Source organism: Phaseolus vulgaris, chromosome 8 (genome assembly GCF_051622355.1).
Source record: "Phaseolus vulgaris cultivar YP4 chromosome 8, ASM5162235v1, whole genome shotgun sequence".
NCBI classification, from domain to species: Eukaryota; Viridiplantae; Streptophyta; class Magnoliopsida; order Fabales; family Fabaceae; genus Phaseolus; species Phaseolus vulgaris.
In genome coordinates this window covers 59,649,199-59,752,788 of record NC_143505.1, presented here as the reverse complement: position 1 = coordinate 59,752,788, position 103,590 = coordinate 59,649,199, and the positions used below count along the sequence as shown (strand labels likewise).

General features: G+C 32.0%; 11 protein-coding genes, 1 non-coding gene and 2 pseudogenes across 18 annotated transcripts; 8 read left to right on the top strand and 6 right to left on the bottom strand.

Annotated features, from left to right (window-relative positions):
* Positions 1 to 957: 957 nt before the first annotated feature.
* Positions 958 to 3,103, bottom strand: LOC137825899 (Eukaryotic aspartyl protease family protein). The gene is given in 3 exon segments (XM_068631702.2): positions 958 to 2,395; positions 2,398 to 2,457; positions 2,805 to 3,103. Coding segments are annotated over 3 exon segments (1,428 nt in total). The 5' UTR covers positions 2,971 to 3,103; the 3' UTR covers positions 958 to 1,193.
* Positions 3,104 to 8,971: 5,868 nt separating this feature from the next.
* On the top strand, positions 8,972 to 12,209 carry LOC137825712 (uncharacterized). Its single transcript, XM_068631452.2, has 6 exons — positions 8,972 to 9,536; positions 9,665 to 9,919; positions 10,022 to 10,195; positions 10,302 to 10,408; positions 10,501 to 10,823; positions 11,200 to 12,209. Exons 1-6 carry the CDS (start codon positions 9,414 to 9,416, stop codon positions 12,009 to 12,011), a joined length of 1,794 nt encoding a protein of 597 aa, XP_068487553.1. The 5' UTR covers positions 8,972 to 9,413; the 3' UTR covers positions 12,012 to 12,209.
* A 109-nt stretch (positions 12,210 to 12,318) lies between these two features.
* Positions 12,319 to 17,685, bottom strand: LOC137825713 (Snf1 kinase interactor-like protein). Of its 2 annotated transcripts, none has more exons than XM_068631453.1 (3): positions 17,374 to 17,685; positions 12,970 to 13,301; positions 12,319 to 12,851 (listed from the first exon to the last, which is right to left on the bottom strand). In XM_068631453.1, the coding sequence occupies exons 1-3, from the start codon at positions 17,465 to 17,467 to the stop codon at positions 12,648 to 12,650; spliced, it is 630 nt and encodes a 209-aa protein (XP_068487554.1). In that variant the 5' UTR covers positions 17,468 to 17,685; the 3' UTR covers positions 12,319 to 12,647. The 2 variants fall into 2 exon arrangements, with proteins under 2 accessions (XP_068487554.1, XP_090149598.1); XM_090293472.1 differs by having other exon boundaries at positions 12,970 to 13,337; positions 17,374 to 17,599.
* An 8,225-nt stretch (positions 17,686 to 25,910) lies between these two features.
* Positions 25,911 to 33,930, top strand: LOC137823944 (putative protein phosphatase 2C 60). Of its 3 annotated transcripts, none has more exons than XM_068629308.1 (11): positions 25,911 to 26,134; positions 26,543 to 26,665; positions 27,337 to 27,400; positions 28,317 to 28,425; positions 29,126 to 29,279; positions 30,566 to 30,691; positions 31,888 to 32,011; positions 32,164 to 32,240; positions 32,888 to 32,940; positions 33,082 to 33,136; positions 33,253 to 33,930. In XM_068629308.1, the coding sequence occupies exons 2-11, from the start codon at positions 26,549 to 26,551 to the stop codon at positions 33,460 to 33,462; spliced, it is 1,089 nt and encodes a 362-aa protein (XP_068485409.1). In that variant the 5' UTR covers positions 25,911 to 26,134; positions 26,543 to 26,548; the 3' UTR covers positions 33,463 to 33,930. The 3 variants fall into 3 exon arrangements, with proteins under 3 accessions (XP_068485409.1, XP_068485411.1, XP_068485410.1); XM_068629310.1 differs by having other exon boundaries at positions 25,949 to 26,130; XM_068629309.1 differs by having other exon boundaries at positions 25,949 to 26,138.
* Positions 33,931 to 55,425: 21,495 nt separating this feature from the next.
* On the bottom strand, positions 55,426 to 58,271 carry LOC137826361 (laccase-3). The gene is made up of 6 exons (XM_068632300.2): positions 58,097 to 58,271; positions 57,840 to 57,991; positions 57,420 to 57,664; positions 57,166 to 57,294; positions 56,121 to 57,071; positions 55,426 to 55,756 (listed from the first exon to the last, which is right to left on the bottom strand). Exons 1-6 carry the CDS (start codon positions 58,208 to 58,210, stop codon positions 55,626 to 55,628), a joined length of 1,722 nt encoding a protein of 573 aa, XP_068488401.1. The 5' UTR covers positions 58,211 to 58,271; the 3' UTR covers positions 55,426 to 55,625.
* A 3,687-nt stretch (positions 58,272 to 61,958) lies between these two features.
* LOC137826832 (sorting nexin 2B) lies at positions 61,959 to 69,090 on the top strand. 2 transcript variants are annotated; one of them, XM_068632980.1, is made up of 5 exons: positions 61,959 to 63,304; positions 63,517 to 63,726; positions 63,849 to 64,109; positions 67,941 to 68,027; positions 68,829 to 69,090. In XM_068632980.1, the coding sequence occupies exons 1-5, from the start codon at positions 62,249 to 62,251 to the stop codon at positions 68,907 to 68,909; spliced, it is 1,695 nt and encodes a 564-aa protein (XP_068489081.1). In that variant the 5' UTR covers positions 61,959 to 62,248; the 3' UTR covers positions 68,910 to 69,090. The 2 variants fall into 2 exon arrangements, with proteins under 2 accessions (XP_068489081.1, XP_068489080.1); XM_068632979.1 differs by having other exon boundaries at positions 61,965 to 63,304; positions 63,846 to 64,109.
* Positions 69,091 to 72,689: 3,599 nt separating this feature from the next.
* LOC137825676 (exocyst complex component EXO70B1) lies at positions 72,690 to 75,101 on the top strand. Its single transcript, XM_068631408.2, has one exon. The coding sequence runs from the start codon at positions 72,748 to 72,750 to the stop codon at positions 74,968 to 74,970; it is 2,223 nt and encodes a 740-aa protein (XP_068487509.1). The 5' UTR covers positions 72,690 to 72,747; the 3' UTR covers positions 74,971 to 75,101.
* A 22-nt stretch (positions 75,102 to 75,123) lies between these two features.
* On the top strand, positions 75,124 to 77,154 carry LOC137825678 (exocyst complex component EXO70B1). The gene has a single exon (XR_016514540.1). It is a non-coding gene; the product is annotated as an exocyst complex component EXO70B1 (transcript).
* Positions 77,155 to 78,676: 1,522 nt separating this feature from the next.
* Positions 78,677 to 80,060, bottom strand: LOC137825432 (uncharacterized). Its single transcript, XM_068631099.2, has 3 exons — positions 79,579 to 80,060; positions 79,084 to 79,286; positions 78,677 to 78,993 (listed from the first exon to the last, which is right to left on the bottom strand). Exons 1-3 carry the CDS (start codon positions 80,058 to 80,060, stop codon positions 78,677 to 78,679), a joined length of 1,002 nt encoding a protein of 333 aa, XP_068487200.1.
* Positions 80,061 to 80,674: 614 nt separating this feature from the next.
* On the top strand, positions 80,675 to 83,168 carry LOC137825680 (exocyst complex component EXO70B1-like; annotated as a pseudogene).
* Positions 83,169 to 83,193: 25 nt separating this feature from the next.
* LOC137825677 (exocyst complex component EXO70B1) lies at positions 83,194 to 87,453 on the top strand. Its single transcript, XM_068631409.2, has 2 exons — positions 83,194 to 86,813; positions 87,190 to 87,453. The coding sequence occupies exon 1, from the start codon at positions 84,919 to 84,921 to the stop codon at positions 86,809 to 86,811; it is 1,893 nt and encodes a 630-aa protein (XP_068487510.1). The 5' UTR covers positions 83,194 to 84,918; the 3' UTR covers positions 86,812 to 86,813; positions 87,190 to 87,453.
* A 3,539-nt stretch (positions 87,454 to 90,992) lies between these two features.
* Positions 90,993 to 93,107, top strand: LOC137826599 (exocyst complex component EXO70B1-like; annotated as a pseudogene).
* A 1,527-nt stretch (positions 93,108 to 94,634) lies between these two features.
* LOC137826521 (albumin-2) lies at positions 94,635 to 95,612 on the bottom strand. The gene has a single exon (XM_068632512.2). It carries the CDS (start codon positions 95,567 to 95,569, stop codon positions 94,889 to 94,891), a length of 681 nt encoding a protein of 226 aa, XP_068488613.1. The 5' UTR covers positions 95,570 to 95,612; the 3' UTR covers positions 94,635 to 94,888.
* A 3,399-nt stretch (positions 95,613 to 99,011) lies between these two features.
* LOC137826831 (glycolipid transfer protein 1) lies at positions 99,012 to 103,356 on the bottom strand. Of its 3 annotated transcripts, none has more exons than XM_068632977.2 (7): positions 103,244 to 103,356; positions 102,678 to 102,807; positions 102,133 to 102,188; positions 101,706 to 101,836; positions 100,218 to 100,353; positions 99,549 to 99,680; positions 99,012 to 99,394 (listed from the first exon to the last, which is right to left on the bottom strand). In XM_068632977.2, the coding sequence occupies exons 2-7, from the start codon at positions 102,793 to 102,795 to the stop codon at positions 99,359 to 99,361; spliced, it is 609 nt and encodes a 202-aa protein (XP_068489078.1). In that variant the 5' UTR covers positions 102,796 to 102,807; positions 103,244 to 103,356; the 3' UTR covers positions 99,012 to 99,358. The 3 variants fall into 3 exon arrangements, 2 of the variants coding, with proteins under 2 accessions (XP_068489078.1, XP_068489077.1); XM_068632976.2 differs by having other exon boundaries at positions 103,092 to 103,251; XR_016514530.1 differs by lacking the exon at positions 100,218 to 100,353 and having other exon boundaries at positions 103,092 to 103,251.
* Between the last annotated feature and the right edge of the window lie 234 nt (positions 103,357 to 103,590).

The following is a 103,590-nucleotide window of genomic DNA, read 5'->3' as shown; positions in this document are numbered from 1 at the left end:
TCTAATTTTTTATTTATTTTACATCATGTTGTCTCTTTCCATTTCTTTTCATTTAAGTACTTTTGTTTTTTAATTTATTTTATACTCAGCTCTTTTATTTATATTTTCGTCTTTCATTTCTCTTTTCCTTACCAAAACAGACTGTAGGGCTTTATACTTAAAAATGTTCATATTCATGAAATAAATTTTAATATATTATATTTAGTAGTAGAATAATAAATTTATTATAGTTATAATATGATGGTGTTTGATTGGTACTATATTATTCAAACTCACCTGTATTTATAAACTATTGCGGGTAATTACGTAAGTTTGAAATTTGGTAATATATTGGTGATGGGAAATTGGAAATGTCTTCATACAAGCAAAAAAAAAAGTGTTATTTGTTCAATAGAAGAAAAATGTTTTTTGGTATTTTAAAAAAAATGATTTTTGTTAATTAATAAAAAGTTAAAATTTTTACTCCTCTATCGGAAGTAGAAAAAGCTGTTTTCCTATTAGTAAAACTACAATTTATTACTGATTTCTATTTTAATCTTTAGAAGTTCGTTGCTTCTTAAGAATCTTAAATTTAAGCTTAGTTAGATTTCCTGGAAAAGCATGCTATAAAAACTAGCGTTTAATAATTTTTGGAAACATTGGTGGATATTTAAAAAGGTCTAATGTCACAAAAACTTTGTTTAAGAACAAATCTAATTTTATACATTACGTAATAATTATCAATACTTTACAAAACAATCCAAAAAAAATTGTTTTAGGATCGAGATTCTTAAGAAAATATAGTTTATTTAAAAACAAACCCTTTTACTAAATCTCCAGTTCTTACCATGTTATTTGGAACGACGTCATTTGTTTTTGAAATTCTAACCAATCTAATGATCAATGAAGACAAAGCTTCATTTCCTGATGAAGAGCAGCATTACAGTATCTTTTATACAAAGGGACTGAATGAAAGCATTTACAATTCAAACTTTCCTTTGTTTCATAAATTAAAGTTTAAAATACAGTGATAGATCAAGGTAAAGCCTCTTAAATGTCAAATGGCACTCTTGATGCTGGTGAATGTTTATATGAAAATATAGTTAAAAGAAAAAAAAAAAAGTGGAAGGTTTTGCTGAGGCTAGTGCTGAAGTCTCCATTGAGGAATTTCATCCTCAATAATAACATCTATTATGGTATCAAATTTCTCATATTCAAGAGAAATTGCATTGTTCCCCAGCAAATCCCACTTTGGATTGTTTGGTATCATATATTACCCTTTGGTTTCTTTGCTGATAATTTCCAATAATAGCAGTGTCATATGCATTAGAAAGACTTGCAATGGCCAAGCAAACTTGGGAAGCATCTTCTTTTACCACATAGAATGTGCCAGTTGCATCCACCTTCAGCTCAGCATTGTCCTCAAAATGAAGGCTTATGGTAGGGGTGCTCACTTCATCATACCCTGTGAGATTGAAACAGGTATCCAAAATTGAAAACCCTGGTGCTGAAGGGAAGCCAGTGAACTGTTTCAAGAACTCTGCCTTCAAAGCCTTGTACACAGATGGGGGCAGTCTTGTGATCACTGTGCCAGAATCAAGCAAAACCCCATCACTGCCAAAGCTTGGAGCCTGCAAAGCCACTCCACCAACATCTATGCCAGTGAGATTGAGAATATAGAAGTTGGTAAGCTGTGGATTTGGAAGCATTCTAGTGTAAGTGATGGGAGTTACATTCCTGAAAAGTGAAGACTCATTGCCCATAACTAATGACCCAGATGCACCATCTTCTGTAGTTGGTAAGCAGTATGAGAAAACTCCTCCAAATGTGGTATTGGTTTGAGAAACCAATGAAAGGTAACTTCTTCCCAACCCCATAAGGCCAGAGACTCCTCCAAATAGACCTTTGTTGTTCCTACCACAACCAAATACAAAATCACTCACCAAAACACCTCCAAAATTAAGTTTTTCAACACCTAGCTCTCCATTAGTGTAGGATCCATCACCATAGTTAACCACATAGTTGCAAGTTGATGTGTTACTTCCACATGCTCCTGTGTTTCCTGTGGCTATTTGAAGAGATTGGCATGTTGATGAATTGCATGAAACTGATTGATAGGAAGAGGAAGTAGAAGGTTTGAACATTGGTCCTTGTTGATTGTAACATGACATGCAAGGCTCACATTGGACCCATGTCAAGTCGCTTCCGGTGTCAATTATCACAGTCATATTCATGCTTCCCAATCCCATTGTCACAATGTAGTTTAAGGTTTGCAAGTTTATACCAGAAGCTAATGGAATTGGGGTTTGTGAAGCTTCTATGTTTTTGCCTGAGACTAGTTTTCTTATCCTGTTTTGCATTGAACGAACGCGAAGATCATCTAAAATTAACTGCTTCTGAAGCCTTCTGTTCCAATTTTCTTCTTTGAGCAGTGTTCTGTGTCCTTCATTTCCAGCACAATAGAACCTTTCTCCCGCCCTGAGAATTCATATTAAAGGGATTTCATTTCTGAACTACCAATAACAATTGGCTTAAGCTTTTAATTGGGAAACACACTTTATTAATAGAAATATGAAATAATATAAATCCTAAGCGATATTCAAGTCAAGGCATGCTTTGTCAAAGGTGGTAAACCTCTTCTTTAAGACCAAATTTGACAAAGAAAGGGCTACCAATGATTGTTTTTCTTTTCTCTTTTGCTTAGATTCTAACATTAAAACAGATTAGTAGTTTTCATTCAGCATTATTATTAGATCCAAAGTGAAACATGACATAAAGCTCAGAAAAACAAAAAACTATGAACCTCTCATTCCCACTGAACTCACTTGATTCCGGAAGGAGGCAACCCTGGTGACCATGTTGCTGTTTCTTCTGGAACATTTGCAAGTTGAACATCTTCTTCTCTTCATAGGAACACACTTCGTTTGCATTGAGGATGCACAGAGACACAAGGTACAGAAAAAATGGCAACATTGGTGTTCCCATAGCCATTAATGGGGGATGATGGTGGGGAATGGCAAAGAAAGATAAACTTGGAAAGAATGTTGGAAAAGCTCAAGGGAAGCAAGGGAGAAGAAATATTGAGAGAGAGAGAGAGAGAGAGAGTGGAGAAGTGTTGGACTTGAAGGCCTAATGGAAGAAATTCTTTGTGAGTGGTGTATTTTGGCATGAGAACAAAAGAGGAAGTGGTGGCTTTTAGACCCCACTTGTGCATGAGGAATTATTGGGGTTTCACGTGCACATAATCAAAAAAGAAAACTAGTGTTCTGTTTGGTGGGTGGTGAAGTGGGTCGAGGGACTTTGGATTTTCCATCATCTTATTGGCCTCTTAAGCCCTTTAAGATAAGACCAGCTGCCCTTCAAGGTTGCCATAAACCATACAACTTGTAAGTAAAAGTTTTCTCATTTAAGTCCGTACAAATTAACTTTAGTTAATGAAAAACCTTGATTTTCTTTTCTTCTTTTCTGTGACAAGTTTTTGTTGATAAAAGTTATTCAAACATGGCCTTAGTGTGTCCTGTGCAATGTCTCTTACTGATATGTCTTTGTTGAATCTGAACGACATGACATGTTCCAATGTCTACTAGCTGGCTTTATTCTTTTTCTACAAGAGAACTGAAAACGTACACTGTAATCAGTCTTGAGAAAACGATACATGAAGCACTTCCACTTCAAAGCAATCAACTTGGTGGCATTTCTTCTGGATTTTATAGTAAAAATTGACCTCTTATATTTGTTTTTCCAAGACATAGGCTTAATTTTCTAGTTTTCTGCATTCCAACAAAAACTATTTAATGTTGCTAGCTTTACATTTCTCCAGCATGTTTCTCTTCTTTTCCTATAAAATAACCTGTGGCACCTTTTGTATCAACAATAATATATATATATATATATATATACATATATAGATAAATATAATTTATTTGGTCAAATTGCTGACAGATAGTAACAGAAAGTTTAATTTTTTGAGAAAGGATATGTTTCCTATCTGATAAAAAAGGCTCTGAGTTTCACTTTGAAAAATACAGAGTCATTAAGAAGTTGATAATAGAAATTATTGGATACAGAGAATTTTCATATTACAATGTGTACATGTTTAAAGTTTTATTTATCTAATATGATATATTTTAGATACAAAATACATCCTATTTATTCAGCTATATGTGCTTTTTAACACCCTTTATCTAGAACATAGTACATTCATTGGTTATTGGAGCAGGCCATGTCTTTAAGATTCAGCAACCAAAAAAATGAAAAATCCCCATCAATTAGAAAAGTAGCACTCCTAGGATCTGTAATTGATGAAGTATGGCATAACTAGTTAGTTGTGTAGTAGTTTGCTTAGTTTTTCTACTGATTTATATCAATACCATGTTTAGTAGTGGTGATAATCAGTGTAAACAAAAATCTGCAATCTAAATCAAGTTGCTGTCAAGGGAGGGAATAAGACTCTTGAATTGCTTTAAATCCAAAGCGAATAGGTTTCAATATTGTTCTCTTAATATTATATAGTTGGAGATCACTCATCAATTAAAAATTACGACATTTTATAGTATATAAGTGGGTGCAAACCTCATCTTATAAACTAGTTTTATGAGGTTGAGTTAGGCTTAAAGTTTAATTTTTAATATCGTGGACTTATCAGACTATCTATTATCGGATCACGCATAATATATGTCGATTTTATGAGGTTGAGTTAGAGAAAAAGACTAATATGAACTAAATCCAATCGAAAATTGCTGGCATGGAAGGGAGAAGGAGACTGTTGAATTGTAAGATGTAGTTGATATGTTAAGAAATAAAATATGGTTCCAGCTTTTTGTACTGAATAACTCTTGGGAACCAACTAAGGTTTCAGGTTTGTGATTGGGGAATGGAAGTGTTAAAACATGTATCATTGATGGAGTTCATGGTCCTTAATTGTGTAGACAAAATCCTTGCAGCAACCAAATAGTTGTTTTTAGTGTCAGAATGGGGTCTTTCTTTAAAGGGTGATGCCAGAACCTGTTGGTTTTTATTTAACTACATTCCATAAAAAGGTGAACAGGAATCAAACAAATGAGTGAGAATGTACTAGAAATAAAATGGAAGTCATAAAAATAAAAGATAAGAATAAGTGTTTAAGAGGTTTATATTAAATGGAAGTGTATCTATATGTTGTCCTAAATTTTAATTGTGTTAATTTGATCTATTTTCCCATATGTAATATTTGAGTGATCCAACAATATCATAGGACTTTTTTTTTGGTAGGGAAAGAGATAGAGAACTTGAGATTTAAAATCCCACTAAGTATAATAAATGAAGAATCAAATTACAATTAAATTAAGTTGTTTTTATTTTCCTTTTTCATACCAAATAATATAAACTATTTTTGTCTTTTCCCATTTTCTTTTTAGACAAAGGGTGAAAGAAGGATTGATGCATTATTCTTGTAATAGATCTATCATATATGCATATTTATTTGGATAGATCTTGATTCCTATCTAGGTCCAATGTCATTTTGAGTTAGGTAATGGTGGCTAATTCTTTAATCCAATTTGGTAAGCTTTGAGCAATAAGTATTATTTGATTACATGCTTCTCCACACTTTATTATCCATCTCTTATCTTTCTTCAACAACAAAACATCTTTTCTTAGTTTTATTTTATGCAAACAAAAGAATTAATATTAAACTAATTAAACTAATTAAACTACTTGCATGCATCATAAAAGTATGCATAGATACCCAAAGTCAAGGAACTAATTCAATCCAACTTTGATCACTTTGTAATACTATATATATATATGTAGGTACATTTGCCTTGCACCTACCTTTGTCTCTTGCCAAAGGGTCTTGTCCTTTTTCAAAATAAACATGTATATTTGAAGATTTAGAAGTAGACATCACATACTTTTTTTTGTTAATTTTTTTCTTTATCTTTATTTATTTATACAATACACATACATTAGAAGAATAAAGGTTTTTTACACTCTAATAATAAAAAAAATCATTTTACAATCAATTTTAAAATAAAACATTATAGTTGTGTAATTAAAGTTATCCACTTCTTTGATTAAGGAAAAAGCATATGCAAAATGCAAGTATGCAACTATATTCTTACTTTGGACTTCAATCACCATCGACTTAGGATAAAAAAAGTATCATATTTTGGAGTTGGAAGATTTTTGAGATGTGACCCATTGGAAGCACATAAATCAATATCTTGCTTTTTTGTATGCTAATGCTGATACAGATACTTTTAATTACTCCATTATAATGCTGTAAACGTGGTTCCTTTCATTATTAAATTAAAATCCAGTGGAATCATGTGCACTTATACCACAACTATGACTAGATATATGTATGTATCGCAGTAAGATTCTTATCATATATTATACATGTATAATCTTACCATATTGTACATGTGTGCATTACAAAGCAGAAACTGATAACATCTCTGTGTGAATGTTTATTTGGATTATTTAACACCCAAAAGATGGTTAGAAAAGTGGCCACTTGTTGGGGACATATTCTCAAACTCATCATTAAGCCACCAAAATTTCTTCTACTTATTTTCATAAAACATATTTTCAGATTTAATTTTTTATAAAAATTTATTTTAGATATTATTATAAAACTTCAACATATTGGTCGAGCTCCAAACTATTAAAAATTCAAAGATAGTGTAACTTGCACTAAAGATAAAATATAATTATACCACTAGAACCCTGAGCTAACAGAGACTATTTATAAAGATAAAAACATCACATGCAAACTTAAACTAAAGACAAACCTAAGCAGATCAAAACTAACTCAAAGAAAAATGAGTCAAGAATAAACTTACTCTATCTAAGATTTTGATTGGATAATCTTATAAAGTTCACTGCCGTAAGTCCAATGATAGACTCCGATCGCCAAACTAATACTTGAGGAGGTCCGAATCTTAGAAAGAAAAAAAATAAACAAAAATAAACTTACTCTATCAGATATTCGAATCAAACAGTTTTTCCTCAAATAATAATACTCAATTGTCACCACGTAAATAAATGTTATTAAAAAAAATACAAGAAATATTTTCGAATTTCATTAAACACTTGAAAAAAATGTCATTTTCCAAAATCTAAATGATCAATTGTCTATTCATAAAAGCTGTAAAACAAAGTTGCCTATTCATAAAATATCAATGGTGATAGTTCAGTGTGTTAAAGGAATTGCTTTTTACTATATATGATAAATTTAAATTTAAATATCCTTAGAAAAAGATTCTCATGTTTATGGAAGGAAAAACTAAAAGTACATGGTGTAAACCTACCAACAAGGGGAGGATTTATGTAATATTGAGTTTAAATTAAAAGAATATCACACTTTTTATTGTCCTTGTCCAAGTTGCAAACTTTATTTTAGACAGGTGTTAGGAATTTAAGAATAAATCTCAGTTGCAAATTGAATATAAATGAGAATGATTAGGATTTAATTAAAAACTACAAAAACAATAAAAAGATATTAAAATTAACTTAAAATAGTAAACTAATACCATCATAACTATTCCAATATTTTACTTTATGGTTGTAAATTATTTATGATGATCTCTGCCAAAGAGTGAAAGCCAAGTTCTGATTCAACACATACTATGAAAACACCAAAGATGATGTCCCTGCACACAAAACATCACACACTGCCACTGATCTGGCTCTGACATTTTTCTTGAGCCTCAAACTTTTTCTGTGATAACATCATTGCAGAATGGGGTTGTTGCAGATGGAATTTCATCAGAGTGCCAACACACAATCACACTCACACCGATTCAATAAACTTCACTATATTGTGCCTGCACAAAAATTGACACCAGAAACCACAAACATGTTCCAACATTATCATAATTGTTTTATTAAAAAATCTTATCTCCTTCATCCATTAGTTCATCATTTGCTTCTGATGTATAGCATATGGATCATAGATTAACCATACTTCATCTTCCTTAAGAATTTTGAATTTTATATAGCTCTTGGTACATGTAATTTTGCTTAATATAGCTCTTTTGTCAGAGTTTGATAACATTTCAATTATGAAACTCCAGATAAAATTGGTTCATGTTTTTCAAATTGCATCTTGATTAATGGTAGATTTGTGTACTGTTACTATTTTTCAAAACATAAAATAGAATGTCCCACATTGAATAATATATTATGAAGAAAAAAAAAACATGTGTATTGAAAGTAGGAATTGGAATATAGTAATATTCTGGAAGAGCATGATATGAAGTCGGCTACGAATTCTCAAACTTTAGCTAACCTCTTTCGGCAACTTGCTCCACTTGGATTTGTTCACTTAATTTCACGAGTTTAAGTTCACAATAAATATATAATTAAATTTTTATGAAATTAAATTCAAACACTAATAATTTTATAATTAGAAGGAAAAAAATATAAATATATATATATAAACATTTCCATTTTGGTTTTGATATTTGATTGCTTTGACCATTTTCCTTTTCCTTTTTCCTTTTAATAGTCTTTCTCATTCTTCTTTAGGACACTACCTTCATTCTTCTCAATTATAATATTTTTTTTTCTATTTTACCATTCAAAGTTTGAAGCACGTTTACCCTTTAAATAAGGACCCTGTCTCTTTGTACCATTATAAATTTTTTCACTACATTTTTTTTTTCTTCAAAATAGTAAGTTGGAAAAATCAAAGGGTATTACTAGTCCCACATCACTTTTTCTACCCCACCCACTTACCCAACTCTTTATATATATATATATATATATATATATATATTTGAATTTAAAAATGAAGCAAATTGCAGTGTTTTGGAAAAGCAGAAAGAGGAGTAGATGATGAAGTGGTTTGGTTTTGGAGGCTGAAGTTTATCCATTAGGATAAAGCAAAAGCATAATAAATAATAAATGATAATAAAAATGAACAAGTTACTTATATTATCCAGAAAGGCATATATGGTGGGACCCAGCTCAGGAGCTTACGTGTTCAAACCTCCCACCAGATCCTTCCACCTGTCCATCCAACTCCACCACGCAACCATAACGAAGAAGGTTCATGAACCGGGACCCACATTTTATCCATTAACATCACGTGATGCCACGTGCCTTCCAGACGGCACAGCGCACCGCCGTTTCACGCTGCAGAGAGAAATTCCCAATGTGCTCACGCTAGACGACGAAAAAGGCCCATGTTTTTGTTTTCGACTGGAGGGTGTTTCTGTAATTTCGGGTCCTGCTTGACCCAGCTGTCGTGTTTTAAATACGGCGTCGTTTCGTACGCGGCACGTGACAGTCAGCCATTGAAGAAAGAGACGAAACATTGGTTTTTTCCTAAGCGCCCGCCGTTGCATTGCTCGAGAGTTGCTGAAGAATTTCTCATTTCTCGTTCTGAAAATCGAGTCAAACTCTGTTCATCGTGTTTGTGATACCTTCTGTTTGTTTGAATCAGCGGCATGGTTCAGCTTATGAGGTCCGACACAGATAATCAATGTCTGAAAAAGGTGAAGTTGGAGGTTCAAGATGAAAATCCCCCTCTTCACACCCACAAGCGACCCAAATTGGAAACACCTCCTAAGGTTTAATTTTTCTTCTAGAATTAGTTTCCTTTGTCTATTTTTCTGATGCCCATCACCAATTTCGTCTTTGGGTGCTTTGTTTTGTTTTGTTTTCTATTAATTAAATTTTTTTTGGGGGTTTGAAACAGTGTGATTCTAGTGATGATTCCCTTTCAATACCACCAACTTCGTATAATCCCTTGGATGAGCCAAGCCCTTTGGGTTTGCGTCTCAAGAAGAGTCCTTCCCTTTTGGATTTGATTCAGATGAGGCTCTCCCAACAAGAGGAGTCCAAGAAGAAAGATCAAAAGGCTTCTGCTGCCTCTGCCGCCTCTGCCGCGGCGGATTCTAAACTCAAAGCCTCCAATTTTCCTGGAACCATTTTGAAAATTGGGACTTGGGAGGTATGCTTGGATTTTTTGCAGAATAGCATGTAATACAACTAGTACAATACAAACAGACATGATGTGATATTGTGATTGATGTGCATGTGGTGATTTGTGCAGTACAAGTCTAGATACGAAGGAGACTTGGTGGCGAAGTGTTACTTTGCAAAGCATAAGCTGGTGTGGGAAGTCCTTGATGGTTGTCTGAAGAATAAGATTGAAATCCCATGGTCTGATATCATGGCTCTCAAGGCGAATTACCCTGAGGATGGACCAGGCTCGCTCGAAGTAGTGGTAACCATTATCGATCTCCTTTATTTTATTTTGATTGTTATGTTAATTAGATTTGGCATCACAATTATCTGTGGCACTAAGTTGGTGTTCCTTTTGTTCGTTGTAGCTGGCAAGAAGACCCCTCTTTTTTAGAGAGATCAATCCACAGCCAAGGAAGCATACCTTGTGGCAGGCAACCTCAGACTTTACTGGTGGACAAGCCAGCATAAACAGGTACTGTTGTATTTTTGGTTTGGTCTTCTTTTGGTGGTTTTTTACGTTGACTTCTTGGTGATGGTGATGCAATTTTCTTTATTTTTTTACAGGAGGCATTTTCTGCAGTGTCCACAAGGATTGCTAGGCAAGCATTTTGAGAAACTCGTTCAGTGTGATCCACGTCTCAACTGTCTGAGCCAGCAGCCGGATTTAGTGTTGGATTCTCCATATTTTGAACCCGGAACAAATTCAATTCACGATCACATTGAAACAAGTGATGGTTATGATGGAAAAAGCGAGGAGAGAGGTGGTATTTTTGCATTGCAGGATGTAGAGTCAGGATCTGCAGTTCAATCGTCTTCCTCTAAAAGTGAACCTAATCTTGGTAAAGCTGTGGAAAATCTTTCCCAAGAAATTACCTCACCTAGCCCAGGTAATTGGTGCTCAATTTTTTTTAATACCATTTGAATTCAGTATAATGGTAAAATGCACCTGTTTGTTTATCTTGATGTTACCCTATCAATGCGGGTACAAACTTGTAGGGTTTTGCTGATGGTAAAAGTAAAATTCACAACTTTACACTATGTAATGGCTACGTTTATCTCAAATACTACATAGAAAAAAAATCTAAGTTATATTTTATTCTACAACATACGTTTCTTTTTAATATTATATGTAGTACTATAATATAATGATATCAAGAATATGATACATGTGAGTAAAATGTAAATAATATTTTATAAACATTCTAGATGCCTCATGCTATCATCATGCAAATATTGTATTAATGCCGTATGTATCATGTGCAGTGATGAACATCCATGCAATGAGAGATTTCAGGAGTAGAGGAGCTGAAACTTTGAAGTTTCTTAGTAATTTGGATCAGATCAAATTGCCTGGACTTCACCCCTCTGTGTCAATGGACGATTTGGTAAGCCACATTGGACATTGCATTTCAGAACAGATGGGATCCGACAATCCCAATTTTGCTGGTGATGTCCAGTATAGCAGATCTATTCTGGAAGAATTTACTCAATACCTGTTCAATGACTCTCAACATGCAACTACCTCTGATGAACAGCGTGTGATGTCGAGGGTGAACTCACTGTATTGTCTTCTGCAGAAGGACCCTTCTACCGCAGAAGACGCCAACACAATGACCAAAAATGGCAATGGTCCGAGAGATGCAAATGTGACGTCAAGGGTGAACTCACTATACTCCCTTCTGCAGTATGCAGAGGACACAATGACCAGAAATGGCAATGGTCCGAGAGATGCAGATGTGATGTCGAGGGTGAACTCACTGTACTGTCTTCTGCAGAAGGATCCTTCTACAGCAGAAGAGTCAAACACAATGGCAGGAAATGGCCATGGTCTTGGTGCAGATGAGAGTGGAAAAGTTGGTGTGAACAATTCCAACTCCACTCAATTGTCCCCTGGCAAAATTAAAGTGGCTGATTTGGAAAGTCAACCAGATGATGCATCTGGCTGCAAGCAGGGGGGGACTGGCATCTCCAGGAAGGAATCATCTGGTGATTTGCTTCTCAATCTTCCAAGGATCGCATCTCTGCCTCAGTTTTTGTTTCACATGTCTGAGGATTCTGTTAATAAAGTTAGATAATTACAATCTACCTGAACTTGCTAGTTGCAAGAAACACAAAAGCTATATTATATATATAGTTTTCAACCGTGTGAATATTGTATCTGCAGTTTGTTGCATGGGATTCAGAAATTTACATTGATGATGAATCCCAACAGATGACGTGACAACTTGGTATTTTCAGCTTAAAAAAAGAGAATAAAGTAGAATATGTAGAAATCACGCGTGTGACAAAATTCGTCGCCACCTTATTAGTTTTGTTGATAAATTGTAGCATAAAATGTTAATGGTAACATGTCAGCAGATGAAAATAATTACGACTATGATCTTATTGAACCGAGATCTTTATTCAACTGAGCCACTTTATAAACTTGGCAAGTAGATAAATTACAATACTCTTTTATAGTTTGAAAGAGTAACAAGATATGAATTAACAACCACATAGTCTCTAGAAAGAATTACAACTTTTTTTTAGAGACAAACGAATAGTTTGCTCATTGCGATTTGATCTATTTGCCCCCAGATATTACTACAAGCACTCTAATAACTGCATAGACATCCAATATGCTAGACATGACGAACAGAACCTACACACAAAAAATTGATACACACAAAAAATTGATACACACAAGCACACAAAATGTGTAATGATAAACATTAAGGTTCATCTGGGCCTTCATCTCCCATTTGTTCTGCTTCTTGTAACATGTTCATAAGCATGCTCACTTGTTCTTCAAGCATTGCATTCTCTCTTTCAACTCGAGCACGTTTGCTTCGTTCATCCACAAGCTGAAGTTGCAAGTGCTCCAGGCAACGTGAATCCTCCTCCAGTTGTTCATTTAGTCCATCAATTTCCCTGTCCTGCAACAACAACAACAAAAATAGTAAAAGTGAGTGAGCAAGTGGCTTGAGTTTGAGGCCTGTAAGAAAATAATTTTGTCTTAGCTTGGAAATAAAGGGAGCTGAGGAAACTTGGAACCTTTCTGTTCATTTCTTGGATGGCAATCCTTCGCATGCTTTCAACAACATCTACATTAACAAGCTTCCGCTTCTTTCCAATCAGCCAGCCCTTAGGATAGTTTGCAGACTCAAAGTCAGGGGGAGGAAGTAAAGACTCAGCCGAGGGTCGTCGGCCATTAACATTCTTTATAGGTTCTAAAGGTTCAAACAAGGCCTTTCGACGCTCAGAAATTGGAGTTGTGTTCTGCACCTCCTCACTAGAAGAAGAAGGAGGAGGAGGAGGAGTATCTTCCTGCTTGCTGGGTGGTGTATTAGCAGTATCTTCTGATACCTCTAAATTCCTCCCGCTAGCTGTGGGCAACAAGTTACCATTTTTGTTTTTGGCAGCTCATCATTTAGCAAAGTAGTCATGTTCATTGCACTCAACAAATGCATCTAATGATATGATATTAATTACTAGATGAATGTTATCCGAGAAATTATTTGGTAGTTCAAGATCAGAACTATCTTGTTGATCTCTATATTACATGAATTTCTTGTAGATTATAGTTGTCAACATGAAACAGTGGTTAGAGATAAAAAAAAAATATTGATTTTATCAAATGATTCACGATTTAACATTGCTTGCAGAACATATAAGCCGATAAAGACAAGGCAACTAACATGCAGTTACATTGAGTTAAGTAGCATTTACGAGATAAAACCTGTTACCACAGTGTCCTCTCCATCGTATGTTATATATCCAATTGTAAATAAGTTTCCTCAAAGTGAGTTCTCATAAAATTGAATTTATGGACAAGGCATTTAGCATTTCAAATATTATTTCTCATGGGCAGGGTTAGTTGAACAGAGCCTAATTTCACAGATCTCATTTTACACGAAACTATCCGCTTGTTGTTTGTCATCTACAAGATTCTCTAGTTCAATATCAGCCTTTTATAATATATAATGAATTTAAACCTGATCTCATAAGCTAGTTTAACCTCACAAAACCGGTTTATGAGGTGAAGTTTACACCTACTTATATACTATGAAATGCTTTAATCCGTAGTCGATGTGGGATCTCTGCACACCCTCTCACGCCGAATAGACAAAATAAAGGTTAGCTTCAACTCAAAATTCAATTTTGTCATTGTTAAACAAACCTTGCTTCTTCAACTCAACTAAACCTTTATTGCTTCATGACCTAACCTTCTATGCCACATTTCAGTCTTGGATAAGATGGTTTAGACGCTGAGCCAAACACTACAACACCTTCCAAGGCATACAATTCATTCTTTCTCACACGTTTCATCACTATCATGGATCCCCTCATCACCTTTAACCCTCTCCTCTTTCCTTTAAACACATTCATTTTTCTCAAACTCACTAAAGGATATTAAGTTGCGTTTCAAGCAAGGTACAAACCTAACTTCCTCAAGCACTCTTTCAATTCCATAATGCATATCACACCTAACTTCCTCCAGCACTCTTTCAATTCCATCATGCATATCACACCTGATGGTTCCAATTTTAGTTATCTTACAAGGCTTCTTGTCACCAAGGAGAACTAAACCTCTTTTAGGTTCTGTAAACTCTGGGAACCACAAATTCTCAGGTGTTAATGGAATAAACATTTGAAATCCATTATCCACTCAATTATCAACACTACTTGATACCGTGAGGACCTCCAATGATTCATAAACTTCTTTCACCAAAGCTACATCACCAAATTTGAGGATAATACTTATTTGTGTGACCTTCCTTTTTTACAATGGTAACATTTTATAAAAGATGTATTTTCACTATTCTTTGACCTCGACTTTGACCTCCTTCTACCTTCTCTATTATTATTGGTACACGGTCTACTCCGTTATCTTCAGCACCAAACACCTTAACTTCAAACTTCTCATTCAGCTCCTTAGAGCTTAGACCAGCCTGAACCCCCTCAAAAAAGAGAGTCTCTCTACCATACAACAAGGTTTCCTTGAATTGATAATGCATCTTAGGTAATGAACACAATAACAATAGCACTTGATTGATCCTCATCATCAATTTGCACATCAATGTTCTCCAAATCAAGGATTAGCTGGTTGAGTTCGTCTAGTTATTCACTAATTTCATCCATAATCCTGTTGTGGTCTTCTCCTTCACGACTTGCCTCAACACCTAATCACCAAGGCTTAAAACAATTGTGCTATAAGTGTTCTTTAATAACGTTTTCTAGTCTATCTTAGCCATGAATGCATGAAGGATTCACCTTCCAGTGTTTTGAGGAAGCCTTGTTGAACCAGAAGAGTACGCATCTTCAATTGCCACAATTTGAAGTCATTTAGACCAACGAATTTCTCTATCTCATGCTTTGCGAAAGTCATGATGATTGATTTCACGTTCACCGCACCAGTTTGTTAGAAAACAGCTCAACAAATTCACTTAGAACGTGTACAATAAAAATAATATTGATAACAAAGGGACTTCGTAAATGTTAAACAATAAAAGGTGAGGAATAAGAAAAAATCTCACACAGATTGAAGTATTAATGAACTTCAACCTATTTTTATGAGAGAATTCACTCTCTATAATGCGTAGAGATTGTAACTTAACAATTTCTCTCTTACTAAACTCTTACTCAAATTACAATTCTATGTTACAACTCTTAGTTACTTTCTATTCAAGGTACCTATTTATAAAGCAAATACTGTTATAATTGACAAACTTGAAACACATCTAAAACTATCAAGGAAGACACGTTAACCGTACTCCTCATAACAAAACAGACTAGTTGTCAGATGGTTCCACCGGTTGGTACAGGGCTCAATAGACAAAAGACTAGACGGTCCATTCGATGCATATTAACACTAGTCTAATATTGGTCATACATGGTAGGACCCTTTGATCAAGATTTTTACTGACCCAATTCTTCACAGTATAAAGTAACCTTTTTTTATTCTTAATGAAACTCAAATCACTATTGGTACAAAATAGTTGTTATAAAAGTTAATAAACTTATTATTACATATATAATATAATCATTTCTGTATATATATACTTATACTTTTGGATGGATAAATTCTCTTGATTTTCAGTCAAGATTTGGCCAACCTTGCTTTTGGATTGCCTTTGATATAGTTAGAGAACGTATACCAAAAGGAAGATGCTTATTTAAATGCTCACGTAAATACATTGAAGACAAAAGATTTTTTTTTTACAAAAGGTAATATTGACAAGCTTAGAAGTCCCATCAGTAACAAGAGGTATCAAATTGAAATTCAGATATGCAAGGAAACCATAATTAAGGCTATTGTGTTATTGTGAAGAGGGTTGGTTGGAGGGTGAGCTGTCCTACAGTGAAACCAATGATATGATGATGACTGCATAATTACTACATAATCTCAACAGCCACATACGTTTTTTATTTCCCTTTTTCCCTATCCTTCACAGAATGCAATAAATCATCAATATCTATATCATCACAAATAAAGCTTTTACCAAGGTGCATCAAAATTCTCTTGTTTCTTTTATTATTAATCAGCCAACAAACTACATAATAATTTTTTAAAATTTTTTTATTAAGATAAATTTGGATCCCAACCCAATTATTATCACATCCTGATATCAAGAGAGAGCCAAAGTTTGGTAAGCCATTGATAACAAATGGGATAAAATACAATTTTGATCCTTTTATCTTGTTGAATCCGTACTTCTAATATTCCATTTTCAAACAAGCACATTTAGTTTTTTGGTGGTAAAAAAAAATCAGTAATTTTGATTTAATTTTCAATTTGGGTATGTTTTATTTTTCATTTTATTTTAACCGAGCTTCAAACCTAATACAAATTTTTAACAATCATAAAAAACAATTTAAATAAAAAATTATTAGTTAATAAAAAATATTATTTTTTGAAAAAGTAAGGATCTAATTATTATTATTTTATTTTAAAAAAATGGGATGAGCAAAACTAGGGAACTAGGGGACAAAAGTTGAACTTTACCCTAACAAACAAAGCAATGTATAATAAAAGTCACACCAACCGTTAAAACCCATTTTACTCTTCCTCAATCTGAAACAGTGACCAATTTTGCAGAAATCACAGAAACCATTCCAGCACAAAGGAAATCAAAAGGAACTACCCTCAGTTCCCAATCATGTAAATACACACAAAAAAATCTTCTTTTCTGTGAAAAAACTAAGAATTGACAGAGGGCATGTAAATACCGAAAATCCCATGCAAAAATGAACAAAACCATTGAATTCTATTTCGAAATCTGAGCATCATGAGATGAAAATGGCACAGAAGAGAAAGTAAAGTGCAACAATTACCACCATGTTTGGAACAACACTAAGTAATAGACAAAGTAAATTAAAGATAGGTGAAGTTAATTAAGAAAAAGAGAGTTTTACACATTCACATATATGTACGTATAGATAAACATATAGATATACCTGGTCTTCTTCGGGATTTCCAGTAAATGGTAGCTGTGGATACGGGAGAGAAGGCGTTCAAAGCATCATCTATGGACATCTTCATGTTTTCCATTCAAGAACAAGATATGCTTCAAATTCAGAATTTCAACACATACTAAAACAAAGAGAAGAGAAAGAGAGAGAAAGGTTTTGTGTTGTGTTGTGTTGTTTTTTGGAGGTGCTGTTTGGTTTTTACCTTAATCTTCCGACCATCTAAAAGTCTCGTTTTCCTTCTCCCAAACAACTTACACGCAGATGCTGATAATTGCATGTGACCATCACCGTGAGATCAAGCTCTTTCAACGGCTCAGATTTCTTATTTAGGTGGAAATTTTTATGTCCAAGACTTCTCCTTTATTTTATTTTTTATTTATTATTTATTTATGGCTTTTGTGGTGTGGACCCTTTCTTCATTTCCTTGTCTTTATTGTTTATTTTATTTTATTTTATTTTTTAAAAATGGTTGTTTGGAAATGTGTCTAACCCTTGGATTTGGAGGAGCCGTGATATAAACAAATTATTATTTTATAATAAAAGATTAATATTTTAATTCCACGTGGAGCACGGCGCGTGGCGCGTGGTGTGTGCTTTCGGAAGATCCAAAGTTTGATGTAAACTATGAAATGTTTGAAGAGATATGATTAACGTGTTGCTCACGCTGGGTAGGTGTGTATACTAAGTGAAAGGTACGAAAAGAGAAAAAACAACACGTGGAAAATAAACAAAATGGAATTAAATAAATGAAATTAAAGAGAAAATAAATGACTATATTTTTTATTTAACATATCGATGGTAACTAGGAATGTTTAGAATATTCTGCACTTATGCTGCATACAACTTACAAGAGATAAAATAAATATTTGATGTTATTTTAGTGTAAAATAAATGCTAATTATGAGTTCCTATATTTTCAATTTTAATGAACCGAAAGCATAATAATTAATGAACCGAAAGTATAATAGTTAACATGGTAATTTTATGCAAAGCTGTAAAATTCTACAGAACAATTAATTTCAGAATAAAATATTTATGTACACATTTAAAAAATATTCTCACAACTAAATTAAATATGTAAAATAAAGTTTGTAAGTATGTCCAGATATTTGTGTAAATAAAATAACTAATTAAAAATGCAACATTCATATTTGAATAGAAAGTTTAAGTATAGAAAAAAAAAGGTTTTAACATTGAATTTAAAGTAAATACATTTAATCTTTTTAATTTTATTTTATTTTAGAATACATTCATTTTGCCTTGTTGTCAAGATATCACACTCAATAATTTATAATTGGTTTTTCAATTTTTCGATATCTTTTCTTTTCAAATTTTATTTGTTAAATTCTCATGATTTTGTTGGATAATTGGATTATTTTTCTTAGATGTTGGTTGACTAATTTTTTTTATTGAGAATTCTACAACTGCAACATTTGGATTAAGTTTTCATTTTAATTGGCCAAATTGATTTAAAATAATAATTAATAGTTCCATTCTTATATCTTTTATTGTTCATCATAATGATTAAGATTATTCGAGCTTCTTCTTTGCATAATTTTTCATAAAATTTCTTTCCAATTAAATTTATTTATATATTGTATTGAGAGTCAAAGTTGTAAAACCAAATAAAGAAATTATTAGTCAGTAAATTAGGGAAATGCTTCATTTTTAAATACTCATTCATAACCACATCCCTACACTTAATTTGATACTTGACTATATGTTGAATTGTTGATTCCCATACTTCTCCATCAAACTTAGTGAATTTGGAACTTTATCCCTTTTGGTAGTTTCATTCCCAACACAAAATCAAGAAAACAAGATACAAAATATGGTTGATTAAAGTGTCTCATCTCTAACCGTGTTGATTTTAAACTTGTTCAAACATTTATTTTATTGAATATTGTTTTGGTTAAAATTTAATGTTTATTTCCTTTATCATTATGCATTGATCTTAACCTTCCATTGTTTATGGTACTAGATTGAAAAAAAAAAAATCACTGAATGAATTGTAACTCAATTGGAAGAATGTAAGATACTAGAAGTATGTCTGACTAATTATATCCTTTGGGATTGAGAGTAATGTGCTTGAACTCTTATGTATTGATGTGATATCTACATATTATAATACTCAGATCTTGATTAGAAAAAAAAACCTTATTGTTTATGATTTGTTGTTAGACTCAACAACCATTTTGTCCTTTCCTTACCATGTAAGTCTTTCCACAATTAACATTATTTTCTATTTAAATAATAGCTAAAACATTCCTTATTCAAATCATTTTAATTTTTAAAAAAATGGAAAACTATCATAAATTTGAATAAAAAACTTAATATTCTACACTTTTAACATGTTGGTCATTTTATATTTGTTATGATCTTTTATTTTCTGTAATGTTTATTAAATATCTTAGTATTAAATGTTTCGTCCTTTAAATTTCTACCAAAATATAAGAGAGAAACTCCTATCCAGACTTCCTATAAGAGGATCAAAATTTATTTTTTACCCATTTAAGAGTATCTCATAAATACATTTAATTCATAGGTGAACCTAAATTTCAATTTATAGAAATCAATATTTTTCTCAGACATTTACATTAAATATAAATATTTTTTCCACATGAATAATCATAATTTACCTATGTCAATCTTGAAATCATGGTTGATCCACTAAACTATACTACTAATTGAATAAAAATAATATTATACTTGATTAAAATTATGAACATTATAAATTTTTTGACAACTTTTATATAGATATATCATACTACTTCTTAAGCATGTGATTTTTAAATATTAAAAAATAATCAATAAAAATATCTATAACAAAAATTATAAGAAAAAAATCCATTTGGGCATGCTAATTTACTTTATCCGAAAAATAAATCTTTGGATGTATGAACACATTTTCTTTTACAACATATCATACATTTAGATTATACATATAGTTTAAACGAAAAAAAAAAAAAATTCTCTCTCTAACACATTGCTATATTAATTATGATATGATGATTGGGCTCATATTTGTTGCGTATTGGGTCTTCTTTTTATAACGGGCCTCCTTATGCAATTTCCATTTTCTTCCTGCACCCCATAATTCTTTAAATTCCAAAAACACTCATGAATATTTTTTTAATTTTTAATAAATCTGAAAACTTTCTGACCTACAAAATCTTATAAATTTTGAATTGTATGTGAAATACAAAAGTACATTTTGCATTGGAATGAAATTTTGTATTTTAGATTTCATAATCTTTTCCAGATCTAAGAATACATTCTCGATTCCATATTTTAAAATACAAAAAATTTGTAACAATTATTTTCTTCTTTTAACGTCACCACACTCTTTTTACCATATAAAAATTATTTTTCAAGAATAAAATTAATCATCTTAAAATTTATTTTCAGCAAATTTATTTAAGCAAAAAATTAAATTATTATAATTATAGTTTATTTTTAAAATAAAATGTTTTTCAGAATTTTCTACATCACACACTTGTTATTCTTATTATTATTCTCTTGTCAAATCGTTGTTTCCACTTTATTGCCTAAAATAAAAACTTAAGAAATATAAGAATAAATTGTCCAAACCCCACCAGACAGAGTCACACCTTAATTTCACCTTTAAAATAAAAGGAACATTTTCATACTAAAAATACATAAATGTGTTGCACTACACTTGGATCATCTGCAGTTATATTTTCTACTGTACCCTTAAATTTTTACTTTATAAGTAAATGTTAAATAAAAATATAAGCTAAAAAATATTTTATTTAAACTGCAGGGAATCCTGGCCACTAAGCCAAGTACCTTATCTGAATACACACTTTAACTCAAAGTCAGACTTTTTCTTATTCTGTCTCCAGAAAATGGTTCTTTTCATACATCTCACTTCTTAATTTCTTTTCCCAAAGTATTTTTTTTCAGAGAATCTTGTTTAAAACACTACCAGACATTAAAATATTAACAACTTTTATCAGAAATTCAAACCTCAATTTATGATGTTCTAGCTCTTTCTGCAAGATGCAATTCTTTTAATATTAATTTTTATATATGAAATGTCTTAATTTTATGTGGCTCGACTCAAATCTTACCAATGCTTCCAAAGTGATGTGGAAAAGTTTGGGACAAAATGAATTGATCTTGATATGGTTAGTGCATAGTCAGAGGAGTTTGGTGTGTTGGCTAATTTTCAATATATTCTTTTCAGGTCAACTTTATTAACTCGTACGTGAGATTATATATTTATAAATTATTCGATAGCGGTAACATGATAGATCGAATAAATTCTCGTAAAAATAAATTCTAAATGACTCTAATACCAAGATCCATTAATCTAACCTGATTTGTACCATTAATCAGCACACCAGTGATCTATAAAAATCAACTTTAAACTTAAATCAATCTTATAAAACTAAAACTGATTTATAAAATAAAATTTATACCTAATATAATATTTCTTTCTTTAGTGAAATTGGATTTCCAATATCACCTTTACTTAACCCTATAAATAATACCTTCCTTCTCATGACCACATAACTAAAAACCTATAGGGCTAGGCTTTGGACATTGTTCTACAAAAATCCAACAAGAACCTAGCTATCTACAAAGAATCACCCTCTAAGATGAAGGTAAAGTTCCTTGCTTTGTTCCTTCTCATTTCAGGTATTCAAGCCATATCAACCTCAGACTTCATGAATTTCACATCAGAAGATAAGGGCCTCATCCAGAGCAATGGACAACTTCTTGGTATTCTTCTGCCTTTCAAACAACCACAAACTAATGTGATTCAACCATTTTTTTTTCACTCTTATGCTAATGTTATTCAGTGATGTATAGGGAAATTACAAGGAAGCATAGAAGACTCAACAAAATACAAAGTTGAAGACACCACAGAAGAAGCACTTGATACTACAAGAAAAACACAGGGTGGAGGAAGTTCAGGAAGTAGCGGAAGAACAGGTAGTGGAGGCAGTTCAGATGTTACTCGCCGGCCACGTCAAAGTTCTGCACCATCAAAGCCTCATTTTTGGGCCTCCAAGTTTATTCTTTCTGTAAACTTGGCTTTTCTCACACTCTTTTCTTTCCACTATGTCTGATGTAATGTGATCCATGCACAACTAGTTCAGTTGATGCAGATATCAAAAGGTTGAACTTATGGGGTTCAAAATCTCACCTTCTTCTGATAAGTAGCAATAAATAATGGAAGTGATTTCACTTTTTCTTTTAGGAATTATGAAGTATTTAGTGAATTCATCTATGTTAATTGTTAATTAATTTTCTATTTTGAATTCTAGAAGCTGAATAAAAAAGTCCAGTTTTAGAGGCCAATCAAATTGTTCTGTAAAAGCAAAAATACAAGCTTTGCACATTTTTCTAACTTCATTTGGGTCTAATTCGTAACACACATTAGATATAAGAAATTCAGCAATTTTTGTTTTTTGTTATTATAATGTGATTGTTTTTTTTTTAAATATTATAAGATTGAGAAAGACGTAACAACCTAAAACAGTTTTATTATGAAGAAGTTATGTTATATTGTGTTAAAATATAATTTTATTTCAAAATAATTATAGACACGTCGTGTTATTTCAATACAACTACAATTTTTTTTTTCACTTTTATAATATTTTATTGAATGATTCCATTTTAGAAATAAAAGAAAAAAAATTATTCATATTGGCTTAGGTATATTTTGTTGAAATCAAAACTAAGTATTGAAATGAAATAGCGTGATGGATAATAATGCTTAGGAAGAACATTACTTTATTCCATGTTCTTGCTAACACTAAATGAATTTGTGCATCTTTTAAATGTATTCCAAACTTTGCCATGAAGATTAGAACTCCAACTTTCAAAACTACGAAAATAAAAGGGAAATATACCTTATCTTTTTGACACCAAGGAGTATATTATACCTTATTAAAAATTGGTTAGTTTTTAAAATATAAAATTTAAAATATATGTTAATAATGTACATAATAATAGGTCACCTCTTAATTTCTACTCTCAATTATTACTGAAAATCAAATAGTATAAATTATATCATTGAAAATCCTTATCTTCAATCATTAATTTTCATAATGTAATCAAATTGGAAAAATAATAGATTTATACATATATATACTTTGTTGATTGATTTCTATTCTTGATCATAATTTAAAATAAATTATGATAAATTAGAGCTAATAACATCAACATCACTTAGGTTTGTCGTAATTACATATACCTGTATTTAGAATAATTACTTTAACCATCATACCTTAATTCATTGTTAGTAATTAATAATATTGATTTTCATTATTTTTACAATTAATTTTACATGTACCCTTAACTATAAAGACTGTTACATGAGTATCTTCTATATTTTACAAAGATAATCCTTAGCTTTTAAAATGATTACACATGTATCTCGGTTTTTTTAAATTTTATACATGTTATTCTCTTTTGTTTAAATGATTACACTATCATTATGTGATTACAACTTATAATAGTAGTAATTGTAGATTACAATAAAAGTAAGTTCAAAATCATGCCAATTAATTAATCACTCAAACCACAACTTAATAATTATGTTTTATATTTATTACTTTTGCTAATTATATTTGGTTTCTCACTCTCAAAGTTAAATTGGATTTTGTATAACAATGTTAAAATCATTTTTATTTTGAAAATTAACCTTGCTTATAAATCATTAAAGTAAAAAATTGGATATATTCTAATTTCACTTTCTTACATTTTAATTGAAACTTTTTTTGGCTTTTAGTTTTATGATTATTGTGAATGAGGAATAAAATGAATACATTTTTTTATTTAGTTTTATAGAATTGATAATATAGCTATCTATTTAAAGTTAGTGTACAAATTTATTGGTTTACCATAAAGTGAATCAGAATGAGCTAACATATGTTTCAGTAGTACTTGTAATGAATTACCTCATGTTCGTAGGAGTTTTTCATAAAAGATTTGGGCTATTTCTTCCTGCACCTCTATAAATTCTCCTGACACCCCCACAAATTAAGGAAAAGACTATTTTATTCTAAAAAAATACATTTTAAATTGTAAAATTTGGAAGGTATTTTTAGATAGAAAATATTTTTAAAAATACATTAAAAATTAGAATGATTCAATCTGAATCCAAAAATATCTTTTGAATTTTATAATTTGAATTTTTTTCTGAAATAAAAAATTATAAATAAAATAAGAAGTATTTTTAATATTTTAAAAAATATGGAGTGTCAACCAAAATGGACTGTGAATAGCACAAGGTTGGAGTGGTTTTGAAAGGGAAGGGAGTTTAAGAACATTGTCACGTGGGATGGAACGTTTAAGAAGAAAAAGGAATGATGAGCCTATAATATTTTATAATAAAATACCCTAAACTAGGTGCTAATCACATGATTATCCCTAAAAAAAAAAACAACTTTATCCTTAAAAGTAGCAACTTCACAAGCAGCATAGAAGAAGCCAATAAGTTAGATCTGTTCACCATTCTTAATTGTTTTTTTAGTAAAATATGTAAAATTATAATATAATACATAAAAATAATTTGTCGGGATATATGTAGTATAGACACCGACACAGACACTAATACGATACGGACACGGATACGGAGATACGTAAAATCTCTAAAATGTAGGACACGGATACACGGATCTATATATTATATAATTATGAATTATATAAATTGACAATAAAGATTTATGTGCACAAATATGTTCCAGATTATTTTTTGGAGCAGAAATATATTTTTCATGACTGGTTCACACAGAGTTGTTTCTTGTTCTTATAATCACAATAATAATTTATACAATAAAATTTGAATTTTGGAAAATTAATGTATTTTTTCTTTTTAAAATTGTGTTAGAACTGTACTAGAATTGTCAGAAATCTAACAAATACTTTTTGATTTGGATATTTCACAGATACGTGTTATGTTCTACAAGTGTCATACGAGTGTCGGTGTCTGATACGAGTATCAGATCGGACACCGACACGTCATTTAAAAGAGTGTCCGAGCTTCATAGGTCGGGATCCTACCTCGATTAAAGATTAAGATATTTCATTCTTTATGAATAAGTACAAATTTGACCTTATAAGTCAATTTAGTCAATTTTATGAGATTAAATTAGGTTTAAAGTCTACCTCTTAACCTGATATAAAACTATTTAAAATTGACTGTGTTGAAAATTCCAAACACAAAATAAATAAATAAATTCATAACCCAAGTTGTAATAATTTTTTGAAACCGGCCATGGGATGAGGAAAAGTATATGTTTGATTAGTTTATTGATTCCCATCCTCATAATTGTGCACTATGCTTATCTTTTATGGTAAATAAAGCAAGGGCACATTTGAAAGTTACATAGATTACAAAAATAGTAGCAATTAATTTATGTGTTAGGGTAGTGAAGTTACATTATTGATTGAAAAAAGAAGTTTCCTTGGTAGGGATGAGGACAAAGAGCAATAGAAAACATGCCGGAAAATATGATAAAAAAAATAAAGAAATTAATAAAAACAATAATTTAAAAACGAAAGAGGTAGTGACACGAAAGGCGCGTGGCAGCCGTTGGTTTAACCCAAAACAGCGCTTCCTATATCAGAGGCATCGGAAAAAAGAATGCTTTCTGCTTCTTCTTCCTTTTCTTCCACACAAATACTTTCTCTCTCTCTCTCTCTTCCTATTCGCACGTACACACGCGCTCTCTCTTCTTTTCCGATTCCACTTTGCGGACACGAGTGAGTGAGTACTGTTCCGACAAACCCTTATTCTCTGTCAATTTTCTGTTTCGCTGTTTCATTTTCCGCGCTTCTTTCCGTCGCTGCCGATTGCGATTATGGTTGTTAATTATCACGATTTCAATTCTTTGATTGATTCACATTTGTTCGACTGTGCATTCATTCATTGGTTTCAAGTTTATTCCGATGTATTTCGATTCGATGCATCTGCTGCTCTGCAATTACATTGCTTGGCTTTTTCTCATTTTTGCATGTTGCATCGCATGCTAGCGGACGGATATGGTTAGATTGGATTTTCGGAATGCGTTGTTCGGAATTGAATTGTGCCTTTCTGTGATGTGATGTGATGATGCGTAGTTGTAGTGTTTTTATTCTTTGTGATTCAATGCTGTTTTTGTGTGTGTTATTTTAGTTTGAGATGGGGATATATCTCAGCGCTCCCAAAACAGATAAGGCCTCTGAAGATGGCGAGAACGACAAGCTGCGTTTTGGTTTGTCTTCCATGCAGGGTTGGCGTGCTTCCATGGAAGATGCTGTAAGTGATTACCTCCTTCTTCTTTTTCTGCGTCTAGTTACATTTGCTTTTGCTTGGTTTTTTTTATGTTGCCATTCACTGTTTTTTTATGCAATTGGACATTTGATGCTTTGGTTGCATTCGAGGGAAGTTATATTAAAAGAGTAGTTTGAGTTCATTGCCAGTGCTATTTTGACAAGAAAGTGTAACGAATATCCTAAGCTAGATTGACGGCATACATGTTGACGTGATAGTGAGTCGAGTGGCGACTGACAAGTTAATTTTGATATTTGCGCAATTGATCGAGAGAGCTGTAAAAGGAGCAGTTTCTTATGTTAAATGTAGCTTATATAGATATAGATTACGAAGTTTCATTGTTAATCTGCTATAGTGAAGAGAACAAAACTTCACTTATTTGTGGCACTTCAATTAAAGTTATTTCCGTTACCTATTGATGTGATTGTTCAAATGTAAATCAGTTTTTCAAATTTTCAGAGGCATAAATTTCCCTCCTCTGGTGTAGTTTTTTAGTCATGAGAAATTGCTTCTCTTTGGATGTGAATTGCATATATATGACGTAGATGCTTGGTGTACCTTGATGCTTTTGTACTACAGTCTTCAGTAGTTCATTATTGTATTACAACCCATTCCATGGTGTATACAAGTTTTAATTCTTTTACATTGCTTGCCAGCATGCAGCTATCCCATATTTGGACCAGACTACATCTTACTTTGGCGTTTATGATGGTCATGGAGGTCGGTATCAGCTCTTTATGTTTTCAATTATATTTAACCAATGTGTCCATACTCATTTTCTTAAGCAAGGAGGAAATGGTTTCCTACTGATTCTTTTAAATTTAAATTAATTTTGATCTGTATCTCACCATTGGAAATGTCCCTGTAAAACATTTATAAGAAAATGAATTTCATTACTTAAGAAGTGGTTTCACATTTCTAATCTTTGATATGGCTTGAAGATTTTTATTTTGAAATTCCCTTCAGAACTCACCTTAGCATGGGTGGGTTTTACCGGCTAACTTAGTGTTTTCATTTTTTGGGTCATTGATTGGGATTTCATTTTCTTTTTTGGCCCTGTCTACTCTCTTGACCAGAAATGTGATTAACAACATTATAGGAATTACAATTCTTTCGAACTTGTCATTGGACATAAAATGCTGCATAAGTTTTCTTTTTCCCTTTTTTAATACTTGGCTTGTTGCAGCCTTGCTTCCATTATGTAATATGTGGTTCACAATTTTCATTATTGACAAACAAAACAAAACCCTTAAGCTTAAACATTTTGGCATACTATATCTAATTCAAGTGATATCAGATTTGAGTTTGGACGGGAATGCCTTCCCAATCTACTTCACATCTATTGCCCTCATATTTTTGTTTATTTATTTATTTGAAACTTTGTTCGGCAGCCTATGTTAAAGGAGAAAAAGGGGAGGGGGGAATATCCTTTTATGTTGTGTGTGCACTTCATCTATATTAGAATATTAGCCATTCAGATTCAAGTAATATTAATCATAGCTCACTTGGGGACTTTGAGAATTTTGTAAATCTTAAATTATTTCAAATGAAGGTAATGGCCTAGCGGTGCTGACATTTATAACTTATTGTCTACATCTAGTTTTATAATCCTCAATATGCTCTGACGGAATTGCAGGCAAAGCAGTTTCTAAATTCTGTGCCAAGTATCTACACCAGCAGGTGCTGAAGAGTGAACCTTACCAAGCTGGAGATATAAGCACATCTTTACAAAAATCTTTTCTCAGGTATTCATGTTCGTTTTTCTTTAGAGATTTCATTAATCTTATTGAATGCCAGTAAGAGTCAGGGGATGGGACAGCAGGTAGATGTTCTTTGCATGTAAAAGCTGAGTTGGCTTAGGTTCAACCCTGTGGTATGTGGTCTACTTTTCCAATAAATGATTTACCCCATCTGTCTACTGTATATGCCCCAAGGGAGATCTGGCATAAGAAAAAAATATACCTGCGAACTAAGTTACCGACACTAAATAATTTTAAAATAGTTTTTTTTTCTCCTATCTTTTTCTTCTTTTCCTATGTGTTTTTGATGTTTTAAAACATGTCTTCATTTTCTTTGTGTCCTTTTTGCTTGTTAATAGTCTTAGAAAGTAGACTTTAAACCTAATACAACCTCACAAAACCTGTTTGTAAGATGAAGTTTACATCTACTTTACTTATATACTATAATTTGGTGATATGTCAAGTCACCGTGAAATCTCCAACAAAAAGATTAGGAATGTCACTGTCTGATCTGGAAGTCATTTTCAGAATTAGTGTTTGTTTTTAGTTATATTTCATTTCCTGCATGATTAAAATCACTTGCATATTTGGTTATAGATCCATAAGTTTCATGCCCATAAATGGAAATGGAGATATGGCATTTAGATGGAACTGCTTCTATCAAAATTATGTCACGTTTTTTTAATATTTTCCTTCGTATTGGCAGAATGGATGAGATGATGCGTGGACAAAGAGGGTGGAGAGAATTAGCAGTCTTGGGGGATAAAATAGAAAAGTTATCTGGTATGCTAGAGGGCTTTATTTGGTCTCCCAGGAGCAATGAAGCCAATGACGGCGTCGACGATTGGGCATTTGAGGAGGTAACAATTAAGATAAATTTCTTGCATCATCGTTGCTTGCTTTTCTAACTTATTCCATTGTTCTAAATACACTTTGTCAAGGTTTCATTGTATGAAATTGAAGGTTGTAGTGAATATATTGGAAGTTTTTAAAAATAAAGCTTAGCATTTTTGCTTTTTGATTATTTATTTAAATGCAAATCTAATATAAAAAAAGAAATCCATTTAACATACTTTTGTAAGGGTTAGTATATATATTGGAGTTGATGAGTTATTTGCTCAACTTTCTTTGCTTAAACTGCTTATAAACTAAACAGCATTTGTCAGTTATGAATTACCACTTACACCTTATGGTGATACTTTCCTTGTGTATGTTAGAATTTCATTATTTCAGCTTTGTTTCATGTGTTCTGTATTTTTGTCTACCTCATACTTACAGTGCTTGTTCACTATGAGAGAGTGATAAACTTTTGTACAAATCAACATAAGCATTAAAAGTCAATTCTTGTAAGATATCATGATGTATGTCTCAATTTGACAGTGATAGAGGTTCTTTCTGATTTCGTGGTTACAGCTACACATTATAAGGTTTAGTTTTTGAGGATATCTTATCCTATAGCTTCGTATCTTTCCTTTCTTTCCTAATAACCTGGGAAAATTGCACTCACCTTTTCTTAAATGACACCCATATTTTATTTTTAAAAGACCCTAACCTGAGATAGGCATCAAAGGTTAACCCTTTAAACTTTGGTTCTCTTCATTTATGTTTTCCAAATATCACTTTTTCTCCCAAAAATATCAGGAAACAGTGAAAAGAAAATGAGAGAAACATGAAGAAAGAGCGAGCTTTTTACTAGTAATACATAGCAAAATTATTGAGAAGTTGGTGGCACACTGGATAGCTTTGTCTCTCTCTTCAACCAACAACTGCTTTTGCATTCTTAAGAATAGTCAATCATTGGGGTGTAGAGTTGTGGAAGCCTCCTGTTGATGGAGTATCTTCTGTTATTTTGTAAGGGGTGTCACTTGGTTAAACAAAAATAAGGGAGTGTGTGTCACACTTGATTAAACAAACAAGACATTTAGGTGTATGTTTAAAAACTAAGGGGTTGTGAATATCAATTGAGAAGACCTTGGCAGAAGTGAGTATAATTTCACGTAATAAATTCTGTTTTGTCCATAAAAAAAATTCAGTTGTTGTTTGTCAATAAAAAAAACAAGTTGTAAGGTCTGATGCAGGCATACAAGTTTTGAGTCCTACTGTAGAAAGTTTTATTCTAAATTGAGAATGTTATGCTGTAAATTAGGGACCCCATTCTGATTTTACTGGACCAAACTGTGGAAGCACTGCTTGTGTAGCTGTTATCCGAGGAAGCAAACTTATTGTTAGTAATGCTGGAGATTCTAGATGCGTCTTGTCAAGGAAAGGCCAGGTATTCTCACCTTCTCTTTGCAGTTTTTTATCTTCTCTTCTCTAGTTTTAGCAGGCATGCAATGGGTGTAGATATATGATAATAAAGGGTGCTAATTCTGGCTACAATTTTTGTATTCTGAGATGGATATTTCGGTACCAACATTTTGATGCACAATTAATTTTTTAACATAAAAGGTGTGTGTGTTTACATTTGAAGTGAAATAGAGTGAGGAAATAAATAGGAAGACTGGTAATAAAAAAGAAATAGAACAGGAAAATGTTGTTTGGATAGTTAGAAGAAAAAAAGGAAGAAAATTCTCTCTTTTTGTTTGGACTAAGGAGTGTATGACCAGTCCCATCGCACTAACCAGGCTGGGCCCAAGGTTGATTTTGGTGGGTGTTATAAAATTACACCCAGTGTATTTTGAGTGTGGGCTTGGGTTATGAGTCAGTTTTCTCAACCTGGTCCCATGTCTTATATTTTCTTTGAAGTGTGAGTTTTTTTTAGCAATTGTATATTTCTAGCAGTGTTATCAATGGCAGATGGTGTAATATGACAGGAGGCAAAAATTCTCCCTAAAACATGCCATTGCGGCCTATGGCGCTACCGTTAGGGGCCTTCACAAATTGCCTATGATGGGTGGTGGTTGGCAAACAATTGGCCACGCCATTCTGCCATGTGGCCACCATATTTAACAGCTCTGATTTATAGCAAAACTTTATCAAACAAATGAATAAGTTGTTAACATGATATTTATTTTTTAATTTGAAATATATGTAGCATAAAATATATTTTTATTGAACTAAATAAACAAATTGTTAATACGAGTATATTATATTAATAAATCATATTCTTGTCTCGTTATCATCTCTTTTCACGGGTCATACATGATCTCACATTAAATTTTTCTTAACATCATATTAGAATTTTCTTTTATCTTTTTATGCTATAAAAATTGATTTAATTTTTAAAGAATGGAAAACAAATGATCAAATGCAAAAAACATTTCCCCCAACTTTAGGATGGAGTTTCTTTTCTTTGTCCAAAGTCTTTATTTCTCCTGTACCTGTCAACACACTAAATGTTTGACTTATTTTCCAAAATTATGAATTTACTTAGATTTAGTGAATTAGTGTCTATACTTTCAGTGCATGGGACAACCATTGTTTGACTATATTCATACTCAAAGTTATGTACTGAATTTTTATTTGCAGGCGCACAATTTATCTAAGGATCACAAGCCTGACCTTGAGGCTGAGAAAGACAGGATTCTAAAAGCTGGTGGTTTCATCCAAGTTGGACGGGTCAATGGAAGTTTAAACTTGGCTAGAGCAATTGGTAGTAGAAAATATTTTTTGTTCTAAATTTTTAATGTTAGGCAAAATGTGAGGGTTTATTGTTTCCTGAATGTTTTATAGTTGCTGCCATGATATTTTTTATTTTCTTCACCAGTACATAGTGTTTGTAACATAAATTTCTTTCTATTCCAGGAGATATGGAGTTCAAGCAGAATAAGTATTTGCCTGCCGAAAAGCAGATCGTGACTGCTGATCCGGACGTAACTTCAGTATGTATTGCGCTATGCATTATTTTATTTTATAACTAAGTTAATATTTATGGATTGCCTCTTTTTTTGGACCTTTGTTTTTTGTGAACTTATACAAAATATCTTGGAAGAAATATAACATGAATTCCTTATCACTCGAATAGAAAAGCTTATTGAAATAGAGAGGAAAGAAACATGAAAATAGAAAGAGTAGAAAAATATTGATTGGATGGAAAGAAATACGATCGAGTATGAGTCTCTGTTTGTTTGTATGAGTAGAAAATATAGTGGAAAGAATAAATAAATAATTTAAAAATATTTTTACACTAATTAAAAATTAATTTTTAATACATTACTTTCTTAACATAAATATTGCTTATTATTTTTATAGTATAAAATAAATTTAAAAATTAAATCAAAAAATGAAAAAGAGAGATTATTTTCCTCCCATTTCATTTCAATTTGAAAGAAAAATGTGTTCTGGTGGGTCCATACTTCTCTTGAACAAAAGATAGAAATTTAGTATTTCTATCTTATCTCCTTACTATTTCTTTCTACTTCATTTTACACCCCCAACAAACAACGGGTTAAAGTGAAATGTTCTTTTCTAGTGTAGTTTTCTATTTTTGTGCTCCAATTCAATTTTATGCGTAAACTCTATGTAACAGGTTGAACTTTGTGATGATGATGAATTCCTTGTGGTAGCTTGTGATGGAATATGGTAGGTTACTTTGCTACTTAAATTTCCTCTATAAACACCATTGCTATCACCAAATTTATATAGATGGCAAAAAATCCTTTATTTATTTATTTATTTTGTAATTCACCACAAATAATCCACTTTTATATAACCTCTGTGCAGGGATTGCATGTCAAGCCAACAGCTTGTGGACTTTATACATCAACAGTTAAAGACAGTAAGCTTTTTATGGCTACCTTTTATTTACTGATAGAAAATCATTTGAATACGGAAGTCACATTGTTGTAATTGCAAAACTGGTGGTATCATTTATAAAAAATCATGAATATGCAGGAGGACAAACTTTCTGCGGTTTGTGAGAAAGTATTTGATAGGTGCTTGGCACCAACAGCTGGTGGCGAGGGGTGTGATAACATGACCATGATCTTGATTCAGTTCAAAAAACCTTCCAGCCCTAATGTTTCTGTCACGAACCAGCCCCAATCGTCTTCTCAACCACCTGAAACCGATAGAAGTTCAGAGAAAAAAGTAGAACCAAAGTGAGATAATTTCGAACATGACTTGATAGTCATCAGTATCTTAGTGTGTGCATGTTGAGGCAATTGGTAAGCAGAGGTTCTTGGGTACCATTTTATATCCAAATTTCAGGATGTTAATTCTCACTAGGGGATTGTAAATTTGTGACAAACTAATCCATGGGGCTAATATTGGTTTTGTACATAAGTGTGGGTTTCTAGAATATGAATGGAAAAGAAACAAGTTTCAAACAGCACACACCTTTTGCAAACTTACCAAAGCCAATCAGTGTGGACCGGAAGAATGCGTAGAAAGAACGTGTCTGGATTCTGAAGTTATTTCATGATCCATTATCAGTAGCAGTTCCTTAAGGATTTTGTGCCATGATTTTTTGTTTCCACCCTTTGTGGGTTCATCTGCCAGTGTTGCTCTTGACATAATTGTTTTCACTGTTCAATTTCTCTTTTTGGAAATTATAAATGGTCGTTGATTTTCTTTTTGGGTTCTATTCCTCAAAATTGAAAACTACTTCGGGTTCTATTAATTTATATTTTAGTTTTTTTAGTGAAATACTCTATGGATTCTACTTTTTATGCACTGACGTTTTCTTTATGTATCATGCCACTCTTTTTTCATTTTACCTTCTTTTTAATTGTTCAAATTAACTCCTATTAAGTATAACTAAATGAGAAGAATAGTTAATAAGTTCAAGTATATATAAATAACGAAAATGGAATGTTTTGATATTACGTTTTTGGCCAGTCATGTTAAAAGATATTAAAGAGAAAATATTGTTAACCTCTAATTTAATAGAATGGAGAAAACGAAAGTATTATACTTTAAATTATGTACTTTAATTTGTAGAATAGAAATATATAAGATTATGCTTTTAAACACAAATATATTTACAATTGTATTTGTGATCAATCATTGTAAAATTGTTATGAATTTATTTTTGCATTAAATATATTCTTAATAGTGATATAATTTCGTATAAAAAATACTTATATTTTTTTTAAAAAATCCAATAACATGCATTTTACTTACTATCGTTTTTTTTTATTTGAAATAAAAATGGGTTAGGTTTCTAAGGGATGCAACCTATCATCACATATAAATCAGGAAAAACTTATTGGTAAAGTAAATAAGATTAAAAGTAATTGAGCAGTTCATGACAAAGGAAAAACAATAAAAGGACTTCCATTTTTCTCTATTAAGAGTTAAAAATGTTAGTAATTTTAACATAATGAAAACTGAAAACCATGACGAAATAATTTTACACATTGTCAATTTCCTCTATTCACTTAATTAGAAAATCAATGATTTTTAACTGTGACAACAATATATAAAATGAAATATATTTTTACAAGAAAATTAACTTTTTATGTTGGCTTTCTCTTATACTAAAATTAATTGAAGGGTTTTGTTCATTGATGAGTTACAATTATTTTTTTTTTAAAAAAAATTGCAACAAATGAATGCGTGAATTAAAAAAATTAATTAGCTTTGGTTAAACAACTTGTGTTGCAAAAGGCATGTTTTTCTAGTTCAGAACTCTCAATAGTAATTCAGAACTCTCTTACTCTTAAATAGAATAAAATATTTTTTAAATTTATAGCATAAAATAAATTCTAAAAAACATATGAATTTTAAACATAGCTTAAAATAAATTGATTTATTTAGTGGTGTGAACATATTCAATTCTTTCAAATACTTCATTCTTATTGAATCTGTTTTGTCTCTATTTTTTGGAATTATGAAATTTTGAATCATAGATCATACGAGAAATATATGTAATGAAATCTATTTTTATGAACTATATTCAATAATTTTTTTTTACCTTAAATACTTTTATTTTTTTATTTTATTTACTTATATATATTATTTATAAAAATGCAAGATCACAAAATTATAATTGTACAAAGTGGGGAATGGAATCAAAAGATGTCTTGGTCCCAACATATATTCTTATAATCATATCTTCCCACTTGAAGGGAAACCATATTCAACCAACCAAACCACTACATATCCCATCAAATTTGAGTCACTCAACCAATGATTTTGTTTCAATTTGTTACTATCCTATAGGGTTTTTTCTTCTTATAAATATCCAAACTCTTAAATACCAATTGAGAACAAGCTAATTAGGGTTCATAATCATTCAAAACATATATAATGGAGCAAGACAAGGTATGAGATTGAGATTATCATGTCTCTAATCAATTGCAAAACATAGCTAGTTCTAGAGCACATTTCAACATGTTAAAACATGGCTATGTTAAAGCCAAAATGACATGGCCCTCACGTATAGGACAAGAAGAAGATGAAAGAAAGATTCGTTCAGATAATTCAAGTGCCAAAAGGTGATCTATAGGGTTCAGACAAGAATTGGTAAAGAAGGAGAGTTACACATGGAAGAACAAAAGAAGGCTTGAACGAGGGGACTGCCCTAAATGCCTTTTTTTTCTTCCAAACATTGGTCTTTGAAGTCTAGATTCACTTTCACATCTAAAAAATATAAGTTATTTAAATTAGTTCTAATTTAAATGTGAATCATAAATATACATATATCATTACATCGATAACTAGTTATACTAATTTAAAAACTATTTATTAATAATAGAAAACAATTTAGATATGTTCTTACTAGGGAGATGAGACCTAGAGAACTATTGAAGTCTTCTACTTCTTCCTTCGGTTGGTCAGGTGATTGGGTGATGAATTGAGATTCTTCTCGTCCTCCTGCTTCTCCTTCGGCACTCGACCTCGGTCAACACCGGATGGTGGGGGTAACTGCGAAGGCACTCCGACGCTCAAGTCAGTAAAGCGGGTGGTCAGCTCTCAGGTAGGTGAACAATAATAAATGACATACCTTACTCCTTGGGATGCGTGCTATTTATATTATTCTAATGGGCTTACCTTGTTGGGCCCATTTATCGAGGTGGATACCGCTTATGGTTGCATTACCTAATTCCTAATGATAGATTAACTTCACTGATATTGGTTTGAGCGTTAACTGTAATAGGGGTCGGCCGTCGGCCAAATCATCTTGGCATGGGTCGGTCATCGGCCATATTCCAGTAGTCTCGGTCGTCTCGGCCAAGTCTTGTAAGACCAAGCCTTCTAAGGTCTCAGCCTCTCAGCTAAGTCAGGTCTCGGCCAAGCCTTCTAGGGTCTCGGCCTCTCGGCCAAGTCTTCTAAGGTCTTAGCCAGGTTCCCCTGGTCTCGGTCAAGGCTAAGTGGGCCTCGGCCTCGCCCATACCGGTACAAGATATGAATAATTTTTTACTCTAAAATAACAGTTGAAAATCACACTTTGACTAGTGATTAAAATATTTTATACTATATAAGTGAGTGCAAAGCCTCATCTTATAAATCGATTTTGTGAAATTGAGTTATACCTCAAGTTCACTTTTTAACTAATCTAATTACAATAATAACTAATTATTTTTTATCTTAAAAATTAGTTTTTATTTAATGAATGATTTTTTTTATTGTAAGAAGCATACAATAAATAGTTCATTTATTGTTAGAATTTATTAAAGTTGCAAAGTTGTAATTGAATTGCAATTTTTGGAATTTATTTAGAAGTTGCAAAGTCGTAATCGAATTCCAATTGCTAGTATACCAAATATATGCAGAAGAGTGTATCGACAAAACTCTTTTTATTTCTAAAGAAAACTCACAAAATCATGTTAAATTAAAATGGTTTAAGAAAGGCATAAAATTCAGATGAAAAAAAAGGTGTAAATGAGAAAGAAAACTTGAAAATTCGGTCGCAAAATATATTTCATTTAACAAAACGCAACACATCCATTTCTTTAACATAATCAAATAAATATAAAGTAGTATTTTATTTCCAAATCAAGAATGCTAAATCGATATCTAGTATTTTATTTAAATTTGTGGTAAAGATAGAGTGCTAATGAGTTTGCATGGTGGTAGGATATTAAGAAGGTTTGTGAAGATGGGGACAAGGAGACTTGGTTTGATAGAAATATTATCTGAAAATTAGATAATGGATCACAAATATTGTTCTAGAAAAATAAATGAAATGGGAAAAATTCTATAGTTGTAAGGTATACTAGGGAATTTGATAACAATAATTGTAAGCAAGCAAAAATATTAGATTAAGTGGGTAAATATGAGTTCTCTTAGATTAAGTCTATTTTGGGATTTTGGAGAGAAAAGTATGAATATAGAGAAAAGGGGATTATACTATCTTTAACTAGATAAGGATTAATTCTTTTACATTTTTTTTCTATATAAGGTTTGTAATACTCCAAATATTCCTATATTTATATTTTTTTTATCGATAGTAAAAGAGTGTAGATAAATATGGCATGACAATACATTATAAGAAAATCATGAAATAGAAATCAAGTTTTAGAGACTAAAATAATTAGTTACAATAGAAACTAAAAATAGAGACCATTTTAGAAACTAAAAAAAAATTGGTTTCTAAATTAGTTTCTATTATTTTCTATTATTGTTAAATAGTTTCTAAATTGGTATCTAATTAGCAACTAAGGTTTTAACTACCAATTATTTAGTTTCTAAATTTGGTAGCAAAAACCTTGGTTGCTAATTAAATACCAATTTAGAAACTATTTAACAATAATAGAAAATAATAAAAACTAATTTAGAAACCAAATTTCTTTTTAGTTTCTAAAATGGTCTCTAATTTAGTTACTATTGCAACTAATTATTTTGGTTTCTACAAATTGGTTTCTATTTCATAATTATCTTCTTGTAGTGATATACCATACTCATTCTTTTCTTGCTAAATTGTGTTTAATATTTTCTTTTATTTTATAAAATATATAAATATGACATTTAAGATTATTATAAGTAGTAGATATATATATTGAAGTATCTTGGTTTTCTTTTCCTCTTTAGTTTAAGTTGTTGTTTTATTTTTTCTATTTTTAATTTAATTTTATTTAATTTTTTAGAATCATTTTTCATATTTTTTAAACATATTCTACTACTAAAACGATAATTAAGTAAAAATTAATTCATCTCATACTTATTTATACTTATTTATTTATTTTTAATAATAGTTTTCATATCACATGACAGTTATGCTTAACATAAAGTTTTATTAGAAAACAAAAATAAAATTTAATTCTAACCAATTAAAATTTATTTAAAGTAAGTTTTTTTATTCTAAAATCTCTTTATTTATTTTCTTTTAACTCTTATTATGAATGTTTTTAGTTATTGAATATTCAATCACTTCAAAATTATATTATCTAAATCAATTCACCTTCTAATTAGTATTTTGATTGTTTGAGTGATGCTTTTCCAAGTTCTTGAAAGTGCATTCTCAACTTTCGTAGATGTAATTATATTTAAATATTTTTTATCATTAATTATGTGTGCATCCTGATTATATTGTTCTTAAAATATGTGGAGAAAGAAAACAAAATCTTCATCCAACTTTACTATTGTCACAAGCTTAATATATATATATATATATATATATATATATATAATATAATATAATATAATATAGTATGAATAATTGTGTAATATTTGTCGTAACCTCTTTCGTAACAGTGTCTCAAATTACTTTGTACATAATTTTGATATTGAAAATCGAAATCTTATGATTGTTTTGAACATTGATGTTTGCCATTTAAACCGAATTTGGAATAGAAGAGAAAGTTATCGCAAGGATTGAAATTGAGTGGTCTAAATTCATTCTGATAAATACCTATTATAATACTTTTACCATTTTAAAAACAAAACTATATTATTTTTCTTTGCAAAATAAATCATTAAGTTATCTAATGTTTCTAATGTTGTTACAACCACAACTATAATATATTATAAATTTATTAGTTTTTATGAAAATTATTTGATTTGATTAAATTTTAAGAATCTCGTAAATTGAATTATTTTTAATTAATTTTTCATTAAAATTTTGTATTCTACCGAGTTTTTAAATATTTTTGTATTTTTTTATAAATAATCTACTACTTGACTTTTTTTTCAATGACATGACTGTTACCGACGATATTGTTTGGTCATTAAATTCCAAATTAAAATAAGTATAGACATACCATGTTATCTTTATTTGAAATATCAAACATAATAAAAAATAAAAATATACATAATCATTTATTATTTTTCAAGTATAATAATTTTTCCTAAAAAATAAAAAAAACTTTATTATTTATTTTTACTAAAATTATTCTTAATTACATAATTTAAAACATGGATAACTTATAATCATAATTATTTTTATTATATAATTAAAAAAAGTATGCAACACCATATATATATATATATATATATAAAATATACACATATCTTCTTGCATACATCTCAAATTACATTACTTTATAATAAATATTAGCTCCTTTGATTATGAAAGTTATTTTGACTTCATTCTGTGGATATATTCTGATTTGATTATATCTAGAATATGCGTAATGAAAATTGAGCAACTTATAGTTTGTTGTGTTATCAATAATTTGATCTATGTTTGTTAGAGGGTATGTATGTGCTCTTAGGGCATGTCTTGTCTAAGTTTGTATAATAGTTAATATCATTCACATTCCATTTGACTTTTTTGTCATAACCACATTTGCTAGCCATGTGGTGTAGATGATTTTCCTGATAAACTCAACTTTGAGTAATTGACTGACTTCGTGTTCCACAACTAAATGTCTTTCCTCATCGAGTTTCATTTTCTTTTGGGTTATAGGTTTACTTGAGGAAATATGACAAGTTTATGATACATAGAGTATGGGTTAATGTCAAACATATTTCTTGGACTCCACACAAAAAGGTCATAATTCCTTACTAATATCTCTTAATAAGCGACTAATCATTTTGTCCATCTTAGTACACTGATTTGGCCTGTAACCTAATTACACATTTATAAGGTAGAGCAATTCTCCTTAAATTTGGCTCGTTGATCAAGGTTGACCCTATTATCATTGGTAATAGAAGCCTGAGGTGTATGTTCAATATGTTGACATGTTTGAACATTGTTCTCTTCTGGCCAACCAGTGTTGTGCTATGCTAGGAAATCTAACACCCCTTGATCTAGGTTGCGCTGCTAGTGGGAGTTTTCAATGAATAAGGATGTGAAAGACCATACTAGCTACAATCACAAAACACACTCAAATTTTTCTACAACAATAACAACGAAATATAATCTAAAACTAAGTTTTGATACCACTATTGGGTACTAGAGTAACAACATAAGAGCTCACAACTAAAATAAAAGATTAATCTAAGAGGTCCATCTTAGAATACAATGATGATGATGCAACAATTCTGCTTCTATTGAGTAGCATAAAACTTGTGGTTTGGAAATTAATTTTATGCGGGCCCACAATGGACACCAAATGTTCTTACTCAGAAAGAGCGTAGAACTCTCAAGATGAGGAAGGTTGTTTGCCTAGCAAGTCAAGTTATGAATATGACCATTGAGGTTGCTTAAGATGATGAGAGGATATCCACTTTTAGAAGATTTTCTAATTCAAGTCACCAAGGGTCCGTTTGGATCAAGGCGAGGAAAAACAAAGACATGAATTGAACAAAGAAAGTTGGAAAAACAAAAAAAGAATTGGGATTAAAGTACGAAATCGATGAATTTTTTTTGTCAAAATTTTCCTCATCTTCTTGAAAGGATTTGCGAGAAAAGTTGGTTATATTATTTTTTTTATAGAAATTAATAAGTTATATATTGATTACATATACAAATTATATTTTAATATATAAATATAACATTTATAATTTTTTTATTAATTATTAATATTAATTTTCATATTATAATAAAATAAATAATAAATAAAAGATTAATTTTAATCTTAATTATTAATACGTATTTTATTAATATTTAATATTATTATTTTTTATTTTACTTGATTTTAATTCTAATATATATTTCTAAATTCTTTTATATTAAATTATTTTATCATTTTTTTTAAATTATTATATTTACCAAATTTGTAAACTTACATTTTATATATTTTAAAAAAATAAAAAATCTTTCGCAACCATCACATCACTCACAAACTTCAATAAACTTTTCTCACAAATCTATTCTAACATACCCTAATCCAAACAATTCCACTTTCTTATCAAATCCACTCCTTCAAATCTCCTCCCTATTCCAAACACACCATAAGAGCAAAAGAAATTGTGAGTATATAAGTAAGTATAATAATTGAATGAGTACTCCCTATAAGGTTGATTTGTAATTTTTTTTTTGGTCTGGATTGAGGTATTCAAAAGATATTTAAAATAAATAAAAATATGATTGATTATTAAATATTTTTTTATATTATTATATTATTATACATATATCGGTATAAATTGGATAAAAATAAATATAAATAGTTTTATTTAAATTTTATTTATTTACTGAATAAGTGACAAGGTAATGCATAGAGGTAAAAAAGTATTTAGGAAGTATTATAATATTAAATGCATGTCAAGGAAGGTGAATATATTTGAAATTTTTAATTGTGTTATCATTTCATTATATGAGCCAAGTTACAAATCTTAAATCTCACTTCTTAAAGATTGAGGAATATCTAAATCATAATTGGGATTATCTCATTATTCTGAAGCTTTTATGTATATGTCCAAATTTGAGTTAAGTCTTCCATAAGAGTAATATCACCTTTTCTAATTACGAGGGACACAAGAACAACATCTAAATAAAATACCAATCTTTTGATGTATCCTTTTAGCATTCAATGCATCTATATAAAAAAATAACAACACCTAACCAATCTTTTGATTAGATATGTATCCCTTCTTTTTTATAAATTTTTTCAAATAAATATTAATAGATAAAGTATGAAACAAGTTAACAACCTTTGTCCATATTGAAATAAATTTCCTTACATGTTTTTTATTATTAAACTAATGAAAAAAATAAATCTTCCTTCAAAGAGATGAATAATTATTTAAATATTTGTTGAAATGTTGAGAAAAAACATCTATATTTTAACATTGAATAAAATAATGACCCAAGTTCCAAGCCTACTATTAACCTACAATACAATAATAATAACTCATCATAACATAATCGTCCTCCTAAAAAAGAAAATATATGAATGCATTAATATTTTAACGGAAAAGTAAGAATCAATCTTTCTTTAAGTGCCAATAAATGGTGCAACTTGTTAGCAATTTAATGAAAAAATAATTATAGCTACCCTTCTAAGAATTTAATTAGCACAAGAAGGATAACTTAAATGTCTTAAAATTAAACACTAACTAAAATTAAGTAATCACGACACAACATTTTAGATACTTAAAGTATAATTAATCCTATACTTTATACACTTAGACTAAATTTAAAAATTTGGATTATTTCTTAGAAACATTGATCTTAAAAAGCAATAAAGGGATGAAAAAGTACGTCATAGACTGAAATTTTTTTTATCAACAAAGAATAAATAAAATAAAATGAAACATTTTATGAGTTTTTCAACCCTTATAAAAAATGGACAAAGTCAAACTACACAAACACCTAACCAAAGGGGTTCCAATAGACTCTACAAATCAACAAGCCGAACCTCAAATATACAAAAAAAATAGATCACATCAAAACAAAAATACATTATTCCTCGTCAGGGTTCTTACAACCTTCTTGCTAGAGACGAAAACAGATACATAATCAAAAAAAATATTCCTTAATAACAACCGAAAGCTCACAATTAACTCTTACCCAAGTTAACAAGATAAAGAATTTGCACAAAATAACAAAATAAGAAAAACTAAAAAAATAAAAACCATTTTCTCATTCTTTCAAAATAATAATTGATGGAGATCCCACATCGACTAGAGATTAGGACATTTCATTGTATATAAGTGGGTGCAAACCTCAACCCTATGAGCTGGTTTTATGGAGTTGAATTAGACTTAAAGTCCACTTCGTAATAAGAATGTTTATCAAAACTTGAACATAAACAATCATAATAATATATAAGGAATAAATCGTAAATGTGAAATTATTTTTCGATATTTTTTGTATGTCAAAGAACCTTACGTATACCTTCCTCTGTTAATGGTTCTGAGGGTGCTAGTTATAGTTTGATGTCAACCCTATGTAAAAAAAGAAGAAGAAAAGGAAAGAAGAAAAAAAAGTACGTAAATCATATTATTAATCATTATATAATATATAATCACTGTATAAGAAAAGTTAGAATGTCATTTAATACAAGGAAAACTATAATACATACACACACATACAGTACATTTCTTTTCTGACAATTTCCTTTAAGTTGACGATATCTTAATTTTGGAATAAAAATTGTGAAACAAAGATGGTAAGAGGACCTTGGCCATTATTAATTACTTGCATTATTATATTATACAAAAAATCATTAAACAAAAATTAATTTTAAAAATTAAATAATTAAAATTTAATAGTTGATTAAATATTAATTTTAAAATTAGTTTATAAATTTTATTAATAATAAAAATTATTTTAAATATTAATAATTTATTTAGTATTTAAAATAATATTTAATTTAATTAATATAGTACCTAATTAGTTTTTGTTTTTAATTTGATTTATATTTAATAATTTTATTGTAGTATTAATATATATAAAATTATGAAGAGAAGTTTTATGAGATGTTTCTTCGTGCATGGGGAGAAGAAGCCAAAAACCAACAAGAATCTTAATCAAATTGATTTGCTTCAATTACATTTATAATTTTTTATAAGTCCAAACTTAAACTTGATATATATATATATATTAATATTCTAAATTTCGACTTATCAATAAAAAAAGTTGTTACAAAACAACTATAATTTTTTTAAACAATAGATTATTTTGATTTTGCAAAAGTCTATAACTTCATTCTTACCTCACAACAAATAATGTAAAACTAGTTATAAATGGTACTTTGAGAAATAGAAACTCAAAACATTCTAAGATAAATTTAACACGAGGAGTAAAATTAATTAAAATAAGCAAGAGAAATTAAAATTATATGCATTAAATAACATATACTTATGTTTTAAACTTAAAATAGTATATTTTACCACACAAATATAGTAATAATTACACTAAACTTTTATTATCCAATAAATATAATGGTATATCACCATAAGTAATCTAAACTTTCTCCAATTAAGATAATTTAATCTCAATTTTAAATTACAAATCCAAAGAAAAAAACAACCAATAAAAAATCTTGAAGTTATGAAATATTAAGTCTCTTATCTCATCATTACTAGAAGCATGTGTTGATGTAGGAGAATCTTTAAAACTTTGAAAAATTATAAAAATGAATATATATATATATATATATATATATATATATATATATATATATATATATATATATATATATAAAGAAGATGGACATTATTTAGTACTCTGCTAGTCCCTACAACATCTACTCTACACTTGCAAAAACTAAAATCCAGCCACTTACAAATTCGTCCCTTTAAAACCAAATTCAGTCATAAGAAAAATTCTAGTGGATTTATTGATGTAATAAAATATTTTTTATATATTGATATATTTAAAACATAACCAATAAAATATATTTTTAAAACTGATTTGATGTAAAAAGAAATTTTCAAAATATAAATTAAATTATTAAAAAGTGAGTTTTAAGCCTAACTCAACCTCATAAAATCAGCTCAATGAGGTGAAGTTTGCACTCACTTATATACTATGAAAGACTCTAATCTCTAGTCGATTCTCTAGTCGATGTGAGATTTCCAACATAAATTATTATAAAATTTAATAATAAAAAAGATAATTTTAAAATAATATTATATTAAAATATATTACTTTAAAATCATTAAAATTTGAATAAATCAATTTTATTTTATTTATTTTTATTGTGATTTATTTATATTCCAAATTATAATTTTAAAGAAAATAACAAGTAGAGAAAAAAGATTTAAGAAAATAAAAAGGAAATGGTTTGCCTATTATACAGTTGTAGGGTGTAGATACACTTTGTGTTTATGGGTTGTAGGGTTTAGATTAGCCCTACTTTTGTGATCCTATGAAGTGTTTGTTAATGCGCCATGTGAGTTTTAGTTGGACCCCTCTAATTTTGTCCACTAAAGAGAATTTTCTGATTTTCTTTCCAAAATCACTTCATCCAATCCTTTGAAGGTCCCTTCGGAGTCTCTAAAGTTTATTTTCAAGAAAATTTAATGGGATTTGTTGTGCCATTGTCCTATCATTGTTCTTGTGGATCACCTCACCCATACTATTATAACACACTTTTTCCAATTCTACAATTTTATACCTTTATATTTTATATAATCTCAATATAGTTTTAAATATTTTAAACTAAACATTTTAATTTTTTTATGAGCAAAAGAATAAATAAATTAATATTTCAACCCTATTACAAGAATGACTATTGTTTTTGCTTGGTGTTGTCCGTTCGGGATCTCGATTCTCAAACAGAATGTTAGAGGAGTACCTCTTAATGGTACTCCGACGGTCAAGTTAATATTTGATTTTTAATCGTTAAGTGTCATAAATGTGTACTTTGACATGATGTTGGCTAACTTATTTATAGGAATAAGTTGGACCTTTAAATTTTATGAGTACTTATTAACACGATTCTCACAGTTAATCTTCTAATACCATATATGATTTTGCCTGTAATCCTCTTTCTAATCTTGTTTTTAGAATGTTAAAGTGAAGTTTAATCAACGTAGTTAGAGTCTCGATCCTAGATGATATATATAGTTATTTGTGGTTGAAATATGTCAGATTTGAAATGGTACATTTATGATTCATGCATAACCCGAAAACATACCTCTAACAAAAGTGGTATCTCACCAAATATCTAATCAACTATAAACAAAACTACTCATATACTCTCGAACAAAAACAACTAAGAATTGAAGTTATATTTGGATATATTTTTTTATCAACATTTCAAAAGAAAATAAAACACATGATAGTTGAAAAGAGAGAGTAAAGAATATAATCTAGATTTTTTCATTCTATATGTACCAAAATGTAAAAATAAAATCTCATTTTGAAGTTAATTACGTTTTTTTTAAAACTCTGAGTAAGGCCTCAAATATAGTTTTGAATATTTGACGAGCCAACATCTATCTCTTTCTCTCTCTCGATAAGCTGAATGGAAGATAAATTAAGAAGAAATGAGAAAGATATATGAATAAAAATAAACAAAAATAACATATATAATGGATTCAAACATATTTTAAAATTATTTCTCTTTCATCAAACTTATTAAGTTATAATTTTATCCTCTTCCATCCTCACGTTAACATGGTGTTTGTGAAAATTTATGAAAAATAAAGGAGAATTTTGGTTTACTAGAACAACACAACCAAACAAGTTTCATAATAAATCATATATATTTAATATAATAAATAATATATTATATTTTTAAAAATCCATTCATTACAGTTAAGGTTCTTAATAAAAATCTCGAATTTGAATTTTATACAGGAAAAAATGTAGTTAAAAATAAAGATTTTGATCAATCATGTTTCTTGATGGAAATTAATTATAAAATAAAAAAAATATTAATGTGTATAAAGCCATTTTTTTGGGGTGAAATGCAGGTATATAAAGCCGTGATGCTAGCTGTTTGTAATGTTGTATCCCATAAATTATTTTTTCTATCACAAGAATTGATTAATATTGGAGAAAAACATTGGTCTCATAATCAATTATTACGTATAAAACATATAATATAAAATGGTTTTCAATGCTTGGAATATGGTTGGTCACAATAAAGAAAAGATTGCTGGCCCCCTTTGGCTTTTCAAAACACAATAATGGTTGAAGAAGAATATGATGACACAAACTTATTCTAACTCTCCAAAATACTTCATTTTTATCTAACAATCTTATAATTTGGATAAGATATTATTAAATACAAATAAAAAAATCTAATAACTCAGTTTATTTTAATAGTAATTAATTACAACATCATTTATGATTATACATAATTGATTAGAAGAATTTATTTTATTAATCTGAAAGCTATAATACTGCATATATATTTAAGTTCTAATATTCATACTATATTTTAATATAGTTTTATATTGTTTAAGATTCGAGACTAAGAACAATTTAGATACTTTTTCATCTTAAGAAATACCTATCAAACAGACAAAATCAAAGAACTAATAAAAAGACAACCAGAGCATAAAAAAACGAACTGCATGCAAGTCAAAGGTTCAAACACCAATTGGGATAAGAAAGCGATGTAAAACGAGACTTATAATAAATTTAAGACTAAACCAACACGAACACTTCAAACACATAAGTCTTTCTTTCTTTAGAAACGACATTATTCATGTATTTTCAAATTTCACTCACAACTCCATTTACGATAAAATTGTAACGAAACATCGATCTTTAAAATAAGCCATACATTAATTAATCAGAGAAATTCACTACTCTAAAATATGTACTTATGTATAAATTTTTGTGTCAATTCTCAATATGTTAAACACATCAAACTTATGATAAAGATGGAAAGATAATTATATTAAAAAATTGCAAAGGCATTTGCCGCCATAATAACAGTCTGTCACGTTTGGCGATTATTTATATGAAGCAGTAACGTCAGTTTTATTGTAATGAAAACATATTTATATGTGTGTGTATGGTTTGAGGTGATTGGTTGAAGAATGTTGTAAAATGAAAGACATTTGATAATGGTGGCATTGAATTCCTTATGCAAGAAGCTATGATTGCAGAGCAGTACTGGAAGATGAAAAATGGAAAGCATATTGGTGACTGTTAATGGAGATTATTAACTTATGATCATTACTTTTCAAGCACTGCCCCTCCCAAAACTTTATTCCCCTCACCATTCATGTAACTTCAACCGGCCCACCCCTCTATCTATTATATTATATCATATATATCTTGTCACTCACTCCTCTTTTCATCAGGGAAGAACCACATTTATCACAAATAAAACTCATTTCATTTGAATTTGTGATTAAAAAATTTATATTGACTAAAGATTAAAATATTTTATAATATATAAGTGGATACCAACCTTATTTTATAAGTTAATTTATATATGTTAGAGACATTTCATTGTATATAAGTAAGTGCAAACCTCATCCCATGAGCCGGTTTTATGAGATTGAGTTAGACTTAAAGTCCACTTCGTAATATGATATCAAAATCATTTAAAGCCTATCCTAACGAGTGTTTGTTGAGCCTATCGTGCCACCCGCTTGTATCGGAGATCCCACATCAACTAGAGATAAGAATACTTCATTGTATATAGGTGGGTGCAAACCACACTTCATGAACCGATTTTATTGGGTTAAGTTAAATTTAAAGTTCACTACTAATAAGTTTATTTCTTAATATGATATCAGATTCATGTAGAGTTTATCCTAATAAATATTTGTTTGGTCTACCAATTTAGAAACCAAAATATTTTTAGTTTCTAATTTAGTCACTGTAACAACTAATTATTTTTAGTTTCTAAAAATTGGTTTATGATTTTTTTGTATTGTATCAAACCATCCATAAATGTTTAATCCCTACATACAAGTTGACAACCTTACCGGAAATATTTGTGTTGGAGATCTCACATCAATTAGAGATAATAATAATATTTCATAGTATATAAAAATATGAAAACTTTGAGCTTATAAATCAGTTTTATTTTGAGTTATATTTAAAATACATTTTTTAATACTTTTCCAATTTTAACTCAAACTTTTATAATTTCCATTTCATATAATAAAATGATCTATTTAAACAATATAGTAATAAAATATCTAAGTTTGTTTGTATATACATATCAACAATCGAATCTGCAGAGTTGTTAACTATAGTATTTTATTAGAGAGAGATCTAGTGGTTGCACATGACCCATACACACATGTGATAGCCATTGATCCAATTATCTGAACTTAGATTGTAGCCTGGAAAACTGATGAGACCTATGTATGTGTGTGAACAGACTATGCCTCTTTACCTTTCTAGTATAGCCATGATTCAACAGATTCAAAAGAACCCTAAAAGTGATATATAGCTGGAGTGTATCACTGACCAAAACTGAAAAGAATAGAAAATGAATATTGTTTTGACGTATATTATGGAAGTGTGAGTGTGGTGTGTGGCAACCCTGATTGTAAGGTAACTTGCCGGCAAAGTTACCCCTGCTGAGAAATTTAAGGTTTTGTGTTGCGGCTCTCTCAGTTTCAACTTTCAAGTCCACGCCATGTCCCTAATCTCCGTTACCCTTTTCACCACAAATATACTAGTCGGCAGCAGGTAACAAAACCTACCACATCTAATATAATATTCATTCTTTCTTTCTTTTTCCAAACCCTTTTTTTCTATGTAAAACACTGTTACCTACTGTTACTTATATCATAACTCACTACTATATTCATTTTTAAAAAAAATATATAATTCCCAATTAAGTTTTCATCTGAATTCTGTGTTTTTTATCCTATAAATACTCTCATAACCCCTTCCCTCTCTTTCCCCACCAAAGTCTAGTTACCTTCTCTTGCCCCTCTCTCTCTCTCTGTAATTTGTTTCTTTTCTTCAGCTTCAGCTTCAGCATCAACTATGTGTATATATGCATGTTTTTCTTCGGCAGGCTTGGGTCATGGAAGATGGTTGCAGAGAGTATGGGAGAATCTGTAAAGCTCAGGAGGGATAGCACCTTGATACTGATGATGCTATACATGTTCATAGCAGTATATACTTGGCGCTATCTATCTTGAGCTTCATGGCTTCTTCTTCATACCAATTAATGTGTTTTCCCCTTCCTCCTTTTCTTTTCATAGATTGTGAGGTAGAACTTTCATCTTCATCTTGGAGTCTTGTTCAATTGAAGTTCATGGCAAGTTAAAACATGTTTGGAGTTATATATAATGTTTTGCTCACTACTTGTTATAAGCATGTTGGCAATTGTTTTGGCATGATTTAGTTGAACATGTTTTGTTTTTCTGTTGTTTGTACTATTGTTGTTAAGTTCTTTTTGTGCTTGTTCTCGTTTGTTCTAGTATGGTCTCTGGAAAGTTGCTATTGCTGATCCATTTTCTCACCGTCAAAACCACAGGCACTGAAGAGATTATGCTGAATAAATTTTGATAACATCTCAGAAATTCTTGTTCATGGTATGTAAATAGTTCCATGACCAAAATTTTCTGTTTTTTTACTGGAAAATAAGATTATTTTACAGTTTATAAGCTAAATACAGTTTTGTAGAGTGGTGAGGTTCTGGTCTCCCTGTTTTTTTTAAACACTATTATACTTATCTCAATTATTATTCATAATATTTTTTTTATCTCAATTGCTCTTTTTTTTATCGTTGTTTATATTCTCAATTTTTGCACCCTCTTTTCTTTTCAGCAGTTTTTTTTAAAAGAAGTCGTTAATAATTAAAATATCCTAATCATATTATATATATTTAAAATGTTTATGAATTATGAATTTTAAGTATATAAAAACAAATATTTATCTTATATAATTCACAGTCTAAAGCACTGGCATACGTATATTTGTCAATATATATCTTATTTATTTTACGGAAAAAATAAATTAGTACTCATCCTACAATTTGAAAACATTTAGAAAATACAGATTGCTAAAATAGTATTTTAAAATATTTATAATATATTGTAAAATACAAGTAAGAATATATCACTGACGCCTTGATCTCTCTTATTTATCCATATATATCTATTTCTCACTTCATTATAGTACTGGAAACTCTTTAGACTATAATATATTATATGAATTTCCAAATCAACAGGTGAGAAATTTCAACATCAATTGTTAATTAAGTGATATAAAAAGTGAATTTTACCTTATATATAGAAAGTATAGTATTTTATATCAGTTGTTAAAAAACTAAAAATTTGTTCAGATTTAAGTTTCAATAATGATGAATCCAATCTAGCAGTCACATGCATCTGGTTGAAAAGTAGTCCAGTATTTCCTTTCAAGTGGATTTTCAGACACACCATATAACTAATTAAGAAATAATGAAATAACCTAGTTTTTTTTTTTACTTTGTGAATGTAACACACATTGGTGCCTATTGGTGCTTGAGTTGCTCATATGCATGAAATTTATAAAAAGTTTTACGTGATGAATTGCAAGTTATTGATAGATATATATAGTTGGTTTAGTTTAATTTTTCTGTTGATTTTAGTGTTGGATGTAATTATTCTTGAAATATTTTTATTATTTATTTTTTTTCTGATAAAAATTTCATTCTTAAATTACTTATCTACCCATCCCTATTCTTTCAACCCGAACATTTCACTCATTGAGTAATTTTCTTGCTAGCCTCTGTTGTCTACAAAGACCTACATAAAGTTGGTGAAGGGTATTTTGAAAATTGAAACCAGTTACTGCACCTAAAACCTTGACCTATTAACAATTACCTGTGTATTGTTTTCTAAGAGAAATTGGTGTTGGCTTTAATAACAATGTGAATGATATGGTGATAAAAGAGGGTACCAATCTTTCTCCTTCTGTGAACTGGTCTGGCCAAAAGCAAAGCCCTAGTCTTTCAATTACAGTGTTTGAACCAGAAACTATCTATTTGAGTTTATAACATGATATAATTAGCTAGGGTTTTCACAGTCTTAGACTTCAACTTTTGCAGGCATGTCTTCTAAATGGCGTGTGTTTGTTGTGGATGTTATTGGCTTCTATCATGAGGAGGCCACTTTCTTCTCCATTGCTGTAATATAATCGACATATCTTCACAATATTCTCCATCATTAAATTCCCATTAAAAGCAAAGTTAATGTGTTGGATAGGCGTCCTCATGAGCTTAGAAAGCTGCAGCAGATTTTGGGTGGCAGACATGTCTTTTTTTGAGGTCTTTTTTGGTGTTTTTCAAGAGTTATCCAGCATATATATATAATATTTGTGGAAAAGGGTTTAAAGTTGCAAAGTAATTTCGTTCTCTAATTAGTGTATAAAAATTCTATATAAGTAGTTAGTTGTAACATGATAAATAGTCAGGAGTTTAGTTTTCTTAATATGTATGTTTTTTTACTTTTGTAAGATGATTATAACTTTTTTAAAGTTGTTCATATTTATTATATCTTTTCTCGGTAATATTTTTTTTTTATGAAAATGGTTACCTTTTCCTCATTCTCCCTTTTTCTTCACTAAACTTTTTCCCCTTTTGCTATTTCTGATTCCATAATCAAGATCACACATCCTTGTTGCCTTAAAATGTGGAGTAATGTTTAATTTCGTATCATGTGCATGTATAGAAAAAGAAATTATGATGAACCCTATAAGCTTTGAACTAATTATCAGATAAAGAACACACACTGATACTTGCCAAAACATTTGTGATCATCTTTTGTCAATTAACAGTTTGAATCATAGCAGAAGACTATATATATGGTGTGCAATTTGGCCATCAAAGTTATGCAGTCATTAATATCATTTTCCACCTTTCCTTTTCCTAAACCCTTTACTCATTTATCCATTTCCCATTAAACAGTATTCAATGATCTTATCTGGTTAACCATTATGTGTGGTTGGGATGCAAAATTCAGGAGTTGATTTAAAGATTTAGAACTTTGAATCAACTTTAGGGTACAAGAGGTGTTCCGTTGTACGGGGACAAAGCAACAAAGTTTCTAGCATTAGATCTTCAAGCTTAATTATTGCTATTATAGCATATCTAGTATAGATTATAAACAGATTGATCATGACACATATATATCTTGAGTGCACTACTTGGTAATGGACCTAAACAGATTCTCCATTGTACAATCAATCTTTGAGAACTTTATTATTTTTTCTCTTGAATGTTGTTTTCAGTTGTTAGTGGAAAGTTTATGCCATTCTAGAAATTCTACAACCTTGAACTCAAGCTTAGTGGTACTGATGAAGCATAAAACATATAAAAGGAAGAGACATGTTGTATAATTATGTGTGAATGATGTTGTTTTTGGATAGCAATTGATTTTGTGAAAAAGGGTTGTGGGGGAAATGGAATGATATTCGTATCTTGTAAGTGTAACAAGGGTGTCAGTGGGAGTGGTGGAGAGTGGCAGACCAAAATGATTGTAATGGCAAGAATGATAATGATTTTGAAAATATTTTCCTTATATCATTTTCAGTTTATGTTCTTCCTGAAAAATGTTATATCATCTCACGAAACCTTCGACAGTGGCGTGGTAGATGCGTTTGAGGTATTTGCACTAGTACAGGTAAATGTTTGGTCTTGGATTTTTGCAAAGTCCTGTTGTAATTCCTTTACGTACCCTAACTGGGTTTTGAACCCAGTGGATTGTATGAGGCTAGTTGTTTAATGTTTTCTTGAGTAGCTCTGGTTGTTCCTTATTTAAGTTGGAAGGTGTTCCTTGGTTGGAGGTTGATAAGGCGCTAGCTATTTATGTATAAGGGTTGGACCACCCTTGAAGTGGTTCCCATTTATTTATTTTTTATTATCTGATAAAAAAGAATCATCTCACGAAGATAGAAAAGAGCGAGTCTTAAAGAGAGTTATATATATATATATATATATATATATATATATATATAAAGGTGAGTGCATAAAAAAAAGTTAATGTTATATAATTTCTAAGATCGATTATCTGTAATGTTTGAATGGATCTCACGTGTGTTCTTGATTTGATTAAAGAAAAAGGAGAGACTAATCTTTCAGAGTAACCTATGTATGTTGGATTGGAAAGTTTATTTAAAGTGAACTAATTTTAATTGGAAACTAAGATAAAGAAAAGAATATAAAAATATAATAAACAAAAAAAAGTGAATAATCATTTCAAATTTAGGATAAAATCCTGTGTACAAAAACAGTGCCTAAGAGAATATTAAAGTTTAAGATTCATAAAGAGTGTAATCTAAGAGAAAATAATGGGGAAAAACGTGTACTAAATGGCATAATAAACTAGAATATCTATGTCGACTCAACATATATTAATAATAATTTACATATAAATTATAATGACTTAAATATAAGAGTATTTTTACAAGTACTCTCACAATTAAGATTAAGATATCAAAACTTCAAAATTGAGAAGGGATTTTGAAGTATTATAGGAAAATTATTAATTAGAAATCAATTTTACAGACAAAAATAATTAGTTACTATATTAATTAAATTAAAAATTAAAAAAAAAAGTTTTTAATTTAGTTTTTATTATTTTTAAATAATTTTTAAATTAATATCTAATTAGCAATCAATGTTTTTCTAAAATTTAAATAATTGATAGTTAAAATCTTAGTAGATACTAATTTAAAAATTATTTAACAATAATAGAAACTAATTTAAAAATAAAAAGAAACTTTTTAGTCTATAAAATCACCTCTAATTTAGTTAACATAGGAACTAATTATTTTTTTATCTCTAAAATTGATTTTTATTTGATGATTTTCTTGTAGTGTTTCTAATTACTTTATTAAATATTTTTTTTTATTGCTCTACGAAATTATTTATAACATATAAAGGTTATTACCAAAATTGTCTAATTTTAAAAAATGGAACAATTAAATTCTACAGAACCAAAATTGTATATTAGTTAAACTATAGAGACTAAATGGATTTACGATTTATTTCTTTTATGAAAAAAATTGTTTTAATTTTTTTGTATGGTTGTTGGCTGTAACTTTTGTTTTCAAGTTTTTTAAAATTACACATAACAAATCCAAGAGTGTTTTTTCGCTGCAGCTTAGTTTTGTGAATTGTTTTTGGGTGTTTTTTTTTTTAAGATTTTATTTATTGTAAAGCATTTGGAGAGTATGATTATAACTGATTTTATAAGGAAACTTGATGTGAAATGTGGAAATGTTATGCTATGATATGAGTGAAAACTTTTAAGTGTATATTTTGGAAATGAATTTAATATTTGTATTATATATTATAAAATGATAAAATATAAATGTTGTAATTAGTTGAGATTTGTAGACACTTATATTATAAAATTTCGTAATCTTTGTCTTCAAGAATGTAATTCTTAATATAATAATACTAATGACGAGAGAGAGAAGGTTAAACCTTTTTGCTTCTAAAATGGTACCAGTTGCACCCAATTAAGAAAAACACAAACATAGGTGCTCAATAGAGCATGGTCCAATTCTGGGCCTTGAAACACCACACAACAAATACTCTCTATTTTGCATGTGTATTAAGACCTGGTGAAACAACAAGTCAATCATTGAAGAACATAAAATTTGTGACTAATGATGTTTTCTTGATCTAACACTGGGGCAGATCTGGTGGTGGAGGAATCACTGACTGTGATGGGCCAACTCCATTTTCTACCAAAAGTGCCGTTCCCAGACCCCAATTCAGATGTGAGTCTATGTGACAATGCAAGAACCAAATTCCTGATTTGCAGTAAGGAAAAAAACCACATAATTGGTTAGTTTTCAATGCTAAGTCTAATAATACAAGTTCAAAATTTTGATGCCTAATAGTGAAGGTTTGTATAGATATGTGTCCAAGTTTTGTTGGGAAAATCAGAACTTTTTTACTCTATTTTCTTTCTATCTGCTTATTGCTTTGCAAGTGTCTATATCTATACCAAAAAATGAAAATTTGTTCTATTTTTCCCAACAATAGTATCAGTGTTTAGTTCTAATATTATAAGATGGAAAGAGTCATTACTCATGTCAACTGGTCTGACATGTTGATGAAGACAATTTCTATTAAGATTGAGAACGTTTATAGGAGTAAATATGGTGTTGTTACCTGGATTATCAGCCACAAAACGAATGGCCACCCATCCTCCTGGTGGAGTTCCAATGGTGTTCCTCACAGGTGGGTCTACGAGGTTAAACCTTGCAGGATCTGTTGCTGGGTTGAAGTTGCCAAAGCCTGAACCAACTACAAAGAAGTGGAATCCATGAACATGCATAGGGTGGTCCTCAGTTGTTACTATGCTGGTGTCCTGCAGAACAATTTGCAGAGTGGAACCATACTTCACCTTGAAGAGCTTAGTTCCTCGGACAGGGGTCCATAGCCCCCGGGGTACATTGCCGGTGTAATTGAATTGTAGAGGAGGAACTGGTGGAAAATCTGTGGTGAAAATACCAGGAATACCTTGATAATAGGCTTGCATAAGGGATGTGGTGGTTGGAAGTACAAAGGAATTATTGTTTATGCTGGCTGCAAAGCGGGTTCCATTTGGTCCCTGGCACCTTGGACTGTTGGGATTTGTGCAGTTGATTAGCCCCAACCCAACAACGAAATAAAGGCTAACATCAACTTTTGTGAAAACCTTGATCTTGGAAAGGCCTCTGATCCCTGCTGTGTATGCAGTTGCAGTGGCTGTGTCATTGAAAGCTGGCAAAACTGGAAGTATTGGTCTTGGGACCTGTCCATTGCCGCAGCTAGCAGATTTGTATTCAAGGATTGCAGTGGTGGTGGTGTTGTCAAATGCAGCATTCATGGCTGTTTGATATGCCCTTGCTGCCATGTAGTATCTTCCCGGGGTTTGATCAGCAGTGACAAGGACATTGATTGTCTGGCCAGGACCTATCATGAGGACATTGGTGGTGAAAGGCTTAGTGTAAGCAGCATCAGTGGCAACAACAGTCATCCTGTGGTTGGCAATTGCGAAGAAGAGTTCTTGATTGAGTGCAGAGTTGATGATTCTCAAGAGAATTGTCTCACCAGCATCTACTGGTACACGTACAGTTTCTGCATTGCATATTTGTTGTATATTTTAGCCATGTGTATATCATAAGATAATGGAAATCTGCATGGAAGCTATGGCTCTATAATGATTCCAAACCTTGACTTGAACATCTATAGAGATCTCCAGGTTGACCATTAATTGTGTATGCAACAGACACATTTGGAGGTGCTCCTGTGAATTGTGCCTGCCTTAAGAGAGCCATTGGATCCCTATCAAACCATTCCCCTGTGCATTATTCAGAGAACTGAAAAGTTCAACATCTTTTGAATAGAAGAAACCTTTTTATTATGGTGCAAAGCTAAATTATAGAACTGAATTGAGAAGAATAAGTGATGGTTTTAGGTAAGTACCAAGAAGGAGGGGAAATTCTTTCTTAGGCATGGAGAAGGGATAAGGAGAACCCAGTTTTGGATATATGATGAGAGCTCCATAGACAGTGGCTCTTAGGAAACCTGTGTGAGCATGCCACCATAGTGTCCCCTCTTGGTTTTGGATTGTAAAGCGGTATGTGTAACTCCCCCCTGGTTGAATGGGACACTGAGTCACATAACTAGGACCATCTGCCCATGGATTTCTCAACATCCTTAACCCATGCCTGATGCAAAGTACACATAACATTGTCAGCATGATGCATATCAATTTTCATGTATGTATCATTAGCATAATGAATTAAGAGGTTACTTCCAACAGAGAAATTGTCCTGCTGAAGGGTAAAGTAAAAAATGTCTTAGCATGAAATTTATGTGAGGATAAATGATGATGCTATCTACCAGTGGATGGAGATGTTATATGGTCCAGCATTTACTACTCTGATTGCAAGAGAATCTCCATTTCTTGCTTCCACAGTTGGGCCAGGAAACTGCCCATTTACTGTGAGTACATTGTGGGTTCTGCACAGCCTCTTCACTGGTACAGTTTGAATCTATTTCAACCAAACATTGAAGATAGTACAATTAAGAAATGATGCATGACATAATTGAAAACTGAGCAAATATAGTGATCATTACATTGAATAAAAAACACTTACAACAAACTCATGGTAGTGATTCTCTGTAGCTGAAGCAAGGGAAACGATGATAGAGAGTAGGCCAAGTAAGAACCAAGAGTAACATTGCTTGCCAGGGAGGTGGATAGTCTTCATTGGTGCCAAAGAATTTGTCAAATGTAGTTACTTGAGTTATGTGACATTTGGTCTATGGTGCAGCTATTTATAGAATGATAAAGAGGGAAATTAAACCTTGTTTGTAACTTTGAAAGATATCTGTTATGGACTTTATTTAATGAGTCAACAGTATACTAAATAATTTAGGATTGTTAGTCTAACCACAGAGGATTTGGTGCACCCACTAGCGCAATCAACTGTGGAACAAATGCTAGATTCTGTGGTTTAGATATATCACATTCTTATAATATATTGCAGGGTGCATTGTGTACTAGAATACATCTGAATTAACAAATCATCTTTACAAAGTACTTATCAAGATAACTACTAATCATTACCCAGCTCCTACACTAAACTTGTCTGAGAACAATGAAATGTAATCAGAAAGAAGTAAAAACTCAAATACTTTTTTTCCTTGTCTGAGAGAAGGTAAGAATGAGATCACAATCATGAATGTACTATTTTATTAAAGGCCCTTCAAAATCCTTTTACCCTGGTGTAATTTGAGAGAGAAAGAAAATTTAAGTATAACCTTTCTAGGTAACATAATGTATTTTCAGAATACCTCATCTCAGAAAAGTAATGGAAGAGATTACACTTGATTTTATCTTCATTTTTGTCTTCCCTTCCTTTATATCACTTCCAAACAAGAGGGTATTTCATTTTAATCCGTCCTAGTTTCACGCTCTAAAGAAAAAAGTTTTAGTATATTGTGTAGGAATTACTGATAAACATGATTTATATTATGTTATGCAGTGAAAAAATTAGCAGCATCGTATTTTCAAAGAAAGAAATATACTCTAAAATCAGTTATGTTTCAGTAATTCCAATTGGTAAATCGGTCCTTTTCATGCACTAGTAATAAAGTCAGTTAAATTCGTACCCAAAAGGAAAAGGTTTGTGAAATCAGATATTCTGTTCAACAATTCAAACCTCAGTATGGTCCACACAACCATGCATTTTCCTAAACACATGAAAGCTTCCTAAGTTTATTTGTTATGTTCTCACACTGAAACATAGAAGTACCTTCTCAAGTTGGAGGAAAACATAACAGAAAAGAAAATAAAATATCGAGCAGTTAAGGTCGGGTTGAATTTTGGTTTGGTTCGGTAGTGCAAAGAGTAGTTGTTCAGTGTTTAGTTGACAACTAAAGTTATTAGCTGAAACAGTGTTTTTCATTACCCTTTTGAGCAATATGATAGTGGCATTTGTTGAACCAAAGAAAATATGCTTTTAACATCTTCACTCACTATTCATTATCTAAGCTGAACAGAACATCAAGGCAAGAGTCAAATTGTATAATCATGTACTATTGTTTCACTTTTTGTCATGTTTTTAGCAGCAGCACTATTACACAAGCTGTGTAATGGTATTATTTTAAATGAAGCAGGTTTGATACGTTTTCCTTTGCAAAGGGCACCTGCAATGTCGTTAGTATATTGATTGGTCCCTCTATTTTCATGTATTAGGTAGGCTACCACCTGACTTTGGAACGATTCCATCAATTGTTAATGTGTTAAGTTGTAACCATAACCATTTTGGAGTACCACGTGTTAACAAAACCATGTAAAGCTATACATTAGCTTGGTTTTTGTTGGTGCTTAAGTCTCAATATTCCTTGTCAAATTGCAGCAACATAACACTAATATCAACCCCTTAACTTCAAAAGCTCAATAGATAAGCTTCCTCTTTTCACAGGGACATTTTCGTCAATTTAATGGTAGATTGGGTGCAGGAGAATTTGCCTCCATCAAGTATATATAAGTAAACTACGCCTAAGAATGTGGTGGTTACAAAGAGCGGAACTGGCCCAATGGAGGCCCATTAAAAAATACTAATACTACTGGACTTTATCAGTGGGCTGTTTCTTCATGCACCTCCATATATTCTTTTCTCACCTCCCTCCATATAAGTCTTTTTTAAAATTCATAATTAACTTATGGATTACATATCTGGAAGTCTTTTTTTAAATTCATAATTAACTTCTGGATTACGTAATTTGGAAGTCTTTTTTAGCTTCCGGATTACATAATCTGGAAGTCTTTTTTAAATGCATGTATGGATTACATAATCCGAAAGTTATTTTAAGGAGGTGGCAAAAAAGGTTAAAAAGGTATTTTCATATTGTGTATGGGAGTGCCAGAAAAACCTATGGGGTGAGGAAGAAACAGTCTTATCAGTGTTTTCCAACCTTTTCATTTAAAAGCTACTTATAAATTAAAGATAGGAATAAGAGATTAAAAAATATAATTTTTTTTGTTAAATTCTGTTAGCTTAAAAACTTATTTTAAGTTAAATGTTGTTTTAAAAATTGCGTAACGTTTAAAAATAGTTATCATGTTCAATAAAAAAAGTAAATTAAAAAGTACTTTTATATTTTAAAGATAATATGACGTTATTCCCCATCGTATGGTGCCAAATATCCTTTTATATTTGGATATCCAACATCTTTTAAATAAAAAATTATTAAATTATGTAAAAAAATAAATTATGATTTTTTTATATATATTAATCAACTTTTTCAATTCTAGTAAATGCAAAAGTTAGATTCATTTGTGTGAAATATCAGATCAATCATGAATAACAAAAAAACATCACTATGTGATAGGTGTACTTCCTACCAATACAATGACAGGAATATGTTATTTACTAATTTATTCATTTATTGAATTTAGTAAGAAATTAAGTATTGTTATATTTTTGGGTCTTTAATAAATTCTAAATAAGATAATTCATTACATTTGATAGAACAAATAAATGATTGAATTCATTCACATCTAAGTTTTCCTGAAATAAATAAATAGTACAATAGAAAAGGAAAAAATGTTATAAAAATATTTATATAAGCAATGTAGTTTTTTATTAGTGTAAAATAAATTGTGAACGAGGTGATGCTATTCCTTAATATAATCATTGTGAATTATTGTTGAGCCACGAGGGTTGAATCATAAATAGCACAGATCTATGAGACCCCAAGTTGATAATACAACAAATTTTATAATGCCATAAACATATTATTAAATTAATTGACAACTAATAACAATGAATTATAAAGGAGATTGGGTAACAAAAAATTGATGTAATTAAATAGATAAAAAACTAAAAATTAAAAAAGATATCACAATTTAGTGTAATAAGTAACTAACATATTACATGAGTTACTACAAAAAATAATGTAGGATAACAATTTTTTTTTTTAAAAAAAAACATTACATACTATATCCATTCTCACATATTAAAAATTGCTACACTTTATAACTGATGTAGAAATCTATATTTTACATTAATTATTAAAGAGCTTCCACATATGTAATAAAATACACATCAATTGCTTAATTAAAAAAAAAAAACCTGCATAACCAAATATACAATTAAAATTTTATAAGAAAACAAAATTTTGGTAGTGACATCAGATTAATTTCTCTTTACAACTCACTTTTTTCTTTTGGATTTTTCTGCCATTTTGTTGCCTTACGTGTCATGCATACACTGCTTCCTCTACGTCGATACCTTCTTGTCTTAAAAACACATCAAATTCTCAATATTTATTAAATAAAACTAATAATGCTAAATTACGTTTTAAAATACAAATAATTGAAAAATAAAATGCCAAACTTCCTAATACTTCAAGGATGGAGTGTTTTTCCCCTCAAATATAATATCCTTATTATTAATTACAATATTTTTTTTTTAATTCAAAAGCTGTTTTAAACTTCAACCATAATATAAGCAACTGAATTGTTGATAGTGGGATTTTTACGGAGTTCGGTGTGGAACGTAACATCTTTTTCAATATTCAGGTACACTCACCCAATCTCACTTCTGTCACTCCATTTTCCCTATGCTTCCTGCATGCTCTTCTTCACATTCCAGCACACTCTCTCTCACACACACTCTCTCAAATCCCTAATGCCAATTCCCAATTCAACCTCTCTCTAATCTAACCCCTTCACTTCTCCTTCATCGAGCTTGCTTCGCCGATTCCCTGCAAGCTCCGTTGCGATTCTCACTGCCACAATGATGGGCTCCGAGAACCACACCGTCGATGACCACCCACTGTCCGCCCCGCCGGACAAAATGGAAAACCTCGTACTCCACGACGACGACCACCACGACGCCGGAAAATCCACCTTCTCCTCTGCTTACCGGAGCACCCTCACCACGCTCTCGGAATCGAACCACCACCCGCTCTCGCCGCCGATTCTCTCCACCCCGGCCGACTCCGATCCCCTCCTCTCCCCGCCGCAGTACTTTCCAAACCCTAGCTCCCCCGATGCTTCCTCATACATCGACCCTCCTTCTTACGCCGAAGCCGTTTTCACGTCATTTGACGGCAAAACAAACGGCGTCGACCCACCGTCGCCGTCACTTTCCCTCTCCCTCTCTCGATCTCCGTCTTCGAGCTCAGAGTATTTGAATATTACCGTTTCGAACCCCGTCAAGGAGCAGGAATCCTCGAATTCGATTGTTCCGGGAAGCAGCACTTACGTGACCTATTTGATCACCACCACGACGAACATTCCCGAATTCGGCGCCGGAGGCGCCGAATTCGGGGTCCGGCGAAGGTTCCGTGACGTTGTCACCCTTTCGGATCGGTTGGCCGAGGCGTATCGCGGGTTTTTCATTCCGCCGCGGCCGGACAAGAGCGTTGTGGAGAGCCAGGTGATGCAGAAGCAGGAGTTCGTGGAGCAGCGGAGGATGGCGCTGGAGAAGTACCTGCGGCGGTTGGCGGCGCATCCGATGATCAGGAAGAGCGACGAGTTCAGAGTGTTTCTGCAGGTGCAGGGGAGGCTTCCACTGCCGTCGACGACCGATGTGGCGTCGAGGGTGCTGGATGGCGCGGCGAAGCTTCCCAAGCAGTTGTTGGGGGAGAGTGTGACTGCGCCGCATGAGGTTGTGCAGCCTGCGAGAGGAGGCAGGGATTTGATGAGGCTGTTCAAGGAGTTGAGACAGTCCGTGGCCAATGATTGGGGAGGTTTCAGGCCTCCGGTTGTGGAAGAGGATAAAGAGTTTCTTGAAAAGAAGGAAAAAATTAATGAGCTCGAGCAGCAGATTACTGGTGCATCTCAACAGGTGTTATTTGGGTTTTATGTTTTCTGTGAATCATAGTTGGTTTTAATTTCAGATAATTAGGCTGTGTGTGTATATCTGTTTAACTCGTGTTACATCCTTTCACTGAATTTATGATGTTGAGGTTGAGGTCGATGTCACTGACTGTTTTTTGAACCTTCTGTGTGGTTATTGGCTACTATGAATTTTCCAATCACGTGCCAGTTTTGATGTAGGCTGAGTCACTTGTCAAGGCGCAGCAAGATATGGGAGAGACAATGGGTGAATTAGGGCTGGCATTTATTAAATTAACAAAATTTGAGAATGAAGAGGCTATCTTGAACACTCAGAGGGTACGGGCTGCTGACATGAAAGGTTTAGCAACAGCTGCTGTCAAGGCTAGCAGATTATTTCGAGAATTAAATGCTCAGACTGTGAAGCATTTGGTATAATACACAATTATATTAATCTTTCAATGATACATTTTCTGTAAGAATTTGTATCACTCTTCCTAAATAAAGGGCAACCCACTAAATATTTTGATGATTTTCTAATTTCTGCATAGCAGGATACACTTCATGAGTACCTTGGATTAATGTTGGCTGTTCATAGTGCATTCTCAGAGCGTTCAGGTGCGCTATTGACGGTGCAGACCCTTGTATCTGAGTTGGCTGCTTTGCAGTCAAGAGTTGAAAAACTTGAAGCAGCCTCATCTAAAATTTTTGGGGCTGACAAAACAAGGGTTCGTAAGTTGGAGGAGCTACAAGAAACTATGAGAATGACTGAAGATGCCAAAAATGTTGCAACTAGAGAATATGAGCGCATCAAGGTATCATTTGTCTTCAAATAGCTATATGCTTTGATGGTAGTTTGTGTTCCAAAATGGTATCTATGCTTCAGACATATATGATCCATCAAATTTGTGTTCTGTTCAGCTACCAGTTCTATGTCCATCAATGTTGAGTTTTTAATATTGTTTTTCATCAATTTGTTTTTCACTTTATCTTAAATCTTTGTGATTGGCCATCTGGTATTCTTTACTAATATTTCTTAATTGTTAGGGCGTAGAGGCTCTGATGTATTTGTAGACCTAAGCATGTTTTGAATTCGTAGATTGAGCTCCTCTTATATTAAATTCAATCCACAAGGAAACATTTCCTAAGCATCAAGATGTTATGATCATAGTTTATTAGTTTTATTACTTGTGGTTTTGGGCTTCTACTGGTAGTATTATTGGCAGTTGACATAACTAACTATTAGTAAAGATAAATCCACCTTGAGAAGAGTCTCTTTTCTCTTGTATTTAGCTTGTCACACTTGGTTATACAGTCTTCTCAGTTTGTAAGTTAACATCTGTTCTAATAAATTCTTCGCATTGTTTTTAGAAACCTGTTACGGCATGGTGGTTTTGGCAGCCATCCACTGTAATAGCGCTGCCTACCATGTCTGCTGTGGTGGTTTCTGGCGCTCATGGCTGAAAATTTTTATTTTTCAAATGACATTTTGGGCTGTAGTTTGCCCATTTTCAGACAACCAAAAAGCCCAATAACCCTAAACGTATCCCCTCAACCCTCAAACTACTGTCAACACTTGAGAGAACCCCTAGTGGAACCTTTTCCTTCTCCATATCTATTTTATTAATTGTGCTGGCTAACCAAACTACTCTGGTGACCTGAACTCCGTCAACCTGCACTATGGCAACTTTTCCAGTGACACATTAAAATTGTTTTTTTTTCAACACTTGCGAGAACCCTAGTGAAACCTTTTCCTTCCCCACATCTATTTTGTTAATTGTGCTGGCAAACTGAACTATACTCTGGTGACTTGAACTCCAGCAACCTGCACTCTGGCAACTTTTCTGATGACACATTAATTTTTTTTTTCATTTTTTCTTCTGTATCTTTTTAGTTATTCTTCTTCCTGCCATTTCTATTTTCCCATCTTTTCTTTTCAAACTTTTTCTTCATAGCTGTCCTCCGTTTTTTTACATGTCTCCATTGGAGGTTTTTCTCTCCTTTTCTCCCTTTTGCAGATTTTTTTCTCTCTAGTCGTGCTGTTTTTAACATTCTCCTTTCCTTTTTTTTTTTACAAATGTTTCTTCTCTATTTGGTGCTCTAATTTTTACAGTTTTCTGGGTTTTTCCCCCCACTTTTTCTCAATTTTACAATAGTTATTTTCCTTTGTGATTATCTGTTTTGTTACAGCTCTCTCTGTTTTCTCCTTTTTACAAAACATTCCATTTTATTTAATGCCCTTTTTTACATTCTGTGATTTTTTAAACTTCAGAATCTGAATTCTTTTTGTTTTAGAATTTCAGATCCAATTATGTATGTTGTTCTTAGGTTTGCTTATAAAACCTTGTTGCCAATTATTTTTTACCTATATGGCAATGTCAAGCACCCAACACCAAAGCAATGCATCTTCAAACTCTGTCTAGGAGTAACAGGTCAGATTTAGGATGGAAACACTACACGTCTGTCGTGGAAAATGATACAAATGAGATTTTTTGTAATTAATTGCAAAAAAATAATGATAGGAGGGATTACAAGAGGAAAGCAACATTTAATGGGAACGAAGGGAAATGTTGTCCCTTGCCTAAGCTGTCCTAAAGAAGTTAGAGATGAGTTATGGGCAGTTGAGAAAAGTAAGAAGACAAAAGAGAGTGGAGCAATCCAAAGGGTGATGCAAGATGAAGGATTTAGAGAGTTGGAAGGCCAATTACATGTGATTGGTGGTGCCAAGGGGAGGAAGGTTACTTGGAGGGGACCCATTGACCTCTTTACACAATTAGAGTCTACAGAGGCAAAAGAATGGAAGCAGAAATTGAAGCAAGCAATTATAAGAGAGGCTTGTGACAATATGAAAAGGGTCCATATATTTTTTGTAATGTTTCCCTAAGTATTTATCTCAATGTTGCAGATTCATACTATGAGATGGAAGAGGCTTGAGTTTAAAAGATTAGATGATTTTGAATAGACCAAGATAATACTTAATTGAAGATACAACCTTAGGAATGAAATTGGGGTTATAGTTGAAGAATATGAAGATAGTAGTGAGGAGGAAGAATTACAAGAAGGATTGCCAAATATTAGTTTTGAAATGTCAGAAGGAGAGGAAGCTGAAGGATATGGATATGCATCTTTTGATAATGAGGAGAATGATTATGTTGGGTTAGGAGAGGGGGACGATGATTAGTTTTGTAGTTTGTCATTGTGTCTTTAGCTTTGCCCTATTGTCATGTGATGACAATCATTTGGTTGAGACTTTGATGAATGTTATGAATTTTAGTTTTCTGTTTTTAATATATTTGTTACTTTTACAGTTTATATATTTTTTTTGTCCTCCGTGGCTAATGCCCTAAGCTGCTATGCCATCCGCCATATTTATATGGTGGATTTTTGGCTCACTGCCATAGGCCGTCGTCCACTTCCAAAGAATTTTAGGTAAATGTGCATGGTTCTTTTGTAAATCTATCTATGCTCTTTGAAGAATGTTCTGGTGAACTCTGTTTTTCCTTTGTTTCTATTTCAAACAATGTCCTCCATCTGATTTTTGGATTTTGTCTTGACTGGAGGTAATATGAGTATCTCCAAATGATATTTCTCCTATGGTTGTAGTATTCTCTGAAGTACCATCAATGGATTTGCCTTCATCTATCTACTATTGCTTATTCTTTTGGACTTTTCATACTTCTTCTAGTCTTTTCTGGTTTGTTTGTGACTTTGGTGTGTTGTGATAGGTGAATCTCCAACTTCTTATAAGTGTTTTACCCTTATTTCCTTCCTTTCTTCTCTTCAATGTTTTGTTTGCATGGTCATACATTCTTCCAAATAAAATTTTGCTTCTATTATTTTTGGTTGCTGAATTGCTGTTCTCCCTTTGTTTGGCATGTTAGTTATTGTTGTTTCTTTATTCAGCTTATTTGGTTTCTGTTCATGTTTGCGTAGCCTGTTTGGCATTGAACTAAATAGATGTTTGAGGCTTTGAAGTAGTTTCTATGTGATTTAGTTTGTCAAAGATGATGATTCTGGACATTGGTAAAACATCCCATTATGTGTTTTTGAGATTCAGTTGGAGGTGGTGGCATGATAGTTAACAGATTTTGGGGATTATTTTAGTTGAGAGCAGTTCACTTCAGTGAAAAGACGAAGATTTGCTTGGGACACGTGTGAATAGGCTATTTGTCCAGGACAGGACTTCGCCAAAATTTGTGATTCAAGGGAGTACTAGTTGTGTAAATCTTTTGGCAAGATGGGTTCTGTTACAAGCTAAATCATGGAGAGAGTTAAGATATTATCAATGTTATTGTTAGTGAGTTTGGGCTTGTACTAATAGTGTAGCTACATGACATAATTAGTATAAATAAGTTATTTGTGATTTATTTTACTTCTTCCTCATCATCTAACATCTTGATAGCTTATATTTTATGCTATCTAGTTTGGTTCTGCTGAAAGCATCTTTTTTATAATTGCTGTTTGGATATACCATATCTAAGTCCAATCCTTAAACTATTGCTTTAAATGTTGGGCTGTACTGGTTTTCTCATTGTCTAATTTCATTTTAACATTTATGTTTTTTTTTAATTTCATTTCTACATGATGAATTTATTTAGTTCTTTGTCTGCGTATCTGGGTAATGGATGATTATGATGCCAATACAGGAAAACAATAGGAGTGAACTTGAAAGGATTGATAAAGAGAGGCAGGTTGACTTCTTAAACATGTTGAAAGGATTTGTAGTTAATCAGGTATGATATGGCTTTTCTTAAATATAGAAACTGTATTTTCCTTTAACGATTTCCGCACTCTACATCAATTTAAGACACTTCCTATTTTGTTGAGTGTTTCTTCCTACATAACTAAATTGGTGTTATGGTTGTATTTTTGTTGTTGACGTATATGTCCCATGTAATGTTGGCGGACTAACAAATTAGATAATTGATAAATGGTGCAAGTTTGTGAACACGTTTGTTTAGATGTGAACATCGCTCTCTGATCAAAAGAAGTAATGAATTAGCTTTAGGGGATGCTATGGTTACAATGAGAGGGAAGCACGATGAATGATTAAAGGAGCAAACGGATTATCATATTATGACTAGAAATTTCAATGAGACGAAGAAAAAATAGTGTGATTGATTTCATATTTATCAATGCTGTAGTATAGCATTTACTAAAAGAAAAAGAAAATTAGAATATATATCCAGATAGGGAATTAGAAAGCAAAGTGACAAAAAAAGTAAAATTTTAAGGACAAAATAGTTGAAATTTGGTTGGAGAAAACATGTGTCTTATGTCATCTCTGTATGACGTTAAAGTTGTGACAGCTTGCTTGAGAAGCTATAGACAAGATTCTAGTGTTCTACAACCCTATGGTTTTAAGAATAGTTTGAGTGGTTTAACTGCGTTTAAATTCAGAAGTGTTGTGCTCTTCTAATCTTATGAATGAGAATTAAAAACTGCAATCAGTTATAGCCTTTGTAATTTGTTGGTTCTATCTTTAAATGCATTCATCTGCCACTTTGCCCCCAATTAAGTTTCTGAATTAACAGGTGGGGTATACTGAGAAAATAGCAAATGTGTGGACAAAAGTTGTGGAAGAGACCCGTGGATATGTGGATGAAAGCACTTGATCTGTGGCTGTAAATTAAAATCTTTATTTATTCATTGATGTGCCACTCTCCGGAAATATGTCTGTAGTCATGACAATAAATTAACGGAAGCGCTTTCCGGGTTCCTTAGGCTCTTTCTCACACTTGTACCTCAAAAAGAACATTTCTTATACATCATTAAAAGCACACTTGCTGTTGTACACATTACTTTTTTTTTTTTTGGTTTTGTTTTAGTTTGGTTGCATAATCGTTGCTGGTTTACTCGGTTCTGTTAAAATATACTTGCTGCGTGTGAAATTACGCCAAACACTGAGCTTCATTTGTTTTTTATGTGTTGTTTTGCATGTTAGTAGCATCATTTTTATGGGATGTTTAAAAGAGCAATTTACTTTTGAGGATTACCTAAAAGATTTGCCGTATAAACCAGAAAGATGTTCCAAATACCAGAATGCCTAGGCATATCAGTTTTACCATTTTAAATTTAGGTGTTCAAGTATCAATAAATTATAGAATTTAATAAGATTTTCAAAATTGAAAAACACCACTGTAGTTGATAGGATATAATCATTTTATTTATTAAACGTTAGGTATTAAAAGTATTGAACTTTAAGATGCCAAACTGGGAATTTTTAGAAGATATCAATTTGAATTTTTTTTGGAGTATTATTTTATTGGTACCAAAAACTTATTAGTACTAACATCAGGGTATTGTCTGAGAATTCCTGCATTCATTTAGTTTCTGTTTAAAAAAAAATCACGTGCTCAATAGTTTAATTATCTGTTGTCTCTTCATTGTTAAGTAGTTGAGTTTGTTGATCCAAGCTGTCCAATGATTAAGTAGGTACACCTTATCCTATATGATGTCCACGATCTATGTAATAAAAGAAATATTCAGTTTTTGTCTTCATGTGTTGTGGTCATTATTTATTTAACAATAAATGGTCAAACTTTTTAGTATCCAAAAAGTTATCATTTTGGTCACAATTATGTTACAGTAAATGAAATCGCAGGCAAAGAGAACTATGAACTGTTCTTATATGGGAATGTGCATAAGAACTTATTTTGTGAGTATATTAAGGAAAGAGTTAAAAGTGTTTGGAAAAAATTGATAATTATGTTTTTAAAATTAATTTTAAATGTTATAAATAGAAAATTAAACATTTTCATTGTCTATTTTTCAAAAATCACAATCTTCCTAAAATATCAAATTATCTTATTCCTTTTTAGATATTTTTTAATAATATTTTTCTAATCTATAAGTTAGGAGATAGATGAGAATATATCTAACACAGTTAAAAAGTACTTTCTTTAGGGTAGATTAATCGACTCACTCTCTTTTCTAAATTAAATTCCTTGAATATCAATATGTTTTCTAGTAAGAAAAATTATATTAAAATCATAATTAAGTTTTACGAGATATGTTGATCCAGGTTAGGGTAAAACTTTATCTTTATGAAACTATGATTTTACTCAAATGATTTGAATTTAGATAAATCTTATGTAGAAACTGGAATTAGGTTTTTAGTTTGATTAATTGTTTTGTCTTGAAAATTTGAAATAACATTTTTAACTTTCATTGAATCAATTGGTGAAACCTTGGAATGAAACTTCCATAGTCAATACTTCATTAGTTTTAAAATCTAGAATGAATAGAAATGTTAAAGTGTGACTTTGTAATTGTTTGATTTCAAGTTACACTAGTTTATAAAATCAACTACATGTAACTCTAAAGGTTGAAAAATTTAGTTCTTTTGAGTATTCTAGTTATTTGATATTTTTGTTTTGAATGATATTGATGCATATTAGAGAAGATATAAACCCTATCTTGACTTGTTTTTGAAAGTTTTTTTAAATTTAATTTTTAAATATCTCCTTTAAGTGTTTATTTATTTTTTAAGTAAAAATAAGACAAAATATCACATAAACGATGAATTTTATCATTCTTAAGTCATAAATTAAGTAAGGAAGAAACTATATCAATATTTTTTTTCTATCAAATAATATTGTCCAAATGATTTCCATGTTTATATGATACGTTAATGGCTTAAAATACTTTTAATGTTATTAATGATATATAGATTGTATTGTAATATGACATTTTATCTTTATTCTTAAAATGTTAAAGTGTTGTATACTAAAATGTAAGATTGAGATTCTAATAATGTGAATGTTAGTTATTATTTACCTGTCTCTTTGAAGTATAAGTATTATTGATATTTATACAACCAGTTTTATATTTAAATTCACTTTATCTACAAATTCATTTTGTATTTGGTTATATCTAAATATTAATTTGTAATATTTTTTATCACGACGACGAGAATGAATTGAAAATTGTAATTGGGAACAATTTTAGGTAAAGAATATTTACCATGATTGATGTTATGACTTTAAGTTGCCTAAAATTTAATGCATGTGATTTAAAGGTATTCTATTATACTTTTTTATTTTGTTTTTTGTTACCTCATTTATTGCGTATGTTTTGAAATATATGATAATCAGAAGGATAAACTTAAATAACATATGCTTCTATAAATTGCTTATTTTGATGCATATATGTAATTATTGCTCACTATTTGATAAATTCTATTTTAGTTTAAAATAAAACAACTTGGGACGTTGCCATTTTTATATACTCTTTGCAACTAGGTTCACACTCCAAAATTTATTTATCATTGTCATCACATAAAATAAAATAGAAAGAGTTAGAATCAATGAACTTTAAAAAATTAAACTTTGATGAATTTAAATTAGAGGAAAAAATTGCAATCACTAAATTTTTGTTTTTCTTTATTTATTCTTTTTAAAAAGATAAAAAAACATTAATTTTTTTATCAATTATATTCGTATTTTGTACTTATTTTTTAATATATATAGAAACACTTGTAACTATTTCATTCAGACAAGAAATGATTAGTTTTTTAATTTTCACATAATAACTTAAAAGCCAAAAAAAGTTAGCAATTTATTTCTTTTTCCTCCTTTTCTTTCATGCATAAGTTCCCATAACTAATAGAAAAGACAAAAATAGGCGGGTTTTATAGTTACTTCACATTAGTTATTTATTTTATTGATTGACAAAACAACTAGTTTAGGAACAACGAAGCCATTTCACCGTAATAATAATTTATATAAGAAAAAAATATCAATGTATTTATATAATACTATATTAATAATAATTAATATTGTCTTAATACAAACGTGAGCATATACATAAATTTATATATGTTTTATTAACCTAGGTTTAAGTTTTTTCTATTTTAAAATATAAAAATCACAAACTTCTTTTTGTTAATAGTGTTAACAACGTTCGAAAAAAAAGAATAAACGTGTTATATATATATAAATTATTAAGAACTTTTTTATAAACACAATTCATATAGAAAATAGAGGGTATAGGAGTATAAACTATTCTTATTCATATGTTAAATTTTGACGTTAAATTATGGTTGCAGGGATCTCTTTACATCTTTACATTATGCATCATACTCTATCGTACTCAGATTCAGACACTTCTCTTAAATGACGTCTTATTGATAAATTGTTTATTTCAGAAAATATTTGTTGAATTTATGAAATTTTAGTACGGTTTCAATCTGAAATATATTTTTATACATAAATATTTATTTTTAAAACGTATCTTCCGTATTCGTATACGTGTTGCTGTGTAATATTTATGCTATAGATCATACTCTTTACATAGAGCCATTTAATAAAATTAAGAAGATACTTACATTTAAATAGTGTTTTGAAAAGAAATTATCAATAATACTGATACAATTCTTTCACTCTGATATGGAACTTGAAATTTGTAGTGACAAGACAACAGTTTTTTCAAAAGAGAATATGAGTGAAGCTAATGCACTGTCGATGTGGGACACGGATGATTGACCAAGACTTGGAACAAGCACCTTCATTCCATTTGTTCATGTTTGCATCAAAATGTGAAATACTAAATCAAAATTGGCGGCACTCAGTTTGTCTCTTCCATAACCAAAACCTTGGATGCTCCAGGAAGAACACGGTGCTCATGCTCCTCAAAATTCAGAGATGGTTGCAGCAGCCAAAGGTACGGAAACTGGTGTGTTTTGTTTCATCTATTGTTGGACTCCTCTGTTACGCTCTCAGCTCCTCTTTCAATCAACTATTTGGAGAGTGGAAATGGTGGAAAATATTACTCTACGTTGCTTTTACTCTTTGCATCATCATCTTCTTTCTATCTAAGTTCACCATCACAAGGGAACGCACTACCTCTTCCCCCTTGGAAGCTCATTCAGCCTTTTTGGTTTTGATCATCACTTCTGTGTACTCCTTTTTTGTTGATACAAAAGTGAAAGGAAAACCAGATGTATATAGCCTAGTTTCGAATGCTGCATTTGCTATCATGTCTCTGGGATTGTCAACTCTGAGTCCCTTTGGATTCGAGGTTGATCTTCTCTATTTTTTCAGTGGAGTTCTAATAGTGCAGCTCATGAAAATCAAACTATGGTTGGTCATTGTTGGAGGGTGTTTCAGCTATTCCCTCCTCCGTCTTCGTTCCATTTTAGATCCTCAACCCTTATACCAAGATCTTGCAGGCATTCGCATTGATCCACGATCACAATCACAATCACAAGTAAGCAGTGGAAGTGTTTCTCCACCCGATTCACCCCATGTTCCTGTTCCTCCCCAAGCTGATCCTACCCACCTTGGCTCACCTTTACAACAAGGCAATAATAGTCGTAGAGCTATTGCCAGGATGCATTTTATGAGTTATATAGAAGAACTTGAAAAGGAGAATGAAAAGGTTATCGACACAATTTTGAAGCTTGTGGGTGAATACCTTAAGGCTAATGTTGTGAAGGAAGACCAGATTGCAGTGCCGGAAATACAAGCTGACGACAATTTGGTGAAAGACATGCTACCGGTGGAACTCATCGACAAACTTCGCCAAACCGGGAGGTTGATGTTTCAGAATGAGTGCTGCAGTTTGTACAGCAGTTGTAGGAGGTTGTTTCTCAAGCAGTGTTTATCGAAATTCGGTTTGGAAGTTGAAGAGCTCAAGGTGGAGGACTTTGACAAGATGGAGAAGATAGAGTGTTTGATAAAAGGTCTGAACATAACTGTGAGGATACTGTTTCCCAATGAAAGGATTCTCTGTGATCTCGTGTTCCCACAGTCTTACAATGCAGATATCGCATTCAGTGAGGTTTGCAGTGAACTGAGTATCAGTCTGTTGAGATTTGTGAATACATTAGCAACTGAGAATCATCAATGGTCTTACCATCTGGTCCATGTCATTCCCAACGTGTTCAAGACTTTGATTGACCTCATTCCAATGTTTGATTCACTGTTTTATGGTCAGTTGTTCAGTGAATCACTCAGAAATGGTGCAGTTCTTGTTGGGAAGAGATTGGGTGTTTTTGTTGAGTTGGAGAGTCTTATTCACCGTGAAGTGGCTAAGGAGAGTGTTCCCAATGGTGGGATTCACCCAACTACCCACAAAGTGATTGATTATCTCAGAGAAGTTTTCACAGATGATGAGACTTTCCCAATTAGAAAGGGAGTATCTTCATTTTCAGATCAGGTGGGTAGAATAATAAAAGTGTTAGACTCAAATTTGGAAGCCAACTCTAGAAGCTACACAGACCCAGCATTAGGCCATGTTTTCATGATAAATAATTTGATGTTTTTACAATACGGGGAATACTATATATATGGAGACATTTTAGGCCAAGATTGGTACAAATCAAAGATCAACCAGAACATTGAACTCTATCAAAGAAGCTCGTGTGACAAGATATTGGACCTTTTGAAAGTAAACAGAAGGGAGTTGGTAGCAGAGTCTATGAAAAAGAAGCTCAAATTGTTCAACCAGCACTTCAATGAGATATGCAAAGCTCAGTCTGAATGGTTTATCTTTGATGATCAGCTAAGGGAACGTATGATAAAATCCATAGAGAACACATTGTTGCCTGCATATGGAACCTTCATTGGAATGATTCATGATGTTGTTGGTAAGGATGCTTATAAGTTCATTAGGTATGGAATGCATAACATTCAAGATCGCCTGAGCCGTTTGTTTCTTGTAACCAATGCATGAAGGCTGAAGAAAAGGAAAGGAAGTTTTTGTGAGGATTTAGAATACAAACATTTTGTCATCACAAACTAATTTTAGAAATTTGTATGATTTTGTCTATATACAATTTTAATTTATTCAACATCTTCTTTGTTCCCAAACCTTGCTTAAGTGATAATGCTCATCAAAATCCAGAGTAGGCTGCTGCAGCCAAAGGTATGGAGATTTGTGTGTTTTGTTTCATCTATTGTTGGACTTGTCTGTTATGCTTTGAGCTCTTCATTCAATCATTTATGTGGAGATTGGACCTGGTGGAAGATCTTTTTATACATTGGTTTTAGCCTTTTCATCTCCCTTTCCACCTTGTTTGCAAAGCCATGGGAGTTCAACAACTCTCACTGTTTGGAAGCTCACACAGCCTTCTTCATTTTGCTGATAACTTCTGTATACTCCTTTTTCTTCGATAAAGAAGTGACAGAGAAACCAGATTCATATAGTCTGGTTTCGTCTGCAGCATTTGCTATCATGTCACTAGGCTTGTCAAGACTGAGTCACTCTGGATTTGAGGTTGATCTCCTATACTTTTTCAGTGGATTTCTGACAGTACAACTCATGAAAATAAATTTATGGTTAGTAATTGTAGGAGGGAGTTTCAGTTATTCCCTCATCATTCTTCGTTCGACCTTGGATGCTTCAGCAAGAAGTGATTATGTTGGATTCCATGTCCATGATCACGTAGTCATTGAAATTGGTTCACACTCTCAAGGAACTAGCCGTAATTTTTATCTCAAACAAATTGATTCATCTCAAACTATTACCAATGGTGTTGGTAATTCCCTCATCATGCCACAAGAGGTTGGTGTCCCTCAAGGAGATGAGGATTCAGGATTCAGAGTCACCCAAGGCAAAAATGACAGTAGCAAAAGTATCACGGAACGATTCATGGAATGTATAGAGGTGCTGAAGAAGGAGAATGAGACCCTTATGGACACAATTTGGAAGCATGTAGATGGATACCTTAAAACTGATGTGGTTAACAAGATTGCAGTGGTGGAACTCCATATTGAAAACAACTTAGTGGTGGATGCATTGTCGGTAGGTATCATCAACGACCTTCATGAAACCGTGTTGCTGATGTTGGCAGAAGGGTTTGAGGGGGATTGTTGCAGAGCATACTATGATTGCAGAAGGGAGTTTCTGAAAGAGTGTCTATGAACATTTGGGTTGCAAATGCAAGAGCTCAGCATGGAGGACATTGATAAGATGGAGAAGATTCAGAGTTGGTTAAGAAAGGTTTTGGATGTAGTTGATAGTGTACTCCTTCCCAATGAAAACACACTCTGTGATCGTGTCTTCAAAGGGGCCTCTTCCACTGAGGATTTTGTTTTCACTGAGGTTTGTAGTGAATTGAATATTTCTCTGCTTCGCATTGCCAATCACTTGGCAGCTTTTCTGAAGTCTGAAAAATTTACATATTATGAGGGTGGCGAGCTTCATCCTAATATCTCTGAATTGATGCGCAAAATTCGTTATGTTTGCGCAAATAGGGATAGTAGATCAAGGCAAGGGTTAGAAAAATCCACCATGGTTGATAAGGAGGGAAAGCTTTCACCGTATGTGAATGTAGCCAGGGAAATAGTAACAGCTCTGATAGACAGAATTTTGGAAGTGGAGTCCAAAAATTACCATAACCCTTCTCTGGGATATGTTTTCGTCATGAACAATCTGAGGGTCATAGAACTACAAGCAGAATTGTATGGATTGGTTCTTACTTTTGGTCATGGTTGGCTCCGGAAAAACACAACAAAATTCCAGAAAAACCTTGAACTTTATATGAGAAGCTCGTGGAATAAGATTGTGGAGTTTCTGAAGCTGGATATGAGTGAATCAGAGAGTAGTGTTGCAGTTGGGTTACTGAAAGACAGGCTAAATTCCTTCAACAAACACTTTGATGAGATATGCAATGTTGAGTGTAGTTGGTTTGTGTTTGATGAAGAGTTAAGAAAGAATATAATAAAATCCATAGAAAACATGTTGTTGCCAGCATATGGAAACTTCATTGGAAAGTTGCAGAAGTTTGTTGGTAAGCACAGTTATGATTATATTAAGTATGAAATGTTTGACATCCAAGATCGAGTTCGCAATCTGTTTGTTGTAAGGGAGAATAAGAATCGGTTTCTTCTGACACAAAGGAAAAAACAAATGTAATTACAAAAAATGTCGGGAAGGTCTCGGTCCTTCCTTAAGTTTACTGAATCACTGACTTCTGATTTCGTATTTTCTTCGATCTTAGGTCGGTGTGTAGGCACGTACTGTAAAATGTATTCAGATGTCTAAGTTATTGTTTGGTTTGAGGTAATTGAATATAATAAATATCATTTTATACGTATGTTTGATTTGGTAGGTAAAATTATTTATAGGATCATGGACGTCTGACATTAGACCAATATTAGAATAGATTTTTGGATTAATCTATGCATTTTAAGTAGATTTCTGTACAACAATTAAATTAATTATTTGGTATTAAGAGATGCATGTGATGACCATATCCTATTAAGGGATGGAGACCCTAGGAATCGTACACAAAACCCAAGCGTTTGAGTTGATTTAGAATACAAATTTTGTTATTATCTTGTAGTTCCAAAAGATACTTATGCCCTTGTGTTCTATACCACGTAATTGGAATACTGTAATTATGGTAATTGTTATAAGTAAAGATTATGTTTCATGAGTTCAATTCTCACTCCAAATCATGCCATCAACAATACCATTGTACATTTAAGCTTAAATTACTTCTCTGTTTTAGATTTGCATATCTTAAATCCAAATTCAAATTATATTCTTCGGTTTTCATCTATATGTTCTAGATTCGCATAGCTTAAATTATTTGACACGTATAAATGAAAAAATAAAATGAATTCTACAAGTTGGGTTGTATTGATATATCGAATTAATTGAATTTGTGATTGATGTATTTTCTGAATTCCATGAGGGTAATTATTTCAACTAGCATTCAAATTGATATCGGTTTCTCTTGCTCCTTTCGTCAAGAAGACATGGTTTGATCAATACTGTTTTAAAATGGTTTCATTTCAGTATAAAGTTGTTTTTCTTTTCTTTTCAGTTATAATCTGGTATATCATAACTTATATTTAATTATTAAGTTGGAAGATTGTTGAGGGAATAAAACAGAGCATGAACAGAAAATATATATTTTATTTCACTGCTACTTTTCAAATAAGAATACAATCTCTCTAAATAGTCTTACAATAGACTTCTAAAATTCTACCTTCTCTCTCATAACACCTATACTATAATTTACATTTAAATCATAATATAAATGACATTCAAAACTATAATTAAATATAATAATTATTGGCTATTCAAATGCTAAAATAAAACTAATGACGGCTGACGGCTTTGAGTTTAATGCTAACAAATTCCCTCTTAAACTCAGACCTTTAATATTTTTATTCAGATTGTTATCGCTCACCCTTTATATTTTTTCCTTATCCCAACTGCCTCCAATATTATATTTTTTCAGTAGTCACCATACTGTCCTTGATTAGAAGCAACTTCAATTTTCTTCATTGCACCAATCCCATATTTCCCTTTCAGATGATGTCTCAACACCATTCCATTTATGGTCTTCTCCTTTTCTTTTTGTGCCAAAAGCAACAAATGGAGTTCTTCAACTTGATTGACTCTACTTTCATTGTCTTTCTCCATATCAACATATTTTTCTTCCAATTTTGTAAACCTTTTTTTCCAGGTTATCAAATTTTGCTTCAACACTCTCCAATAATTCTCCCATACTGAGAATATTATTCTTCAAGTCAGGTACATAAATTTCTGTGACACTTTCTTTGGACTTAAAGGCCATGTGCTCCTCCTTCATTGGATTGAGAGCAAAACTTTTTCCCTTCATCTCAACTTTAAACAAATCTCTGTCATCAATATCTTTGATTAAGCAACGTTTATTTTCAAACATCACTTTATAGCCTTTTTCCAACAATTGACCAACACTCAAAATATTTTGATCAATCTCTGGCACAAAAAGAACATCTGTAATGATTTTTATACCTTTATAGCTTGTGATAGCTATTGTGCCTTATCCTTTTACTGCAAGGGGTTCACCATTTCCAATCCTCACCCTTTTAATATCAGTAGTTCTCAATTCCTTGAAGAGTTCCTTGTCATGTGTCATGTGATTGGTGCAGCCACTATCAATTAGCCAAGATGCACTTGAAATATTGCTGCAAAAACCAGTTGCAACGAAAAGTACATCCTCCTCCTCATTTGCAATTTGAGCATCTACATCTTGTTGCTCACTTTGGTTTCTACAAATGATTGCTTCATGACCAAGTTGATTGCACTTGTTGCACTTAGCATCAGGTCTTCTCCAACACTTAAACGGTGGATGACCTAACTTGTTGCAATGCTTACAAGGAGGATAATATCTACCTTTGTTTCTCCAACCACCTTCATGTTTGACTAGTAAGGCTCCTTCTACTGCTCCATCTTGTATCATGGCTCTCCTTTGTTCTTGTGCTTGTAAAGCATTTAAGAGCTCTGCAAGAGAAATTTTTGATAGGTCTTTGTGTTCTCCAGGTTGTTATGGTGGCTTCAAACCTCTCTAGAACTGTTACAAGCAGTTTTTCCTCAATTCTTGAATCTTTAAACACAAATCCAAGCAACCTCATTTTGTTGGCAATGCTTAGAAGTCTGTCCGAGTACTCTTTTACGGATTCCGACTCCTTCATTCTTTGTAATTCAAACTCTCTGATTAGATTTAGGGTTTGCATTCCATGAATCCTCTCATCACCTTCATATTCTGCCTTGAGGTAATCCCAAATTTCTTTTGCTGACTTCAAGGACATTATCCTTGTGAATACCACAGGAGATACAGCTGCAAATAGACATGTTTTTTCCTTTGATTTCTTCATCTTTTTTTCCTTCTGTGATTTTATTTGTGCCACCGTAGGGTTTTCTGGAAGGGACTGAATTTCATAGTCTTCTTCTACAGCTTCCCATAAATCCAACGCTTCTAGGTAGGTCTCCATACGAACAACCCACATTTGATAATTGTCTCCATCAAAGACAGGTGGTGCCATTGCTGAAAAATTTGATCCTCCTTCCATTGGTGCACTCTACTAACCTCACAGATCCCTCAAGAAAATAGCTCCGATACCAATTGTTGGTGTTGAGGAAATAAAACAGAGCAAGATATTTGTGAACAGAAAATATATATTTTATTTCACTGCTACTTTTCAGATAAGAATATAATCTCTCTAAATAGTCTTACAATAGACTTCTCAAATTCTACCTTCTCTCTCATAACACCTATACTATAATTTACATTTAAATCATAGTATAAATGACATTCAAAACTAGAATTAAAGATAATAATTATTGGCTATTCAAATGCTAAAATAAAACTAATGACGGCTGACGGCTGACGGCTTTGAGTTTAATGCTAACACTCTTGCTCCTTTTGTCAAGAACACATGGTTTGACCAATACTGTTTTAAAATGGTTTCATTTCAATATAAAGTTGTTTTTCTTTTCTTTCCAGTTATAATCTGGTATATCATAACTTATATTTAATTATTAAGTTGGAAGATAGCTGAAATAAATAAAGGAGAGAAAAAGAAGAATCCCAGGTTTAAGTTAACAAATAGAAGACTGATGTAACTTTCCCAGTTCCTTCCTTTCAAATTCCTATAAAAAAATTGAAGGGTTTAAGCACTTCCCATTCAGAAATAAAAGCAACGGTGGTTAACATCTTTGTTCCTGAATGCAAGCCTTGCTTAAGAAACAACACAATGCTCATGCTCATCAAAATTCAGAGTTGGCTGCATCAGCCAAAGGTATGGAGATTTGTGTGTTTTGTTTCATCTATTGTTGGACTTGTGTGTTATGCTTTCTGCTCCTCTTTCAATCATTTACTTGGAAATTGGACCTGGTGGAAGATCTTTCTTTATATTGTTTTCAGTTTCTTAATCTCCCTTTCCACCTTGTTTGCAAAGACATGGGAATACTTCAACTATCGCTGTTTGGAAGCTCACACAGCATTTTCTACTTTGCTGCTAACTTCTGTATACTCCTTTTTCCTTGATAAAGATGTGAAAGAGAAACTAGATGCATATAGTCTGGTTTCGTGTGTTGCATTTGCTATCATGTCTCTAGGCTTGTCAAGGTTGAGTCACTTAGGATTTGAGGTTGATCTCCTGTATTTTTTCAGTGGACTTCTGACAGTACAACTCATGAAAATAAAACTATGGTTAGTCATTGTTGGAGGAGCTTTCAGTATTCTCTCATCCTTCTTCGTTCCACTTTGGATCCTCAACCAAGAAGTGGGTATCATGGACTTCCACACCAGGATCATGTAGTGGTTGAAATGGGTTTGCATTCACAACCACAAGGAACCAGTCCTAGTGTTACTCTAGTGGATTCACCCCAAACAGTTGTCACTCGTACAGGTAATGCTTGTTCACAACCACACCCAGTCATTGATATGATTTGGCCTTCAAGAGGAACAACACGTAGTGCTTCTCAAGTAGTTTCACCTCAAGAGGGTGGTGCTCCTCAAGGAAACATTGATGGTACCATGGCATGCTTAATGGGTTGTATAGAGGCTCTTAAGAAGGAGAATGGGAGCGTTATCAGCACAATTTCCAAGCATGTAGACAAATACCTTAAAGCTAATGTTCTAGTTGAGGATCAGATTTCAGTGTCAGAACTGTATTGCGACGACAACATGTTGTTGGATTCATTGTCCCCAGGAATGATCAGCAACCTTCGTGAAAGTGTACAGAAGATGTTTTCAGATGGACTTGAGAAGGAATGCTTACACGTGTACAATAATTGGCGGAGGGAGTTTCTGAGAGAGTCTATGGTCATTAGGGTTGCCAGATCAAGAGCTCAACATGGAGGACATTAACAAGATGGAGAAGATTGAGAGCTTGATAAAAGGTATGAACATAGCTGCAAGGATTATCTTTCCCAATGAGAGGAGATTCTTCAATCTTGTCTTTAGCGGTTCCCTTTCCTCTTGTGAGTTTCATTTCAGGGAACTTTGCACGGAATGGGCAATTAGTCTGCTGAACTCTGCCCTTGTTTTGGCAACTTGGAGCCATTTCATGCGCAACACTTTGCAGGAGTTGATACAAGAGTTTGAATTATGTACAACTCATGGAAATATTGTAAGTACTCTTGATAAGGCAGACATTGTACATTTATGAGGATTTGGATGATGTATCACTCATTCCCGGTGGAGGAATTGATCCTATTACCTTTGAAGTGATGTACTATATTTATTTTGTTTCCAAAAGTAGGGAAATGAGTAAACTTAGCCATGATTTAAAGGAAGAAAAGACTTCATCACCTGTGTACAGGGCCAACACAGTGAGAATGCTGGTAGATAATATTTTGGAAGCTAACTCCAAAAATGATTATAAGCTTAAAGTGAGTTACTTCATTGAATATCTAGACCTAAGTTGGGAAAGTAAACTCGGACAAGGTTTAGAAGATGGAATGCTTTACATGTTCAGGATGATTGAGCTTTTAGAGAGCAGTTTGGAAGCCAACTCCAAAAATTACAAAAACCCTACTTTGGGTTATGTTTTCATCATGAACAACCGGAGATTTATAGGAGTAGAGGCAAAACTGAAGGAACTGGGACCTATTCTTGGAGATGACTGGCTCCACAAAAACACAGAAAAATTCCAACAAAACCTTGAACTCTATCTAAGAAGCTCATGGAATAAGATTGTGAACCTTTTGAAGCTAGACATCAATCAACTAGAGCCTAGTGTTGCCGCCGAGTTGATGAAAGACAAGCTTTTTTGGTTCAACGAACACTTTGATGAGACATGCAACATTCAGTCTGAATGGTCTGTCTGTGATGCGGAGCTAAGGGAGCAAATAATAAAATCCATAGAAAACATCCTGTTGCCAGCATATGGAAGCTTCATTGAGAGATTTGAGAAATTTCTTGGGAAGAATGCTTATAAGGACATTAAGTATGGAATAGGTGAGGTTCAAGATCAACTCAAAAATTTGTTTCTTATAAGAGAGTAGATGAATCTGTTTCTGGAAGAGAAGGGAAGGTTAAGCGAGTTAGAGAACAAAATTTTTATTATGTCACAGTTCCAAAGAATTTGTGCCCTGTATAGCACTGTATGTTTCAACACAATAAAAAATGTGTTTTCTTTTTATTCTGTTTCCATGTTTTAGATTGGTTTGGTTCAGACTGAAGTTTGGATAGATTTTCATAATTCTGGAAATAACACCTAAGTTGTGTGGTTTTAGTATACAGGCTTAACCTATTTTTTGGATACTTGCCGGATTTATGTCAACTGTGATTAGTCTGTGCTCTGTTGTGCAATGAGTTTCTTTTTCAAATAGTTACCTACACTGTTTCAAGTTTTTTGGTACACATGAAAGTGAGGCAGATTTTTAGATATTGGATATTCATTAAATTCTATGGTCTATCAAATTCAAGATCTTGAAATATATGCTGCTTATACTGTAATAAGTCCTTTCAGGAAGCGTTGATCTCACTTTGGGAAACCATGTTACTATAATCACTGTGAAGATAAAAAAAAATTGAACAACCACAATATTGCAAGAGTATTCCAATCTCCTTTAAATACTGATGACAATTTAAAATTCATTTTGAAAAAAAAATAAAAATAATCCATGTCTGCACCGTAATTGAGAAGATCCTACCTAGTTAGCATGCTTGATCATGCATATTAGTGAAATTGGATTGTATTGCATTCTATCAAACTTTAAATTATTCAGCACTTCTTAAATGGTTTTCTCTAATTTAAACAAGAACAAAAAAAACAACTAAATAGTTTGTACAAGTTTCATTTATGCATTGATTACTGTAATTCAGTTAAGTTAGAAATTTTAAAAGATGCGTTAAATATTTTAAATCCAAACTTAAATATTTTTAAATCCAAACTTAATTACTGTAATGAAGTTAAATAAGCCTTTTTATTTATGTTGTGTTTCCATGGACTAATGATAAGTCCTCTTTCACACACCAAATTCTGACGAAAGCACAAGACCTGGTAAATGCTTTCCATGAGTCATCAATGTAGAAATTTTGGAGTATATAAGTTGACGAGACTATAAATAAATAATCACATAAAGTATTTTTCACCAAGACAAAACTATATTGATCATGGTGAACATTAATCATCATATATAATCAATTATGAACCCAACATTAATTTTAATTTCATAGTTCATCTCTGGGCATCTGCAAAAGTCACATAGTGCCTTGTTTGGCGTAAAAAGAGAGCTCAAACTTGGTTCATGAGTTTGGACTTATCTGTGTACTTATGAAACGGTTTAAAATCTTATTGGTCAAACAATCCTCTCACTCATTTCCATTTTTGAAACAGAAACACACATTTCGCACTCAAAACGACTCAACCACGTCCTCAAAAGTGTCACGGACAGATTAAAACATACGGAACAAAGAAAACGACAATATATGATTCAAAAGATTCATGGAGAAACAGGTTCCGAAGAAGATAAATAATTAAAACAAAAATTGTGAGGAAAAGAAAAAGAAAATTATGAGTGACACCATTTTTGCAATTAAAAGTGAAGTCAAAAGTCAAAAGACTGAATGAGCAACGTTGGAAAATGGAAGAATGAAGTTGTGATGTGAATGAAGAAAAAAGAAGAAGAAAGCAATAGAAAAAGAAAAGTTAGCTGGAAGAAGTGTGAATGAAAGAGAGAAAGGGGTACCCACGTTTCAGTCTCTGCTTTATCTTCTTCTCTGCTCTCTGCTACCTTTCCGCGTTGTTTCCGTTTTCCACTTTTCTCCTCACTTATTCAACAAACCGCGTTTCCCAAGGGGGCATATAGGTCATTTAACACTTCTCTGCACCTCTTCTTGGTTCTTGTTCCGTTTTGAGTGGAAATGATGAAGTAGGTTTGGATGCGAAGATGTCTGAAAACGGGGAAGAGAAGTTGCTGGCTGTGGCGCGGCACATAGCCAAGACGCTGGGCCACAACAACACCATGTCTGATGACATTTTCCAAATATTGTCCAACTTCGATGGAAGGTTCTCAAGAGAGAATCTTTCTGAAAAGGGTGCAGATGCGGATTCCAGAGCTTGCGCCGCACTCGATCATTCCCTCAAATCCCTAGACCACCGGATCTCTCACCACGTCTCCTCCGACCGTCCAATCTGGGCTGACGCCGTCCACGCCGCTGCCTTCCTTGACGCCGTGGACGAGCTCGTCGCTGCCGTTGCCGAGTGGAACCACCTCGCCTCCGACAAGGCCGTCGCCGCGTGCCTCGTACGCGCCGAGGACATGCTCCAGCACGCCATGTTCCGCCTCGAGGAAGAGTTCCGCACGCTCATGGAGCGCGGGGGCGAGTCGTTCGGCCTCACTAGGAACGGCGAGTCGACGGAGATGCCGTTCGACTCGGAGGAAGAGGACGAGTTGGATGACGAAGCGAGAAACGGAGATGAGGAGCAGATTCCGGTGGCGCTGCCGGTCACCGACTTTGACATCGTCATCGACGCGCTGCCGTCGGGGACGATCAACGACCTCCACGAGATCGCGAAGCGAATGGTGGCCGGCGGGTTCGGTAAGGAGTGCTCGCACGTGTACAGCAGTTGCCGGAGGGAGTTCCTGGAGGAGAGCGTGTCGAGGTTAGGGTTACAGAAGCTCAGCATCGAGGACGTTCACAAGATGACGTGGCAGGACCTTGAAGATGAGATTGAGAAATGGATTAAAGCCTCCAACGTCGCCGTCAAGATCCTTTTCCCCAGCGAGCGGCGTCTCTGTGACCGCGTCTTCTTCGGATTCGCCTCCGCCGCGGATTTTTCCTTCATGGAGGTTTGCCGCGGATTCGCGATTCAGCTGCTGAATTTCGCCGACGCCGTCGCGATCGGGAGCCGGTCGCCGGAACGGCTGTTCAGAATCCTCGACGTGTTCGAGACGCTGCGTGACCTAATTCCCGAATTTGAGGCTCTGTTTTCTGATCAGTTCAGCGTCTCGCTTAGGAACGAACTGATCACGATTTGGAAGAGGCTGGGGGAATCGATTAGGGGCATTTTTATGGAGCTGGAGAATTTGATTCGTCGGGATCCAGCTAAGACGGCGGTTCCCGGTGGCGGTCTTCACCCGATTACTCGCTACGTGATGAACTACCTCCGTGCCGCGTGCCGGTCACGGCAGAGCTTGGAGCAGGTTTTTGAAGAGTACGGGTTGAAAGAGTACCCGAAGCTTGATGATAGAGTTCCGTCGTCTTCTTCTCTATCAGTGCAAATGGATTGGATTATGGAGCTGTTAGAGAGCAATTTGGAAGCAAAGTCGAAGATTTACAAGGACCCTGCATTGTGCTATGTTTTCTTGATGAACAATGGGAGGTATATTGTTCAAAAGGCGAAAGATAGTGAACTGGGTACCCTCTTGGGAGATGATTGGATCAGAAAACACGCTGCAAAAGTTCGACAATTCCATGTGCACTATCAAAGAAGCTCGTGGAGTAGGGTATTGGGCACTCTGAAGATGGATAGTACTGTCTCACTGCCCCCTAATGCTTTGGCAAAGTCAATGAAGGATAAGCTCAAATCTTTTAACACCATGTTTGAGGATATTTGCAGGGAACAGTCTTCCTGGTTTGTTTTTGATGAACAGCTCAGGGAAGAAATCAGAATTTCTCTTGAGAAAATGTTGTTGCCTGCATATGGAAACTTCGTAGCGAGGTTCGAGAATGTTCCAGAGATTGGTAAGCATGCTGATAAGTATATCAAGTATGGAACAGAGGACATTCAAGCCAGACTCAACCAACTGTTTCAGGGATCAAGTGGTAACCGAAAGTGAAGGTGAAGCTTCTATGAGTTCTTCGTGTGTATTTGTAGTGTAATTAATTATTATATTTAAAATTAAAATACAATGTTTTCATCATCACAAATGTAGTCTTGTACTATAAATACTTCTTATGTTATTCTGCTTAGCATAAATGTGGAAGAGCATTTGAAACGTTTTATCTGAGGTGGTTCATTGCTTTCATCAACTCCTTTTGAGGAGTGCTTAGAATAGTATGCATTTACCCAATCAACCATTTTTGTATGTTTAATCTTTTACCAACAAATCTACAACAAATACTTGTATTCTTCTAAGTTCTAACTAACAAAAGGGGTTGTGTGTGGATCGAATTTGATTGGATGTTTTATATGTTTTGGTTTTGTCTTATTGTAGCTGAAGGGAGAAAAAGCTGGGTTTGTTACTTGGTTAAAGAAATGGTTTATGCAGTTTAGCAGTTTTCATGTATATGAGTGAAGTGTGAAGAGGTAACCTCATAGCCTATTTCTAATACACTTATAGACCAAAATGATGAGACCTAAAACTTTGTCGATACCTCAAAGCTCTGAATTCGCCAAACTCATGCAGTGAACCTAAGTTTGTAGCATTTATTTACCAATTAGGTAAAAGGAAATATCAGATTAGACACCTATTTACCAATTATTTTCAGATATTTATAATTGTTTAAGCTATATTTTTTTAAACTTTAAAGTTTTCATTAGGAAGAAATCGTCTCTTTTATGTTTGGAATAGACATCAAAGAATGATAATTTGCGATATGATTTCCTCGTGAAACTTTTACTGGGTATCCTTTTCTAATGAAAATTTGATCTCAGAATTTATTTATGGAAAATAAATAGAAATTATGGATACTTTTTAGCTTAACTAGTAATTTTTAATTTAAATGAAATAAAAATATTACATAAAAAACTTTGATTCCAAACAATTTCAATAAAATAAATAGATTATCTAAAAGCGATTCTAGTATTCATCTTAATATAAATTTGATTTTTTGAAACAAATATAAAGATATTTTTTGTTTTATATAAATAAATACTTGAAATTGAATGGATCATAAGAAATATAATTCATAGAAAATGTTAATGAATATCTTTATTTTTAAAAATAACTTGAATATAAAAACAAATACTTTGTTCAAATTTAATGGATGAAAAGGAAAATAAAGAAAGTTAAAAACTTGTAAATATAAACCATACGAAGAATATAAATAACAATAAAGTGGTGAACAAGGAGTCTTTTTGTCGGATTTAACCTATTAGAAATTTAGTACATTTTTTTGTCATATTTAAAAAGTTATACCAAATTCCTATTCATAAATAACTTTTAATAGTTATTTCCTTTTATATTATATGAACATTACGTTTACACAAAAGTTTCATTTTTCGTTTGTGGAAAGACAATCACAATTTTTTTTTGCAAATAACTCATTTCATTGAGACTTACCTTTTAGAACACATTTAGTTTACCCAATTATAACTTTTATCTTATCTTTTTGTAGTCGATAATACACATTAAAAAAAGTATACATTTCTTATTTTCACAAAAATTTAGCAATATTTCATATTTTCAAGTACACATATTAAATCCACCAAAATTGAGTATACACGTACAAAATAAAATGCATTTAAATGAAAATATATCAAGAGTCGTTGTGATTATTTTCTTCACACTTTTTATGATTTTAGTCGTTATATAAATTTTTGTATTGTTTTTATAAATTAAAATTAATTTTTTGATAAAACAAAAACAACCATGAGAGAATTAATATATGGGTATTCTTCATTGTCGTCTTTTTTTTTTATTTTTTTTTATCAGATGGAGATTGTATTTAAAAATAATGGACATCACATTGAATGAAGATTGTATCAAAAAAAATTATACATTGATGGTTTCAATCACTTAATAAATATGTTTTCGTCTTCCTATATTATAATACGATATTGATTTTCATTCTTTATCTAAGTTTTAGACTATATAAATGTTTGTAGTATGAAAATGATTGGAATAAGTCCTTGACAAAAGACAATATTAGTTTTTTTTTATGTGGCAAATAGAGTGTCAGCGTTAACTGTGTTTTGACTTCCACGTTGATAGTTGATAGTTGGGTATGAATCTTTGTATTTGGAGGTAGAAACGAAGGAGAAAATGAAGAGTTACAAAGTTTGACTAAAATAATCCATTGATTTGCCCTATACAAGAAGATTATTCTCATATGAGTGATTGCGATTGTGCATCTATAATCAAAATGAAGAACACATTGATTATTGATTCGTGATTATGCGTTTTGGTTGGTTATGAGTAGTGGAAACATGTTTGATAATAGCGTGATAAGTATTTCATATATCATTTTTTCATAAATTGGAATTTCTGTGAGCATAATCTTTAGGATTGTTTCGTTCAATGATATTGACTTGAATTTTTTATTTTTTTTTAAATATCCGATTTATTTTTAGTTTATTTTATTTTTGTGAATCATATTTGTTAAGTAACAAATATATCATTTAGTTAGTTTTTATTATCATCAAAAACATAAAAAACGTAAACTTCTCTACATAATTTTCTAATCATGATATCGTCTAGTAAATCATAAACTCGTCCATGACGTGTTGTATTTCATTATGATACGTCTTTTTCACATTCTTTTAAAGAGTATTCGATTAATTTTAGATCATACTCGAAAGTCTAAATGAATAGAAATTCATCACTTAAATTTTTTCCAATTTCTCTACTTTTCCTGTCCAAACTAAAAAAAAATCTGAACCAAAGTATCTCTATTAAAAGCGTGTGGATTCAATGGTATTGGCTAGTTTGAAGAAATAGTTTTGTTTTACTTGTGTTTCCACTTTCCACTTTATTTCCTATTGTCGTATTGGTTTGATCACTGGTCCCATTGAAGGTATAGCTTTTTATTTTGTTTTTTAATTTTCCCATTTTTTCAAGTTTGTATTTTTTTATATCTTTTTAATGATTCATCAGCGTTTCTGAAAGTGATATACGTAGGTAAGATGTACTTTCTATTACATTTCAAAGTGTGAAGAAGTATGCATTAATTCTTGTACTTCATTTTGGTCATGTAAAATATTGAAAATATTATTTTGGTAAATATAAATTTTGATTGTTTGCATTGTTTTGATTGGAAGTATTCCAATTACTCAATTGTCCATTGCTTATGATCTTTCATTTCAATCATGTGTGGCTCTTCAATTGAAGACTTTTCCTTTTGATGTTGTAATTAACATTTAATTCATGCTTACTTCAAATTGTTTGATACCAATTTTATTAAATTGTAATGTTTTCATATTTGGGGTTCTTTTAATTAGGTCTTACTCGTGAATTGGATACTTTTTGAACTTTTATGTTTTCATTATCTATTTTTTACTTTTTTAATTATCAATTTCAATTCATTTTCTTTTTATTCTTTATTGCAATAAATCCACGCAAAAAAAAATACATAGATTAACTATTATAATTATACAGGTGCCCAACCATTGTATAATTGGAGGAACTGATGCTAAGTTTAATTAATATTATTTTAATTTTATTTATAACATTGTTGTTAATATTGATTTGACTGAGTCTATTAGTGTTGCACAATCCATGCTTTTAGAGTCTTCTAACGCTAATAATAGCTAGTGTCAATTTTTTTTACTTTTGTATAGACCAATGTTAATTTTCTATTTCTTGTTGGATGATATTTTTGTGGGTTTTTAATAAAATTGTGCAATTTCTATTATTTATTACAAGAATAGATATTTTATTTATTTATATTTTTGGGTAAGTTGACTTGTTGACACGATTTTATTTAAAAAAAATGTTAATGACTCACGATTTCAGTTGGGTTGGATTTCAAGCATATAATGATAAATATAAGACTATTTTTTCCTCTACCTTCATATATTCTTCTTTTATTTCTATAAATTTTTTTCAAAAATATCCTTCTGTAATATTTCGAACGTCTTTTCTTAAATTCGTAATTAGCTTCCAGATTACATAATTTGAAAACTTTTTTCAAATACATGATTAGTTTCCAGATTATGTAATCCGAAATATAATTCAGAAGTTTTTTTTCAAATATATTTCCGGATTATATAATCCAGAAACTACTTTATAAGGAGCCAAAAGAATTGCAAGAAGTCTAAATATAATACTTAGGACTAGACTTGGGTTTTCCTCGAAATTTCGTCTGCAAAAAAGGGAGTATGAGCTTTCACACCAGGCATAAAACCCTTTAGTATACCTGTTGCCAAAACAATTCTTAAAGACTCACTTCAGATAAAACATGACTCCTTTGGAAATCCAACTCACGAGATGGTTAAGGCAGGTAGCAGTATGGAGATTTGTAGGCTTTTTTTCAACCGTTGTTGGAGTTCTTTGTTATGCTTGCAGCTCCTCCTTCACCAGTCTATTCGGAGAGTGGAGCTTGTTCAAGATCTTTCTCTACACTGTTTTTAGTCTCTTGGTCTGTTTTTGGAGTCTACATGCAAAGGTATGCCCACGATCAACGTCTCTCCGATTCAAAGCTCATTCAGCACTATTGCTCTTGACCATCACATCACTGTATTCCTATTTCAGTGATAAAGCTGGGAATGGAAAACCAGATGTATATAGCTTGATTTCCTGTGTTGCCTTTGCTATGATGTCATTCAGCCTCTCAAGGCAAACTCAGTGCGGTTTTGAAGTTGATCTTTTAAATTTCTTCCTGGGATGTCTAATACTACTACTCATGAAGATTAAATTGGCACTAGCTATTGTTGGAGTAGGTTTCAGCTATGCCCTTATTGCTCTTCGTTCATCATTAGATACAACATCATACGATGATTCTGGAATCCAAGATGAGCATCCTGTAGTTATTGATATCAATCATGCTATTACGATGCAACATCTCGTGGATTGTGCTGAGGCCCTTGGGGAGGACAATTCCAATCTCGCCAACACGCTTTTCAAGCATGTGAAGGAATGCCTTGAAGATGATTCTAAACTACAAGTAATCGACCATAATTTGTGATCGATGCGCTGCAATTGGGAAAAATCAATGACCTTCGCAAAACTATAAAGCAGATGATGGATGTTGGGTTGACAAAGGAGTGTTGCGAGGTGTACTGTAACTGGCGGAGGGAAAGCTTAAAGGAGTGCTTAATGAAAGTATTAGGGTTCCCAGAGATCAACACCAAGGAGAACGGTAAAGGCGTGGAATTTAAAGATTACTTTATAGGAAGACGGATTAAGGCTGTGGAGGTCGCTCTTGAGATACTTGTCCCCAGTGAGAGACGACTTTGTGATGGCGTCTTTGGCGGGTTCCCTTCTGTTGCTAATCTTTGTTTGACAGATGTTTTTCGGGGAGCTACCATTCAATTGCTGAACATTGCCGTTGTGACTGCGAGTGGAATCCATTCGAACTGGCGTTTGTTCGAAATCCTTGGCATGCTTCAGGCATGGGGTGGCATAATTCCTTCGTTTGAATCATTGTTTACAGAGTCACTGGTAAAGAAAGCAATGGCAATGGCAATATCCCAAGACGAACTAGGAGAAGCAAGCATGGCCAATTTTATGAGAGTGAGAAATCTTTTGATCCTTCACCCAAACGCCAGGGCAATGGCCTATAGTTGCGGGGTTCATATGATGACCGTTAATGTCATTAGCTATCTCATTTCTACTTGTCTGTCCCAACAGACCTCGAAGCATAATGTGGCAAGAACATCTTCATCTTCTGTGTATATTGATCGAATAATGAAGCATTTGGATAGAAAATTGGTGGCAGAGAGCAAAAGAATGAGTCCTGCAAAGCGCTACCTTTTCATGATGAATAATTGGAGGTTTGTAGAGCTAAGCGCAAAATGGTTCGAAAAATACGGTGGAAAAGTTTGGCAAAACCGCAAACTTTATCTACGTACTTGGAATACAGTACTGGAGTATTTGAAGCCAGAGAACTATAAGTTAGTGGAGCCTAATGCTTACGCAGAGTCACTGAAAAGCAACATCAATTTGTTCAACAATGACTTTGAGCATTTATGTAGTACTCAATCTGAATGGGTTGTCCTTGATATGCAGCAAAGGGAACAAATAATTATGTCACTACAAAACATCTTGTTGCCAGCATACGGAAGCTTCATTGGGAGGTTTCTGAATATTCTTGGTAACGATGCTTTTAAACATATTAGATATGGAATGTTTGATATCCAAAACCAACTCGACATATGTTTTCTCGGAGGAACGAAAATGAATCACTTAAAAGAGAAAGGTAGACTATTAAAGCTTGTTCGAACTAAAATATGATCCTTTTTATTATCATAAAAGTAGTTCTAAACAGATGTATGGCTTGTAGTATATGTCCTATGTTTTCTACTTACAATTGTAAGCACTTGTTTCTATTTTTTCCTTTTCATTTCCTATTGGTATAGCTCAAGTCTAAGCAAAAGTTGAGATTGGGACTGTAGTTTGTGTTTTAGTTGAGAAAGAACAAAAAAAAACTGTGTCGACTATGTGGTGAAAATTTTCTTTCAGTTTACAAAGTTCGTTTTCATCTTGGTTGGCACTCAGCTGTGGTTCACGGGAAAACTCTTTCCACGACCACCATTCATAGAGGAACACTCGATTATCGCACTTCCAAAACCGTCGTGGTCTTGAGAAGGAACGATACCAACACAAATCCAGTGAGTGATAGATAGAGTGGAAAACCTCACCAAAAAACTCTCTGATTCAACAATTGCTCTGGGTAGTGGTGGAGCTTTAGAAGCAAAGCAAATTCTGAAATATTCGATGAATATTATATGGTCTCCAAAGGATTGGTGTGATATTTGGCAATGAATGTTTTGTTACTAGCTAAGACAACCAAATAATCTGAATAAGCAGGTTACTAATAACTAAATTAGAGAGACAACCAAACAAAGTGAATTTGTTAAAGAACACTTTTCAGGAATTTTCGCAAACAGCTTATGAGCATAAGAGTAAACGGAAAAAATATAAATGCAAACAGTGTCAGGATTTATCTTCATTTATGCCTCTACGGATATAATTGAGAGATCTCTAAATGCATATTCAATTCTTACATTTTTGTTCTCAAAATCTAATTCCTTAAATAGTTTATGCTTAATTTCTATATTAGACCTCTAATCCCTTAATAGATATTATCTAGAAAATAGGTTTTGAAGAATAGAATTGGAGAATCAACAAATCATACGTGTTCCTAGAATCCACATCTATGGATTATTCTACATTAAGTAGAATCAATGAACTAAACCTAAGAAAAATATGTTGCATATCAACAAACCTGGCTTAAGCGAGAGTTCTTTCTTGCTGATACAATGAAGGCATCTTAATTTTGAGTCAAGCTAGGTTGACTCAGCTCACCATGGTCCACTAATTAATACGAATTCACCACCAAATCACAAGGACAAAGTCACGAACCTTAACAAATTTCCATGCCATTAAATGAAAGAGAAATTAAAATTAGAAAAATGACAGACAAATTTGATAACTTGTTTACGAGAAAGCAAGAAATTAAAAGAAGAGGAAGTTGCAATAGAAAGTGTGTATTCATTCATTCACAAATTTCAAAGAAGTGTTTCCTAACTCTTTGAAGATGGCAGAATAATACAACTCCATATTTGAAAAACAAATCTTTCTACCTCTCCAAAAACTAGTTAATTTGTTTTATCTTTTTAAACATTAAAAGATAATGCAGTATAGAATATGTATGGTTATTGAGACTTTTGCAAGAAAAATTAGAGGCATCTTTACTAAAATTAGATTTTGATAACAATTATCTATAAAGTCACAAAAAAATATTTTTTTATGGATTAAATTAAAACTATAATAATCAATTGTATTAAACCAAACCACCCACTTTTATTTATTATTGTGTCGAATTACATGAAGATAAGAAATAAAGACAGGAAAGGAAAGACAAACATCAGACTTGTTACATTAGGAAAGGAATATGGCTTCCATTCCTAATGTTACATTAAAGAGACAGAAACAAGCTTTGGTAATGGAAGCTTTATTTGTAGCATATTATGAGACCATGTTTTGTGATGAGGATAAGGTGGTTGATGATGATGGTAGAGTGAACCCTTCTTTAGCTGACAGGCAAAATGCCTCTAAGACAAGGCCAACCATCAAGGATAGGCCTCACATTCCCCAGAAGAACGTCATCAGTTGCATCTGGGGTGAATTTGATACGCACATACTTATCTCCTTTGAAAAGGTAAGCTTCAGACTTTTCATGGGAAGCAAAGCACGCATCAATTCCACTTTCAAAGATCGTACCTTTCAAAACAGGAAACCCATCAGCAATGTTACGAATGGTGCCAAGAAGCTGCTTGGAATCATAGGCTATGCGAGTATACTTATTGCCCTTGAATAGGTAAACTTCTTTTCCTTTGGTTGACCTGAATGCAGAGTCTATACCATTCTCAAACACTGTGTTTTTGAAGACGGGAAACATCTTAGCAATTGTGGTAGGACCTGAGAGAATCTTGTCATTTGCTGTACCTGGAGCGTAGTCTATGTAGGCACAATATTTGGTTGAGAACACATATGCATTGTTGCCTTCAGTGTCGAAGGCACAGTCAATTCCAGGTTCTGCAAAGAACGTTGCTTCTAGTGATTCAAAACCAATACTAATCAAACGCAGACTAGTCAAAATCTTATCATCAGTTCTTCCAGGGGTGTAATACACCCGCACATACTTGTCCTTCGTGAAGAAATACACTTCATGATCTCTTGATGAACGAAATGCAGCATTGATGTAAGCCATCTTTCTTAAAGCAAGAAATAGAGGGATATATGATTTGAGGATGCTTACATTCCTCTTAGAGGCACCTATTTATAGTGTTATGGAGTTGGAACTTCTTTACTATTGGTATTGAAAACTACCAGGAATACCCTTGTTTCAGCGTAAAGCAATTGATAAATATGATGTAACAAGTAAAAACAAAGCAGCATTATAAGTGTTATCGTGCTGCATGTCCTCTCTGTTGCCATCATCTGTTTTCTCATTACATATTATTCTAATTTTAAATGGCAAAGGTGTTAAAATGTTTTGAAGTTTTAAATGGTTGTTGAGAGTGTGGCACTTGAAGATAAGAGGGATAACACGTAACCTTAAAAGCCACTAAAATTGGAACACTTAAACAAATGTTATGTAACTTCTGCATGTGCTGTTTGTCATCACATAAACAAATGCTATGTTATGAGCTTGCTAGGATTCTACACTGTTATATATCAGTTCCAACACATTAATAGATTACTGTGTTATTTAATACATTTAATACATTAATATATCCCTTATACTATCATAGAAAGAATTTTTTGGAAGAAAGGTGAAGAGATTGAGTTGTATTTGAGATTTGTCGTTCGCTTGGGAAAGTGAAATAGCTTAGCGATTGAGTTTCAAAGTTAAAAATTGAGTTTCAAACATAACTTTGGGAAGCAAGAAAATGACGGGCTTTTGAATGTTATTATTGATGAAGAAATCACTGAAATACATTAATATTATCTCATTTAGTATAAATATTTTTTTTAATCTTTTCAAATTTAATATTGGCCCAAACCAACTCAAACACTTTATATAATAAAATAAATAAATTTTAAAATAGCTTTATGTATTTTTAACTCATTAAAAATATTAAAATTCATGTTGTTTTATAATCTATTAGCATCCCATATTGAGTCACACTTTAATTTGGAAGCTAGTTTTTCATTTTATTGTAATATCAATAAGTTGTTCCATTCATAATATCATAATATTATTTTTTATATTATAATTTAAAAATTTAAATAAAAACGTTAATATTTTATTTTAAGTCAAAGTTTAAAAGACTTTAAATCAAATGATTCAAGTTGAGTATCCCAGTTTATATTTTATAAATTCTAATTAGTTTTTTAAATTTTAATTAATATTATCTAACTTTTTTAAAAGTTATTATATTTTTCAATTGATTTCAAGTACCAAATATCATCGCTTTATTTCGTACTAAGTTTTCTAACAATATCTTTATTAATCATTAATAAATACGTGAACTCCACGATGAGGGTTAGAGTGGTTGGAGTTTCTTGCTTGAAAAAGGGAGACACAACAGCAACATCATTCGTTCTTGTAATCATGCTTAAGTAAACTAAAGAAGATGGCAATGGAAGGTTGGCAGATTGGGAGCTAATAAGTTACTTTTTTCATCAGCAATTAGTAAATATATTAAATGAAACTGATACTTTAAGGATGTTCCAAACTTTTATAAGCCTAAATACAAGAACTGTATCCAAAAAATCTTATAATGCAGTTTAAATATGGCTTAACTAGCTGTAAAAAAATTAAGCAATGCCTTTCTTGAAGATTAAGCTCATAAAGTTGCCACACCAATTTTCTTGTCGCACTTTCCATTTAACTACAGAAAATATTATATGTGATTAGTGAAATCATAAAAAACATAAAGCTTCTATTTGTAATTGTACAGGGTTATAGGTTCTAGATAGTATCTGTTAGTGACTCGAACAATTGTCTCTCATCCTTCACCTTCATTCTCATATTTACTCTTTGGTGTTCGGTCATTTCTCCTTCCTCTTCTTGTGTTCGTTCTTTAATACTCGGTTGGAAGTTAACCTGTAAAAGATTCTCAGACGATCAAACAAGTGTTCTGTATATGAGTGAGTGATATATTGATAAAAATGTACCTTATTCTTGTAGCAATGCTTATTTATAGTGTTAATAGTGAATTGTTTCATTTATGAACCGGATCTAATAATGAGACAGTATTACCTTATTTATCGCATGGTTACCGGATTTATAGGATATTATCTGATTTATCGCATATCTTTTTATTTTCTATTTGATAATCCGATCAGTCATCGATATCGAGTGACGTGACTACTTTTTACCGATACACTATTTATAAGAGAAATGTTGGGTTGAAGTTTTAAGCTTAGCATTTCTTTGTTTTAAACTTTGTTATAAATTAAAGTCCTGGTTTCTTTTATATATATATACCATTGAGCAAAATATCATAGAAAACTGTATATATCTATAAAATTTTATTACCAAAATAGGTGGAAGAATATTGTAAGTTTAAATGTGTAAACATTTAAAAAAAATGGAGATTAGCTCTCTAACACATAAATGGAGAATTTGTTTTCATGGAAATAAAAAATCTTTGTTAGTTTTTGGTTGTGTTTTAAGGTTTGGACGCAGTGTTATGTTTAGGTGCTTGATTTGTGTTGGCTGATTCTGGTAAGATTATGAGCACTCTTAAGGGGTTTATATTTATTTATTTATTTATTTATTTATTTTGCTAATAAAAAAAACCTTCAAAACACTCTTCTACGAACAATAGTTATATATTGAGAGAGGAAGAAACACTTTTGAATATGATCTAACAGTTTTCTAACAATTATATGGTGAATTTGAAAGATGGGATGAGAGGTGCTTGAGGTCTTTATATAACAATAACACCAACAAGAGATGGAATGGTATAAAGTAGAAGATCGAGGAAAGCAAGATGGAGTGACTTAATGGAAGGAATATTATTATTAATATGAATATTATTATTAATATGAATATTATTAATAATAATAATGAAATCATTAATAATAATAATTATAATATTAATTTTAATGTTTTAATAAATTATTTTCGTAATATTACCTATCGATTCTATTACCATCATTATATAGTGATAATATCTTTCAAAAGAAGTTCTACTTCAACATGCTAAAATTATGTAATTCAATTTTATATGTAAATAACAATCCATACATAAAATTCGTATGCAAATTTTAATTTATTTACGAATTCAAATTTATAGATAATTATCACTTCTTTTAGTGAAATCACACCAAATCATGGAAGTATTGGAGTACATTAAACCAAATCATGTTATAACAAAGAGTATTTACTGAGGGTTTGGGTTAGAAAAAGGTATAATGTCTTGTTTTTTTTTTATTCTCTTAAGTAATCCATATTTATTTATTATTTTTTGTTTAAAAAAAAGTAAACCAAAAATAAGACTCCCAATAGGGTGGCGAGCTACAATGGAAAAGGACATGATGTATTAGAGAAAGAAATATTCAATACAACATATCCTATATGCAGATGTGAGGTTTTCTCAGAAAAAAATATCATCTGTATTCGATTTTGAATTTTTCAGCTATGGGGGACTTTGAGGAGCAAAAACAGCTTGTGAGAGTTACACAAATGAGTCAAGGAATTATGATGCGAACGTGGGAGATCAAAGCCAACCCACCAATAGGAACCACGAGTTCCACGGTCTAATTTTTTTAACACAAGTTTAAATACAAAAAGTGACCAACTTTATACTGTATTTCAGAAAACAAGCTCTAAACAACCAACCATTAGCCTTAACCTTTGTAATAAACTAACTAATGGTGACCAACTTTGATATCTCAAAGATACAGTGTAAGATCCAAATACAGTACTTAGTGTTCTTACAATTTAACACAAGATGAAAGTCAGTGTTTGTATATTTGTGCCAGTAAAATTGATAAGAGCATGTAAGAGCTACTCATCGAAAATTTCTGACCATGAATCTGTGGTTTATGATGCTTTCATGTCATCCAAGCCAAGACGAGCCTGTTCAGAAAGAGAAGTTTGATGAGTTCCTGGATAAAAGGTTTAAAATATGAAGTTGCTAACATACACCACTGAGAATAAGATAATATAAAATCATTGTCATTCTATGATCATCTTCAAGCATAAAAATGATCCAATATATCTTATTTCTTACCAGAAACTTGTGATTTTCTTCAAGTAGAGGAGAAAAGGATGTACAAAATTTATCAATGTCAGCATTGATATCGCCGGTGCCTCCTATCACCTCCATGAACTTCTTCCTACCAGGAGCAAGCTTCATGACAACCTGCAGGTCAAATGTTTAGTACACAGCCCAAAACCATATTCAGTTTCATACAATGTACATTCACTTCATAGTTAAAAAAAATTGCACGGTATTTAAATTCTTTAACTTAAATTACATAGACTAACGTAAAGTGCAAAGAAACTAGAAGATGCAAGCTTATTTCATTGTTGGTGTAATGTTTTACATGATCAGGAGGACATTCGGGTCATTTATTTAGAAACCTTAATGCTAAAATGTCTAAATACAGGAAATTAGGACAAATAAAGTAATAATATTGATAGTTAAACGTATTTCATACAACAATGAATCTGAAGCACTGACGTGATGAAGTGCAAAGGTTGTAGAAAATTGACAACACAATGATGCACATGGTCAACTTAACAGGATTTTCTAGGAAGACTATTTCAATGCCCAGCCATTGACATTCTACAGATTTGCAAGACGATTTATAGACCTCCGATAAGTCAAAAAGCTGGATTTGGTGTTTCTATCAAAATATTCAAGATTATATCAACAAAGAATTAAACATAAGATTACACTGAAGCTTGAACTAGCAAGCCAGCCATGCCACTTCTTCAGAGTCTTGTTATAGGAATCTGTACAAGCTTGGGACATTGTCCAATCTTCATGCTCAATTAAGTTTCGAAACAAAGCCACCAAGAAATCCATTGCTCTGAAGATTTGATCGGTTAGCGAAAAATTTATCATAAATAAAATTGCAAGGATAAATATGGCAATGGCAACAAATACTCATTAGCTAAGGTCTCTGACCACCAAATAAAAATAATTATCACATTAGTCTCAAAACCTTGAGAAAGATAAGCAGAACTAGCTGAAGTTTCATAACAGTATTAAAAGAAATAAAAGGTAAAATCGAAATGAACCAAATTTAAAGGATTCATCATAGTTGCATACAATGACAACACAAGTTGTTTCCTAATATGATGGAGTAGAGTAAGCTAAAAGAATTGCACTGTGACAAAAATCAATTCTACAAAACTGTCATTTAGATCTACATCCTTTTTATGGTATCTATCCCTCCCTTTTGACTGTCATCCACCTCTATTTACTGGGCTTTCTATTGGTCTTCATGTTACCAGCTCTTCTCACTGGAGCTTCTATTGGTATATTTCTCACTTGGTCAAGCAATCTTCAGTAAAATTTTATCATCTTTTTCCTCACAGATGCTACCCCTACTTTCTCCCCATTATCTTTCCTAATTTTATGCTTTCTTATATCTTCACTTGTCTCTCTTGAAAGGCAGAAATGTTCTTGCAAAACATAGCTATTGTAATTGCTATAAGGTAAAGCTTTTCATTGAGCTTTGTTAGAATGTATGAAACTATGTATGAAACTATCTCATACTGTAATCATATACTAATATGTTTAGAGCATGATAGTGTATCATCATCACATGATACATAATTTGTATAGCACAATACGATTCGCCACCCCATGATACAATTGTTGGAAAACTCGTTTGGGCACCCGAATCAGTGTTGTATCATTTGTATCACACTCGGAATCGCAAATTGCAGCCTGAACTGTGGGTGAAACCGGATTCAGGCCTTGCATACTAATATTCTTATCCGTTTTTTCGTGCAAGTCTCACCTATCAAGTCTGACTAAGAAAGTTTATCCGCGCTGGAAGCCTTAGCACCTCAGCTCAGTACGCATAGAAGTAAGCAGCAACCATAGTCTGCAGATCTTGGAGAGGAAGATGATGAATTATGAATGATTTGGATATAATTTTTTTGTTTTTGAGGTTGTTTAGTATGAGTAAAGCAGCAACCATAGTCTGCAGTAATTATGCAGTAGCAACCAACAACAATTATTGTTTGAATGACTATAATGCCAAATTTGTTTAGTATTATATAGCCATTGTTATAAGAAAAGAACTATAAGCACAGCAACAACAGTGTTTTTCAGAGGTTGTATTAGAAAAAGTTCTCCAAAAAAAACGATTTAGGAATGTCATACCAATATGAAAACGCAAGTTAAATGCAACTGCATGATGTTCATTACCTTGTCAGCCAAAGAAGGCCATTGGTGCAACTAGATGATGATTTAGCAGTTTTAGTTTCAATCTCCACCTGTACCAAACTGTACAGGTAGTTGAATCTGGATGGATTGGAGGAATACATAGTTTCCAATCTCTGCCAAGAAAATCAGTGAGGTACGGAATTAGAACAAATAGGATATGATCACAAGGCTTAGATAATGTACACACTTATAATCGTTAAACAAATGAAAAACATTTTATTATGTAAGTCAGATAGAAACCCACAAATTAAAACAAAATGAAACACAACCAAATACTATGCAATACATATATATAGCTATACCATGTTACCATAAGAAGTGAAGAATAATACATTCAAAGCTGCAGGAAAGTATCTAAAAAAGTATACAGTAACATTAGAGTCGGAATGAGCAGTTCACAAAAACATACCGTTATGTTGCCACCTATGTCAGATTTAACAAGGGCCATAGCAGCTCCAAACTTATCTGTTACAAGAAAAGTGTTAGATCTTTTAACCATGACACATGTATTCATTTATGCTTAAACAAGAACTAAACCAGGATGCATTGGTTCACAATCTATTGTGTTGAATATGTCACAGTTGTAGAGTTAAAACTGTAAAATAAAATTTACTTCTGCACATTAATAGTCATCGATCTAGAAATGAAGATATAGATACCTAAGAGACCAAGAAAACAAAATTAAAAACAATCAAAACATTTTCCACATTTTATTGATGAAAAATAAAATCTCTGGATGAATGCTAACAGAACAGGATCAACAAAGTCCACCTTGGAAAAACTCACATTATGCATCTTACCTGGCTCAAAGAGTTGATAATTCCTTTAAATTTAGCAAATATAGTATCATTTAAGACACCACAGATTATATATGGAGGAAACACTCCGGGAAATGTTAGCATCTATTACTTCTTTCTTTAAAGTGCTAATAACACGGTAATGAACAAGACACACCTATTACTGGCAATATGTGCTTGCACGCTTCCAAGAAAGACTTGCTCAGAATTTCTCCTTGCTCAGACTTTACATGCTCAAGTTCTTTCAGTGCAGGAGCGAAAACAGTCCCCTCCATTTTTGAGCTTTGCTGCACATGACAAGACCCAACAAAAATACATTAGCATGAGCTTAACAGGGTTCTAAGTAAGTAAAGTTTAACTTAATTGCACTATAAATAACACATCAGAAGCTTAAACTTAAGTTGCAGCTAGTGATTCTAAAGCTTATAAGATCATCCCAATTTGCTTTCCTACCCACATAGTATGCTGTCAACTGAGATTAGTAAATTTTCAATGAACTAAGAGTTTGGATCCTTGGATTTCTGAATGAAATGCCCTTTGAGATGCTTAATTAAAAATAACAGGGAATTACCCAGAAACTGAAACTGAGTTGAGAAAAAGGAAGAGTTTGGAATACCCAGTTGCTAATTTTCAAAAAGAAAGAAAATTTAGATTTGATTTGTTTGAAGAAAGAAAGGAAGATGCATAATCCATGAACAAATAGAGAAGAGATGAAATGCATACACAGGAGGAATCTGAGGGACTGTGACCCAAACAGCAATTGCGTTGGAGCTACGAGATGGGAACGGGATTTCATGCTTAATTTTCAAGTAAATAAAATATTGGCAACATATTTCTTGTTCTCATTTTTAATTATAAATTAGTAAGTTGCACATGTTTTATATGAATTTATTAAATTATTATAAAAATATGACATTTGATTAAAAATATTTATTCAAAAATAAAAATAGAAAACAAAAAATTCATTTAAATATAAAAAAACACTATTTATATATATATATATATATATATATATTAAAATAAAAATATTAATTTAATAATTTATATTAATCTATACCTAAAAATAAAGA

Bases quoted from the DNA above. Each gene is read 5' to 3' on its own strand.
- LOC137825712 (XM_068631452.2), top strand. From the start codon at position 9,414: ATGGTTCAGCTTATGAGGTCCGACACAGATAATCAATGTCTGAAAAAG. The intron at 9,920-10,021 runs GTATGCTTGGAT...TGATTTGTGCAG, and splicing joins TGAAAATTGGGACTTGGGAG to TACAAGTCTAGATACGAAGG. The intron at 10,409-10,500 runs GTACTGTTGTAT...ATTTTTTTACAG, and splicing joins GGACAAGCCAGCATAAACAG to GAGGCATTTTCTGCAGTGTC.
- LOC137825713 (XM_090293472.1), bottom strand. From the start codon at position 17,467: ATGGAAAACATGAAGATGTCCATAGATGATGCTTTGAACGCCTTCTCT. The intron at 13,338-17,373 runs GTATATCTATAT...CTAAATGATGAG, and splicing joins GAAATCCCGAAGAAGACCAG to CTGCCAAAAACAAAAATGGT. The intron at 12,852-12,969 runs GTTCCAAGTTTC...TTGTTGTTGCAG, and splicing joins TCCAAGAAATGAACAGAAAG to GACAGGGAAATTGATGGACT.
- LOC137823944 (XM_068629308.1), top strand. From the start codon at position 26,549: ATGGGGATATATCTCAGCGCTCCCAAAACAGATAAGGCCTCTGAAGAT. The intron at 32,012-32,163 runs GTAGTAGAAAAT...TTTCTATTCCAG, and splicing joins AAACTTGGCTAGAGCAATTG to GAGATATGGAGTTCAAGCAG. The intron at 32,241-32,887 runs GTATGTATTGCG...TCTATGTAACAG, and splicing joins CTGATCCGGACGTAACTTCA to GTTGAACTTTGTGATGATGA.
- LOC137826361 (XM_068632300.2), bottom strand. From the start codon at position 58,210: ATGAAGACTATCCACCTCCCTGGCAAGCAATGTTACTCTTGGTTCTTA. The intron at 57,665-57,839 runs GTAGATAGCATC...ACTTTGCATCAG, and splicing joins TATAACATCTCCATCCACTG to GCATGGGTTAAGGATGTTGA. The intron at 57,295-57,419 runs GTACTTACCTAA...AATAATGCACAG, and splicing joins AGAATTTCCCCTCCTTCTTG to GGGAATGGTTTGATAGGGAT.
- LOC137826832 (XM_068632979.1), top strand. From the start codon at position 62,249: ATGATGGGCTCCGAGAACCACACCGTCGATGACCACCCACTGTCCGCC. The intron at 63,727-63,845 runs GTATAATACACA...ATTTCTGCATAG, and splicing joins CTCAGACTGTGAAGCATTTG to CAGGATACACTTCATGAGTA. The intron at 68,028-68,828 runs GTATGATATGGC...CTGAATTAACAG, and splicing joins AAGGATTTGTAGTTAATCAG to GTGGGGTATACTGAGAAAAT.
- LOC137825676 (XM_068631408.2), top strand. From the start codon at position 72,748: ATGCACTGTCGATGTGGGACACGGATGATTGACCAAGACTTGGAACAA.
- LOC137825432 (XM_068631099.2), bottom strand. From the start codon at position 80,060: ATGGCACCACCTGTCTTTGATGGAGACAATTATCAAATGTGGGTTGTT. The intron at 79,287-79,578 runs GTTTGAAGCCAC...AATCATTTGTAG, and splicing joins CTTGTAACAGTTCTAGAGAG to AAACCAAAGTGAGCAACAAG. The intron at 78,994-79,083 runs GTGAACCCCTTG...TTTTTGTGCCAG, and splicing joins AAGGGTGAGGATTGGAAATG to AGATTGATCAAAATATTTTG.
- LOC137825677 (XM_068631409.2), top strand. From the start codon at position 84,919: ATGTCTGAAAACGGGGAAGAGAAGTTGCTGGCTGTGGCGCGGCACATA.
- LOC137826521 (XM_068632512.2), bottom strand. From the start codon at position 95,569: ATGGCTTACATCAATGCTGCATTTCGTTCATCAAGAGATCATGAAGTG.
- LOC137826831 (XM_068632976.2), bottom strand. From the start codon at position 103,241: ATGCATTTCATCTCTTCTCTATTTGTTCATGGATTATGCATCTTCCTT. The intron at 102,189-102,677 runs GTGTGTCTTGTT...TTCTTGTAACAG, and splicing joins GCACATATTGCCAGTAATAG to ATAAGTTTGGAGCTGCTATG. The intron at 101,837-102,132 runs GTATGTTTTTGT...TTTTCTTGGCAG, and splicing joins ACATAGGTGGCAACATAACG to AGATTGGAAACTATGTATTC.